This window comes from Dama dama, chromosome 28 (genome assembly GCF_033118175.1).
Source record: "Dama dama isolate Ldn47 chromosome 28, ASM3311817v1, whole genome shotgun sequence".
NCBI lineage: Eukaryota > Metazoa > Chordata > Mammalia > Artiodactyla > Cervidae > Dama > Dama dama.
In genome coordinates this window covers 21,821,687-21,965,865 of record NC_083708.1, presented here as the reverse complement: position 1 = coordinate 21,965,865, position 144,179 = coordinate 21,821,687, and the positions used below count along the sequence as shown (strand labels likewise).

Below are 144,179 nucleotides of genomic sequence, written 5' to 3'. Positions count from 1 at the left end.
AGAAGGAGGATAGTGAGATGGTATAATGCATGGATGGTTAAAGTTGTTTCCAGAGTTCTGAATCTGTGATATTATGATTGCTAAGAAATAGGTATTTGGTCATTCAGATGACTGAAATTATTTCTCATTACATTTGGCCTTCATCCATAGTTCGTGGTTTACAGTTCCCCAAGACCTCTGTCCTAAGTGTTGAAAGTCATAAAGGTGCCTTTTGTTGTGAAAATGAGGTGACTTTTGGAAAGCGTCTGAGGTCAGGGTCTGGTTGCCAGGAGAACCAACAACATGATTAGAGGATAGGAACTTTGAGTCCCACTTCCTGGAGTTTCAATCAATTGTCAGTGGCCAGTGATTTAGTCAGACTGTCTGTGTGAGAAAGCCTCCATAAAAAATCCAGAAGGACAGGGTTTGGAGAGCTTCTGGATTGGTGCTGGGAGAATGTGCTTCTGACAGGGCCCGGGAAGCCCAGTGCCCTGTCCCCGTACTTGCTTTTTGCATTGGGCTTTCCAGGTGGCGCTAGTGGTAAAGAAAAGTGAAAGTCGCTCAACTGTGTCTGAATCTTTGAGACCCCATGGATAGTCCATGGAATTCTCCAGGCCAGAATGACTAGAGTGGGTAGCCTTTCCTTTCTCCAGGAGATCTTCCCAACCCAGGGATTGAACCCAGGTCTCCCGCATTGCGGGCAGATTTTTACCAGTTGAGCTATCAGCAAAGCCCTGGTAGTAAAAAATCCACCTGCCAATACAGGAGACCTAAGAGACTCCAGTTTGATCCCTGGGTTCAGTAAGTAAATGTAAGTAATCTAGTAAGTAAAATGTTTCTCTGAGTTCTATGAGCCACTCTAGCAAATTAATTGAACCTGAGGAGGGGAGTCTTAGGAACCTGTGACCTATGGCCAGTCAGTCAGAAATACCAGTATCAGCCTGCGCTTGTGACTGGCATCTGGAATGCGTGTGTCTGTGTGTGGATTTTCCTTTTTGGGGTGGGGGAGGGGGTATGGGGGTCGGAGAAGTCTGGTAGGACAGAACCCTTGCCCTGTGGAATCTGATGCTGTCTCCAGGTAAATAGAGACTAGAATTGTGTTGAATTCTCAGCCCACCAGCTGGTATATAAGGATTACTTGGTGTTGTGTGGGAAGTCTCCCAGTCCCTCCCCTTGGAATTGGGTCCAGGATCCCCAAAAGAGAACTATATACAAGGGTAAATTTGATTAGCCACAACTCTCAGTTGGAAGTGACAGAAACCCAATTCAATTTCTAGCTTAAGCCGGGGGTGGGGGGGGGGGGGGGGCGGGGGAACTGACTTAATTAACCTAAAAGTTCAAGGACTGGTGACTGCCAGCATAGAACCACTTAAATGAAGTTTCCATGAATCATTCATTTACCAATCACTCCCCCCGCCCCCCCGCCCCCGCCCCTACCCCAAGGGCAGGGAGGTGTTGGCTTTAACTTGCAGGCTGGTTGTGTCTATGTAATAAAGAAGATGAGTCTTGACAGAATCAGATTTACATAATCCTATGGCTCACAACCTCAAACAAATAAATAAGTCTGTCTCCCTGACCATCCATGTGGATCAGTGAAAGACCTGCGGCTCAGCTTGGATCACGTGCCCATCCTGAACCAATCACAGTGTTTGAGGCAAATACAATGTTCTCATTGACCAGCCTAAGTCAGAGGCTCACTCCTAGTAAGCCAGGTAAGATCATACCATCAGCAGCCCTAACTGTTCCCCAAAGAGTTTCCAAAACAGAAGGATGCTGGGCAGATTTTTTTTTTAAGTAAGCAAATAAAAACAGTGACAAAAATTACTAACTTGTTAACTAAATAAACAGGACAACTGCTAGTTGTGGGAGGCTACATGAACAGGATAAGTTTATGAGAAGAGCTTACTTCATTAAGCAAGAGATGCGTTGTGTTAAAAATAGCTCCCTTGAGCAGAGCTCACTTCTTGAACAAAATAGATGTTTTCCTTATACTCAATATGTAGACCTATACTATGGAATAATGATAATTTCCTTCCCTGAAGCATTTTTCTTTTTTTCCTAGCAGGAAAATCAGGGATCTCCATAGTTATTACTCTGAAACAACAGTCAGTTTAGGAGTTAGAACCATTACAACTCTTTTATAGGAGAAAGAGAGAGAGAAAATGTCTTTATCCAGAATCAATGCCTGGTAGACTCAATGTAGGCTATCTTTAAATCAGAAACTCTTCCTGACTGAAAAGCGTATGATATTTACCTCTGGACTATCTCAAGCTCAACATCCCTCCAGGACTGCTTTTCCAGGAGATCATCTTTCTCTGGCTGGTCAGACAGAGCTCAAGGAATCTTGGAGTAAGAACTTGAGGTTAGTGGATGAACTAGACCAAGGGTCTTTTCCCTTCTCTGTTCTCCTCCCCTCCTCCCTCCAGTCACCTCCAAAATTCAACTTCTAGACTGCTCAAGCAGCATCTCTTTTGTGCTTTCTTCCACTAAAGAATTCTTCTTAGTTTATTGTCCCATTTGTTTATATATGCATTTTCCCCCATTTTTTTCCAGCCCCACTCCCCATCATGGATTGGGGCTTCCCAGGTAGCTAAAAAAAAAACAAAAAAAAAAACCCAAAAAAAAAACACTTGCCAATGTAGGAGACATAAGAGATGCAGATTCGATCCCCAGGTTGGGAAGAGTCCCTGAAGGAGAGCATGGCAACCCACTCCAGTATTCTTGCCTGGAGAATCCCATGGACAGGGGAGCCTGGCAGACTACCATCCCTAGGGTCGCAGAGATGGTGAGGTGACTTAGCATGCACATAATTGACTAGAAGATGAGGCTCATACTTATTTTTTTATCTACTGCAGTTTCTACACTGCCTGGCATATACTAGGCACTCAGTAAATGTGGTTGAGTGAATGAGAGCTTGACTGTTAACTTATAAAGTAGTGATCTTCTGGTTTGTTAAGGGATGGTGAGTATATACTACACTGAATCTCATACTAGGGTGTGGAAAAGTAGTAACAGTATCAAATGTTTAAGGAACATAGTGAGATGTATAGCTTAAGATGAGTGTTAGGGTCCAGCAGACCTGGGTTCTACTACTGGCTGTTCTGGTTATTATTTCTGTGTAAGAGTCACCCCAACTCTAACCTAGCAGCCAGTAGTTCTCACTCGGAGTCTCGTATATTTGCAGTCGATCTTGAGCTGCAGGTAACTGAAGGTTTGGCTGTGCTGGAAATTTATGTTTTTACTGAAGTATAGTTAATTTACAATGTTGTGTTAGTTTCAAGTATGTAGCAAAGTGATTCAGTCATATATGTGTGTATATGCATGTATTCTTTTTCAGATTTCCATTATAGATTATTATAAGATGTTCAGTAGCAGTAGGCCCTTGTTGGTTTTCTGTGTTATGTTAGTAGTGTGTATATATTGGAGAAGGAAATGGCAACCTACTCAAGTATTCTTGCCTAGGAAATCCCACAGACAGAAGAGCCTAGCAGGCTATAGTCCATGGGGTCTCAGGAGAGTTGGACACGGCTTAGCAACTCAACAACAACAACAAATGTGTATATATAAATTTCAAACTGCTAATTTATCTCTAATCCTCCCCACACCCCCTTTGGTAACCATAAGTTCATTTTCTATGTCTTTTGGATCTGTGAGTTTATTTGTTTTGTAAAGAAGTTTATTTGTATCATTTTTTAAGATTCCACATATAAGTGATATATGTTTGTCTTTCTCTGTCTTTTGTCCATCCATGTTGCTGCAAATGGCATTATTTCATTCTTTTTATGGCTGAGTAATATTTCATTGACCACCTGACCTGCCTCTTGAGAAATCTGTATACAGGTCAGGAAGCAACAGTTAGAACCAGATATGGAACAACAGACCAGTTCCAAATAGGAAAATGAGTACGTCAAGGCTGTATATTGTCACCCTGCTTATTTAACTTATATGCAGAGTCCATCATGAGAAACGCTGGGCTGGAAGAAGCACAAGCTGAAATCAAGATTGCCGGGAGAAATATCAACATCAGATATGCAGATGACACCACCCTTATGGCAGAAAGTGAAGAGGAACTAAAAAGCCTCTTGATGAAAGTGAAAGAGGAGAGTAAAAAAGGTGGGTTAAAGCTTAACATTCAGAAAACTAAGATCATGGCATCTGGTCCCATCACTTCATGGGAAATAGATGGGGAGACAATGGGAACAGTGTCAGACTTTATTTTTTTTGGGCCCCAAAATCACTGCAGATGGTGACTGCAGCCATGAAATTAAAAGACGCTTACTCCTTGGAAGGAAAGTTATGACCAACCTAGATAGCATATTAAAAAGCAGAGACATTACTTTGCCAACAAAGGTCTGTCTGGTCAAGGCTATAGTTTTTCCAGTGGTCATGTATGGATATGAGAGTTAGACTGTGAAGAATGCTGAGTGCCGAAGAATTGATGCTTTTGAACTGTGGTGTTGGAGAAGACTCTTGAGAGTCCCTTGGACTGCAAGGAGATCCAACCAGCCCATCCTAAAGATCAGTCCTGGGTGTTCATTGGAAGGACTGATGCTGAAGCTGAAACTCCAGTACTTTGGCCACCTCATGCGAAAAGTTGACTCATTGGAAAAGACCCTGATCCTGCGATGGATTGTGGGCAGGAGGAGAAGGGAATGACAGAGGATGAGATGGTTGGATGGTATCACTGACTTGTTGGACATGGGTTTGAGTAAACTCCGAGAGTTGGTGATAGACAGGGAGGCCTGGCGTGCTGTGATTCATGGGGTCGCAAAGAGTCGGACATGACTGAGCGACTGAACTGAACTGAACTGAATATTTCATTGTATATATATATACACACACAGGCACCACAAAAAGAGCCAGGCAGAAGCTGTGTGACCTGTTCTGACCCAGCCTCAGAAGTTACATAGTGTCACTTCCATAGATTCTGTTTCTTAAAAGTGAGTCACTAAGGCCAGCCCAGTTTCCAGGGAAGGAGACCTACCTCTCAATGAGAGAAATGTGAAAAAACTTGTGGACAGGTTTAAATCCACTAACCTAGCTTTTCCACTTATTGGAGTAGCCTGGAGGGAAATTAGTCATTTGGGTTTCTCCATCTATAAAATAAGATCCTTGTGAAGATTTAAATAAGATGATGTATTCAAAACACTTATCTCACAGCTCTCAAATGTTCCTGTATTATTGAGAGAGACTATATGGAGGAAGCCCTTTAAAGTCAAGAAAACAGTATCCAATAATTACATTACCCTGAAAATTGGAGAAAGGTTGTTACTCTTATATTTTTCTGTAAGAGTTCCTTGTGGGACACCAAGACCTCATGGGACAATAATTTTTAAAAACATTAAATTCTAACATTTTTATACATACAGTCATTCCAGGTTCCAATCAAATGACTAAAGTTCCACATGTGAACTTTATTTGTTTATAAATGAAAAGTGGTTTCCACATGTGTGCATATATATCCATTTATTATGCTAAGAATATGCAACTTTGTGTTCTGAAGAGATACAAGAAAAAAAGCAGAAAAAAAAGTCTATCATCAAATGATATGACTTTACGTTACGCAAAATAGCAGAAAGAGACTGATGGTTGATCTTGCTTTGACATGAAGGCAAGAACTTTAAAGACTAACAGAGCCATTCTCGAACACACTGATTTAGTTTCCTCTTGGCTTTGAGCCTGTAGGATCGTCATCTCTTCTGTCTAGAAGGCCTCATTCCATTTCTCTGGTTGTAATCTATTCATTTATCATCTTCTTGGAAGCCAGTGAACAAAAGAAACAGTTGCCTGTGGAAGCTGGGGAGAGAAAATCTCGCTTTGCTGTTGCTAAGGGAGAGATCTTTGCTAATGATCATCATCTTGTTTCTCTCTGTTAGATCATTCTCATCTTTCTCATCTTGGGCAGGGAGGAATGTGCCCTCCACCCTGGGTCTTCTAGCCTCCTTACTCTCTTTCTCATTCTCCTACTGCTCCCTTGTAACACAATCCTGCATGACAGTCTCATTTGGTGCGATGTCCTGGGCATGCAAAGATAGGAGGGAAAAACCCAGCTCCAAAAGTAATGACCTGGCATTTGTAAAGAAAGAAGGTAATACCATCCAGTCAGTGCTGACTGTTAATGAGGCTTAAATTAATTGACCAACAGCCAGACTCTATTTTCAGCTCTCCTGGAAACATTCCTTGTCTTTGCCATCTTCCCTGAATCCCCAAGTATTGTTTTCTCTTCCAGGAACACTGTTTCTTCCCTGGCCTAATGTTCCTCTTGGTGGACTGAAAAGCCACTCAATTATTTGAGAGGCAAAACACTCTTCCTTCCTGCCCCTACTTCCTAACAAAAAATTTCCTTCCATAGGACATTTTCTTCTCAGATATAGTTTGATTATCTGAGGGTATCCTGATGGATACATCTGTATTCAGTTCAGTTCAGTTTAGTCGCTCAGTCGTGTCCAACTCTTTGCAACCCCATGGACTGCAGCACGCCAGGCTTCCCTGTCCATCACCAACTCGAAGAGTTTACCCAAACTCATGTCCATTGGGTCAATGATGCCACTGAACCATCTCATCCTCTGTTGTCCCCTTGTCCTGCCTTCAATCTTTCCCTGCATCAGGGTCTTTTCCAATGAGTCAACTCTTCGCATGAGGTGGCCAAAGTATTGGAGTTTCAGCTTCAGCATCAGTCCTTCCAATGAATATTCAGGACTGATTGCCTTTAGGATGGACTGGTTGGATCTCCTTGCAATCCAAGGGACTCTCAAGAGTCTTCTCCAACACCACAATTCAAAAGCATCAATTCTTTGGCACTCAGTTTTCTTTATAGTCCCAACTCTCACATCCACACATGACTACTGGAAAAACCATAGCCTTGACTAGGTGGACCTATGTTGGCAAAGTAATGTCTCTGCTTTTTCATATGCTGTCTAGGTTGGTCATAACTTTCCTTCCAAGGAGTAAGCGTCTTTTAATTTCATGGCTGCAATCACCATCTGCAGTGATTGTGGAGCCCCTCAAAATAAAGTCAGCCACTGTTTCCACTGTTTCCCATCTATTTGCCGTGAATCGATGGGACCAGGTGCCATGATCTTAGTTTTCTGAATGTTAAGCTTTAAGCCAACTTTTTCACTCTCCTCTTTCATCAAGAGGCTCCTTAGGTCTTCATTTTCTGCCATAAGGGTGGTGTCATCGGCAGATCTGAGGTTATTGATATTTCTTCGGCAATCTTGATTCCAGCTTGTGATTCATCCAGCCCAGCATTTCTCATGATGGACTCTGCATATAAGTTAAATAAGCAGGGTGACAATATACAGCCTTGACATACTCCTTTTCCTATTTGGAACCAGTCTGTTGTTCCAAGTCCAGTTCTAACTGTTGCTTCCTGACCTGCATACAGTTTTCTCAAGAGGCAGGTCAGGTGGTCTGGAATTCCCAACTCTTTCAGAATTTCCCACAGTTTGTTGTGATCCACACCGTCAAAGGCTTTGGCATAGCCATTCTGTATATCTCTGGCTTAAGGGACTCGGTAGTACTGCTTTAGTGAGATGGTATGTTAACATGATTGGTTTATCTGATAAATCTGAGACTCATTATTTGCAAAGTTGTCAGATAATGGACTCAGAAGAATCAAGACTCTAAATAGTACTACAGGATAGGACTGGAGATTGTGGACACTGATGACTTTAGAAAGAGGTTCTGCAAAGAGATAAGGGATCACCATGCACAATTTGGGATATTGCAAGAGAACATCAGCGCAGGAATAGATCTTAGAAATCATGGAAGAAAATTGTCGATATATGCCTTTCCGCTAGCCAGTGTCTCCAGTGTGTTTGCTTCTTTAATTGTGGTATATATATCTCACAGAATTCACCACCTTAACCATTTTTAAATGTACAGTTTAATCATGTCAACTATTTACATTGCTGTGCAACAGTTTTCTAGAACGTCTCTGTGCAACAGATTTCCAGAACATCTCATCCTAAAAACCTGAAACTCTGTATCTATTAGACAACTGCCAGATCCACCACCACCCCATTCCCAAATATTGCCTGGTAACCACCCTTCTGCTTTCTATTTCTATGAATTTGACCACTCTAAGTGGAGTCATACAGTATTTGTCATTATGTGACCGGCTTATTTCACTTCACATAAGGTCTTCAAGATTCACCCATGCTGTAGCATTTCTTGTGACAAGATTTCTTTCCTTTTTAAGACTAAACAATATTCAATTGCATGTATATGCCACATTTTGTTTATCTGTTCATCCATTAATGGGTGTTGGTACTGCTTCTACTTCTTGGCTATTGTGAACAGAGCTGATACGTGCATGGATGTGCAAACATGTCTTTGAGACCCTGCTTTCAATTCTTTTGGAATTCTTTTGGATTTATACCTAGATTGCTAGAGCATATAATAGTTCTATGTTAAATGTTTTAAGGAACCACTACTGTTTACCAGCTGCACCATTCTACAATCCCACCAACTGTGCACAAGTATTCCAATCTCTGCATATCTTCACCAACACTTTCTATTTCTGTTTTTTCAGTTGTAGCCATCCTAATATGTGTGAGGTGATATTTCATTGTAGCTTTGATTTGCGTTTCTCTAATGATTAGTGATATTGAGCATCTTTTATATTCTTGTTGGTCATTTGTATATTATCTTTGTAAAAATGTCTCTTTAAGTCCTTTATTTTTTAAAGAGTTATTTGTTGTTGTTACTGTTGTCGTTGAGTTATAAGAGTTCTTTATATTAACTCCTTATTAGATGTATTATTTGCAAATATTTTCTCCCATTCTCTAGATTGCCTTTTTAACTGTATCCTTTGATGCACAGGAGTTTTAAAGTTTGATGTAGTCCCATTTGTCTGTTTTTTATTTTGTTGCTTGTGTTTCTGATATCACATCCAAGAAATCATTGCCAAATACATTGTTAGGAAGACTTTCCCCTATATTCCCAAATTCTTCTGGGAGTTTTATAGTTTGGGGTAATACATTTATTTTTTATTTATTTATTTGGCTGTCAGGTCTTAGTCACAGCAGGCAGGACCTTCGTTGCATCATGCGGGATCTTTCATCGCAGCACTCGGACTCTCTAGTTATAGCATGCGGGCTCAGTAGTTACAGCATGAAGGCTCTCTCTTTGTGGCACATGGGTTCAGCTGCCCCATGGCATGTGGAAACTTAGTTCCCCCACTAGGAATTGAACCTGCATCCCCTGTGTTGCAGGGCAGATTCTTAACCACTAGACCACCAGGGGAGTCCCTAGGGTATTACATTTAGGTCTTTAATCCATTTCGAATTTACTTTTGTATATGGTATAAGATGATGCTTCAACATCATTCTTTTGTGTGTGGATATCCAGTTTTCCCAGCACCATTTGTTGAAGAGACAGTTTCTCATTGAGGATTCTTGATATCTTTGTCAAAGATCATTTGACCATATGCAAGGACTTATTCCTGCCCTGGAGTTCATTTTTTTAATTCACTGAGGTGTCTACGCTGATTATGTGACTTTGTTGCTCAGTTCAGTCACTCAGTTGTGTCTGACTTTTTGAGACCTCATGGACTGCAGCACACCAGGCTTCCCTGTCCATCACCAACTCCTGGAGCTTGCTCAAACTCACGTCCATTGAATCAGTGTTGCCATCCAACCATCCCATCTTCTGTCATCCCCTTCTCCTCCTGCCTTCAATCTTGTATAGGCTTCTTTGTATAGAGACTAAATAGATGTATCAGTTTATCTCTTGTATCAGTCTACCCTGAGTATAAGTACTCTATTATTTACTAAGTGTGTGATGCTAGACAATTTACCTTTCTGTGCCTCACTTCTTTATCTGTAAAATAGAGATAATGGTAGTACCCCCCTCAGGATGGGATTGTGAAAATTAAATAAAATAAAGCCTGCAAAAAAATGCCTGATACATAGAAACTACTCAATAAATCTTAGCTATTATTATCTCTTACATTTGCTTCTCTCATAGTTTTACTAGAACACATTCAACACAGTTATAGTTTCCTAAGGATCTTCAGATCGTAGCAATGCCCTTAATTCTAGATCCAATACTATTCATGCCTACTGTGCATTTTCATGTTACACCAACAGGGGCTTTTCTTTTTTTTTTGGCTCACTGTGTGGCATGTGGAATCTAGTTCCCCAACCGGGGATCAAACACATGCTCCCCTGCAGTGGAAGTGTGGAGTCTTAACCACTGGATACCCAGGGAAGTCCCTTTCTTTCTTGTATTATTTTTTATTTTTTGGTGTGCCACACAACATGTGGGATCTTAGTTCCCCAACCAAAGATCAAACCCACACCCCCCTGCATTGAAAGCCTGAAGTCTTAACCACTGGACTACCAGGGAAGTCTCTATTTTTGTTTTTTGTGAATTCCACAGGACCACTTTTCTTGCAGCCTTCTACCTGTCCCATACTTGCCCTGAATATAGGAAAAAAAGAATGATCAATATTGGAAAAATATAAAAGAAGGTAAAGGTCTCTGTAGCTTCTTAAAGTTGGTGTTCAGTATGTATTGATCCATGTGCCTAAAATAGATCTGAGAAGGATCAGAGACTTTTCTTCCTATTCTGTGTCCACTGTGAAGTGACGGAGGTGAGGTTGCAGGTGGGAGGGGTAGAGGGGAACCGAAGCCCTTTGGTAGAGCTGAGCTTGAGATTGGCAGGAAGCTGCAACAGAAATCTGCCTGGTTGTTAGAAAGCTGCACTGGCCTCCTCCTTACCTCACTGATGACTGCTGCGTGCGAATGGATGGAGCGAACTTAGGTTAAATGAATGTACTAACCGTGCTAGCAGCGAAACAAGTCAGAGCAGCCAGGGACATCGCGTAAACCTAAGCAAAGGGGACAGTTAACGCTGGTTCCGTCCCATGTGGTTTGGCACAGCTGGAGTTAACTGAGTCTCTGTACCTTCCGTTCTTTTCAGATTAATTCTTTCTGTTAGAACCAATGTGCTTTCCATTATCTTTTGATCTCGTTCCCTTTCCATATTGAAAGATCTCTGAAAAGTGAGAGGTATAAATGTTGTTTATAAAAATTTTTCTTGTCCCAATATCAATGTAAATTAACCAACTCTGCCTTTGATATCACTGTCAACTAATCTCAATATTAGAAAACTCAGTTTTAATTAAATTGATAGCTATCTTTGATTTACATTATTTCATCCTAGAAGTCAAAGTGTCAAAAGTAGATATTAAACATTAAGAAAAACTTTTTTTCTTATTATGCTTATTACAGTACATATCAGTATGTGATTATCAAATATATTAGAAGGTTAATAGTTTTTTAAATGGAGGTGGAAATGGAAGCCCACTCCTGTATTCTTGCCTGGAGAATTCCATGGACAGGGCAGCCTGGCAGGCTACAGTCCATGGGGTTGCAAAGAGTCAGACATGACTGAGCACACAGGACAGGACTTTTTTTACAACCTTGGAACGTAATGATTGCGTTGTCAGAAAAAACTTTCATGGGTATTTTAAAAGGCTCTAACTATAATTGAATATTGTTTTTGAAATGGGTAAAACTTCCAGATTATTCTAGAGACTAGCAAGATAAGATATTTTCTTCACTTTTCAAAAGTTTTTCCTACAGAAATAAAGAATGTATATCCTTTATGAGAACTTTGAGAAAGTCATGTTTAATATCTCATTTAAAGGGAGCCTTGGAACTGGTTGGTTCCACAAATTCTTTTTTTTTTTTTTTAATATGTGTTTATTTATTTGGTTCCACTGGGTCTGAGTTTCGACATGCAATTTCTTAGTTGCAGTATGTGGGATCTAGTTCCCTGACCAGGGATCAAACCTGTATCCATTGCCTTGGCAGTGTGGAGTCTTAGCCTCTGGACCACCAGGGAAGTCCCCACAAATTCTTTTAGTCATAATGTATACCCTTCTCAGCATATCCCCATCCTTCATCACTAATATATACTGGAGGTAGTTTTTCAAACTCCTGCTTTTTTTGTCCACATCAAAAGCCTCTGTCCCCAGATAAAAGCCGGTGAGATGAAATGGATTGTGAAACCAGCTTGAAATGTGCCTCTCATGAACTCTGTGACTTTGGACAATTACTTCATCTCTCTGACCTTTTATTTCCTCCTTCATGGGATGATTCAAACTTCGTGAAGTTTGTTGTGAGGATTAAATAAAATAATACAGAGTGCTTACTAAGTCTATGTTCTTATTATGAGTATCTCCTCATTAAATTCAGTGCCTCTGATGTCTATGTCAGTCTGATGAAAGGCTTGTGAATGCATTCCTCTGTATTTTCAACATTTTCTTTTGCTCCTTTATTGCTCACCTACTATGGACCAGATACAGTGATAGCTTCTGGTGATCCATGAATGAATAAGAGACAGACAATTCAAGATGCCCTTAGAGCAATAAATTAGGAGTTTGGGATTAACATATTATGTACTACTATGTATGAAATAGGTAAACGACAAGGATTGTACAGCACAGGGAACTATACTCAATATCTTGTAATAACCTATAATGGAAAGGAATCTGAAAAAGTATAATATATACACATATATATATATACACACACACACACATGCACACACATAACTGAATCACTTTGCTGTACACTTGAAACTGACACAAAATTGTAAATTAACTGTACCTCAGTTTATAAAAAGTGCCCTCAGAGCCTCCCAGCTGGTGCTAGTAGTAAAGAACCTGCCTGCCAATGAAGGAGTCATGAGACGTGTGTTTGATCCCTGGGTTGGGAAGATCTCTTGGAGGATCTTCCCAACCCACTCCAGTGGAGTGGCAACCGACTCCAGTATTCTTGCCTGAAGAATCCCATGGACCGAGGAGCCTGGAGGGCTACAGTCCATAGGGTCGCAAAGAGTCAGACACGACTGAAGCAATTTAGCACACACATACCCTCAGAGCAGTAGAGGAGACAAATAAGTGCTATAAAAGCCCCAGAATGGAAAGCCAGAGGGTGAAAGAATTTTTTTTTAAAACAGAAAATGCTTGAGCTGCACATAAAGGGGAGAGATTGGGCAGCTCATGGTGTCTCCTTGGGCCTCTTCCTTATGAAGAGAGTGCCCAAGTTATCCAGGAATTTCTGGGCTGCAGTTGAAACCCTGCCTTATTCTGGTGGCCCCCTTTCTCTGAAAACCTTCTGTAAGGGCGTCCCTTCCAGGTGGCTCAGCGGTAAAGAATCTGCCGGCAGTGCAGAAGACCTGGGTTTGATCCCTGAATTGGGAAGATCCCCTGGAGAAGGGCATGGCAACCCACTCCAGTATTCTTGCCTGGAGAATCCCATGGACAGAGGAGCCTGGTGGGCTACAGTCCATGGGGTCACAAAAAGTTGGACGTGACTGAGCATGAGTACCTCTATAATAGGACTGCAACATAGAAAGGAGAAGTTTCTCCCCTTCATGGGGAAATAAAGAAAACTTGTCATTCTCTCCATACATTTCTCCATTCTTTTAAGTGTGAAACAAACATTCATGTCAATGAAGTACTAGGCCCTGTGCTAGATGCTGGGAATTTAAAGAGACAAGAAACTCAGTCTAGAGAGAGAGAGAAGTGAGGTTGTTGCTCATTGTGTACACCTCTTTGCAATCCTGTGGACTGTAGCTTCCCAGGCTCCTCTGTCCATGGAATTTTCCTGGCAAGAGTACTGGAGTGGCTTGCCATTTCCTTCTCCAGGGAATCTTCCCGACCTGGGATTCAAATCTGGGTCTCCCACGTCTCAGGCAGACGCTTTACCCTCTGAGCCAGAGAGAGAGAGAAAGTCAAAATGTTAGTCTGTTTATAAGAGCTCTATTGGAAGTGTACTGAGGGGGGTGGGGGGAGCAGTGCTGGTGTGACCAGTTTTCCCAGTTTATCTGCTACTGTCCCCATTTTGGCACTAAAAGTCCCACATCCTAAGAAACTGCTCAATCCTGGACAAACCGGGACAATTGGTCAACCAAGCTCCTAGCCACAGAATAGGGCCCCCTGATGCAGCCTGGGGTAGGGCTGGGAGTATAGTCATGTTAGAATTTGATGTTCAAGCATAAACTTAATGAAATACTAGATGAACGAGAACAGGGAACATTTGTGAAGGGAATGAATTTAGCACGTGGGAACCAGATGATGCTGAATTATGCTTAGGAAAATCTTGGCAATGTGCCCGCAATTCATGTGAAACCATCCCCAGCATGTTTACTAACCACAGAGTTTATTTTTTAAGCTGAATCTGATAGCACAATCTAAGTTTCCTGATTTCTTTTTTCCAGTTGCTCGTGCTCTGTGAGTGCCAAGTCAGTTCAGTCCTATTCAACTCTTTGCGACCCCATGGACTGTAGCCCTCCAGACTCCTCTGTCCATGGGACGCTCCAGGCAAGAACACTGGGACTGGGTTGCCATGCCCTCCTCCAGGGGTCTTCCTGACCCAGGGATCGAACCTGAATCTCCGGCGGCTCCTGCACCAGGCAGATTCTTCACCGCTGAGCCACTGGGGGCAGAACTTCATAAATTCAACCCCGCTGTTTGTTCATCCCTGTGCCTCTCTCTGCTCCCCTCATCCAATTTGTGCTCCCATAAAACGCAATGTTCACATCTCACTTCTCAGCAAAAATATGAGATGTGTTGAGTGAATTCACATTAATAATATTTTAGCTAACAACACTTCGAAGAGCTCTACAGACCATTTACCAAGGAAACTAAATTATTTCGAATGCTTGTGTCAAAATAAATGAACCAAGGCTTTTCTGATGTAGCAGCCTAACATTTTATTGTGGGTATAAACACAGCTCCCCCCTCTCCAAAATTCAGCAATCCTTTATTAGGTTCTTTCTTCATTAGGGCGAATAAAACATGTCCTCCTATGGATTTTTCCATAACTTCTAGTGGTGGAATAGGGCATCTGTTTCCTAAAGTAATTTAAACTAACATGAAACGCTTTTCTAATAATAAAAAAGTGTCTTAAGAATAACTTAGAATTATTGCAGATGATAAGCAGAATTTATTAAGGTTATAAGTCAAAGAGAAATGTTGTGTTGTTGTTATAATTAAAGAAAAAACCTTTAGAGGTTAATCTTTTCCCCCATATTTTGGCTTAGCGATTGAGTTCGGGTTTTTTTTTTTTTCCTCTCCTAATAGGTTCTCTTTGGTTCCAAGGTATTCCCAGCTGCTGAGAGTCACAAATTCTGCCTGAATAGCAGGGTGACCTTTTCAGAGAGCAGCCAATGTTTGTAAGCTCAAGTACAAAGAAAATCAAGTTTACTGACTCTATGCTAGAGGAAGAAGAAAGCTCATTCAAACCAGCCCTCTCTCACCCCCTACTCCCATCCCTACCAGAGTCCCCCAACTCCTTCCTCTTCATCCTGCCTGACCTTACTGGAGCAGTAGAGCGGCCAGCTACAGGGATGCCATAATTCACTCAGGCTCTTTGATGTCTTTAAAATTCTGTCTCAGTTTCCGCTTGTCTTTTTTTGGGCAAAGCAGCAGCATCTGGCCTCTCCACTCTATGGGATGCGGCTGTCTGCTCCTGGGAATGAGGATCAAGAGGTAGCCATCCTCGGTTACGAAGGCAGGTGACCTGGGTTATGCCTGCCTACTGCCAGCCTCCCAGGTTACTTTTGGTCTGTATCTGACCAGATGTCCTCAATTCCCCAGGCCTGAATACACTTAACCTTGCTTCTCCAAACTGCTTTGCATTCCTCACCCACCCCCAGATCCTCTCCATTCTCAGCTCTTAAAAAAAAAAAAAAAAAGAAATCACAGACACTGCAGTTATCACACATCTTCTGACTGTTCATCACAGCTTTGCATGCTCCTTTCAAATCGTCTCTTCCTTTCTTCCCCTTCTTTTTAACCTCCCAATTCTGCTTTTTGGCAAACAACCAAAGAAGATTTCTCTGTGCAACTTAAAAGAAATATTACAAGACAAACCTTCTCCTGGTAGAGAGCAATGGAATGATTTGCATATATAATCTCTTCCTGTGTCTCCTGCTAGCTAGCATGGGCCTTTTTGTCTCCAATCCTCATGGTCTAACAAAAGAATAAATTACATCACTACTGATGGAACATTAAACCGACAATCTTCTGAGGCACTGGGAGTTTTAATGGAAACCAAAGAAAAGTCAAGATTAGACAATTTCTTTTAAATGTATTTCTTTTTTCCTATATGCCCTCTCACGTATTGTCAATTTTCTGACCTTCTTATTATTCAGTTTCCTAGCTGCCAAATAACACATCTAAAGCTGCTTTTGAGCCAATCTCTCATCAATGGAACTGTACTTGTTTTAGAGAATTAAGGTATTGGCAAATTGGTTACAAGGTGTTTAGGCTTATAATTTAAAGATTTAGTTAAATTAATAAATGATAGCAATTTCAAGGACTGAATGGATTCCCTTAATATTTTGCCTCCCGATTTCGTTGAGATGGGAAAACTGAAAATAAAGGTGTCTATATAGTGCCATCTAGTGGCAGAGATGTTTAAAAGCTCTGGAGAAGGAAATGGCAACCCACTCCAGTTTTCTTGCCTGGAGAATTCCATGGACCTAGGAGTCTGGAGTTGGTGATGGACAGGGAGGCCTGGCGTGCTGCGATTCATGGGGTGGCAAAGAGTCAGACACGACTGAGCAACTAACACACACTTTCACTGAGGGACTGATTAAATGAACCTAGAAAACTGCTGCTAGGGTCTGATTTTTAGAATCTCCAGGCTTGATTCTAGTTTTGTTTTACCTTCTATCAGTCAGTTCAGTTCAGTCGCTCAGTCGTGTCTGACTCTTTGTGACCCCATGAATCGCAGCACACCAGGCCTCCCTGTCCATCACCAACTCCCAGAGTTTACTCAAACTCATGTCCATCGAGTTGGTGATGCCATCCAGCCATCTCATCCTCTGTCATTCCCTTCTCCTCCTGCCCCCAATCCATCCCAGCATCAGGGTCTTTTCAAATGAGTCAGCTCGTCACATCAGGTGGCCAAAGTATTGGCGTTTCAGCTTCAACATCAGTCCTTCCAATGAACACCCAGGACTGATCTCCTTTAGGATGGACTGGTTGGATCTCCTTGCAGTCCAAGGGACTCTCAAGAGTCTTCTCCAACACCACAGTTCGAAAGCATCAATTCTTCGGTGCTCAGCTTTCTTCACAGTCCAACTCTCACATCCATACATGACCACTGGAAAAACCATAGCCTTGACCAGACGGACCTTTGTTGGCAAAGAACTGTCTCTGCTTTTTAATATGCTATCTAGGTTGGTCATAACTTTCCTTCCAAGGAGTAAGCGTCTTTTAATTTCATGGCTGCAGTCACCATCTGCAGTGATTTTGGAGCCCCCAAAAATAAAGTCTGACACTATTTCCACTGTTTCCCCATCTATTTGCCATGAAGTGATGGGACCAGATGCCATGATCTTAGTTTTCTGAATGTTGAGTTTTAAGCCAACTTTTTCACCCTCCTCTTTCACTTTCATCAAGAGGCTCTTTAGTTCCTCTTCACTTTCTGCCATAAGGATGGTGTCATCTGCATATCTGAGGTTATTGATATTTCTCCCGGCAATCTTGATTCCAGCTTGTGCTTCTTCCAGCCCAGCGTTTCTCATGATGTACTCTGCATATAAGTTAAATAAGCAGGGTGACAATATACAGCCTTGACGTTACTCCTTTTCCTATTTGGAACCAGTCTGTTGTTCCATGTCCAGTTCTAACTGTTGCTTCCTGACCTGTATACAGATTTCTCAAGAGGCAGGTCAGATGGCCTGGTATTCCCATCTCCTTCAGAATTTTCCACAGTTTATTGTGATCCACACAGTCAAAGGCTTTGGCGTAGTCAATAAAGCAGAAATAGATGTTTTTCTGGAACTCTCTTGCTTTTTTGATGATCCAGCGGATATTGGCAATTTGATCTCTGGTTCCTCTGCCTTTTCTAAAACCAGCTTGAACATCTGGAAATTCACGGTTCATGTATTACCTTCTATGGGGATAACCAATCATGGGGACCCTTTTTGGTGTCATTGAGAAAGTTTTAATCTGCTTAGTGGAGAGCCAGAAAAACTCTGAAAATCCTGAAGAATTGCTGCTGCATTGCTGTTTTAAATTTAAACTTTCTTGCCACTCCACTTCTGATTGTAAAACATTCTGATGAGAAGAGAAAAATGTTAATAATCTAAGAAAACAGCAATGATCATACCACTGAAAATACAAAGATGCTGTCCTCTTCCAACTCTTCTCACTTAAATCTATTGTTCTTAAATGCTAACTATGTGAATATGTACAAAGGTTTAATCAGTTATGTTTATGAAAGAGATACACTTTTACGCAGACAAGACCAGAGTTTGAGAAGCTGGCCCCTGCTAGCAAAGTTCAGAATCAATAAACAACCCTCCCCACCCCCATACACACACATAGAGAAAGAAAGAAAAAAATTAGAAAAAATGAAGCCAAATCAGAAACTACGGTCTAATTTATTTGTGGTTCCAAGGCTCTTCATGCCCTTTTGAAGACTGATCTTGCCTTTGGAACTGAGGTGGCCTTTGCTTTGTGGGCTTCTTCCAAGACCAGAATTCTATCTTGCCCCAAAGTCCTTCTGGCTTTCTCAGAGGGCTCTCCTCTGGTAGCAGCACTGAGAAGCTGATCAGATCTGCATGCGTCAGTCATCACGTGCTTCCTAGCCGCTGACAGAGGTTGCTCCTTACCATGCTGACCTCAGAGACCTCAGATGTGTTTCTCAGGCCACCTTCCTGCTGCACTTGCTTGCTTTCTGTCTTGATCTTGTGGATAAACTGACAAACACGAATGTCAACTGAAATATAAGACAAGCTGTGCAAGTCTAGAATGTTTTGAATAGGAGGTACTTGAATGAATGACTCAGCCCTCATAGAATGTCTGCTGAGATACATATCTGTTGAATCGGGGTCAAGATCCCTAATTTCCCCAAATATCCCACCATCGGGGCATTTCTTCTTCTTTTTTTTTTTTTTTCATTTATTTTTATTAGTTGGAGACTAATTACTTTACAATATTGTAGTGGTTTTTGCCATACATTGACATGAATCAGCCATGGATTTACATGTGTTCCCCATGGGAAGACCCAGAGGGGCATTTCTTCTTAAAGAAGTTTGGTCTTCCTCTTATGGTTCCCTGACATTTACAAAAGGACATCTTTGGTCTTAATCTTTTCTTTTTTTATTAATTTATTTTTAACTGGAGGATAATTGCTTGACAATGTTGTGTTGGTTTCTGCCATACATCAACATGAATCAGCCAGTGTTTATACATATGTTCCTTCTCTCCTGAACCTCCCTCCCACCTCCCCCTTAATCTTTTCTTCACTGAGGTACTGTTAACTGTGAAAATGAATACGATGAAAATGAATGTTTCAGGGTAGAGGCTTTTAGAACACGGATTTTACTGTCATTTTGCCATGTTAATTAGAAAGAGAGTAACTGAATGAGGTACACCTGTCTAAAGCAGTTTTCAGTTAAAAAGGACTCAAAACCTCTGTTCTGAATTTTGGCTAAACTACTATAGAATTTGCCTTTTCAGAAACAGGATGCTAGTCTCTTGATCTCTGTGGTTTTAGAATCCCTCTACTGCCCTAATTCAAAGGCTTCCATTTTGTTGATGGCATTAGCAGCAGTCTCATAATTGCTGGTTAGAATTGACATGCGGTGAAGTTGAAGTGGTTGTTGGGCAAGTTCTTGTTAAAGAGTTTTAAATTAAATACCAGTTTGGTATCTGGTGTTCTTTGAAAGGGCCAACCTTCCACAGCAGGAATTTTAGTGGAAGAATGCCAAGCCGTGCTCACTTTTTGTCTCCCTTCCAACCCTCTCCAGTGGTGCCAAGTTTATTACGGGTTAGAAACTGAGCAGGATCAAGGGCTTCATTTCTAAAATGTAATCATTTAATGTTCATATAATTTTATGAGGGCAGTTTAATTGTTTCAAAATTACATAACCAGAACACAGCAACGATGCAAAGTTGTGATGAATGCCCTGTCTTACAACCCTAAATATACCTCCCCATCCTCCACCCCCGCCACCCCCGCTTCAGAAGTCTTAATCAAATCACATATGGAGATTCAATTAAACTAATACCTAGTCTGTGTTGGCATCTCTTTTTCTTCTCTCTGTGTGGGCATTAACTCAGAGTTTTCCTGGGCATATAGTAAGAAAAGCCTTCCTCCTATGTCCTTCTGGTTTCTCTTAGTGCTTGAACTTTCTGGTAACCTGTTAGACACTATTTTATGCTGCTCTTAAAAGTAGAACCATGAGGGACTTCCCCGATGGTCCAGTGGTTAAGACTTTGCCTGTCAATGCAGAGGGTGTGGGTTCAATCTCTGGTCAGGGAACTAAGATCCCATATGCCGAGGGGTACAGCCAAAGGTCTGGGGAAAAAAAAAAGTAAAATCATGAGACTCAGTAGTAAGATGCTTCCCTAGGAATCTCTCTCTCTCTGCGACTAGAGGACACATAGATTCTAAGCTATGGGCTTCATGCCCTCCCTTCCAAATAACTTTTTTCACATCCCACTCAACATGGAAAGGTGTTTGGAACACAGTACTGGGGCACTGATCCATTTCTGGCACATCATTTTATTAATGAACAAAATAGCACCTAAAACAAATTCTTGCCTGCAGTAGAAGATATCTCCTGAAGAGAGTGGACTAGTTTAACCAGGAACTAGAGCCGTTCTCATTACAAGGAACTTAGGACTGGCAGGAACTATAAGGTTGTTCCAGTTTTGTAAAACTAGAACAAATTGTGCTAGTTGCTCAGTCCTGTCTGACTCTTTGCAATCCCATGGACTGTCGCTCACCAGGCTCCACTGTCCTGGGATTCTCCAGGCAAGAATACTGGAGTGGGTTGCCATGCCCTTCTCCAGGGGATCTTCCCGACCCAGGGATCAAACCTGGGTCTCGCACATGGCAGGCAGATTCTTTACCATCCAAGCCACCAGGGATCAGTTCGGTTCAGTCACTCAGTCGTGTCTGACTCTTTGCAACCCCACAGACTGCAGCACGCCAGGCATCCCTGTCCATCACCAACTCCCGCAGTTTACTCAAACTCATGTTCATTGAGTCTATGATACCATCCAACCATCTCATGCTTTGTCGTCCCCTTCTCCTCCTGCCTTCAATCTTTCCCAGCATCAGGGTCTTTTCAAATCAGTCAGTTCTTCACATCAGGTGGTCAAAGTATTAGAGTTTCAGCTTCAGCGTCAGTCCTTCCAGTGAATATTCAGGACTGATTTCCTTTAAGATGGACTGGTTGGATCTCCTTGCAGTCCAAGGGACTCTCAAGAGTCTTCTCCAACACCAAAGCATCAATTCTTCAGCACTCAGCTTTCTTCACAGTCTAACTCTCACACCCATACATGACTACTGGAAAAACCATAGCTTTGACTAGACGGACGTTTGTTGGCAAAGTAATGTCTCTGCTTTTTAATATGCTGTCTAGGTTTGTTATAGCTTTTCTTCCAAGGAGCAAACGTCTTTTAATTTCATGGCTGCGGTCACCATCTGCAGTGATTTTGGAGCCCCCCCAAAAATACAGTCTGTCACTGTTTCCATTGCTTCTCCATCTATTCACCAGGAAGTGATGGGACCAGATGTTATGATCTTAGTTTCTTGAATATTGATTTTTAAGCCAACTTTTTCACTCTCCTCTTTCCCTTTCACCAAGAGATTCTTTAGTTCTTCTTTGCTTTCTGCCATAAGGGTGGTCTCATCTGCATATCTGAGGTTATTGATATTTCTCTCTGCAATCTTGATTCCAGCTTGTGCTTCTTCCAGCTCTGCGTTTCTCATAATGTGCTCTGCATATAAGTTAAATAATCAGGGTGACAATATACAGTTTTGATGTACTCCTTTCCCGATTTGGAACCAGTCTGTTGTTCCATGTCCAGGTCTAACTGTTGCTTCCTGACCTGCATACAGATTTCTCAGGAGGCATGTCAGGTGGTCTGGTATGCCCATCTCTTTCAGAATTTTCCACAGTTCGCTGTGATCCACACAGTCAAAGGCTTTGGCATAGTCAATAAAGAAGAAATAGATATTTTTCTGGAACTCTCTTGCTTTTTCAATGATCCAGTGGATGTTGGCAATTTGATCTCTGGTTCCTCTGCCTTTTCTAAATCCAGCTTGAACATCTGGAATTTCATGGTTCATGTACTGTTGAAGCCTGGCTTGGAGAATTTTGAGCGTTACTTTGCTAGCGTGTGAGATGAGTGCAATTGTGCAGTAGTTGGAACATTCTTTGGCATTGCCTTTCTTTGGGATTGGAATGAAAACTGACCTTTTCCAGTCCTGTGGCCACCGCTGAGTTTTCCAAATTTGCTGGCATATTGAGTACAGCACTTGCACAGCATCATCTTTTAGGATTTGAAATAGCTCAACTGGAATTCCATCACATCCACTAGCTTTGTTTGTAGTAATGCTTCCTAAGGCCCATTTTACTTCCAGGGATAGTAATGGTTTATTATTTACTTGTTTGTTTGTTTTTGGCTTTGCTGGGCCTTCATTCTTGTGCATAGACTTTCTCTAGTTACAGCGAGCAGGGTCTACTCTAGTTGTGGTGTGAGGGCTTCTCATTGCACTGGCTTCTACTGTTGCAGAACACAGGCTCTAGAGCTCTCTGGCTCAGTAGTTGTGGTGCTCAGGCTTAGTTGCCCAGTGGCACGTGGGATCTTCCTGGACCAGGAATCAAACCCGTGTCCCCTGTGTTGGCAGGCAGAGTCTTATCCACTGGACCACCAAAGGAAGTCTTACTAAGCATGTCCGTGATTCCAAAAATGTATTTCTAGAATATCTAGGTTTCTTATAAAAATTTCTTGGGTTTTATGGACATAATTAGGAAATAAAAGGACATTTCATCTTATGAGACAGCTTCCTACTCTGAGAGCTCTAAGGGACCCACGACCCCATGTTACAGTTCTCATCCACAGAGGGAATTTTATGCTTCAGGTCCTAAAGAGAGGACTTCCCTGGTGGCTCATTGGTAAGGAATCTGCTTGCCAATGAAGGAGATGAGGATTTGATCCTTGCGTCAGGAAGATGCCCTGGAGAAGAAACTGGCAACCCACTCTAATATTCTTGCCTGGAAAATCCCGTGAACAAAGGAACGTGGCAGGCCACAGTCGATGGGGTCGCAAAGAGAGACATGACTTAGCGATTAAAACTACAACTAAAGAGAAGGTGATGGATGGATAGGGATGAACATAAACAGATATTTGTATCTTCACAGCACTAGACTAGAACCCAGGTTGTATTGTCTTAAGAAACGATTTAGCTTTGTATTTTTGAAAAGGGGGGGAGGGACAGGGTGATTTCTGTGTGTTGGGGATAGGAGTGAGGCAGATGTGTGGGCAGAAACTGAGAAGGAAGGACAGATATTATGGGCTCCACTGGGAAAGCCATCCAAGCCTGCTTTAGACATCAGTCTCTACAGGACGAGACCTCGGTGCGAGGCAGTATAAATGCTGCTGACAACCCGGGTCTGAGGACTGGGGCACCAGGAGTCTACATGAGGTGCCTACACTGACTGTACGTAATGCTGGGGAGCTAGACAGTCTGCAGATAGATCCACCTGTCTGGGAACAGGAGTTCTCTGAGGCCTTGTCTCACCTGTGTACAAATTACAGTGCTGTAAAATAGCTCACAGACACTGAAAGGCCCAGGGACCCAGTAATATCAGCTAATTCACCTAGTTTCCCATTAGTGTCACCCAGATCTTTTTGGTCCATTTCAATGTCTTTCCACAATTTTTTCCTACATTGGCAATCATGGAAATAAGAGATTGTTTTCTGAGGCTCCCCTGAAGCCTATTCATCCTTCAACTCGTTTACAAATAACTCAATTTAAAAGTTTATTCTGAGAGGGATTGGGTGGAGAGGGAGGTGGGAGTGGGGATCGGGATGGGGAATACATGTAAATCCATGGCTAATTCATATCAATGTATGGCAAAAACCACTAAAATATTGTAAAGTAATTAGCCTCCAACTAATAAAAATAAATGGAAAAAAAAATAAATAAAATAGTCAAACTCAAAGAAGAAAAGAGTAGAATGGTGGTTGCTTGGGGTTGTTGAGGGGTAGGTAACAGGGAGATATTAGTCAAAGTGTATAAGAATGGTCATAAGATGAACAAATTCTGAGGATCTAATGTACAGCATGATAACTGTAGTTAATAATACTCTACAGTATACTTGAAATTTGCTATGAGAATAGATCTGTGTTCTCACCAAGAAAAAAGTGTGTGAGATGATGAACATGTTAGCTTGATTCTGGTAATGATTTCCTAATATTTACATAATGAACATTAGCTTGATTCTGGTAATGAGTTCATAATATTTACATATATAAAATCATCATATTGTACATTTAAATAGGTAAGATTTTTATGTGTCAATTATATCTCAATAAAGTTGGGAAAAATTTCAAAAAAAATAAATAAGTAAAAGTTTATTCTGATCTTCTCAACTGATTGTAGCTCTCTCTTATATTAATAGCTCCACAATTCCCTTGTCTCTCTCTCTCTCTCTGTTTTTCTTAAATATATATTTAAAAATTTTTTTATTTGGCTGCACTGGCTCTTAGCTGTGGTGCTTGGAATCTTTAGTTGTAGAATGTGAGATCCTAGTTGCGGCATGTGGGGGTCTAGTTCCCAGAGCAGGGATCAAACCTAGGGCCCCCTGCATGCCTTGGGAGGTGGCAGAGTCTTAGCCATTGGACCACCAAGGAAGTCCCTCCCTTATGTCTCTTTTATGGCAATATTTCATTTTACTACCAGTAAATAAAAAAAATTAAACCTTTGGAGTGTGGGCTTTATAATGATTTAAATGAACAGAAGTCCTTCATGGTCATCCTTATGAGAAGATTTTACTGTGATTTCCTCCAGTGAAATTAGAAGTTTAGAAAAGTTTTCCCATAAAAAATGTGAGTAAAGTTTTTTTTAAAGATTTTTTAAGAATGCCTTTTATTTTTTGAAGTTCAGGTTAGATCCTGATCACCAGTTAATCATTTATGGATTGGTATTACCTCGAAATCATTTTTAGGTCATTCGGTATGTAAACAGAGAGAGTTTAAAACACTGCCTTCAAAACTAGAAACAATTGCACTGGGACCCAGAAGGAGTTGGCATCCTTGCATAAAAGACACTGGGTAGCAATCATTTATTCACTAAAGGGGTCTAGAATCCCAGATTAAATCACTCACAGTTTTGATTCAATTAGCTTTTGATTCAGTACCTGTGTCTTTAATGACAAAGTTATTCCAGAAAAAGTTGAGCCCTGGAAAAGTTTTACCTAGCTGAGATTCCCCTCAAGGGAGGATGTGAGTCACACAGTACTTACACTGGCAAATAAAACCACAGTGCATGTCTGCTCCCTGCGGATTTTAATTTGCAGCAACAATAAGCTGCAAGTAATGGGCCTTAGGTTAAATGGTTGAATATAAAGTTCAAATCAGAATTAAAACATCTTGTCTTGAAGACGATGAGGTAAATGTCAGAGGCCAAATGTTCTGAGAAGCCTTACAAAAATGACCACCCCCACCCCCCACCCCCATGACAATCTAGATAGGGGCTTCCCAGGTGGCTCAGTGATAAAGAATCTGCCTGCCAATGCAGAAGATGCAGGTTCGATCCCTGGGTCAGTAAGATCCCCTGGAGAAGGAAATAGCAACCCACTCCAGTATTCTTGCCTGGAAAATTCCATGGACAGAGGAGCCTGGTGGGCTGCAGTCCTTGGGGTTGCAAAGAGTGGGACACAACTGAGCGACTGAACACCAGCACTTTCTGGATAGCCTGGGTTTATCTCCCCCGACAGATCCCTTCGCGTGAATCTTTTCACTTGAATTTGTTATTTCAATCCTGTTTGTACCTTGCACTCACAATCCCAGGGGAAAGGGACAGCAGACATGACCAGGAGAAAGAATTAAGTTGTCAAAGCATGAATTTGCCAATTGATTTCTCCCCTTGGAGTACACTTGCATCTCTAATACAGTGCTCCCTGCCTTTCTCCCTCTTAATTTATTCTTTCGTGCTTATGTTGTTATACTTATTCATTCATGTTTATTTAGTCATTCCTTCAACCAACGAATACCTGTTGTTGAGTCAAGGTATAGAATAGAATCTCGGCTATTTCTTACTGGAGATGCTATTGGCATTTTGGGAGAGAAAGATCTTTTTATTTATTTATTTGGCTGTACTGTGTCTTTGTTATGGCACTCAGGATCTTTAGTTAGAGGATCTAGTTCCCTGACCAAGGATTGAACCCGGGCCCCTGCAGTAGGCACTCAGAGTCTTAACCACTGGACTGCCAGGGAAGTCCCTGGGGGAGATAAATCTTTGAGATATTCTTGTGCTGGATGGTCCCATAGACTGCAAAACATTTGTCATCTCTAGGCTCCATCCACAAAGCAGTTTGTTCTCACTCCCTGAGTATCCTAACCCCACTCCCCACTTCCATTTCCAAACATTGCAGAAGAACCTGGGTATGATGTCTCATGGGAGGGTATCAGGATGAATAAGACAAGGTTGTGGGCCTCGAGAAGTTGGCAACCTCAGAGAAAAGCAGATGAGTAAATACAGTACAGCTTGACACGTGATATGAGAAAAATAAACACAAACTAATGACTCCCAGAGGTATTCAAGAAGGCTTCTCAGAAGACAAAATGTTTGAGCCACGTCTTGAGACCAAATAAAATGCTTGAGAACAAATAAAAATGAGCTAGATGAGGATTTATAGGCATCACAAGAGGCCCAAGGGTCATGCCAGAGTTCAGAAAAGTGCTTTGAAAGAGCTACTCGAAAATTCATCATGACTGGTGCATGGAGTTGGAGTTGGAGAGAGCGTGACTAATAAGCTAGGAGGTGTGATTTCAAGGAGGCTGTCACAGGCTAGGCTCCAATACTTAGACTTTATCATGGAAGTGACATCATTAGGTCTGAATTTCAGAAAGGTCACCCTGGAAAGGACTCTGGGATGTAGATTAGAGGAAATAAGAGTGGAAACAAGGAAAATCATTTTATGAGACTGCTGGAGTAATTCAGGAGAGAAATGAAAAGTACTTAATGGATTTCAGTGAATAATACATCAATGGATACAGTAAGGACTGCCAACACCCTCCAGTCAAAGACCACCAGATACATATGTTTAGTTGAACAAGTTGGTTTTATTACTCACTGCAAAGGAATATGAACGCTCACCATGAGGAACCAAGGGGTGTTTGCATAAGAGGGTGTTAGAAGGAAACTATTTATTGGATTTGAACTTTATTGGATTAGTTGGGTAATTTGGGGAAAAGTGTAAGGATATGAGGGGTTTACTCACTACCAAAAAGTGAGGGCAATTCTATGCTTGGATGTCTCAATAAATTATATCTATTGGGAGGGCAGACTAGAGGGAAGATTCTAAGGAGGTAGTAGTCACTCTTATTAGCTGGAGGAGGGTGATGATTGATATCGTGTGTATTGCAGGGACCTTACTTTTGTCTCACTTTGTTATGGTTTCCTCTGTGTGAAGACATCAAATGTTTGGTTGTGTTCAGTGGCATGAGTTGGGGTGAGTTTTGTTTGTTTTTTGAAGAAAGATAGTTGACCAATAAGCCGAAGAGAAGTGCTCAGTAGAGAGTGAACTGTGAAGGAGGGAGAATAATGCAATGAGAATCCAGCAGACAGTAGAGATCAACATTTTCATTTGTGAATTACACATAATTGTTTTATTTCTTCTAGTAACACCCATCAGTCAAGATAAAGGGCAGTGGAGGACACTGTTAGTTACTTCTTTAATGTGTTATTTCCCTTTGTAGTAGCTACTGATTTCTTTTTGGGATCCATGAGATTCTAGGGAAACTAATTCCCTTTCCAGCACCAATATGGGAACACAGAACAGAACTGAAGATTATCAGTTTATCTGAATTACCTGGCCAGAGTGACTGGCTCAGTCAGTGGTGGGCACACAACCTAGGACTTTTACCATGAATGCTGGGACACGTACTTGTTTTTTCCCTGCTGGATATGATGGGAAAAAAGTATTATTTCAAAATTTTAGAACCCTAAGGCTTCCAATGGCTTCCCAGGTGGCACAGTGGTAAAGAATCTGCCTGCTGATGCAGGAGACGCAAGAGACGTGGGTTTGATCCCTGGGTCCGGAAGATTCCCCAAGAGTAGGAAATGGCAACCCACTCCAGTATTCTTGCCAAAAGAATCCCACAGACAGAGGAGCCCGGTGAACTGCAGTTCGTGGAGTCACAAAGAATCGGACATGACTGAACAACTGAACATGTACAAGGCTTCCAGTGGGATAAAGTAGATCACATACCAAGGAGCAGGAACAAGCATGACATCAGAATTCTCAGGAGCACTGCTGCTCACCAGAAGGTGCCTGGCCTGAAAACAAAGGCAACCCCAAGGAAGGCCGCATGAAATGACAAGGGGAAGCTTGGTGTTGCTCACATCATTTGAGCTCTAAGATGAAGCCATGTTGGAAGGCAGTTTTACCTTCGGTCTTCTCAGTTCAGATGCCCTTCATTATTTACACAAGTGTGTGTTCATCTTCCCGTTAGTTGTTATCTTGTCTCCAGCATAACTAAGGTAAGGAGTGAAGAAGGCTGAGGTGTAGGTTGACCCAGAATTACCACTGAGTTTGAGGCAGGCATGTGCCCCAAGAATTCAGGGAATTAAAAGTCACAGCAAAGGACTTCCTTGGTGGTCCATTGGTTAAGAATCTGCCTTGCAATGCTGGGGATGCTGGTCGAAAGATCCCCAAGTGCTGCAACTAAGACCTGACACAACCAGATAAATAAATACTAAAAGAAAAAAAAAAATTTAAGACTGAAAGAAAATGAAAAACATTTTCTTAAATGAAAATATTTAAGAAAGAATGATAAATGAATGTAGACTCAATAGGCTTAAAAATATCTGGTCTTCCTCCACTAAAATTTTCCTTTTCTCTGTCTTGTCTAATTAGGGCCAGAGTCCATATTTTTCATGCTATTATCTAATTTGATTAAAGTCAAATAAAAACTATTTATAAGTATTGCAGCGTTAAATTTTGTGAGAATACAGAAGTCTAGGTTCCTGTTTCTAGTCCTTCTGCTATATATAATAAGGGTGTTAACATACACACAGGGGCTTCCCAGCTGGCCCTAGTGGTAAAGAACCCACCTGCCTTGGCAGGGGACGTAAAAGACGCAGGTTCGATCCCTGGGTCCGGAGGCTCACCTGGAGGAGGGCATGGCAACCCACTCCAGTATTCTTGCCTGGGAAATTCCGCAGACAGAATAGCCTGGAGGGCTACAGTCCATGGGGTCGAAAAGAGTCAGATGTGACTGAAGCGACTAAGTACGAACACACACACACAGACACACACACACAGACACACACACACACACACACACACACACAGCACTCACCCATTCACTTATTCAACTCTTAAAAAGCAAGACAAGGCAAAATGTGAGAACGGCCTCAAGTGAATTTTACAGATGGCAAGTGCAATGGGATTTGAGAGGATGTAGAAGGCAATCTGTGCAGTTCAGCTGATGTGGGGTGATTAGAGGAAATTCCCCAGGGCTCCCTTTTCTCTCATTTAATCTGTTAGCGTGACAGGGGGCAGCAGGCTCAGTCTGTTTCTGATGTGATGGATGAGGAATCTTTTACTGGCTCTGTGACCTTGAGCAAGTCACTTAACCCCTTAGAGCATCATCTTTTTTATGATAAACCTTTTGATTGTAAGTCCCTACTTCTTGCTCAGGATTTATTGCTGAGAAGCAAAATCATAATCGGAAACAAAGGATGTTAAAGTAACTTCCAAACTGGAAAACACCAAAGAAAAGTAGGCAATGATGGTGATAATGAATGGTGGACCTCAGCTGGTCTAGAGGTACCCTGACTATGATACTATTTACTATGTTTTGCTTTGTTTTTGTCTTTGGTCAAAAATCTAAGTATCTAATGGTGGCAGCTTTAGAAGACTTGAAAAGAACAAAGCTGTGAAGAAGAAATTGCCACACAAGTCGTACCATGTACCTCTCTGTCATCTCTATTTGGGGGCAGGTCCATTGGGCAATGATGTAAATTTTTAGGAAGTGCTTATTCAGCTGCATTTTATCCACAAACCTAAAACTGGAATCAGGAAACAGATGTGCACGAACAATGACCTTTTCTATATGGGACCAAAGAAAGCTTCCATTCAAATGAGGTTATTCATGTGGCTCTGCTTTTGTAAACTTCGTAAGTTAACTTCTTCACATTAAAGGCTGAGCAAATTAGGAGCAAATTGCCAACACCAGCAGGGATCCAAATCCACATACACATTGAAGGCAAAGCAGTCCTAAGGGTTATGGGGAAATGAGGTCCTTAAGATCCGGGCTGTCTTCCTCCTCCTTTAACTTAGGCCAAGATCATTTCTCTGAGTCTTACTTCGTTTTTCTGAACTGTGTGTTTCAGTCTGTTCTCTTGCTTTCTTCTCTGGTCCTGTGCTGGTCTTCTTGTCCACTCCTGATCTGCTTACAGTAGAGGCCAATTGTGCAGCTCCCTGTGGTATCCCCCTTTCAGAGCCCTCACTTAACGTTGTGCTTAAAAGCAGGAAGGAGCTTCCAAGGTGGTGCTAGTGTTTAAGAATCCACCTGCCAATGCAAGAGATGTGGGTTCGATCCCTGAGTCTGGAAGATCTCCTAGAGTAGGAAGTGGTAACCCACTCCAGTATTCTTGCCTGGAGATTCCCATGGACAGAGGAGCCTGACGGGCTACAGTCCATGGGGTTGCAAAGAGTCAGACGCAACTGAGAAACTGAGCACAAAAGCAGAAAGTTTTCCGAGGCTTAGTTTTCCTTCCATCTGAGAACCAGGATGGGTCACTCAGGGGGTTTAGGGAGGGCTGTGCTGCATAGCGTGAGTGAGCTATAGAAGAAAAACCCACATTCTGGACATGGAAGACATGCCAGAATTCTGGTTTCTTTGGGATTTCAGAATAACAAAAAACCTCAGAAAGGGAGGGCCACCGACTATTGCAGTTTCAGTTCTCTCTGCTTCTAGAGGTAACCAAGCAGCTACATTCAGGCTCAAAACAAAGAAATTCTTGAGGGATATTGTGTAACCTTATTACATTCTAGCCTGATATCAATTTCTCAGTGGTTTCAGTGGGTAGAGATATGCTTTAGGCTTTGTTGATCACCCTTTTAAGTCTCTCAGAAAATTAAGATATGCAATTGAAACCCTTGAAATAAGAACTAGCCAGCATTCAAAAGTGCAAGCAACAGAGCCTGCATTGTTTAGTTTAAGCCTAAAAGGAATGTATTAAGATGTTGGGCACCTTATAATTTCTGAGAGAACCTTTATAATTGGGTGTATAGGCTACAGGGCCTGTAATAATTGGCTACTGGGTTATCCCGTGAAGACTGTATCTCTCTTGCTTCTGGACAGAGGAAAGGAAGCTTGTTCTTTTGCAGTGTCAACAATGAATATGCAAGTCAAGTTCTAGGACCTTCACCCTAATTACCTTTGAAATCTGAATGCTTTTTCTTTTTAAACTTTATTTCCATTTCTTTACTTTTTAGAAAATATATTTATTTTTTATTTTGCAGTAATTATAGACTCCCAGGAAGCTGCAAAAATAGCTCAGGGAAGTCCCTTATACCCTTCACCCAGTTCTGCACTCCCCCAATAATTACATTTTATAGAACTATGCTGTGCTGTGCTTAGTCACTCAGCCATGTCTGACTCTGTGACCCCATGGACTGTAGCCCACCAGGCTCCTCTGTCCATAGGGATTCTCCAGGCAAGAATACTGGAGTGGGTTGCCATGCCCTCCTCCAGGGAATCTTCCCAACCCAGGGATCGAACCCAGGTCTCCCTCATTGCAGGTGGATTCTTTACTAGCTGAGCTACCAGAAAAGCCCTTATATAGCTATAGACCTGTGTACAGGTCTGTGCAAATGTATAGATTTTTTACCGTCTGAGCCACCAGGGAAGTCCAAGAATATTGGAGTGGGTAGCCTAACGCTTCTCCAGGGGATCTTCCTGACTCAGGAGTTGAACCAGGGTCTCCCTCATTGCAGGTGGATTCTTTACTAACTGAGCTACCAGGAAAGCCCTTATATAACTATAGCACAAATCAAATAAGGAAACTCACTTGGTACCATCCATGGCCCTTATTCAGATTTTGTCACTTTTACATGTGAATTCATTTATGTGTCTGTGTGTAAATGTGTCTGTGTGTGTACCGGTCTGTGCAAATGTATAGATTTGTATAACCATTCCCAGAATCAAGGTACAAAACTGATCCATCACCATAAAAATTTTCTTTGTGCTATCCTTTCATAGTTATACCTACTTCTTCCTGTTGCTAACCCCGGCAACTATTAATCTGTCTTCGTCTCTGTGTTTTTGTCATGTCAAGAATGTTAAGTAAATGCAGTCATGTATGATATTTTAAGATTGACTTTTTTCCCCACTCTTTTCACTCAGCTTATTGCCCTTCAGATCCATTTAAATTATTGTGTTAGTTAAGAATGAAAAGTTAGTTCCTTTTCATTGTTGAGTAGTATACCAAGGTATGGATATACCATAGCTTATTGAACAATTCACCCACTGAAAGACATTGTGGTTGTTTCTGGTTTGGAACTTTTACAAACAAACTTGCTTTGAGTATTCACGTAGTTTCCCTGATCCACTTTTAAACCAAGGTCTTCATCACATTGACCCACTGACCCATTTTTGGTAGATCTGCTTGATAGAACCCAGACCAGAGTTCGTGCCCAACGTTCCTAACAGACCTCCCTTATCATCATTAATCCCTATTGGTCATTTAGTATGATTAGTACAGTTTCAAACATATACAAAGTATATATGATTTTTCCCCCCAATTATTTTTATTAGTTGGAGGCTAATTACTTTACAATATTGTAGTGGAAAGTATATATAATTATATATATATGACTTTAACATTTACAAACTAGAAATATATAGAGATTTTAACATACACAATAATTATGTACATATACAATTTCTAACATATACAAAGTAGACAGAAATGTAAAATGAATACCCATGAGCATCACTGAACTTCAACAGTATCATGATTCTGCCAAGTCTTTCACTGATATCTCTGCCTGCTCTCCCTACAAACACTTGATTATTTTGAAACAAATCCCCAAGCTATAATTTTATCTGTGACTATTTCAATATGTATCTCCAAAAATGAAGAACTTTAAAAAAACATAACTAAAATGTCATTATCCCAATGTCATATTCTGGGTTCCTCCAGAAACTCGTAATATAAGAAAGACTTGAATGCAAATAGTCTGTTTGAGAGAAGGAGCCCCATTAAGGAAAAGGAGGAAGTGTGACGAAAAAGGGAAGGCTGTAAGTTAAACATGGGTAGAAAGCTGCTCTGGTAAGCATTAACTCCTCAGCACTTGCAGACAACCAAGGGCTGACCAAGACTTCAGCAGACAGAGAAAGCCCTCAGGGAAGAAATGCAGATGCAGACAGCAAAATTCTGAATAGCATGCACCTTACTAAGTAAGGATGAGTGACTATGGGACCTGGGAACTTAAACTCTACACAGGCATAAAAACACTTTAACAAGTAATCAGCCACTGTTCAGATTTCCCCTAGTGTCTCATCTTTTTTAGCATCTTACGTGTCCAAATTATGATCCAAATCAAGTCCATACATTGTAATTGATTTATACAATTTGTTTGAAATTTCAGACTAATTTATTTATTTAAAAGATTTATTTAAAAAAAAGATTTATTTATTTTTGGCTGTGTTGGATTTTTGTTGCTGCGTGCGGGCTTTCTCTAGTTGTGGTGAGCAGGGGCTACTCTTCATTGCAGTGTATGGGCTTCTCACTGCAGTGGCTTCTCTTGTTGCAGAGCACAGGTTCTAGGGTACTTGGGCTTCATTGTTGCTGCTCTTGGCCTCTAGAGCTCTGGCTCAGGAGTTGTGGCACATGAGATTAGTTGCTCCGCAGCATGTGGGGTCTTCCCAGATCAGGGATGGAACCTGTGTCCCTGTGTTGCTAGGCAAACTCTTAACCACCTACACCACCACGGGAGCCCCTGAGTTATACAATTTTTAAGTCAATTTTCCTCTTTTTATTTTGAAAACTTTAAACATGCAACAAATTTGGAGGAGTTTTACTGTGAACTACAGTAAACATTTTTAATATACTTCCCTTATCACACATCTATCATCATTCATCTTTATCTCCAAATTATATTTCTTGATACATAGTAAATAGCAGGCATTAATTTACACTTAAATATTTTGGCATAAAAATCATTGCTAAAGTTCATATTATTTACTATTTTTTTCCCTCTTGAAGTAACATTTAAACAATGAAATGCACAAATTTTAAGTGCATATCTGTTGTCTTGACAATGCATACAGTTTTGTAATCCACACCCCTGTAAAGATACAAATTTTTTTTTTTTTACCAACTTGGAAAATTTTCTTGTACCCTTTCCCAGACAATATCTATCCCTAATTCTTCAAGGCAGACCACCTAACCCAATGTTGTTTATAATGTTTTCTAATTTTTCCTTCTAATGTCTGTAGGATCTAGAGTTTTGACTTCACTTTCATTCCTGATACTGGTAATTGGGGTTCTTATTGAGAGATAATTACCCATGGGTCTCTGTTACCTGAAAACTAGGTTTACCTCTTGATGGATATTGAGTCAAAAGACACAACCAGGCCAAAGAGCAGGAGAAAGAATTTATTACTTGCAGCAAGTAAGAAGAATACCAGGAATTTTCCCCAAAGCACCATCTCCCTAAATAGCAAAATTGCCAAGGGTACGTGTATATTCAATGAAGGGATTGGGATGGCATATTCATATTCCTGAAGGGGCTTGAGCAGAGGAGAATTCAGCACAGAACTGGGGCAGGGGTTAAGAGAGTCCAAGTTTGGTTGGCTGAAGCAGTCAGGAGGATCAGAAAAGGTCAGCCTTTGTCATTCCTTAGGTTCCAGTTGATCTGGTGGTTGAAGGCTGGAGGGAGCTTGAATTCTGCAAAGGAGCTCAAGCATGCCTCAGGCTAGTCATTACCATTAACTGGTAGTCTTTACAACTGATTTATTATCTCTGCTATTTTCACTTCTCTTGCCTGATATTAGTAATTTATTCCTGCATTCTTTTGTTCCTTAAAATTATAATCTCTGAGCCCTGTTGAAGGATGAGCACTGTGCAGGCTTAGGTCACAGAATGGCTTAGGCCCAAAATGGCTTCTCTTGTGTAAGAAACACCTTACCTGGTTCTCTGTCTCCAGGAACCCCCACCCTATCTACTTATATGTCTTCATGTTTCTGCACATCTTGTGAGGAGGACACTGACAGCCTTTGTCCTCCACTGTCTTCTCAAGGTCATTGTGTTGGTATAGTAAACAGCCTTGGTAAATAGCAATAGTGGCTTTCTCTGGAGCAGAGGACATGTTTGTTTACTATTTAGTATAATAAAGGCAATTTCTGCTTCAGGGATAAAAACAGGTCTACTTGCAATATATTTTAAAATACTGTTTCCCTCAGCTTGGCGTTCCTTAGCTGCGATGCTGACTCACTAACATTTGTAACATCTACCTGGGCCACAGTCTCATTCCTGATGGATTTGGGGACCAAAAGTGAAACTGTGTACCTCTGATTGGGAGTTGAAGCCACTCACCAGGACTTGAACCCAGCCGAAACCCAGACTGAGACTTGAACCCACAGTCTTTTAATTGAGTTCACACCAGGTCTCAGGACTTAATGAAGCTCAGGTTCTTGATGTCTCATTGCAAAAAGAATTCAGTGAGAGACAAAGTGATAGGTAAGAAGTGGATTTATTTAGAGATAGACACACTATTCAAACTGAGTGTAGGCCATCTCAGAAGGCAAGAGTGACCCTGAAATATGGCATGGTAAATTGGTATGGGGGCTTCCCTGGTAGCTCAGACAGTAAAGAATCCACCTACAATGCAGGAGACCTGGGTTCAATCCCTGGGTTGGGAAGATCCCCAGGAGGAGGGCACGGCAACCCATTCCAGTATTCTTGCCTGGAGAATTCCATGGGCAGAGGACCCTGGCAGGCTACAGTCCATGAGGCTGCAAAGAGTTAGATACAACTGAAGTGACTTAGCACGGCTCACAATCCTTCTACTTATCAGCCTATGAAATTACCCAGCCTATAAAAACGTGCTGTAGGCTGTGCTTAGTCACTCGGTTGTGTCCAACTCTTTGCAACCTCATGTACCATAGCCCGCGAGGCTCCTCTGTCCATGGACTTCTCCAAGCAAGAATACTGGAGTGGATTGCCATGCCCTCCTCAAGGGGATCTGGACGTGATGCAAACATAACGCTCATTCCGTTTGCCATGCCACCCCACCCTCTAGATGGTTATAGAGCAGCGGCATGAGCTCCCTGGTTATACAGCAACTTCCCTCTAGCTAGCTGCTTCACACGTGGAAATGCATATGTTTCAATGCCACTCTCTCAATTTGTCCCACCCTCTCCTTCCCCTGCTGTCTCCAGAAGTCTGTTCTCTAGCTGACTGATTTTTGGTTGCTCTTCTTTACTAACGTAAGTATTGAAAGTTATGAATTTCTGTATATGAGCACTACTTTAGTTGCAGCATACAAATGATATGTTGTATTTTTATTTTTGTTGTTGTTTAGTTACTAAGTTGTATCTGACTCTTTTGCCACTCCATGGACTGTAACTCACCAGTCTCCTCTGTCCATGGGATTCTCCAGGCAAGAATACTGGAGTGGGTTGCCGTTTCCTTCTCCAGGGGATCTTTCCAACCCAGTGATCAAAACCAGGTCTCCTGCATTATAAGCAGATTCCTTTTTTATGGCTGAGTAATATTCCACTCAGTATATATGTTCCACATGTTTTTATCTATTCATCTGTCAATGGATATCTAGGTTGCGTCCATGTCCTAGCTATTGTAAATAGTGCTGCTATGAACATTGGGGTAAATGTGTCTTTTTCAATTATAGTTTTCTCAGGGTATATGCCCAGTAATGGGATTTCTGGGTCATGTTGTAGTTTTATTCCTAGTTTTTTAAGGGGTCTCCATACTCTTCTCCATAGTTGCCTTATCAATTTACATTCCTGTCAATAGTGCAAGAGAGTTCTCTTTTCTCCACATCCTCTCCAGCATTTATTGTTTGTAAATTTTTTGATGATGGCCATTCTGACTGGTACGAGGTGATACCTCATTGTAGTTTTGATTTTCATTTCTCTAATAATTAGTGATATTGAACATCTTTTTATCTGCTTATTGGCCATCTATATATCTTCTTTGGAGAAATATCTGTTTAGGTCTTCCCATTTTTTAATTGGACTGTTTCTTTTTCTGATATTGGATCATATGAGCTATTTATATATTTTGGAGATTAATCCTTTGTCAGTTGCTTCATTTGCAATTATTTTCTCCCATTCTGAAGAATCAATATTGTGAAAATGACTATACTACCCAAAGCAATCTACAGATTCAGTGCAATCTCTGCCAAACTACCAATGGTATTTTTCATGGAACTAGAACAATAACAAAAAAATCAGTTTGTATGGAAACAAAAAAAACCCTGAATAGCCAATGCAATTGTGACAAAGAAAAATGGATCTGGAACAATCAACCTTTCTGACTTCAGACTATACAACAAAGCTACAGTCATCAAGACAATATGATACTGGCACAAAAACAGAAATACAGACCAATCGAACAAGACAGAAAGTCCAGCAATAAATCCCAAAACCTATGGAAACTGTATCTTTGACAAAAGAGGCAAGAATATACAATGGAGAAAAGACAGCCTCTTCAATAAGTGGTGCTGGGAAAACTGAACAGCTACTTGTAAAAGTATGAAACTAGAACACTTCCTAAGACCATACACGAAAATAGACTCAAAATGGATTAAAGACTTAAATTTAAAGCCCCAAACTACAAAACTCTTAGAGGAAAACATAGGCAGTACACTCTGACATAAATCAAAGCAAAAGCCTCTTTGACACCTCCTGGAGTAAGGGGAATACAAACAAAAAATAAACAAATGGGACCTAATGAAACTTAAAAGCTTTTGCACAGCAAAGGAAATGATAAACAAGACTTAACTGATTTTTTTTTAAACACTGAACTGATGGCCATTATAACTCATTCTTGAACAAAGTTAATCTAACACATGTATTTTTCTCCTCAAAGCATCTTACAGACTTCTTGGGCTTTGGAACACTTCAGCACTCCATATTGGGGGGGCCACTTTAAAGAAAAAAAAATCATCCATAAAAAGCACAAAAATGCAAATAACATGGCAATATATAATGACACCTATTTGCATCTTGAGAGCTAAAACAGGAAGGCAGAGCGTTGTCTTATTTGAGCCCATCTGGAATGTGCTGAGAACACCTGGAATAGGTGACTCAGAGTTTCCACTGCCCTGAATCCCTGAATGACTGGGAAAGCTCTGAGTACTGATTTAGGGGTTACACATAAATTTTAGCCCACTGGTAAATTCACACAGAATCTGTGAAAACTGAGAATTGACTATATTTCCTTGAACATTTTCCCTTCCTTCCTGAAATTTTGAGTTTCCAAGTGGCAGCATTCCCATTGAAGATCTTTAGCATTTCTTGTGGGCCAGTTCTGATGGCAGTCACTTCTCTTAGTTTTTGTTTCTCTAAAAATACCTTCATTTGCCTTCATTATTGAGGGACAATGTCTGGGCTGACAGTTTTCTTTCTTCTGCTCTTTAAAGATACTGACCGACTGTCATTTTCATAGGTGGCACTGTGGTAAAGAACCTGCCTGCCAACGCAAGAGACATGAGAGATGCTGGTTCGATCCCTGGATCAGAAAGATCTCCTAGAGAAGGGAATGGTAACCCACTCCAGTATTCCTGCCTGGGAAATTCCATGGACAGAGGAGCTGGTCGGGCTCAGTCCATAGGGTCACAAAGAGTCGAACACAACTGAAGCAACTTAGGACACACGCACATCATCTTCATGATTTATGATGTGAAATCCATGGTGATTCAAGTCAGTCTTCCTTTTATATAATACTACATCTTTCTCGGAGTGCTTTCTGATTTCGCTTCCTCTGGTTTTCAGCAGTTGGACTATGTTGTTTCTGGGCATAGCTGTTTTTGAATTTATTCTGCCTAGGTTCTGCTGAGCTGCTTTGGATCTGTAAATGCATATTTCTCACAATGTTAGTTTCCCTTAAATATTTGCTGATTCTTAATTTTGTGCTCATCTGTGCACAAAAGAGATTAGAACACTATTGTTTGTGGAGGAGGCTGTGTCTGTGGTGGGGAGGAATAAGACCTGTAGCCACACCTGAATACCTGTCTTGCTTTAGGGGTATGAGGAAGGGGTGGGTCATGTTGCTGAACAGGAAGAGCTAGTAGCTAGTGTTGAGGTATAAGAGTTTCCTGATTACTCCAGGTTTCACCTTCCACATGGCCACTGTCCTGTCTTTTAAACTGAAGGTCCAATATTCTATCTGGAGGCAGATATCCCAACTGTGCTCCTTGAAGAGGGAGGCTAAGGAAGATTCAATTAGCTTATCTGCTCCTGCTGTGATAGTCCAGTTAATCACTTGGTGGCTTAATATGAATTCCTTTCTGCTCCGGATAGCCACCCTGGCTGTGGAACACTTTCGCACTGCTGTTGTCTTTTGTAGCAGTCCTGTCTTATTGTTTTGGGGCTGCTACTACTTTCTACTGTCCAATCCAGCCTCCTATTCATCTTTCAGAGAATCCTCCTAAGTTCTGGACCATCAATAGCCAACGTTCTTATTTTCCAATGCACTCATTTATGAATTTTAAAATTCAATTTTAAAGATGCTTTTCCTGCCAGGTCTAGAGATTTGTGGCATGCAGTATGTGCCCAGCCTGCCATTTTAAATCCAACTTGTTTTTCTCCTTCTCCTCCCCGATCCCCTCGCCTCCTCTTCCTTCTCCTGCCACTCCCTCTTCTTAAAGAAGTGGTGATAATCTGATTTAATCACATAGTTAGGCAAAGAAGGAACACAAGAAAATCTAAGTTAAGTTGGGCTAATAAACGAGCACTACAAATTCTCGTAGTAAAGGGGGAATAGTTTGTCCTGATTATAAAAGAATGCTAAGCTTCCCAAATCCATAGATTTGATTTCTCACAACTTTTGTTTGCCTCATGTAGGCTTTGAAGTGGTCTTGAATTTCTCCAGTATTTGCCTTGAATTTTTGGATTTATTGGTGAACTCTGCTTTGAAGCTTACATATTTCTAAAGTTATATCCAAACATTGCCATCTTGTGGGTCATTTCTTGGGTCTCCCAATCCCACCCCTCAAACTCACTCATGCAAACATATTCATCCAGAAGATTTCAGGGATATTAATGTTTATTAGGTACACTAACAGTGGTACTGAGATTTATATCAAATCATTAAACTTCATAAGGCCTTTATGAAGGAGGTACTGTTAATCCCCTGTCAGAGGTGAGGAGATTGAGGCCTAGAGTGGTTTTATAATTTGCCTTAGGTCTCACAGCTAGTAATAATAAAAGGAAATTTTTATATTCAGACAGTTTGCCTTCAGGACCTTTGCTTGTACTGCACCCACATATAAAACTAATAAATTTAAAAACAACCCAGTGTGACACAGTAATATGAATAAGCTATAGAACTAGTAGAGAAGAGAGGATAACTGTTAGGAAAGGACATCAGGGAAGGCGTCACAGATTTGTGAGGAGGTTGCCTCCTCTAAGTGAGAATTAGAAGGATAATTTTCCCATTGGAAGCATGCATTGGAGACCATAACCCCTAGATCTAAAAGCACAGAAACACCCTAGAGTTATCTAATTTTATCTGCCATTGTACCCTGTCTTCTTTTGGGGAACTACTTGTCATTCTGCTTCAATTATTTGTTTAGTTGCTAAGTCATGTCTGACTCTTTGCGACCCCATGGACTGTAGCCAGCCCAGGTTCCTCTGTCCATGGAATTTCCCAGGCAGGAATACTGGAGTGGATTGTCATTTCCTTCTCCAGGGGATCTTCCAGACTCAGGGACTGAACCTATGTCTCCTTCATTGGCAGGTAGATTCTTTAACACTGAGTCACTATAGAACTCTAATAAAGGCTGTCAGTCATGATGCCCTTACGCTTCACCTAATTTGAGACAGTATCAGGGTACATCAGGGGCCCTGAGATTTTTGTGTTTGAGGCAGAGGGCTCAGTGCTGTCTTCCCTAGTGGCAAAGCCGAGGTGGGTGTCAGCAAGCTGCTTCCAGCCAAGTGTTCTTACCTGGAAGGCAATTTGGAGTAAAAGACAATCAGGTCAAACAATAAAGTTCTCGTCATCTGTAGGCCAGCTGCATTGCTGATCTTCCAGTAGTGATAACCACTCTTGCAAAACCTGAGCAGGTCTGGGTTTTGGTTCATTGCAAGCATACAAATTCTGATATTCTTTCTTCTGTCACCAGCTGAATTTGGGGCAGTACTGCATTCCTTGTCAATGTACAACTTCAATGGTAGCACAATATACTCTGATTATGAAGGATAGCACAATTAACATGAGGAAAGTGGCATTTATGGAGTTTATTGGAAATGGTGTGGTTTAAACATCTCTGTGATGCTCTGTCTTGGCCTCATCTCAAGTTCCATTCCTGATGCCTGGATTATTTTCCTACTTCTCTGCCTCTAAATCACTGTAATCTTCTAAAGCCATCCTTAGATTCCTTGCTTTAAGCCTAATTTAATTTAAAAAAATTGTTTATTTTTTGGCCATACCATATGAGTTCTGGGTTCTTAGTTCTCTGACTAGGAATTGAAACCAGGCCCTCAGCAGAGAAAGCACAGAGTCCTAACCACTGGACCACCAGGGAATTTCCTAAGCCTACTTTGGAGATTCCAGTCAACTATTTTTCTAAATTGCCATTTTTTTTTTAACTTAATGAAGTAACTTTAATTATTGCAAATAAAAATGACAAATTCAACATGCTAGAAATTAAGAGTCACCAATAACCCACCACACATAATTGCTACTGGTATAGTTCTCTCTCTTCTTCTATGTGTCAGCACAAAGAGAATTTTTTTTTTAACGGCTAATTTTGATCTCTTCCTTCACTAACCACATCGCCAATGCGTTTTTCATTCCATGTTCCTTTATTTGTACTATTTCCTAATCATTGCAGTATTCCATCCTGGAAATTACCAGTGTCTTTGAAGACATCTAATCTGCCAGGGAAATGGGGAGCAATCTCACATCCCTTGGCTTGCAGTGTTCTTTCTCACCTGCTTCATCTTGTTATCATATACTCATTCTTCCAACCTTAGTTCAAGTGTCACTTCTTTGGGAGCTTCAATTTATCATAGTATTATTTGCAGTTTTTGTACAAGTTGTAAAACAATTCTTATGTGGGTCTATGTAAGTGTTTTGTTCACTAATTGGATCCCTATTGTTTACAAGTGCCTGACACCGGCTATTGTTAAAATGAATGGAATAATTGCAATGGAACTAGAATAATGCCACTGCTGAGGAAATACTTCTTATTTATAAAAAGTAACATCTACCATTTAGGAAGTGTTATTGTGTTTCAGGCACTCTGCTAAGTGCAATATGTCTCTATATAATTACATTTTCACAACGGTAATATGTAGTGTTGCTCCTATTTTACAAATGAGGAAACAGAGGCTTCCAAAAATCCAATTAACTTGTCCAGAGACTGATAAAATATTTCATCTTTGGTCAGTGCATTTATTTACATTATTTTACTTGGCATTGCTAGCTTCTTTGTGCCTGAATATAAAAGTCGTCATACATAGCTTATTTTCAAAATAACTTCAATGTTTACATTATAAACTAGTTTTTGTTACCTGTCAAAGAAGGGCACCTAGAATAAGGGGCAAAGAGACAGAACGGAGCTAGTTATTCTCTTCACTAACCAGTGGGGTGTCTTCGGGCTTCCACAAGGTAGGCTCCAGAAAGAGTACCGCTGAATGGGCTGTCCCGAAGAAGACATTTAGTTTAGTCCAACTCTGTCGTTTTACAGATGAGAGAGACTCAATGGCTTGTATAACTGACCACGTGGCAGAGCCGCACAGCTACCTCCTGACTCCTCGTGTTGTTTGTTCTGAGTCACCCAGCCCTCCCCGAACAAACACTGACCGGGCGCCTACTGTATTAGGCATTCCCAGGCAGGCTGTTTCTTTTTCGCTACCCTAGTATCGATTATTGGCTGCTTGCTTTTCCTCCCTCATTTTTCACGCGACCATTTTAAAAAACTGCCCTTCCGTGCGGCGGAGTTAAAGGGGGGGGGGGGGGGGCGGGGCGCGTGGAGGATAGTGCCAGCCTGGCGTCAGGCAGAGTGGCGTGAGCTGGTGACTGGCGGGCCCCGGGTCGGCGGCTGGACCCGCACAGCGATGATCTAGGAAGTCCATGACGCCTTCTGACCCAGGGAGTGACCCCCCGGATCATCTGGATGTGGGAGGGGCGAGGCTGTCTCTCTGCCAGACCGCGCCCTGAGCTTTTCAGTGACCCCGCTGGTAGGGCGTCGGGAAGGAAACTCAGGTGCCAGATGCCTACGCCTTTGCTTTCTGTTGCGTGGTGACCCAGGCATCCGTCCAGGTTCCCAAAGTTCAGTCTCTCCACCAGGGTTTATCGTGAACTGCCAAGTTTCCAGCTGTGGGGGCGAACCCGGTTTCTCCTTGGGCGACAGCTGACCGCGGGACGGACATTTCCACCACCCCCTGTTGGCTTAAGAGTCCCCGACCGCGGCCTTCCCCCACCCCGTCCCCCTCGGCACCCCCCCCACCCGCCAGCGCTGGCAGTCCCAAGGCCGGCGGGGTCAAGTTCCTTTAGGGCGCCAGGGAAAGGCCACAGTTTCGGTGTTGCCACGCGAAGCCTTCTGGGCAAACACTAGCCAATCCTCAAGAGGCATACACGAACCCCAGCCAATCAGCGCCCGTCTTATTCCTAGGTCCCGCCCGCGCCGGCCTTTCCTCCCAGACCCACCTCCCCACCCCACTTCCAGGCGCCTGTAGACGCGGCTGTAGCTGCAGCCGCTTCCAGAGCTGACCCGGGCCTGGGGACCGGCCTCCACTGGCGCCCTTCGCTTTCTCCTGCTGCCTTCACTGAGGATGAGTCCCTGCGCGGCCGTGCGCCCACCCCGCGGAGACCACTGGCGCATTTTCATCTAGCGACTGGTGAGGGAGGCTTCGGCCGCGCACGGCCGTACGGAGCCGGGCAGAGGCGACGGGACGGTGTGATCTTCGCGCAGGGTGCGGGGGACAGCGGGCCGGGGACACCGCGGCGCCGAGGCCGCCGGGCTCCGCGCGAGGCGGCGCGAGGCCAGCCGTGTGGCCCGGGTCCCAGCTGCCACCTCCCCGCCTCCTCCCCGAGCTAATGAATGGTGTGTGCGGGCAGCGCGCTACTTTGCGGTTCTCCTGCCACGCCCTCCAGCGACGTCGCGCTGCTTGTTTCTGGTGGTTGTCTCCTGTCACTGTCCCTTGAGCCTTGACTGAGAAGTCATTCCTCGAGGCGCCCGTATTCCTCAGCCCCTTCGTCGCGTCACAGAAGTTTTCGTTCACTCTGGGGATGCTAACGATGAAGTGCAGAGTGAATCGACTGTTCTGTGAAAGGGACCCGTTCTTTTCTTGGGGGATGGAGGAGAGAGGATAGAGGGCTTCTGTTCTTGTATCATGTTGCGGATTTCTTTAAAAAAAAAAAAAAAAAGTTTTAGTTCAGCAGCGAGATACGTAACCCAGGATATCCGTGATTCCGGATTTCCAGCGTAGGTAATAAAACGTAAAGGGTGTTCACCAAACAGGTCAGGAAGTAGAAATTGATGTGACACCTTTTTTTTTGCCCATGCATGAAAGATAGGGGGTTTGAAAGTCGAAATTTATCAGAAATGATAAAAGAACCAGTGTTTCTATGCCCGTGATGTCCAAATTCACATCCTGCCATAGATCCTTGATCTTTTCACTGCCACCCCCCCATTTTTTTAAACTTTTTAATTTTAATTTTTATTTATTTATTTGGCTGCACCTGGGATCTAGCTCACTGCCCAGGGATGAAACCTGGACTCCCTGCACTGGGAGCCCAGCGTCCTAGCCACTGGACCACCGGGGGAGTCCCTGCCCTTTCTAATTTGAATTCCTTGATTTTTATGGATTTCAGAAATTAATATAGGGCAGAAAGAGCTGCTTTCTACAAAGAATTATAGTATAGATACTGGCAAAAAGTACAGATATTTAGTCAAAGCAGCTTCTTTCAAGGAATTTTAAAAAATGGCTCTTCTGGTATTTAAAAATTTTAAAAACTTGTGTCCACGGCTTTCATTATGCTAAATTGTACCTTATGCTTCAAGACCATAAAGTTCAATAGACCATATTACATAAGGAGCTCAGTGTTACTTGGTTAATTATTATAAATGATTTCAAAGTCAGCTTATTTTTGTTATTTTTTAAAATCTTTTGGTCATGTCCTGTGTTATGTGGGATCTTAGTTCCCCAACTATGACCCGGGATCAAACCTGTAACCCCTGCAGTGGAGCACAGACTCTTAACCACTGGAGGGACCCCTAAGAAAAATCCCTTTATTATCATGCTGCTGCTGCTACTGCTACTGCTAAGTCACTTCAGTCGTGTCCGACTCTGTGCGACCCCATCCCTGGGATTCTCCAGGCATTAGGGTGATAATTCTTTGCCACCTCCAGAGATGTGCTTGCCCCCTAAAATTTGGGGAATTGTTAAATTGTGAAATTGGGTTTTGTGCTAATAAAATGTTGAATTTTCTATCTCTTGTACCCAGAGAATAATTGAGAAAACATTAGAATGAAATACAGTATTGATAAAGCTAAATTATTTCCTAAAGTAGTAAGTCTTGATGTTTTAAAATTAGGTGAAATATTTTCAGGACTTACAGAAGGAATTTAAAATTTTAAAAATTCTTTGATTATAAGTCACCATAATTTGTAGCTTTGTAACAGTTAACATAGATACAAGGCTTTAGGGAAGATATTTTGATTTTAGAGAGCTCTTCAAAAAAAATAAACCTACTGGTTGAATATATATTATATTTTGTGAGAAATACAAGTTAGTATGGCATTCCCTTCCCTCCCTTCAGGAGCTTAAAATCTTTGTAGGCAAGGTCTCCACTCATAAGGCAAGTTGTTGTCATTTTGCAGATGAAGAAATTTGGATTAGGGAGATTAAGCTACTTGACCAGGGTTTTAGATGGTAGGAATCCAATTCTTTCTTTCTGTCTTTTTTTTTTTTTTAAGTGAAACATGTATTTATTAGGCAGAAAAGAATTGCACCCTCATGGTAGTTTGAATTACTTTTTAGGAGCTATTTCTTCCGGGTTTCGTTTGACCAGTCATTTTGATTTGCCTGGTTCTGAGTCTGTATTCAGTATAGCTTAGGAACTTCCCATGTGTGCCTGCTCATCTTTTAGCCAAGATGGATTCTAGTGCAGAGGCTTATGGGTAGTTGACATCACTTACTGTGAGGTGATGCCTCCTCCCTTTTTGACCTCTAAGGAGCCTTTCATGTGTAGTCCGCAAGGTCTCCTTGACTTCAAGAATGAGGAATAAGTGATCTTTTATATCACACCTGGGCAGGGGCCCAGACTCTTCCATTGTCCTGCTTTTATGGAGTTTCTGGTATTTATAGAGTTTCTGTCCACTGGAGAGAAACTGTTCAGTTCAGTCGCTCAGCTCTGTCCGACTCTTTGCGACCCCATGAACCACAGCACGCTAGGCCTCCCTGTCCATCACCAACTCCCGGAGTCCACCCAAACCCATGTCCGTTGAGTTGGTGATGCCATCCAACCATCTTATCCTCTGTTGTCCCCTTCTCTTCCTGCCCTCAATCTTTCCCAGCATCAGGGTCTTTTCCAGTGAGTCAGCTCTTTGCATCAGGTGGCCAAAGTATCGGAGTCTTTGCAGTCCAAGAGACTCTTAAGAGTCTTCTCCAACACCACAGTTCAAAAGCATCAGTTCTTTGGCATTCAGCTTTCTTTATAGTCCCAACTGACCACTGGTAAAACCATAGCCTTGACTAAATGGACCTTTGTTGACAAAATAATGTCTGCCTCAGATCCCCCCTGAGAGAGATGAACCCCAAGAAATCTTTATTGGGAGGATGAAGGGCAAAGTCTGTCTTCTCTAGCTTCTTTAGACTGACATGGAGCTCATACACTCTACCTAGTTGGGGTCACAGAGCTCTTGTTCTGTCTCACCAAGGGACCCGGGGTGACTTATTTTGGCAGGGTCTATTCTGAGGAGTGGCTGGTATCTCTTCATCACTGTCATCTTGATGCAAAACTGTTATAATTTGGAAGATAAACTTAATAATCTAGATTGAAAAAATCAGGGGCCAAATATCAATAAAATAATTTTTTGTAACCGGGAGCCCAAGCAGGAGTAAGAACCAGGTTACATTTCATAGCAGTTTTGATCCTGGTCTAGATAGAGTCAGAGCTTGGGTTACCCTGTCCAGAAGAATGAAGCTGTTTGGTGTGGTCATACACATTTTCTTTGTCCTGTTAGCCCAGTATGATTGATGTAGGTGTCACAGACCCAGTTAGAAGTAGTTGGACAAGTGACAACGTGAATGTTAATAGACAAAATTGGTCACATTTCTTTTCAGGAGAGTAAGTCAGAAACCCAGTGTGGCCCTGGTGCTTTGGGGAGACTTGTAGCCAGGTAGCCATTTGTCTCGTTTTATCTAGGTAGGTTTTAACTCTTGATGTGGTACTAACATATACATAACGAGTTTTATTGGTCCCTGCACATGTGTTTTCTCATCTTGTTAACATATGATTTAAAGCAAATTCATTGTCTAAAAATATAATAATTATAAGAGGAGGCCTTTAAAAAGTAGGGTCGTGGTCACCAGCTGCTAGCAGACATTCTCCTGAGACCGGTTGGTGGCATCCCAAGTTTGACACAGTTCGGAAAACTTAAGTTCTTAGTAATACAAGGACTTGTCTGAAATCACCTCCATAGTAGGAGCCCAATTCTTACGACTACAAGTAAGGGTAATTCTTTTCTGCCACACTATTCTAGTTCTTATTGAAGATTTCCTAACTGCATTTTGAAAGAGCAGTTTGGGTAGAGAGAATACGTAGAATTCACACTGTTTTCTATCTGTGTGATTTTTAGATAGGCTATTCAAGCTTTTACATCAATTTCCTCTTTGTAAAATAAAGGTAATAATATATACAGGGCAATACAGGCTGGAAAGAAGATTAAGTTAGTTCATTTATGTAAAGCACTATGCTTGTCCATATGAAAGTTCAAAAGATGGTAGACGTAACATTTGTAAGCCGTGGACAAGTTGGCAGCCTTGTAGAGGTTTGAGTAAAAATGTTCCAAGCAGGAGGGACTTTAATATAGTTACTCTATTTTCTGATCTATATATATATCGCTATGTTCCTTTTTCCTTCATAACATTTCTTGGGTACTTACATGTGCATGAATTGTCTGATTTTTCAGGACAACTCAGGAGATAAATAGTTATTCACTTTTTACAGGAGAGAGTTGAAGCTTAGGCAATGGGTGATGTGCCCAGGGTAATTTATAATTTAATTAGTTGTGTATCTGAGTTACTAGCTCTGTGTTCTGAATTCACAGTCTGAACTTTATGTGCTACATAATCGCCAAGTCTAACTGGCATCCTCTTTCTGAGGTCACAAGGCTATTAACACATTAAATATATTGTTTCATTTTGATCTTAACTATTTCAGAGACTAGCATGATCAGATTTGTGTTTTGGGACTATAACTGAACTCTTAACCAAGGGTATAAATAGGATTATGAGCCATTGTTGAGGGCTCAACCTCTCCTGATTGGCACTTTGTAGTGAACCAGTCTTCAAGGTTAACAATTGCCTGTAGCTAGCTATACTTCTCCACTCAATTTCTCATTAACACTTTTTCACATGTAAAACAAATTTTCACCTTTAATTTCTGTTTGTTCCTTTTAAGTTTGTTTTCTCTGATTTTTAAAGTATTTACCCTCTACTTTTCTTCCTGGCTGCCCAAGCCAGAAACCTAGGAATTATCACCATATCTAATCAACTCAGGGTCCTAAATATGTTTTTGATTGCTCACTTTCTTTATCCCTAAAGAAAGGCATGTAAGACTGTCTATAATCTAGTGCATCCAGTTTATATATATGTATATTAGGCATTACGCATTTCTGTTTTCTGAACTTCTTGGAGTTTTCAGAATGGACCAAGATGATTTTAGTGCTTTTATATTTACTCTTAACTTCTGCCTCAAATGCCCACTAACCCAAGGCTGACACGTGCTCATCTTAAATCTTCATTTATACATATCCTTTGGGAAATCTCTCTATCCCTCTTATTGACTCTACATTCCTATGAGTCACTTGTTATATCTTTACCATAGATTTTTACTCATGATTTTTTTAGCACTTGCTTAAATTCATCCCTTTTTACTAAGTAGTTCATTCCCCTGTGCTAAACTGACCCACTGATGGTAGACTATGTACTAGATAATAAATCTTGTTCAGTCAATACAATGTTAAATGAACTGTATTTTCATTCAAGTATTATTGATGAATATCGAGAATAGAATTTTTCGAATTATCTAGAGCAACAGTGAAAACTGTCAGTCGCTTAGTTGTGTCTGACTCTGCAGTCCCACGACTGTAGCCCTCTCTAGGCTCCTCTGTCCATGGGATTTCTTAGGCAAGAATACTGGAGTGTGTAGCCATTCCCTTCTCCAGGGGATCTTCCCAACCTAGGGATTGAACCCGGGTCTCCTGCATTGCAGGCAGATTCTTTACCGTCTGAGCCACCAGGGAAGCCCTTAAGCTCTATGTATTTTTGTTTTTGCAGTACCTTGTGACCTGTAGATGCACTGAGGAGGCAGCATAGTGTTGTAGAAATAGCTTGGACTTTACTGTGAAATAGATCTGTTTGAATCCTGAATCCTAACTCTTTTGCTGATAGTGTGATTTGGGTGGCCTACTTAACCTCTCTGATGTAAAATATCACATCATGAGTACTTCCTTTGCTCTCTTTGCCATCAATAAGTATTGTTTAAAGCATAAATAAGATTAACAGTAGGCATTGGGCCAGGAATTTAGGGGAAACATGAGGGCAGGAGACAGGTTTAAGGATTATGAGCACATAGGTTAAAGTAACATGAAGAGATTGAAACTATCCAAGGAGAGTATGAATTAGGAAAGGAAAACTCAGTGGAACACTGAGAGAAGCCCAACATTTGAATGTCATGAGAAGGGAAAATGCCTTTGGAAGAAGTGGTAGGAGAGAGAGCCCATGCTTAAATGCTTCAGTAGTTCACTGTCCTTTCGCTACTGCTTGGAGATATAAATGTGGTGGTAATGATTCAACAGCAGGGAAGTCAAGTAACATTATCCTCAACTAATATTTGGTAATTTGGATGTCATTGGTAACCTTAGTATGTATGGTTTCATTGGAGGAGAGTGCTCGGAAACCAGTGACAGCGATACTGAAGACCAAACATGAGCTCTGGGATAAAAGTTTTATCTTTTTGTTACTGAAGAAATGGTAGTAATAAAAGCTACTATTTGTGGAATATACATTTGGTGGCAGATGCCATGCTGAGCAGCTTCATTTATCATTATAGTAACTCTGAGGTGGGTGGCATTGTCTCTGTTTTCAGGTGAAGAAATGAGGCTTGGAGAGATGATTGTGCTTTGCAGTTACATAGTTGGTAACAGCTGGCATTGCTAGATTTGAATTCAAATATGTAGGATTCAGAGAAGTGCTAGCTCTTAGTCACTTCCATATTTATGTTCATAGTACTCTGTATATGCCTCTCTCGTTACATATTGTATAGTATCACTTTTACTTAGATTTAATATTCTTTTTTCCCTTTAAGTGTTTGAATTATGTATCATAACAAATTAGGGAATTCTTTTCTCGTACCTTAATTATTGCATGTAGGGTTTGAGTGACTGATATAAGTGGTTCTTTTCAGGTATTAGGAAGACACTAAAAAATTTTAGAGCCTCAAAGGACTTAAGTACTTGTGACTATTTTTGCCACCTATCATGTTTTCCAGTTTAACATTTTAAACTACTTGAGGCTTTGGTACTTTGTCTTCATGTCAACTAACTACCGAACACTTTGTTAGCTTGTTTACATGTAGCCTAGTGGAAACAGAACTGGAGCTAGAAAGAACTAGGAGTTCTCTAGGTCTCTGCTATCATTTCCAAATGGGGAAATCATAATAGTTAGGAACCAGTTAGATTTAGAATTTCTGACTTAGTGTGACTTGAATTGGGAGTGGAAAATATGGATTTGGAATGTTTATGTCTGCTACACAGAAGTTTTTCCTGTACATACACGTAAACTCACTTATGTCCCTCTAAATAGTCATATAACTGTTTTTCCTCTGTCATTCATATAAATACAGAAGTCTCTTGGTATCAGTCAGGTATTGGTTCTAGGATCCCAATGATATACCAGAATCCACAGATGCTTAGGTCCTGTATGTAAAATGACTTAATATTTGCATACAAGTATACTTTAAATCATCTTTAGATTATTTCCAATATCTAAATACAATGTCAATGCTATGTAAATATGGTTAAACCTTGAACAACATGGATTTGAAGTGCATAGGTTGACTTATACTTGGATTTTTGTTAATAAATGTGTACTGCAGTACTATCAAGATCTGCCTTTGGTTGAAATTGCAGATATGGAACTGTGACTAGGAGGAACCTAGCATAGAGAAAGCTGGCTGTGAGAGGGTCATTGTGTTGTTCAAGGGTCAACTGTAGTTGAAAATGCTGTGTAAATATAGTTGGTCAGTACGAGGCAAAATCAAGCTTTTGTTTTTGGAACTTTCTGGAATTTTTAAATACTTTCAATCCAAGCTTGGTTTGATTAACAGATGTGAAACTTGCAGATGTGAAGGGCTGACTATATACTTAAAATAAAAAAAGTATTTTGGGAACTTAATTTGATACCTTGAAAAGGGTAATTTATGTAGAATTTCTGTTATAAAAGCTTTAAGATCTAGGCATTATAGATGGATTGACTGCTCATTTAAAATCCAGAAGACAAAAGTACTGAAAGGAGAAGATAATTAGGAGATGATAAATAAAAGGTGATGGAGAAATGCTTAATGTGAAGTAGTCCACTCTAGAAAAAAAATTTCTAGTATATTGGTGTTTAGTTTTCTAACAGTGAAGAAACTGAAGATAAGTAGTTTATCAAGTGGTTGACAAATAATGCTTGTTTCTCCAGATCTGAAAAGGCAAAACAAGAAAATTAGCATATTGGAAAAAGACTAGAGGCTCATGTATGGTGGTTGAGTTTTCTTGACTTGCCTGTGGCCTCTCTAATCAACACATTAGCATTTATGTGTGTTTTTAAGGTGTATGTTTATTTTAAAATGTGTACATGCGCTTGGTAAAGCATTCAGAAGAGGTTTGTAGTAAAAAGTAAGTCTGCCTTCCATTTCTGTCTCCAGCCGTGTGCTCTTCCCTGGAGCAACCGTTACTAACCATTTTCTTGTATGTTCTTTCTAAACATCGTTCATGCATATTTAAGCGTAAACATGTGCTTACATATACATTTTCTCATAAGTGGCATTACACATGCATCTAGTTTTAAGAGACATTTTACAATTTATCTTGCAGGCTATTTCATATTAGAAAATATGTAGCTGCCTTTTTTTTTTTCATACATGAACAATCTTTTGCATGGACATACCATAACTATCTTTTAACTATGAAGATTTTTTTCATGCATTGATGCAGTAACTGTTCTTGTACCTATGCCATTTCACACATAGATATATTTTTACAGGATAAACTCTTAGGAGTAAAATTGCTTGAGTCAGAAGGAATGCATTTTACATTTTGGCAAATATTACTGAATTGCTGTCTATAATAACTGTACTGGTGTACATTCACCAACAATGGAGTAGAGTTTCTATTTCTCCATACCCTTGTCTATACATAGTGATATCAACCTTTTTGATCTTTGTCTTTCTGATAAAATTAGTGTCTCATTGTAGTTTTAATTAACATTTCTTTTCTTTTGAATGAGATGAGTTTCTTTTTAAAAATCCATTTAAATATACCCCACCTCCCCTTTTTGTGTGAGAAAATTGGTCATATTCTTTGATTTTTATTTTATTTTTTTGATATTTATTCTATTTTTACTACTTTGTCTAGATGATATATTAAAGGAAAAATTTTCTCCTTTTTTGTCTTTAAATTTTTTTATGTATGTTTTAAACTGATGGAATTTATTGGAGTTTTATAGCTTTTGGATTTTAGATCATATTTAGAGAGACTTTTTCTGCTTTGAGATTATAAAAAAGAGTCTCTTTGTTTTTCTTCTAGTATTTTTATGGTGTTATATCTTATGTTTGACCCATCTGGAATTTATATTGGCGTAAGGTATGAAATAAGTATTTATAGTTTTTTCCCCCCAGATAGCTATCCAGTTATTTTGATACTTGTTGTTTGGCATATTTTTAAAAACACTTATTTATTTCGCAGCACTGGGTTCTAGTTAGGGCACGGAGGATCTTTTTGTTGTGGCATACAGGGTCTTTAGTTACAAGATCAAGTTTCTTGACCAAGGGTTGAACCTGGGCCCCCTGAGTTGGGAGCATGGAGTCTTAGTCACTGCTACTGCTACTGCTAAGTCACTTCAGTCGTGTACCAGGAAGTTCCAATACCTGATGTTTAGTTAACATCTCCCTCTGTGGTGAAGAGCCTTCCAGGCATAGAAAACAGTGTTGGCACGGTGCCTGGCACTTAGTAAATACTAACTGATAAGAGTGTTGGTGGTGGTAGTGGTGGTGGAGGTGTTGGTGATGATTACTTAAATTTTTTTTAATCGGCTGCTCTGGGTCTTCACTGGTGCACGAGGGCTTTCTCTCGTTGCAGCCAGCGGGGGCTGCTCTCTAGGGCACGTGGGCTTCAGTAGTTGTGGCTTGTGGACTCAACTGTGGCGGGAGGGCTTCAGAGCGCGGGCCCGGAGTTGTGGCACACTGGCTTAGCTGCTTGAGGCTTGTGGGATCTTCCTGGAGCAGGAGTTAAACCCTTGTCCTCTGCGTTGGCAGGCAGGTTCTTAACGACTGGACCGCCAGGGAAGCCTGATCATTCAGTTTTAAGGGATAAAGTTTTCAAGTGGGATTCCTATAAAGACAGTAGATTTAAGTGTGTTTATAGCTTGTGGAGGTGTAACTGGTTAGAGTGGAGAAATACAGGAGAGAAATAGTGAAGGTTCTGGAAGAAAAGAGGTGGGTTCCAGAGTAACACACAGAAGTTAACCTTAAACATAAGACTGGAGAAAAGGTGAGAGGATGACTGATACAGATACAGAATGTTATAGATGTGAAGGTGATGTTGATGCAAATAACCAGTGACCCATAGTAAGAATAAAAGAGGGTTTTATTCTAACTCAACTGCAGACTGTAGCCCAGGAAACAACATCTCAGTAACTTGGGAGGAGCCAGTATAAACATGAACTTTTTTTTTGCTGGGAAATACATACAGTCAAGTGTACATGTTGGTAAAAGAGTACTGCTAATCACAAATGACAGATATCTCAAGTAAATGACGGTAGTGTTTTCCTGTGTATGGGGAGGTGCGAGAATCTGGTTGTCTTACCTGTCATGGAGGCTGTAGATCCCCAGTGTAGGATGCTTCATCCTGTTTTTCCCCATCCTAAATTTTCCTCAGGACGTACTGTCAGTGGGTTACTGCTGTGGGTTGTGACTCAAGCTTTGTGTTAGTACTGGATGGTGAGCCACACTCTTCTTTAATGGTAAAAGCAGATGTACAGTGTGTTTGACAGGCCATAGGACAGGCTGTTTTTAGTTAGCATAAATTCAAAGACAAATCATGTATAAGCAAGAATGAGCAAGAATGACCTCTCCATATCTCAGTATGTGAAAATTTCTTCTATTAGTGAAAAGTTTTTTTTTTTTTTAAACCTGGTTAACTTTTTTTTTTTTTTTTTTGGGCAACCATAACAGAGCTGATAATGGAAAACTGTGGCCATCTAAAAAACAATGTTAAGGTGACCTCAAAATTCGTTTCTTTGAAAGTTACATATGAAGTAGGGACAGCTGACCACAGTTTCAGGGCTTGAAATCTCCTAAAATGCAGGAATAGCACAAAGTAATACCTCTCTCTTCCTTTCTCCTTTCTTCCCTTCCCTCATCTCTCTCACTCACACACTGTCTCCTGTCAGATGACAAAATTTAAAAAAAATTGGTAACAACTTTGGCATTCTTTATTTAAGGGAAAACAACCCATGGATTGCGGGGAGTTCAGTTCTCACTAGCAGTGAGGCAGTCTTCCCAGGGACTTTGGGCGAGAGAGAATTTTGCAGAATGTTGAAAGAGGCAACCCTGAAGCAGGGTGTGCTTGACTAGGAGGTTGGGGATTCCCTGCCGAGGCATGCAGGTCCTATTTTGTGCAGGGAGGTGAGCACACCAGAGTTGGAGGATTGGTTGGTGAGCACACCAGAGCAGAGTTAGAGGATTGGTTGGTGTTAGGTTTCCTGGATGGGTGTATCTGTAAGTGCGGACTGACGAAGGCTTGGGTTTGTGGTAAGAGCAGGGCCTGATTAAATGAATTAACTTCATCACTCCCCATGTACATACCTACCCATAATGCCTGGGTCCTGAAGTAAAGTTTGAGTGAAGTCAAAGAACTTAGACATACCTCGGATGTGAGAGACCCTTCCAGTGATCTATATGGTGATGTTGATAGAATCCAGGCAAACGAGCTGGAAGGTGGCTGCCAGGTGGATCCACTTCCCTCGAGGTCCGCCTCAACTTTCTCGTTGGGGGTGGATGAAGTCACCTCTCAGGCAGGCTTATAGTCAAGCAGAACTGACCTCCCTGATCAAAACTGGGAGAGGAGGCCGAGCTTTTGTCGGTGAAGCTCTTAACTTTGCCACAAATTCCATACGGAGAGTATCACAGGGGAGGAGGAACAACAAAAGTCAGATCCTGCCATTGATTTGCTTGCTTGCTTTTGAAAGTAGGAATCAGGGGCACTTCAATAGGGGGTAATTGTATTGTAAAATACTTGAGTAAGAGAGAGATTCTGTATTTTTTACTTTGTTTCTCCTTCTCTTACAGGTCACCCTTGCAATTATGGATATTTAAAAGGATCAGACAGTGTGGAGGGGGAGTTCCCCTCCTCACTCCCCCTTGGTGCTTGACTCCAGGAATAATTTATAAACTGTGGAAAGTTTTCTTTTTTAAAGAAAGAACTTGTATTTGATATAAACTTTATAGAGCTATTTATAAATTTTTGATTTAAATGCCAAAATACATTGTACAAATCTATATAGTTTTATACTGTTACCAGGAGGATTTAAATTATAACCCTAAGCAGGCCGTTTATTCTCTACCAGTCTTTCTGAATAGCACCTTTGTGGCCTGGCTTTTTCATTTTTTTAAATTATCTGACTATTCTGAAGAAGGAAGCTGCATAAAAACAATTAGGATGAATTCTTCCATCCCTGACTGCACATCAAAGTGTCGATCCCTGACGCATGCTCTGGATGTCCTTTCTGTGGTGACGAAGGGGAGTGAAAACCAGATTAAGGCCTTTGTCTCCAGTCATTGTTACAATGCTGCAACCATCAAGGATGCCTTTGGCCGGAATGCCCTCCACCTTGTTTCCTCCTGTGGAAAAAAAGGAGTGTTAGATTGGCTTATCGAGAAAGGAGTGGATCCCTTGGTGAAAGACAAGGAGTCAGGATGGACAGCTTTGCATAGAAGCATTTTTTATGGACATATTGATTGTGTTTGGTCTCTACTGAAGGTGAGTGTCATTTGTTTTTTTAAAACTTTTCGGTCTGGCAGGTGTTTTTCTTAATCTCCACGAAGAAATTGGTGTTCTTATCAATTGATAAGAACTTGATATCTTTTACTATTGTAACCATTTTTAGAATTATCCTTTTAATTTAAACCTTTTATGATGTGAAATTCTAAACATATACTAAAATTTAAAATGTAAACTATGGGCCAATTTTGTGTTACATATTTAATATGTCTCCACTGACTTTCTCCACCCCATGTTATTTTAAAGTAAATCCCAGACATTTTGTCATTTACACAGTACTGTATGTCTTTCAGTATTTTTAAGAAGTATGGTTTCCTTTTCTATAACTATATTATTAGCTACTTTAAAAGGGCACTAGTTATTGAAATCATATAAGGACTCTGATTTGAGTAGTGTGTTCATTTCTTGTTTGGCTAGGGATTAAGTTTTTATTGTTTTTGTTCAGTCACTGAGTCATGTCCAACTCTTTGTGACCCCTTGGACTGCAGCACAACAGGCTTCCCTGTCCTTCAGTATCTCCCAGAATTTGCTCAAATTCGTGTCCATTGGGTCAGTGATGCTCTCTAACCGTCTTGTCTCCTGCAGCCTCCTCCTCCTGCCCTCAGTCTTTCCCAGCATCAGGGTCTTTTCCAGTGAGTTGGCTCTTTGCATCAGGTGGCCAAAGTATTGGGGCTTCAGCATCAGGCCTTTCGTTGGATATTCAGGGTTTATTTCCTTTAGGATTGACTGGTTTGACCTCCTTGCTGTCCGTAAACAGTATGAGAAGGCAAAGTTTTTATAGTTGTTTGAAAAATTAATAATCAGAATCAGTTTTGCATGCGTGCTAGGGCGCTTCAGTCATGTCCGACTCTTTGCGACCCTGTGGGCTATAGCATACCAGGCTCCTTTGTCCGTGGGATTCTCCAGGCAAGAATACTGGAGTGGGTTGCCATTTCCTCCTCCAGGAAATCTTCCCAACCCAGGGATTGAACTCATGTCTCTGGCATCTCCTGCATTGGCAGGTAGGTTCTTTACCACTAGCATCACCTGGGAAGCCCAAAAAGTGTTAGTTACTCAGTAGTGTCTGACTGTTTGCAACTCCATGGACTGTAGCCCGCCAGGCTCCTCTGTCCATGGGATTTCCCAGAATCAGTTTATTTTAAAGTTCCCATGAAGCAGATTAAATCTAGTCTTGTTGTACTGGTTAGACAAATAATGTTTTGAGATATAGCCTAGTATCATTTTATTAATAAATGCAAGTTAAAAACTGTCAGAAATCATGAGTTTTAAACTGCACAGTTTATTTTTGTACAGACATTCAGTCGTGTTTGTGGAGGACCAGAGAAGAACAAAGCAGTTCCTGTCCTCAAGGAACTTGTGGTCACACTGTAAGACATTAGGGAGCTTATATTTTATTTTTGACTTCAAAACAATTGTTTGCATAGTGGTCTTTAGGTAGTAACATTTACTGATCAAAATGATTTTCAGTATATATTAATGGCAAAATATCCTTTTTGGAGCTAAACTATCTAGGTGTACTACTTACCAAGTCGTCTTGGATGAGTTACTGAATCTTGAACCTCAGTTTCATCTATAAAAAAGAAGATAATGATAGTACCATCCTCATTTGTTTTTCCCCAGGGAGTTTCAGTGAAGAAAAACTTTTCTTAAGTATTAATAGTACTATTAATTCCTATTTTATCTAAAACCTTTGGGTATCAGTTTAATTCCCTTATTATAAACTCTTTTGTAGGAAAAGTTAGGTTAATAAGAGTTAAAGCATCTATCAGCTCTACTTTTGCCCTTTCTCTTTAGTTTCTGCTGGAAAATTGGATGACTGCCAGCCCTTACAAGCTTGAGAATGTCCTTCGGTTTTCTGCTTTCCTAGGGTTTGCCATTCAGGTGTGAGGATTTGGGTCTTCAGCTTGAAATAGGTCCTGGTATGAATTTTGGACCTTCCCTGCCTTTGGGTTTCATTTCCCTTTAGAAATCCTCAGTCATCCTTGCTGCCTTGGCTAGAAGAGGCCAGGAAATGGTGCCTTGGGCCACTTTGCTCTTGGCTTGACTCTGATTTTCATCAAGAGTCCTTCTGATCAGTGATAGACATCAACATGGATGCTTCCCACTGATAAAATATCCCATAGAAACTCCTTTCTTTCACTGAGTACTCCCATGTTCTGTAATCCATCTGCATTTGTTTAGTCCAGACTTCTTTCCTTTCCCCTTTTAATTCTTTAATTGGAAGGGCTGCAATGATAGAGGTGTTTGTTGTCAAGAGACTATACAGAAAAACACATTTTAAATGAATTACATTTGATAAAAAACTTCATAGTATGAAATTTTAAAATTAAGTGCTAAAATTGTACAATAAATATACAGCCATGCTGTCAGTTCCCATTTGCCAAAGATGAAAACCCTCAGCAGAAACTTCTTATGGAAGAACTAGCTGAATCATAAGATTGTGTGGACTAAATGATAACCTATTTGTCAAGTATTTGGAACAGAAATTTTTCTTTAGTGCCTGATGTGTATTAGGCAGTGATCTCAGTGCTAGAGATATTGTAATGAAAAAAAAAAAAGAATGCTTTTTTGTTGTTGTTGTTATGCTTAGATGCTATTTAGTAAGCTGGTGAATTTATCTTCTCTTTGGGGGCTATGTAAAGACTTGATCTTTAAATAAATGAGATAGACTACACACTGGTCCTCTACCTTTAGAGTTTAAAGTGAGCATATTAAAAAAGCATCAGAGACCACCATATCTAGGGAACTCCAAAGGCAAAAAAAAAAGTTCCTAGTCCTTTTGAAGTTGGGGCTACTTAAGAAGATACAAATAGGGTCCAGTAAAGTTTAGGATGAATTTATAAAACTGGTAAAGTAAAATCTGCAGGGATCTAAGTTTCTGGGATCCTGTTTGTCAAATTCATAATTTGGAACACTGCCCTGGAATCAGCCCTTTTTTACTCTTATAAAGGTCAAAATCAGGTCTTTCTATGTGGATTTATTATATCTAACTTAGAAAATAGGCAATGTACATTTTAAAATTTATTAAGATCTTATTAAAAGATCACTTCTGAATTTTGTTTTATTTGTTAGCTCACTATCTTGAGTAGTATTTGTTCATTGACAGTCCTTGTGAAATCAGTTGTCATTACCTTCTGGAACACAATGAAGTTAGGATTGGTATTGCTGTTTAGTTGCTAAGTTGTGTCCATCTCTTTTGCAATGCCATGGACTGGGTTTCCCGGGTGGCTCTGTGGTAAAGAATTGATTTTAGTTTATTAAAATTCATTGTTACAAGATAAGAGGAGAGTCCCTTTCTTAAGTAACCCAAAACAGTGTTCTGACACATTACGGTTAAAGTTTAAAAATTTCATGGTTCCATCTCAACGTATAACTCCAGTGTGTATGGATAGGCAGTGATCACTCACATCAGTTAAAAGAGTTAAAAGGGCTTCCCTGTGTTAAATGGTTAAGAATCTACCCACCAGTGCAGAAGTCATGGGTATGATCCCTGCTCTGAGAATATCCCACGTGCCCCGGAGCGACTAAGCCACGCACTACAGCTGCTGAGCCTGCGAGCCGCCACCGCTGAAGGCCACGCGCCGAGAGGCCCTGCGGGGCCGCAGGAGGAGCCGCCACAGTGCGGCTCGTGCCCGGGACAGAGGGGCCCTGCTCCCTGCCGCTGGGGAAGCCTGAGCACAGCCACGAAGAGCTGGCACAGCCAAACACATGATACATCCCAACAAAAAGAAACTTAGATTAAAAAGTGGTTGTTGAATGCCTTATTAAACTGTCAACAAGTACTAAGTTGTTTTTGAAAAGGAGTACATTTTGTATTTAGGAAGCTGTAATGTAATAGTACTATGAATTGAACATTGCACTTTCTCCTCTCCTCTCATTATATTTTAAAAGACAGTAAGTATGTACTAAGGATAGGGTGTACTAACTACCTTAAATAAATGGGATGGAAAATGTTCTGTTTCATGTTTAAATTCTGGAGATATAAAACTATAGATTAAGTTTGTTCTTAAAATACACAAATGCATGCTTTCACATTTATTTATGGCCACACCACACATCTTATGGGATCTTAGTTCCCCAACCAGGGTTTAAACCTGTGCCCTCAGCCGTGAGTTTTAAGACACAGTCTAACTTGAAGTGATAAGACAATGCTCTGAAATTTCACGTAGAAAATTTTAAGTGGAAAGACATAAATCACACAAATAGAAATAAAAAATATAATTGTCTTCATGTCAGTAATAGATATAACAGAATTTAAGTCAAAAAGATGGAGCATAGGTGATCACATTATATACAGTAAATCTGAAAAAATAAACATACAAAAAGTAAAAACTATTGTTTGCCATTGTGTAGAAATCTTTATACCCTTTATCTGGATGTGGAATTTGGTTCTTTAAATACAAAAAAAAAAAAAAGAATTGTGTATGTACATACACACACACTCTCAGAGTTAGGGCCCTCTAGATAACTGACCTGCATTACCATGGAAAACTTTCATATCTAGTTCATTTAGATTTTTGTTTCATTTTGGTTTTAAATGTTGCTTCTTTACATTTTATGGTTCTTCTTTATTCTACCAAGAATTGGATATTTGATTTCTGTTAGTTTTCTTCTGTATGAGAAATAAATGTTTATGAGCATAGGAGATAATTGTTATTAGGTGTTTATTTTTAATTTTCTTTATAGTTTGATCATCTGACTTGATAAATATAAATGTTACTGATTATAGGTAAATAATTAAAAATATATGCATGTATATCTATATCTATATGCACATTTTTTCCTTTTTTAGCATGGTGTTAATCTGTATATTCAAGATAAAGAAGGCTTGTCAGCTTTGGATCTTGTAATGAAGGATAGACCAACTCATGTAGTATTCAAAAATACTGGTAAGAAAATTCCATAAATATATTTCATTAAAGTAAAGTTTAGAACATTTTAACGAAATTTTATTGTTATAAAAATAACTGAGAAAATTTGTGTGTGGATATCTGCAAAGACTTTTACTCTAATATATATAGATTGATAACTTTGGTTTTCTTTCAGAACACTTAGGTTTATCTTATACTTTTTCAATCTAGATTTATGTGTATAAGAGTAAAAACACAGCCTTGAAGAAAGTAGGGAAAACCACTAGGTCATTCAGATATCACCTAAGTCAAACCCCTTATAATTACATAGTGGAAGTGACAAATAGATTCAAGGGATTAGATCTGACAGAGTGCCTGAAGAACTGTGGACGGAGGTTTGTGACACTGTACAAGAGGCGGTGATCAAAACCATCCCCAAGAAAAAGAAATGCAAAAAGGCAAAATGGCTGTCTGAGGAGGCCTTACAAATAACTGCGAAAAGAAGAGAAGCAAAAGTCAGAGGAGGAAAGGAAAGATACCCATCTGAATGCAGAGTTACAGAGGATAGCAAGGAGAGATAGGAAAGCCTTCCTCAGTGATCAGTGCAAAGAAATAGAGGAAAACAATAGAATGGGAAAGACTAGAGATCTCTTCAAGAAAATTAGAGATACCAAGGGAATATTTCATGCAAAGATGGGCACAATAAAGGACAGAAATGGTATGGACTTAACAGAAGCAGAAGATATTAAGAAGAGGTTGCAAGAATACATAGATGAACTATACCAAAAGATCTTCATGGCCCAGATAATCACGATGGTATGATCACTCACCTAGAGCTAGACATCTTGGAATGCAGAATCAAGTGAGCCTTAGGAAGTATCACTATGAACAGAGCCTAGTGGAAGTGATGGAATTCCAGCTGAGCTACTTCAAATTTTAAAAGATGATGCTGTTAAAGTGCTGCACTCAAGCAAATTTGGAAAACTCAGCAGTGGCTTCAGGACTGGAAAAGGTCAGTTTACATTCCAGTTCCAAAGAAAGGCAATGCCAGAGAATGTGCAAACTACTGCACAATTGCACTCATTTCACATTCTAGCAAAGTAATGCTCAAAATTCTCCAAGTTAGACTTCAACCATATGTGAACTTCCAGATGTTCAAGCTGAATTTAGAAAAGGCAGAGGAACCAGAGATCAAATTGCCAGCATCCATTGGCTCATAGAAAAGGCAAGACAATTCCAGAAGAACATCCACTTCTGCTTCATTGACTGCGCTAAAGCTTTTGACTATGTGAATGACAACAAACTGGAAAATTCTTAAAGAGATAGGAATACCAGACCATGTTACCTGCCTCCTGAGAAACCTGTATGCAGGTCAAGAAGCAACAGTAAGAGCTGGACATGGAACAGTGAACTGGTTCCAAATTGGGAAAGGAGTACGTCAAGGCTGTATAGTGTCACCCTCCTTATTTAACTTTTGTGCAGAGCACATCATGTGAAATACCAGGCTGGATGAAGCACAAGTTGGAATCAAGATTACAGAGAGAAATATCAGTAACCTCAGATATGCAGATGGCACCACCCTTATGGCAGAAAGTGAAGAACTAAAGAGCCTCTTGATGAAAGTGAAAGAGTAAAAAAGTTGGCTTAAAACTCAACATTCACAAAGCTAAGATCATGACATATGGTCCCATCACTTCATGGCAAATAGATGTGAACACTGGAAACAGTGACAGAGTTTATTTTCTTGGGCTCCAAAATCACTGCAGATGGTAACACAGCCATGAAATGAAAAGACATTTGCTCCTTGGAAGAAAAGCTATAACCAACTTAGACAGTGTATTAAAAAGCAGAGACATTACTTTGCCAGCAAAGGTCCGTATAGACAGTGCTATGGTTTTTCCAATAGTCACGTATGGATGTGAGAGTTGGACTATGAAGAAAGCTGAGTGTGGAAGAATTGATGCTTTTGAATTGTGGTGTTGGAGAAGACCCTTGAGAGTCCCTTGGACTGCAAGGAGATCCAACCAGTCCATCCTAAAGGAAATCAGTCCTGAATATTCATTGGAAGGATTGATGCTGACACTGAAGTTCCAGTACTTTGGCTTCCTGATGCGAGGAGCTGACTCATTAGAAAAGACTTTGCTGTTGGGAAAGATTGAAAGCAGGAGGAGAAGGGGACGACAGAGGATGAAATGGTTGGATGGTGTCACCGACTCCATGGACATGAGTTTGAGCAAGCTCCAGGAGATAGAGAAGGACAGGGAAACCTGGTGTGCTGCAGTCCAGGGGTCACAAAGTTGGTCATGATTGTGACTGAACAGCAAATAAAGGCAGCTAGAATTGTAACTACTATAAAGTGATTGATGTGCACTGAGAAAGGACAGTATTTGAGGTTGAAGGGAAAGGAAGTGATTCTTCTATCCACACGTCCGTTCTTGTAACGGCACTTATCTTTTCAATTTTTTTGCCCTGTGAGCTTTGTGAATGTAAATTGATTGAAAAGAAGAAGAGATGTAGATGGGGGCACTAGTTAATCTGCATGTTAACCAGTGACAAGCTGGGTAAGGACATGGTCTTCATTTTACTTCTGTCTTGGACCCTATATTCCAAGTTACAGTCATTATTCCATTGAAGACCTTGATAAGTGTTCCAAAACAAAAATGAAGATTTATATCATAATTAGCTGTGATTTTTATCCCATTTTCATTTTTGTTGCCCTAATGCCTAGTGTGATTTTGCATCTATCAAGAGCAAACTATTGGAAAATAATGTTTATGTAATAATAGAAACTAATACCATGTGTTTCATTTAGAACCTGTATATATGAAACGTTTTAATGACATTCTACATTTAAATAGTTTTAAATTTTATTTTAAAATTTATTTTAAAATTTAAATTTTCATGAAAGCTAGGTGAATATGGCAGGTGGCATTTTACTCATTTGGCAGTTAAACCTTAGCTGCTAAAGAAACAAGGGTTCAATGTGTTAAATTGCCTTCGTTGAGACAGGCCTGTGCTGATTTGGATCTTCTGATTTCTGTTTCTAGAGTGTTATAATAAATTATAGATGGGTAATTTAAAAGAAAATTTTGGTAGTATCTTTCTAAATATGGTAGTTTGGTTTTGTAAAGAGTCATATTTGAAGTAAACTGATTAGTTCAGTATGTAATTAAACAACACTGATACTTGTTTAAACTGTGATAGAATATAAAAACTAATTTTCATTTTAGATCCTACAGATGTCTACACTTGGGGAGATAATACAAATTTCACCCTGGGTCATGGAAGCCAGAATAGCAAACATCATCCAGAGTTGGTGGATCTGTTTTCCAGGAGTGGGATTTATATCAAGCAGGTATTTTACTAATTCTTTTAAGATTTTGTTAGTCTTAATGATAGTTAGACTGTATAACGTATCATAAAACTATGAGATGTTTATGCAGTATTCTTGCCTGGAGAATTCCATGGACAGAGGTGCCTGGTAGGCTACCATCCACAGGGTCACAAAGAGTCGGACACAACTGAGTGTCTAACACGTTCACGTTTGTGTAAGGAGCATTAGAAGTTAGAAGGCATTATACAGATAGTAGTTTTTTAAAGATAGAACTTCTGTTGGATTTTCTAGCTTTATTTTTCCATTTAGAGTTCTTCAAATTGTTTCTCAAGTGAATTTGTTGTTCAAACTCAATTTATTGTTAGTTTTAGGTAAGTGAACCTGAGTTGTTAAATATAAGTAATTGTAAAATTTTAATTGATAATTGTAAAGGTTTTGCCTTTGTCCTTCTATCATAATTCTGGTTATCTCCCTCTTCAGTGTATTTCGCTGCTATTGACCTACTCATCTTTTTCTATAATGCTCTGTATGTGTGTGTCTCTGTGTGTATAATACATATCTGGCCTCAGCGTTTCTTCCTCTTGAGCTTCATTTCAGTTGCACTCTGGATAGTCTTCAAAGTTTTAAATTTAACTGAAGTGTTAGTTTTGCCACTCCTAAACAACCTCTACTTAATAATTTTTAGAGCTATAAATCTCATTTTCTAAATCTGAAAACTACATCTCAGAATACGTCTTCTGAGTTCTTTTCTCCGTTTTTTCCCCATGATGTAATCATAACTCTTTTATTCCCCCAATTATTTGGATGATAAATTATATAGCCACCATATTTAGAGCTATGTATGACACTGTTTTTTACACCAGAAGTCACTAATGTATCACAATCAGCAATTTAGAAAAAGTAATAGAAGAGTTAAACCCAAGAGAATATTAAAATTTGAGAGGGCAAGAATAGGAGCCCACGTGATAAGAGTGACGAGAGAAGTGGAGTGGGGTGGTGTCCTGAAGCTTAGAGAGGCACCTGCTTTCCTTTTCTGACTTGGTACAAGATATAGTCAGGTTTGGTGAGGGGAGGTTTTTCAGGAGCAGAGGTTTTTACACAAATGTGCAGGAGCAGTGGAGGCATCAGGAGTAATGGGGCTGTCTACATAACCAGGCTCTCAGTAAATAGTGCCGAATACTGCTTTCCTTCCTCTCACACCTATCCACAGTGTTTGTATGTCAACCTTATTTTGTGGTTAAAAAAAAATCCTTTACATCCATAATTTCTTCACAAAGTACTCGGTGTCCTTGCCTTAACTGAAGTGTAGCTGTGTCTTTGTGTACACTGTTTCATCCTTAACCCTACCAAGTGGATTATGCTCAATTCTTCAGGTCAGGTGTCCTGATTCTGGCTAGCCATCTATTAATACAAAGACTTGGAAGGAATTGAGGATGCTGAAAGGACTTGGGACAGACCAGAGTCTTAAGCCTGGGGTCAGGGTCTCTAGAGAAGGTGCAGGAAACTGTTAGAGCAGGGCTGGCTCTTTCTCACCTACTTAAAAGCTTTCGGTAGACATTGCTGATCAATCACAGCACACACTTCCTCTCCCTTCCTCCTTCAGTCCCACTCTCTTCCCCGCCTCTCTGTTTTAAAGTGAATTGGGACAAGTCCTCAGAGTTCACCTGTCAGCAGCGACGAATAATTGATCAGAGTTGAGGCACTTAGTAAGGCTCCTGTTTTCCTTTTCTGACTTGGTACAAGATACAGTCAGATTTGGTGAGGTAAGATTTTTCAGGAGCAGAGATTTTTACATGAATGGGAAGGAGTCATGTAGGCATCAGGAAATGGGCTGATTGTACCTTCTGATCCTAAGACACATGTGCTATAGAAGAATTGAGCATATTCCACTTGGTAGGGTTAAAGATGAAACTACATGAAGACAAAGCTACATTTCAATTAAGACAAGGACACTTAAGTATTTTGTGAAGAAATTAAGGATGTAAAGGATTTTTTTGTCTTAACCACAAAGTAAAGGTTGAAACATAAACACTATAGATAGGTTTGAGAGGAAGGAAAGCAGTGTAAATTTAGTAAGAAAAGAGGAAGCAAGTTTTTGGCACTATTTACCGAGTGCCTGGTTATGTAGATAGCTCCATTCCTCATTGAAAAACAGCCGATTCTGTCCTACCAGATGAATTGACTGCCTTGGGACAGAGATTATTGTTGTTAGCATAATGTATTCCTGATAATTAAGATGAAAATCCATGATCAGTTGCCTCTTAAATTCAGAGGTTTTAAAGTTGAAGGTCTTATACTCTGGCATTGGTTGTTTGATGTTGTTGTTGTTAAGCCGTGTCTGACTCTTTTGAGACCCCGTGGACCGTAGCCCGCCAGGTTCCTCTCTGTCCATGGGATTTGCCATACAAGAATATTGTAATGGGTTGCCAATTCCTTCTCCAGGGGCACTTTCTTACCCAGGGATTGAACCCTGCATTGGCAGGCAGATTCTTTGCCACTGAGCCACCAAGGACGCTGAAGTTGGAAATTACAGGGGCGCTCTAATGTTGAATATAGGATTGAACAAAATGTATTATTTTTAGTTTCATAAAATAATATTTCCTTTACAGATTTTAACTTTGTAGTACAAATTTGAATACAATTTTTTATTTTATTTTTAGACTTTCTAGATGTTTGTGGTACAGCTAAATAAATGACTTTTTTCTTTAATCAAAGACCCAGAGTCTTTGATAAACTTTTTTCTGTAAAAAAACAAGTTCTATAAAAAAGTATTTACAGAACTTGTCAGGTGGTTAAGGGTATGTGTAAATAGCACTTGCAGTTCAGCTTATAATATTCTTATAAACAATTCTAGGATTTTTTAATTTCTTAATCCTTTTTTAATGTCCTAAGTTAGAAATATTTATGGATAGCATAAGAAATACAAATGCAAATTTTTTAAAGATAAAGGATGTTTAAATAGTATTTAGGTAAAATGAGTGTACTGATGATGCCTTGAAAAAAGCTTGAGAATCGGTATAAATTATTTAAAGCCATGTAATGATATTAAAGACATATTAAACACTTCAGAGATAAAAAAGGACATACTGTTTACCTACCACTCCCTCTGTATAGGTGATATTGAAAAAAATATTCTTAACAGCATTTCTGCTGTTTTCTTTAGTAGTATGTCACTATTTGGTAATCTTTATGCTTCATATTTTATTCCGTTCAATTCGTGTTGTGTGGGATTTTATGAAATTGGAAAACAATTGGTTACTTTTTGTATTTTCCTTTGTTTAGTCTCTTCTGTGTTACATGTGCTTAATTCCTTCTAAATTTTTTCCCCCCATATGTCGGTGGTTTTAGACATAGTTTTAAAATAGACCAGTATATATTTTAAATTTTTATTTCAGAAAACTTTAAACATGTATGAAGTAGAGAGAATAGTATAATGAATTCTGATGTACCCATTATCTAGCTTAAACAATTAGTAATATTCTGTTATTTTGTTTTTATGAAATACAGGATATTTTATATAGAGACATTTAATAATATTCTCTTGTTTTCCTGTAGGTGGTGCTTTGTAAATTTCACTCAGTGTTTCTGTCTCAGAAAGGGCAGGTTTACACCTGTGGTCATGGTCCTGGAGGACGATTAGGCCATGGAGATGAACAGACATGCTTGGTAATTGAAATGTCACTATACAGTTTAGGTAACTTTGGTAAAATTTGATAGATTAGAAGCTTCACTTAACTAAATTTCTTTTTTTAAACTAACTGAAAGAAGAAAATAGTATACCAATTGTATCCCAATAGTATATCAATGATAATTGATTTTAAAAGATCAGTTACTTTCCTGGTATATTGTGTTTAAAATAAAGATTTAAATAAGTAAAATTCTAAAGCATCAAAAATTTTTTTCTTATAGCAAGTATTGAATCTGGAGATATAGTATATAAATAAGCTTTAAAATATTTCCATAGTTGAAATTTTAAAAGGAGTTTACTAATTGTAAAAGATTTTTTCTGTTGTAGTCCAGGATTTATTCATTTTTAACTTCTCATTAAGGTATTTGTGGTCTAAAAATTGAGCCAATATTTTCATTATATAATCACAAAATTGAGTCAGCTACTGAAACTTAGTGCTAATTCCAGGGAAAACCTAATAATCATTACATTCAGAAAAATACCTTACTTTTAACTAAGGTGTTTTTTTTTTTTTTGAGGGGACTGCTGTCATATTCATCGATTAAGAGGTCTTTAAAAAGGAGAGAGCGCTATGATAATTGCTTCTGTTATTTGAAGGGTATATTATGTGCTAGGCATTGTTTATGCTTTCCATTTAGTATTGCTACCTTGATTTAAGCCTTAAACAGCCTTGTGAAGTTATAGCCTTATTATCCTCATTTTATACATAATGCCAGTAGTAATAATAGTACTCATTTATCAGTTGTTTACTCTGAGCCAGAGATGGTTGTTTTGCGCTTACCAACTCATTTACTCCTTCTATTGATCTTATTATCATCCAAAATACTATTATTATTTAGTGTTCAGATGAAGAAAATGAGAGAAGAGATTTTTTTGAGATCAAATAGCTGCTGAATGAGAAGGCAATGGCACCCCACTCCAGTACTCTTGCCTGGAAAATCCCATGGACGGAGGAGCCTGGTAGGCTGCAGTCCATGGGGTTGCGAAGAGTCAGACATGACTGAGCAACTTCACTTTCACTTTTCACTTTCATGCATTGGAGAAGGAAATGGCAACCCACTCCAGTGTTCTTGCCTGGAGAATCCCAGGGATGGGGGAGCCTGGTGGGCTGCCGTCTATGGGGTCTCACAGAGTCGGACACGACTGAAGCAACTTAGTAGCAGCAGCAGCTGGTAAATGGCTGGATTAAGATTTGAACCCAGAACAGATGACTTTAAAGGAATATAATATCGTTTGGTATTCATTGAAGGGCTGTGTTGATTCCTGTATTTTTATTTATTGCTTCACTCCATGAGTGAATACTTTGGTTAAAGAGCGCCCTTTGTTCAAACCAAACAAATTTGCACTTGATGTATGATACATGATAAGGGCTCAGAATCATTTATCGAATCCAATTGTTTTATTAAAATCTCTCATTGGGATTTTGTATTTTATTTATAAAGCAATGTCTGTGTCCTATTAAATTCATCCCCCTCCTTGTTGAATTGTAGAGTTTGCCTATGATTGATACAGCCATATAGCAGTCATGTCATTTGGGATGTAATGTTCTCAGATTCTATTTGTATATTTTATATAAGTGGTTAATGTAATATACCAAAGTTAATTTTATTTTGTAGGTCCCTAGGCTTGTGGAAGGACTGAGTGGTCATAATTGTTCTCAAGTAGCAGCTGCTAAGGATCATACTGTTGTATTAACTGAAGATGGATGTGTTTATACATTTGGTCTAAATATTTTTCACCAATTAGGACTCATTCCTCCACCTTCCAGTTGTAATGTACCCAGACAGGTAAACTTCTCTTTTTTAAACAATAATGTGACCATTGCCATAAAACCTACATGGACAAAAGGATAGAAGGTGTTGATAAGAGCAACTTATTTTACCTATAGTCAATGGTATATGTTTCTTAAATGGTATATATCTTATTTTTCACGGGAGAAATTGAGCATAGTACAAATTAAAATTTGTTTGGAGTGAGAAAGAAAGCACTTGGGATATTAGGCAGCAAAGTGCCTTTGATTCAACTTACAAGTGGTGACAAGCAGAGGGGGATCCAGATATTTTGCAGAGGGGGATCCAGATATTTTGCAGAGGGGGATCCAGATATTTGGGGTTTGAAGCTTAATTTTGAGGCCCTCCTTAAAAAAAAAATTTTATAAGTAAAAAATGGGCCATGCAGTTGAGGTACCCAGAAGCTTAAGGTTATGGCTTCATGGTCAATCTGTCTCTGCATAGAAATCACACCTGGCAAGTTTATTTGAGGGAATATAAGCCTGAAAGCCACTATTCTGTGTTCTCTTGTCCCTTTTTCTTTTGTACAACTACCAGCAGAAGGTGGCCTTTCCTCAACTTCAGGGACCTAGTACACAGGACAGGACTGGTGCTTTAAATTAATATATTACTAGAATCATCTATTGGAGAAGGAAATGGCAACCCACTCCAGTATTCTTGCCTGGAGAATCCCAGGGACGGAGGAGGCTAGTGGGCTGCCGTCTATGGGGTTGCACAGAAGCGACTTAGCAGCAGCAGCAGAATCATCTATAACACATGTGTTTTCAACTCATAAAATTTTGCATTTCTGGTATTAAATTTCTTCATTGGTTTAATTCTCTGGATTTAAAATGATTATTAGATATACATTTTTTATTAATACAGCTTTAAAATCCAATGCTTTTGCATTCTGGATGGCTAGTGAATCAATAGTAATTACTCCAAGATAATTAGAGGTAGTTTCCGATCTGTGGTACTTCTTAGAAGATCCCTTTTCCTCAGCCAACTGTGGAATTTGTAGCTATTTAATCATTTTGTAGACTTCTTTAGGAGTGGTAGCTTTTACTCATTTTCATTCTCTTTGTGTGGCTGTCCTGGAGCTCTGGCTTGTTACGGACATATCCAGTGTTCTTAAGTGAGGGCAGATTTGTGCCCCAGAGCCATTTGGCAATGTCTAGAGACAATTTTAGTTGTTACAACGGGGGTGGAGGGTGGGGTGGGTAGAGGTGGGGTTAGTGGTACTGACATCTGGTGGACAGAGGCCAGGGATGCTACCGAACCTCCTTGACACAGTCCCCCACAACAATCATCTGGTTCAGACTGTCAGCAGTGTTACTGTTGAGAGACTCTGGATATGTCAAATGTAAAAGTACCATGTTTTCTAGTAAGAACCAGAATGGCTGTTTTGAATATTGCTTGTTAACCAAAGTTTAATGACTCGATGTATGTAAGGCTTTTATATGTTAAAACTGCTGACTTAAGGCGGCTGCACCAAAATGTCTTATGTTCTGAGAGGAGTTGGGGTCAGTATTAGTGCCGAGATCTATTGGTGATAACTGCCGTTAGCACTTGAAGGGGTTACTGGCAGCAAGTTTGCCCTGTATTGGCTACCCTGGTCTGCTGGATCTTTTGCAAAATTCCATTAGTTTATAGATACATAATCAACTGAAGCCTCACTTGTCTTTTGAATAGATGCAGGCAAAGTATCTGAAAGGAAGGACAATCACTGGAGTAGCAGCTGGAAGGTTTCATACCGTGCTGTGGACTAGAGAAGCTGTTTACACTATGGGACTAAACGGTGGACAGCTGGGTAAGAAATCCAGGATGACAGTATCTGAAAAGTAAATTGTGTTCTTAAAACGGATATTTTGTGATTTATTTGTTGATGTAATTTTTTAGGTTATTTACTAGATCCGAATGGAGAAAAGTGTGTAACTGCACCTCGTCAAGTCTCTGCCCTTCATCATAAGGACATTACTCTGTCTTTGGTTGCTGCTAGTGATGGGGCTACTGTCTGTGTTACCACAAAAGGAGATATTTACTTACTTGCAGACTATCAATGCAAGAAGCTGGCTTCTAAGTATGTATATTTCTGTGAAAGAAACATACTTTAATAATTCAACTCTTCCGGCAAATATCTGAGTTTCAGCTCTGTGTTATTCTCTGAAGTGTCAAATGGGTACATTGAATGGTGGGAAAGTCAAGAGTTTTTGCCTAAGATGATAATCTTAATCTTTTGGCAAATGTTCAGTAAATATATGTAAAAGTTCTTTGTAGGGTTGTAAAGAATATTTCTGAATTATGATAATACATGGTTAAATATGACCTGTAAGTTTCCCTTCTTTATGCTTCAGGTGCACAGAGCTAGATTAATCATAGTTCTTGGTTTGTGACACAGTCATCTTTACATTGTTAATCATATTCTGTACCCTCTACTCAGTCCAAATATTTATACCTAATTGGTGTATTTTCATATTTTTGTATAGCCAGTTATCTGATAACATATTATAGTAACATGTGGTAAATAAGTAGTTGGCTGTCTAATCAAAAAGTCCGTTAAAGCAGGGAATTATAAAGCGTAAGGTTTAAGTATAGATGAGTCAGTTAGCTGGAGTTCTTTTGTGCATAAACCATATTTGTAATGTATTATTCATTATTTCATTTTGAGTGACTTAAGGAGCAAGTGCTTAAAAAGAATTATAAGTAAGTTAAGGGCAGAATCCTGTATTTTTCATACATTTTCAGTATTTTATATAGTTGGTTAATCTGTATCTGACTAATTTTTTTGCTTGTCATATTTTTTGTGTCATTTTAAAGTATTCTTTTATAGAAAGTGTTCTCAGACTATTTTGTTGGTTTACATATTTCATTATAAGTGTAGTAATAAATACAAGTAGAGAAATAGATCTTTGAACAGGTATAATAGCTCAGTTAGTGGGAGTAGGCGTGTGTAGGAATTCTAGAGAGTAACTATCCAGCTTTTAAACTAGTCAGGGATTTGAACTGACATACAACAGAATGTGCTTTTGCTAATGTCAGTGAGATGGTAACTTCATGAACAGATACCATTATGAACAGAAGGTGTCAACCATCGATATATACAACTTATTTTCAGTGTATAACAATTGGAAAATTATCAATTGTAAGGTCATATTTCAGTTATAAAAACATGAAAATGTGCTCAAACAAAAAAAAAAAAAAAAAAAAGAAAATGTGATCAAACATGTTTCTTAGAACTGATTATGTAGGTATCTTTCTGAGCATGAGATGATTTGTGGATTATTAGAATTTGTTTTTACTTTGCATTTATAAAACTTACCCTGACAACACTAAGTTACATAGATATGTTACATCATGTTTTGCCTAAGAAAATTCTTTTGTTACAGCATAGTAATTTTGAAAAGGAAAACATATAAAAATATTTTTTAAAAATAATTTTTATTTTATTTTTTAAAATAAAATGTAAAAATACAATATTATGTTATTTAAAATATAAAAATAAAGTATTTTTAAACATTTAAAAATATTTGAAAGAGAGGACAGTCATTGGAGTAGTAGCAGGTAGATTTCACACAGTGTCATAGGCATCACATGTGTGGATATAATGAAATGTGTAATGAATTGGCTAGTGGATGGGTTATTAAATTAGCAACACCAATGGTAGCTATATCTATTTAAAGTTGTCCACATTTGAAATTAAGGACTTCTGTCTTGTTTTGAGGTTTAAATTTTTTCTGTTAAAAATGCAGATAACATAGGAGCTTTTTCGCCTTACCAGTAATTTAATCTGGGGAGAATACATATGTTAGTACATGGGATTTTAGATACATAGCATGTGTATCTGAGTAGGTATAAACTTGCCACAGAAGGAAATGGTCATTGTGTAGGGGAGACTCATAAAAGGAGGGACTAATGGTCAAATCACCTAAGGTCAAATCACCTCACTTTACCTTTCACAGCAATCACCCTAAAGTATTGTTTGAATAGTCATTTCTTTAGAATTGAGCTTGTATATTATAGCAAACATATTAATCTATAATTTTTTCTTTTTTCATTCAGACAACTGAACTTGAAAAAGGTTCTTGTATCTGGGGGTCATATGGAATACAAAGTTGATCCTGAACATTTGAAAGAAAATGGGGGTCAAAAAATTTGCATTCTTGCAATGGATGGAGCTGGAAGGGTGAGTATATATTTATGCAAAAGCTTAGTAATCTTGTTCTCAGTTGATAGCTCTAGAGGACCTGATAATGTAAAACTGTTGCTATGATAGTGGATTCCTACTGACTTTTGTTTCCCTACATGTTTTTGTCCCTACTTGTTTCTGATGTCCAGTACTAATTGGTTTGAAATACTAATTGGTATTTCAAAGAAAGTATGACCTTTCATGTTGCATAGTACTGCCTTGTTAAACTATAGTTTAAAATTTCATTTATTGAAAAATATTCATTTATTGTGTTTAAAATAAAAGTAAGGGATTTGATGAGTTATTTGATATATACAGTAAGTATTCAAAAATGATATTGAATTAGATATGAGGTATATAACTACTCTTTTAAAAAAGTAAAAAACTAAGCTGGCAGTGTTAAAAATATGTAATTGGAAATTTTCTCTCAAATTTGATCTTAAATGTATACAAAATACTATATATACAGAGATTATAACTATCATATAGAAAATATAATGAATTTCTGGATCACTATATAATCTCTGGGACTTCCCTGGCAGTCAAGTGGTTAAGACTCAACACTCCCAGTGCAGGGAGCATGGGTTTGATCCCTGGTCAGGGAACTAAGATCCTGCATGCCACCTGGTGCAACTGAAAAAAAAAAAGCCTCTCTTGTCTCTTTTCATTTAAGTAAATAGAGTTGTAATTTTCATTTCTCTGATAAAATTGTCAAGTAAAAATATGTATTATACATTAGAAACACTGAATAAGTTTTACACTGTCGCTGGAAAAACAGATTGCTATCTGCTTTTTGTTTATAAAATAAAAACATACAATAAGTGTATTGAGGTTTTATAAATTGCTATAAAAATTGAAATTTTAGAAACTGAAGAATTAATCATAAAACTCCACCTACTGGTACATTATAGGCATAAATCTGTGATTGATCATTTTATTTAGGGAACTATCTTTAAGAATTAGAGATCTAATTTGTACTGAAAGAAGGAAGCAGAGGCATAGAATTGCATTTAAGAAGTTGAATATTAAAAACATTTGACTTTGGGATATATTTCATGTACATTAGTAAGATCTAGATTGTTTATACATGTGGATATTTACTTCCTGTAAAATTAATAACTTTACTATAAAAAATGACAGACAAGCTCTGATGGTATCAGCTAATCAGTAGAGTCTATATTTTGTGTATATTACTTGAGTGACCTTGGCAGATACCATTCTGTGCTTTAAGATTCTGGGATTGAGCTTTTCAAGATCAGCAGTATTAATTTTTCAAATGAAATCATACTTGGAATGCCTGTCTACGGTGTAGATGAAAAAAAAGGTTTGCTGCTCTAGATAGAGCTGGATTGGAAAGCCCAGCCCCTCGTCTCCTGTCGTTTTCAGTCCTTGAGCAGCAGCTCCTGGGCCATTTCTCAGGAGCACTAAGGCTGGCAGAATCAACTGGAAGCCGCTGAATTCTATGATGATTGTTCTGTCTCTTGAGATTTTGTTTTACTTGAGTTACGCAGACATCTTTTTTTTGTTCCCCTCGAGAGTAAAGTTTAGATTTTCGTAGCGTGGTTTTCATTCTTCTTGTAAATATTACACTTAAGTCTGACATTCAAGTTTTAGCATTAAGAATTTTGTTTTTCTTTAGCATATTGTATGCTAAACATTGTAGCATATGTTTGCTCCAAATGAGTAACACATTGTAGCATATATTTGCTCCAAATGAGTAACACTGAACATTACTTCTTAAGAGAAGTGTCTTTGAAGTATTTTTAATGCTTCATGTTTGCTTGATGTGTTTTCTGAAACATACACCATCATGGCTTTTATATATATCTTTTACTATGGAAAAATGAACATTGAAACATACTGAGAGCTCTTATTTTTTGAGATAAGATTTGTTGATTTCATTTTTTGGTTGTTTAGATGCTATATTGCTTTCTATTCCACTGTAATTTGGTTTTATCTTAGGTATTTTGTTGGAGATCTGTCAACAGTTCTATGAAGCAGTGTCGATGGGCCTATCCACGCCAAGTCTTCATTTCTGATATTGCTTTAAGTAGAAATGAAATTCTTTTTGTCACACGAGATGGAGAGGGATTTAGAGGGAAATGGTTTGAAGAAAAAAGAAAGAGTTCTGAAAAGAAAGGTTAGTTCATATCTGTGAATGGCATGTAATAGTACCTTCTAGCTAATGTTTAATTTTGTACTTATTTATTATTAGGTTTAACTGACAAGTGTTACTAGGTTTTACCTCTATATCTCTTCTTTTGATTTTGGTTTGTCTCTGCAGGTAAACAAAGGGAATTCAATCCACTTAAATCCTAAATTTTCAACCTTATATCTGTCAGTATGCCCTGAAATCATGGTACATTCTCATCAGTAACAGAGGCTGAGCATTGCTAATCTCTAGCCTTGGCTCTAGGGACAGGGCAGTATAAAATTAAAAACAAAAAAACAACAAAAAAACTTTGCAGGTGGATTTGAACAGTCTTCCAAATTCCTTTTTCCCCCCTCTCCCCAAATTGAGAATTGAGTGGCTTATGCTCTGGGGGTGTTTTGGGGGCTTTTTGTTTTGTTTTTTTACATGTTTGAATATATAAAATGAAACTTCCATAAGGTGTTTTAGGATTTAGAGGAAGATTACAGGAAGAATAAGGTTTTTATATTCACTGAGAATTTTTAAAAGTTCAGCTCACTTTATTAAACAATTTATTTTAAACAAAATAATTGGAGGCAAGTTTTATGCATTCCTTGATGAATATAAAGGAGAGCTTTAAGATGCTAGCATGGAAAATTTATTTATTACATTATATAGTTCATTTTTTATTTTCTGACTATGAATTTACAAACTTGTGGATTGCTTAACATTGTTTTGTTTTTTTTTTTAACTCTAGTAGCAGCTTTTTTCTTTCATCCATAGTTAGTAATCTGTTTTTTTTTTTTCTTTCCAGAAAAACTAGAATTCATTTACCTCTTCACATTTCATTCCTTCCACCCTAGGCCAAGTCACATCAAATGGTCACTGCGAAAAATGTTTCCTTTTTTCAACTCTTGTTTCTTTTTATTTATTCTCTTACCAGAGTGAGCTTTTAAGATCTGATCCCAATATTGCTGTGTTTAAAAACTTTTTGATGGTTTCCTCACTTCCTGAACATGGCCTACAAGGCTCCTGCTCTGACCCTTGTCTGCATCTCTGAACTCCTCTTGAGTTCTCTCCCTCTCATTACCACTCTCCAGACACACTGACTTTCAGGTATTCAGTCTTGTCCACTTGTGGTTAGTCCCAGGGCCTTTCTATTTTCACATCTCAGCTTAATTTATACTTCATCAGAGTTGTTTTCACCGATTATTTAAACTTGGTTACCCCTTTTAACTTTTAATGTTCTCTTTGTATTTTTATCATGTAGCTTAGTTTTACTTGTTTTTATGTATTTATCTTTGTGATTAATTTTTCTAATGTTGGTCTCCTATCATGTTATAAGATGGCAAGGACCATGACATATAGTCATTATATCCTCACAGTGAAATAAAGGTTTCTTTGGAATCATTAGCATTCAGCATATTTCCTTCCCTCATTAAGTCATCTATTGAATGAACAAATTAGTTATTATATACTAAAAGATATATAAAGAACATTTATAATTACTCAGGAAATTATAGACATATTCTTCAAAATTATAAAGCCACAAAGGAATGATTTTTGGATAGTTTATTGATTTGTAGTATTTTATTTCTTTATAGATTACACAAGTCTATAAACATTTAAGGTATATTTACTATGTGCTGGATATAGGGCTAGGTTTTAATGATACAAAAATATTTAAGGTGGGCCCCTGTTCTCAGACAGTCATGAGTTTGTAGGGGCAATAGATACATTTATAAATATTTGCAGTTCATGGAGACAAATACTAATTTGCACATAATAAGTTTTTTGAGTGTCAGGAAGATTAGTAAATCCCTGTGAGTAAAAGAGTGAATTTGAGAGTAACCAGAGGGTCTTTAACTAACTTGTGTTGGAGCCCTTAGAACTGTGCCTTAGTCCTAACTAGTCTAAAACTGGATTCACGCTCTCATGCTTACGTGTCTGCTTCTCACTGGTTTTAAGTAAATGGCTGTCTTTCACACCCCATTTTCCCTCACCCTCTACAGCCCACTGGTCACCAAGTTTTGTCACTTACATCTCAAATATTTTTGAAATCTCCGCTTTCTCTAGTTTCATTGCTACAACCTCAGTCTTAGAGTGTTCATTCTTTTTTTTGGACTCTTAGTTTTATCAGTGATCTCTTTGTCTTTCCTTTAAACATTTTTCATACTACAGGCAGAAACATTTACTTGCATGCACATGCCATATTTTTCTTTCATATCCCCGATCTGACTTGTACTGATAAAATCATTTGTTTAACATCTGTCTTCTCTGCTTGATTGTATATTCCAAGATTGTAGAGGCATGCTGTGTTGTTCACTACAGTATTACTAGGGCTACACTGAAAAGCGCTATATCACCGTAGCACATGTGGTCATTCAGATATTTGCTCAATAAATGGAAGGAAGGGGGAGAAGAAGGGAGGGAGCAAATACAATTTTTAATGGAAGCTGAGGAACTTTCAACGGTAGTATAACACTATATTTGCCTTTTAGACAGCTTTGGTTCCAGTGTGGAGGACACAATCATGAGTAATTGGGAAAAGAAGAAAATTTTTAAAAAATCATGAATAATTGAGAATTGACCTACCAAAATTTCTTCTATCAGACGAATAATATATAGGGTGTAAATTATGTTGAAGAGAGAGAAGATGTAGTTCTTCAAAAGGACTTAATGCAGATAAAAGATTTCCCTGTTCTCCTAATCGTTTTTCTATTCCATTTACTCCTAAATCGTTTTAACAGTTTCAATAAAGCCTTGATTAATGAAAGTTTATTTTTTTCTTTTTAGCAGAGATTTTATCAAACCTTCATAATTCCTCACCAGATGTGTCTTGTGTCTCTGATATAAATAGTGTGTATGAAAGAATTCGACTTGAGAAACTTACTTTTGCCCATAGAGCTGTTAGTGTCAGCACAGATCCAAGTGGATGCAACTTTGCAATCTTGCAGTCAGATCCTAAAACAAGGTAAATGTACACTTGTCTATATTAAATTTCATTTTTAGAAGGAACAGTCATTGGGTTTTCTTTTGTTTTCAATAGCTCCTGGTACAAATTTAATTGAAGAGCTGTTGTCAAGTCTTAAAAGACTTCAGACATATAATCCTATTACTAGGTTACCTCAAAGGTGGAATTTGTTATATTGGAAATTATGAGTGATTGTTCTTGCAAAAGGATATTTATTGAAAATGTTGAAGGTAATATGTACATACACACAGAATTTATTCATATCTTTGGTACTTCATGAGGTCCTGTAGATTCTCAGATTTTGAGAAATATAAATATTTGTTACATAGTTTACAAAACTTTCTGACCATTGAGTACAGTGGGAAATGATAGGAGAGGTAGTGTAGAGTCATCTGGGGGGCATTGTGAATCTCAGTGCAAATCTTCTGTCAGGTTAGTACAGAGATGACAGGTTTAAGATAAATATCAAGGGTCTTACTGAAGAGGGGAAAAAGTCCCTAGAGACAGGATTATCATTCCTCCTGGTTTGCCCAGGTCTGTCCCAGCTTGAGCACTAAAAGTTTCCTCTCCTGGGAAACCACTCAGTCCCAGGCAGACCAGGGGAGTTGGTCACCGTACTGAGAAGAGTGACATGTAGATTGGGAAAGTAACGATTGCATGCTTACAGTACTGAAAGAACCAGGGATATGGACTGATGTATGTGTGTATATTTATCTTTATTTCCTTGAGTTTCTAACTTATTCTGGGATCTGGGACCTGAAGTATTTATTTGCTGTTCTGTATATATTCTTCTCCACTTGTGAGATGAAAGAATATAAACAGGAAAAGGTTGAACACTGTACTGTACTCTTTTTGAATGTTTTTAGTTATACTTTTAAAATACATTAAAAAATTTCTCCAAAAGTCATTCAAATTTATGTTTTAGTGTTTCCTTATAGAAACAGAAAACTCTCCTTTCAAAGGAAAACTTAATTCTAGTCATGTTAGTTTAGAGGAAATAAGATACATAAAGGAATAGAATATATTTAAAGGGTATCTAAAATTATGTGCAATATTCTTATCAGAAATGTCAAATGAAAGATTTTCTAAGTTTAATAAGTAAAAAAATTATACTTAAGGAGGGATGCTCTTGGTTTTTTGTGTTTTCTTTTCTTTTTTTCATTATTTTGAAAGTAAAAATAATTTTTGTTTTATTTCTAGCCTTTATGAAATTCCAACCGTGTCCTCCTCATCCTTTTTTGAAGAGTTTGGCAAGCTGTTGAGGGAAACGGATGAAATGGACAACATCCATGATGTGACATTTCAAGTTGGCAGTAGACTCTTCCCTGCACATAAATATATTTTGGCAGTGCGTTCGGACTTTTTCCAGAAATTGTTTCTTTCGGATGGTACTGCATTAGACTTCACAGATGTTTACCGGAAAGATGAAGATTCTGCAGGCTGCCATCTCTTTGTGGTAGAGAAGGTTCATCCTGACCTGTTTGAGTATCTTTTGCAGTTTATATACACAGATACTTGCGACTTTTTAACTCATGGCTTCAAACCAAGACTAAATTTAAGCAGAAAACCAGAAGGATATCTGGGCACTCCAAATTGTCATTCGAATAAAATGAATTCCCATGAAGATAATCAGAAGTCAGCATTTGAAGTTTACAAAAGTAATCAAGCTCATACAGTTAGTGAAAAGCAGAAGAGTAAATCCAAATCTTCCAAAAAAGTAAAAAGTGTTGGGGAAGATGATCCTGTAAAAATGTTACAAAATGTCGCAAAGAAATTTGGTTTCAGTAATTTAAGTAGTAGGTATGACTCCTCCTTAGTATCTATTCATGTACCTCATTATGTCTTCCTTTTAGAAATTCTGCTTCTTGTTTTTTTTTTTTCTCCTGCTCAGCTTTACTTTGCGTTTGCTCCTGCTTCTGATCTTGGTCCTTCTCTTCCCCTCCCCACCCTCCTCCATCCCCTCCTCATCTTCCTTTTCTCTTTCCCTTACTTTCCCTCTCTCTCTCCTTTTCTCTCCCCCTCCCCTTTCTGTTTGGATCTGTTTCTTTCTTTTCAGGGACCTGTGTTTCTCTGTTTTCTGCTAAAGCTATCTCTAGAATCCCTGGATTAAAACATTAAAGGATAGGAAGGCTGTTCGTGGATTTGAACTCTCATGGTGTCTCTGTAACAGGGATCTGGAGTGGCAGGCAGTGTGGTATTCTGCAATGAGTTTCTGTCTTTGGAGTTGGACCTATATGTGCCTCTTAGCTCCACTGTAACTAGCTAGGGCAGATTTCTTACTTCTTTGAGCCTCAGTTTCTCAGCAGATAAAATGAGAGGAATAATGTTTACCTTACATTATTGGTGTAGTTTGGTCATAAAACATGTGTACAGTGCTTGACAATGTTTCTCGTCTTACAAACCAGATTTTTTGGAATTCTCTGTTTTTAAGGTACTTATGTTGCCTGTGGCAGTATAACCTTAGTTGTGGGGCAGGAGCCAAGGGAGGAGAGTTTATCATGTTTTCTAATTGAAACCATGAAGGGTTTTGTGTCATGGCTTTCACTTGTTTTTTTGTCGGTAATGATGTTTAACACATTTTGAATATTAAGTAAAATTGAAGGAGACTGGATGATTTCTTTATCACAGAGTGGGGGGTTTGCTGAGATACTCTTTTAGGTGATACAAATTATATAATCATGTTTAGATGTGGGCTCATTTGTTGGATTTTTGTTGTTTTGGTCGGGGGAATATAGTCACCAATTGTTACTTTTTATCCTTGATAGGTTAGATGGAGTCAGATATGAAAATGAAGAAATTAGTATCATTGCCAAGAAAACTGGTAGTAAGCCAAAGCTAAATCAGAAAAAATGGTAAGTTAGGAGATGAAGATGAACTTTTCATCTCTAGATTTTGGGAACCTGACTGGAAGTGGAGCTCTCTTTATTTACACATGTATGCAGCAAAATGTGTATGTGGATACCCTCTCACCTTTATAAATCTTTTTCATGTCTGGAAATGTTGGAGAATTGTTGAGGCAAATGGGTAAAATATTAACTGCTCAGTAAGACATAGAGTTCATTTTTTTTTTCCTGATTACTTTCTAATGAAGAATTTTAAAAAATTTCCCTAAATTTTGTATTTTTTCTTATAAATAGGTAATGATGTTAACCCAGAAACTGAAATAATTATGCCTCTTCTCTTCATCATTATGAAGATTATTTCCTTTAGTATAAATTTTTTTCCAAAATAACTATATTATTCTAAAATATGTTTATTATTAAAAGTTTTTATTTTTAATAAATGAATGGATAAGGAAGCTGTGGTACATATACACAATGGAATATTACTCAGCCATTAAAAAGAATACATTTGAATCAGTTCTAATGAGATGGATGAAACTGGAGCCCATTATACAGAGTGAAGTAAGCCAGAAAGACAAACACCAATACAGTATACTAACGTGTATATATGGAATTTAAAAAGATGGTAACAAAAACCCTATATGCAAAACAGAAAAAGAGACACAGATGTACAGAACAGACTTTGACTCTGTGGGAGAATGCGAGGGTGGGATGTTCTGAGCGATAGCATTGAAACAAGTATATTATCAAGGGTGAAACAGATCACCAGCCCAGGTTGGATGCATGAGACAAGTGCTCAGGGCTGGTGCACTGGGAAGACCCAGAGGGATGGGATGGAGAGGGAGGCAGGAGGGGGGATCGGGATGGGGAACACATGTAAATCCATGGCTGATTCATGTCAATGTATGGCAAAAACCACTACAATACTGTGAAGTAATTAGCCTCCAGCTAATAAAAATAAATGAAAAAAAAAGTTTTTTATTTTTAGGTATTTGTCTCTTGTAGGTAGAAAATTTTAGAGAAAAACCTGGTTGTATATAGACTGTGCTTAGCATGAAATAGGTTGTACAAATAAAAGTGAATTAATGACCTTTGACTGTGATGCCACTTAGTGTCATATTAATCAGCACCTGCCCTGTATTGAAAAAGGAAAATTAGTAAAGACTTTCTTGAATATTTATCTGTACGCAGTTCCTTTTACAAATACTATCTTCATTGTAAGGCCTTTTTTTCCCTATAGTGGAAGGAGATAAAATATTTTATTTGTATGTATGCCCTCAAGTTGTTTGCTATATGCCACCTTTAATTAGGAGAAAATCAAAAGTTAAGACAATTCCTAAAGCTTTTGCTTCAATTAAACTTTTTTTTTCCAGTTCATTTTTATGTGATGTGACCATGAAATCAGTGGATGGAAAGGAATTTCCTTGTCATAAATGCGTTCTTTGTGCTAGACTTGGTAGGTTTACTTTTTTGTTGGTTGCAGATTTATTTGTTTTGGTATTGTTTCCTATTCTTAATTGATTCTTTTTTCTTTCAGAATATTTTCGTAGTATGCTGAGTAGCTCATGGATTGAGGTAAGATTTAAGTAGAAACCACATAGGCTGCTAATTATGCTTTATATTTTTGGGAAATTATATACTAAAGAAATTCTAAAATATTTTAAACTCAGTTTTTCTCTTGTATTGACTTTATTTATGCTTAAACTTGCAGGAAAATAGCAATTTTTTGAAATTAAAGTTGTTGCAAAATAGTTACTTAAATGAATTCTCCATTATTATTTGGAGTTATATGTGGAATACCAGTTTGTTTCTTTTTTCTCAGATTTTCTTGATTCTTTTTCATGTTACAAGGCATTTTAAAGTTAAATGTATCTCATTTTAGCTTTGTGTTTTAACATTATATTCTTTTGTATCTGATGTGATTCCTGTTAAAAGTTTTTCATACTGATCACCTCAGTCAGATTGCAGTGTTATTTTGTAGTTGAAAATTAATTGTTTTACTTTTATTTAGGCTTCCAGTTGTGCAGCTCTGGAAATGCCAATACATTCTGACATACTAAAAGTTATTTTGGACTACCTCTATACTGATGAAGCTGTTGTGATCAAAGGTATTAATAAAAGTTAGGACATTTTAGATATTTAAGATACAGTTTAAAAATGATAAAATTACACAGATCTTAGTTTCTGCTTTAATTGAATTAATCAACAAAGGCTTAAATTTAGAATAAGCTATGCAGATGATTACTAACAGTAAAGGAATGGAATAGAAAATTTTCATTACCTATGTAAAAATGAACTCTATATGAATTGTTAACAATGGTTGAGATTAGATTTAACATTTTCATACCCAGCTACTTACACGATTGAGATGAAAAGTTGACAACAGGGAGTATGGTTCTTTCTCGTCTGTTTTTCCCCTCATGTGATGTGTCTGAAGTAAAATAAATAGACTAATAATTGAACTGAATTTTATAAAGAGGATGCATTTATATGCTTTGTCAGGAACACACCCGTGTTTTATTTACCAGGTGTCTTTAGTCATAGGAGTGATACACTCTGTTTTCTGTATATACCAAATGTTCTTAATCAGTTTGTTGATGGACACTTAGGTATTTCTGTACTTTAGCTATTGTGAATAATTTTGCAGTGAACATGGCAATGCAGGTGTATCTTCAAAATACAGATTTCAGTTCCTTTGGCTAAATACTCAGAATTGGGATTACTGTATCGTATGATAATTCTAGTTTTAATTTTTTAAGGAAGCTCCATATTCTTTGCATAGTGGCTTTACCAGTTTACACTCCTCTCAACAGAGCAGAAGAGTAACCTTTTCTCCACCTCTTCACTTGTTATCTTGGTTTTTTTTGATAATAGCCTTTCTAACAGGTATAAGGTGACATCCCCTTGTGGTTTTGATTTGCATTTCTCTGATAAACAGTGACGTTGAGCACCTTTTCATTTACCTGTTGGCCATTTGTATGTCTTCCAAGGACAAATGTCTTAAGATCTTTTGCCCATTAAAAATAAAGTTTTTATTTTATATTGGACTGTCATTGATTTATAACGTTGTATTAGTGTCAGGTATATAGGAAACTGAATCATTTATGCATATACATGCATCCTTTTTCAAATTCTTTTCCCATTTAGGTTATTACAGAATACAGAATATTCCCTGTGCTATACAATAGGTCCTTGTTGGTTATCTGTTTTGAATATAGTAGTATGTACATGTCAGTCCCAAACTGCCAATTTATCCTTCACCCCAAGCTTTCCCTTTTAGTAACCTGAAGTTTGTCTTCTAAGTCTGTATTTTTTTGTTTGTTTGTTTGTTTTTGCTGTTGAATTTATATGAGTTCTTTATATATTTTGGACATTAATCTCTCATGCTTTGCTATTATTTTCTCCCATTCCAAGGTTACCTTTTCATTCTATTGACTCTTTGGTGTGATTTTTGGTTTCACGGAACAGCACTTGTTTATTTTCACTTTTGTTACATGTGGTTTTGGTACATCTAAAAAATCATTGCCAAGGCCAGTGTCTAGGAGCCTTTCCTGGTTTTTCTTCTAGGAGTTTTTTGGTTTCAGGTCTTAGATTTAAATCTTTAGTCCACTTTGAGTTGATTTTTGTCCAGTTTCATTATTTTGCATGTGGATATTAGTTTTTCTCATATCCTTAACTGAAGAGACAGTCTTTCCCCATTTTGTATTCTTGACATTCTTGTCAGAGGTTAATTAGCTGTATACATGAAGGTTTATTTCTGGCCTATTTTATCTCATTGGTCTACATGTCTCTTTTTATGTCAGGGTGTTCCTGTATTGATTACTCTAGCTTTGTAGTAGGACTTTGAAATCAAGAAATATGACAGCTCCAGTTTTGTTGAACTTTTTCAATATTGCTTTGGCCATTTATGGTCTTCTGTGGTTCCATGTGAATTTTAAGATTACTTTTTCTGTTTCTATGAAGGGTACCATTGTAACTTTTATAGGATTTCATTGAATATGTAGATTGCTTTGGGTAGAATGGGCATTTTAACAATATCAGTTCTTCTAGCCCATGAACATGAGATATCTTTCCATTTATTTGTATCTTTGTTTTTTCAATGTTTTGTAGTTTTCAGTATGCAGATCTTTCATTTCCTTGGTTAAATTTATTCCTAAGTCTTTTATTCTTTTTGATGTGATTGTAAAGTGGATTGATTCCTTAATTTCTCTTTCTCTTAGCTCAGTGTTAGTGTATAGAAGTGCAACAGGTTTTTGTATATTGATTTTTTTACTCTGCAACTTTATTCATTTATTATTTCTAATAGTAAAAGATGCCACCAAAATACTATTAAAAATAATAAATGAATAAAATTTACAGGGTTAAAAACAAATATACAAAAACCTGTTGCATTTCTAATTTGTTGACAGTTTTTATGATGAATGTATGTTGACTCACAGAGTCGGACATGACTGAGCAACTGAACTGATGTTGAATTTTATCATGTGCATTTTCTGCAACTATTGAGATGATCATATGATTTTTAACCTCTATTCTGTTAATGTTGCATATCATCTATATTGATTTGCACGTTTTGAACTATCTGTGCATCACTATCTGTAAATCCCACTTGATCATGGTGTATGGTCCTTTTAATATGCTGTTTAATTGTGTTTATTGGTACTTTATTGAGGGTTTTTATATACACACTCATCAGGGATATTGTTCTGTAATTTTCTTGTAGTGAACTTGTCTGTCTCTGGTAGCAGGATAAGGTTGACCTCATAAAGTGAATTTGCAAGTGTTGCCCCCTCTTTGATTTTTGGGATTAGTTTAAGAAGGATTTATGTTAATTTTTCTTTAAATATTTGGTAGAATTCACTGATGAAGCATTGTGCTTTTGAACTTTTCCTTATGTGGTAGATTTTTGATTGCTGATTCATTCTCCTTATTCTGTTATTAGTCTGTTCAGATTTTCTATTTTATTATTCAGTTTTGGTATGTTTCTTGTTTCTAGGAACTGATCCATTTCTTCTAGATTGTCCAGTTCATTAGCATATAGTTATCCATAATAGTCTCTTATGATCCTTTATATTTCTGTGATATCATTGGTAATGTTTCCTCTTTCATTTGCAATTTTATTTGAGTTTTTTTCTTAGTCTACTTAAAGGTGTGTTAATTTTCTCTCTTCAAACAAGCACCTTTTTGTTGGTCTTTTGCTTTTTCTGGTGTCTGATTCATTGGTTTCTGCTCTATCTTTAGTATTTCCTTCCTTCTGCCAAGTTTGGGCTTTGTTCTTCTTTTTATAGTTCTTTCTTGTGTAAAAACCTTCAAAGGTTGTTCTTTTGAGTTTTTTTTTTTTTTTTTTAGGGCATTTGTCAGTATAAACATCTTTCTTAGAAATTCTTTTGTCCTTTAAATTTTGATATGTTGTGTTTCCCATTTTCCTTTGACTCAAGTATTTTCTTTACTTTTTCTTTGACTTCCTGGTTATTCAAGACCATCTGAATTTTCCAGTTTTATTCCTATTTTTCTAATTTTATGCCCTTGTAATTGGAGATGATACTTAATATGATTGCAGTCTTAAATTGTTGTTTTGTGGGTCTACACATGGTCTCTCCTGCAGGGTGTCTTGTGTACACCTGAGAAGAATGTCTGTTTTGCTGCTGTTGGATGGAGTGTTATATTTATGTCTGTTAGGGTGATTTGGTCTGTAGTGTTGGTCATATCTGCTGTTTCTTTATTAATTTTGACCGGGTTATTTATTCATATTGAGTATGGAGTATTGAAGTCCTCTATTATTTTTAAAAATATTTATGTTTACTTGTTTATTTTTGGCAATGCTGGGTCTTTGTTGCTGCACATGGGCTTTCTGTAGTTGTGGCGAGTGGGGGTTGCTCTAGTTGCAGTGCGCGGGCTTCTCGTTACAGTGGCTCCTCTTGTTGCAGAGCACAGGCTGTCAGAGCTTGGGCTCCGCAGTTGCAGCCTGTGGGCTCTGGAGTGCAGGCTCAGTGGTCTGGCACGTGGGCTTAGTTGCCCCGCGGCATGTGGGACCTTCCCAGACCAAGGATCAAACCTGTGTTCCCTGCATTGGGAGGCATTTTTTTAACCACTGGACCACCAGGATGCCCAAAGTCCTTTCTATTATTGTATTCATGTCCACTTCTGCCTTCAGCTTTTAATATTTCCTTTATATAGGTGCTCCAACATATCTAATGGAGTTTTTTCTTTGTTGTTACCATGAGGCTTACATGTAATATAATCGTGGAACTGGAAGTGTTAGTGGCTCAGTCATATCTGACTTTCCGACTCCATGGATTATAGCTTGCCAGGCTCCTCTGTCCATGGAATTCTCCAAGGCAAGAATATTGGAGTGGGTTGCCATTCCCTTCTCCAGGGGATCTTCCCAACCCAGGGATCGAACCCAGATCTTCTGCACTGCAGGCAGATTCTTTACCATCTGAGTCACGGGGGAAAGCCCTAATGTAATTATAACAATCACAACTTTTTTTCTGTATTTCTTTTAATTTCTGTGTGGTTGATTTACAGTATTAGTTTCAGGTGTACAGCATTGTGGCTCAATATTTTTATTGATTATGCTTCACGTAAAGTTGTTAAAAAAAACAATGTCTTTATTTTTCTGTCCTATAAAATATATCCTGTTGCCTTCTCATTTTATACATAGTAGTTTTTAGATCTTAATCCCATAACCTTACCTTGCCCCTCCACTTTCCGTCTCCCCAGTGGTGACTACTGCTTTGTTCTCATTGTCTGTTTTTGTCCTTTTTATATACATGTGTGTTCTTTAAATTCCACAGTTCCACATACAAGTGATAACATGAGGTATTTGTCTTTCTGACTTATTTCATTAAGCATCGGAGAAGGCAGTGGCAACCCATTCCAGTACTCTTGCCTGGATGGAGGAGCCTGGTAGGCTGCAGTCCATGGGGTCGCTAAAAGTCGGACATGACTGAGCGACTTCACTTTCACTTTTCACTCATGCATTGGAGAAGGAAATGGCAACCCACTCCAGTGTTCTTGCCTGGAGAATCCCAGGGACGGGGGATCCTGGTGGGCTGCTGTCTGTGTGGTCACACAGAGTCGGACACGTCTGAAGCAACTTGGCGGCAACAGCAGCATTAAGCATAATATCTTCTAGGTTCATTATTGAAAATGACAGAATTTCATTCTTTTTTATGGCCAAGTAGTATTACACTGTATGTGACACACACACATATATGTATGTATACATACATGTAAACACCACATCTCCTTTATCCATTCATTGGGTGATGGTTTTTTGGGTTGTTCCCTTTCTTGGAAGGGATGACAGAGGATGAAATGGATGGATGGGCCTCACCAACTCAATGGACATGAGCTTGATCAAACTCTGGGAGATGGTGAAGTACAGGAAAGCCTGGTGTGCTGCAGCGCCTGGGGTTGCAAAGAGTCAGGCACGACTTAGTGACTGAACTACACCTATCTTGGCTGTCATTTACTGCTTAATTTTGCATTCAGATTTTCTTCACTCTTAGTTTTCTCCCCCTCTGATAATTATTTTTTTTTCCAGATTACCGCTGATTTTATTTTTTTTATATACCACTAAAGCATTTATTTGTTTAATTATTGGAATATACTTGATTTACAGTGTTGTGTTAGTTTGAATCAGTTATACATATACATGTATCCACCCTTTTTTAGATTCTTTTCCCATGTAGGCAATTACAGAGTATTGAGTAAAGTTCCCTGTATTAATAGGAGGTCCTTATTAGTTATCCATTTTATATATAATAGTGTGTATATGTCAATCCCTATCTTCCAGTTCCATTATTTCTTCAAATATTATGTTCTTTCTCATTTGCTTCTGTGAGTCCCCTATGTATCTTTTTATAGTATTCCATAAATCCCTTATACACAGTTTATTTTTTACTCATTATTTTTTTTTCTGTTCTTCATATTGGATTATCTCAGTTAACCTATAGTTTCTGTCTTTATTGATAGTCTTCATTTCTTCTGATGCTTTCTTTTAAATTTTTAGATGTGAGTTTTTTAAATTTGTTTTTGGACATATTTAAAATAATTGATTTAAACTCTTTGTAATAGTTCAGGATCTTGGCATTCTTAGGGACATTCTCTTGACTATTTTTTTTTTCTTTTCTTGCCTATAGGCCACACTTGACGTTTCTCTTTTCATCTTTCATAATTGCTGGATCTTAGTTCCCTGACCAGGGCTTGGCAGTGTAATCACACTAACCACTGAACCACCAGGGAATTCCCATAATGTAGCAACTCTTGAAATCAGATTCTCTTTCTTCTCCAGGGGTTATTTTTTCTGTTTATTTAGTGACTTTTTGAAGCTAATTCTGTCAGATTGATATTCTTTGTCATATGTGACCACTGAGGCCTCTGCTTGTTCAGCTAATAGAGTTTTCCTTAAATGTCTAAACCAGTAAATTTCCCAGCCTACGCCTAGGAGTTGTTCGTGTGTGTTGTGACGTGGCTTCAAGAGTTTGGGGCCTTCCTAAGTGTTTTCTGGGCATGTCCACAGTCCTCCACATTTGTATGGCCTTCTAGATTCACAGGAATATGTTAAAACTTTTCAAAGCCCCTTTTAGACACTTTATTAGTCAGCTTAGACTGCTACAACAAAATAACAGACTGAAATTTATTGTCACAGTTCTGGAGGCTAGAAGTCTCAGACCAAGGTCTGGCAGGATTCTCTTCCTGTCTCATACACAGGTTGTGTGTATAATTTTGTTATTATGTCCTTACTTGTTGTGTTGTGTAACAAGCCTCTTGTTATGTGCTTACTTGGCTTTTCCTCAGCGCTTGTGTGTGAGTGTGTATGGAGAAAGAGTGAGACAGCACACACACGTGGAACAGCTTTTTGGGGAAATATGGTTAGATCTCTGTCTCGTAGAAAGAGACTAATCTCGTCAGATCAGGGCCCTACCCTTATGACTGCACCATGTGAATTTTCAGGGGACACAAACATTCATTCTTGACAACATCTCCTCCCTGAGCTATTCTTTTTAAGTTTTTTTGACCTGCCTCTTGTTTGCTCTGCCCCTCATCATTGTCTTGGACAGCGTCAGTGTTAAACAATTGCTATTTGTTTTTAATAAGTACCCTTTTCTGCCGCTGTTCACACTGAGTAAGCTTTGAGTCAGGTCAAATAAACCCCTACTGGTGGGGTTTCCAGGAAACTGCCAGATAGGTTAAATAATAACAGTTATTTGATAATGTTGCCCCACAACTGTTCTGTCACCTCCAGTGTCTGTACCTGCTTATTTCAGCCCATGATTGCAGGAGTGATGGCTTTCAGGACTACTGTTGAGAATGGAGGAGAGTAGGATCTAAGGAGGAGGAGCCAGGGTGTCCCAAAGCTCACTGTTCTTAGCAAGATTCAGCCAGGTTTTTGGAGTCAGTGCTCCCTGATTATTGTGAGCCTTTGGCTAATTTCTAGAATTCTGAAAGAGTTGATTTTTGCTCATTTTTTGTAATAATTCTCATTGCTTTGGTAGAAGAGAAGAATTTTTGACGTAGTCCTTAGTCTCCCATTTATAGTGACTTCGCCTCTCATTTAATGTTTTTTCTACTTTAATTTTTTTCTTTTTAACCATTTTTTTCTTCCTATGGTGTTTTTTTTTTTTTTTTTCTATTTATATTACTATTCTGGCAGTGACTCGGGGGCATTTTTAAGGTCATAAATAGTACATTGGACCAAGGTTATGTTAAATTAAGGAACTTCTCTATAGTTTAAAAGTACTCTTAGATGACCAGTTTCATTTTAAATAAGCCTAAGAGCTTTATTCACCTCTGCCGTCCCTCGCTGTATGTGTGTGTTTAACATATACCTGTATATTATTTTTGATGAGAATTGACTTTCCCCCCTGTTAGTTTCTGTAACAATAATGGGAGATTTTAAATAAGGCAGGCATTCTAGCCCTTTAGACTAAAAGAGATCTACTCAAGTTGCCCACTTTATGGTTCTAATGTAAACAAGGGCATTTTGATGGTTTTGTGTTTTTTTTTTAAAACAGTTTTCTACCTATAGATAGAAATATTTTATCATACTTACAATTTCAACATTTAGAAACGAATCATCTTACCTCTCTTTTGTAGTGTTTTGTAGTATCTTAATTACTTGGACTTTTTTCCTGGGTGTAATGTTTACAAAATAGTATGAGTGACACTTTTTTTTTTTTTCCCAGAATCTCAAAATGTGGATTTTGTTTGTAGTGTTCTTGTGGTGGCTGATCAGCTTCTCATATCTCGACTGAAAGAAATTTGTGAAGTAGCATTAACTGAAAAACGTGAGTAATTTTGAATTAGAATCTTAGTGTTTTCTCAGGTTGATTCAGGATTTATGGTATTTTATTGACTTTATGGTGCAGTTTAAGTAAAATGCCTGTTTTTATATCATGAAAAATGTCAAGACAGTTAAAATTATTTCTTGTCATCATTTGTAAGCACATCCTTATTTCAGAGATGTTAATATGTGAATACATGTAAATCTTATAATTGAAATATGTTAATTTTTTTGAAATATCATAAAACTTGAATAATAAAGATGGCATGAAATTATTTTGCAATCTGAAGGATGAGAGTTTGAAAGTGGAAATTCTTTGCACTTGCCCTGGTCTGTAAGTCTACACTTAACTACCCTGTTATTTCCTGGAATTTCTTTTTTTTAAGCCACGTCGTACAGCTTACGGGATCTTATTTCCCCATCAGGGATGAACTTGTGTCCTTGGCTGTGCAAGTACAGAGTTCAAACCCGTGGACTGCCAGAGAATTATATTTGCTGGAATTTTTGTGTAACCATCCCATCAATGTATTTGATCAAAAGTATCTCTTTTTCTGAAGCTCTTACTTCTCTCTCTGCTTATTATTTCAGTTATTTGCAGGACTGTCATCCTAACACTGAACTTTGAAAGCCAAAGTTATTTCTTTATTATTTTGTGCCTTACATCCAAATTTCAGCTGTCAAAACTGATCAATCTCTTAACTGTGTCGATCACATTTCCCCCACCTTTTTTTTCCTCACTGTCACTATGCTAGTTGAGATCACTGTTACTCGTCCCTTCTGTGTAGTGTCATAGTAGTCTTTTAAGTCCTCTTTCTCTCTTCTGACTTCTCTTTCTTTAATCTTCCTATAGGAAGTGGTTAGTGTCTTCTCCTATTCATGTTTTTAATTGCTTCCTCTAAGATAATGGTTAAATTTCCTTAGCCTGATAACAAAAGTTTCTTGGCTTTCTAATCTTATCCTTGTTCTCCTTCTTTGCCTCTTAAGGAAGTGTGAAGAGATTTCCTGTTAGATTTTTCTGATTTGTACTTGCTAATAGTTTAACTTAGCTCAGGTATCTTATTTACTCACTTGAGTTCTGTGGAGTATCTTCTTCTTGGTTATCAAAGAGAGAGCAACAGCTATGATCTTAAAAACCAGAAAAAGGAAATACAGTTGTCCCTCAGTGTCACAGGGATTGACTCCAGGAGCCTCTGCAGACACCAAAATCTGTGGATGCTCAGGTCCCTTATGTAAAATAGTATAGTATTGATACAGTGAATACAGCTGGTTCTCTGTGTGTGGAACTTGCTGGCATGGAGGACCAGCTCTATATTAAAGGACACAACATGCAGCAGGTATAAAATATACAAATTGAGGATATTTTCAGTTGTTCGGTCAACTTTCCTGTTATCCTTTGGATATTCTTTCTTGGCTCCTACTGCACAGTTGCCCCTGTTAATGAATTTCTTGATCATCTTAGAATCTAGCAAGAAAAGGATTCAACAGAACCTTGGTGTCTGTTTATTGGGCAGTCCGTGAAACCAGCTGAACAACTCTTTATAAAGTTTTTATATGATTCATTTTTATTTCTGTGAAATAAATAGTTGAGACTTGGGGTCAGTCCAGAGTGAGGCAGAGATCATTATTGTCTGCATATAACTTTTGACTGAGTTACAAGAGAGAAAGAGAAGGAAATGGAGGAAGCCACGTGTAGAAAGTAGTTGTGTTTCTCTGTTGGCTGGGGCTCAGAGTAAATAAGAAAAGGGGATTTCAGAAGCCAAGTTACATGTTAGGTAAGCAGAATATTCTTGGACAGTCTCCAGTAAAACACACTTCGTATATACATTTACAAGGATTATAACAAAATCTAGCATCTTTTGTGCAGTATGCCAGATTGTGCACTGGCATGAATGATAATATAGTAATATTTAAATGTACTTATTTTCTAAATATATAGTTTGTGTTTATATATGTAAATATATTCACATAAAATCTGATAGTTGATTTAACATAAATATATTTTATAGAATGATTCCTTTACTTCCTCTTAGTCATAAGTATATATTTTTAGTTTTATAGAAGAGGAAATAACTATTCTGTGATATGTAAATGAAAAGGAGTGTTGTTTATCAGTGAAAGTTAAAAATACTCCAAAAAGTTTAGATGGAAGATTGTCAGTTCTTACGTGTTTACTTTTAGATGACACTGTAATGCACCTTTTCTATTTTCTTTTGCTTAAAATTTTGTGTGTGTTTATTTTTCCTCATAATGAATCATTTAAAATTACTTTGGCTTATCGGGTTGGAAAATAAATTCTATATTTGCCCTAGTATAACTTTTTTTTGGCAGGACAGTACTTTCAGTTTTCCTTCTTCTAAATGTTCAACCTGACAAGTTAAGAAATAAGTATGTTTCATTTGCTATAGTTAAAATATTTTAAGCCTTTCATCTTGTTTTATAGATCTTTTCTTCCTTTGTAGTTACCCTTAAGAATGCTGCTATGCTGCTGGAATTTGCAGCAATGTATAATGCTGAACAATTGAAACTCTCTTGTTTACAGTTTATTGGACTGAATATGGCAGCTTTACTTGAAGCAAGGTAGGTTGAGTATTATATACAGACTGTTGCAAAAGCAGTTATTTATATATAATAGCTATTATGTTAGTAATTTGAAAGTGAATAACAATCCTAACTTTGTAGAAACAGTGAAAATGTAAGACATTTAATCATTTCATCAGTATTTGGATGCTTAACATATGCCACCCATTGCTACAATACTACAGTGAACAAACGGACATTATCCTTCCCCTCAGTGTTACAGGAGCTTACATTCTGATTGGAAGGTTATGGGACAATATTATCACAAATATATTTGTATATGTATTCATATCTCTCTGCTTGTTTAGGCTAATTTGTAACTATGTAGTTGTTACCTGGCTTTTGGAAACTATCTGTAATACTAATTAAGCCAGCACTTAATTACTTCACATATATTTATGCATATAATTTGTTACTGGTTGATTTCTATTTTCTCTTTGTATTTATTCTCTTTTAAAATGTTCCCTATACTATGTATTGATTCTTTGGTCAAACTTAGTGTGCAGCAGATGGCCTGAAAAATTTAGTTGATCTGGTTTATTGCAAGCTGGTACATGTGTGCAAGCTTTGATGGTAATGGAATATTCATTATGAAAAATGACACAAGTTACAAGTTAAACATTATATCCTATGTTATAAGCTAATATTTCACGTTATATTGTTGTTTACCTGGATGAAAGGAATTTGATAAATGCTAATGATTTAGGAGTCATAGACATTTTAGAATTAGAAGAATCTTAGGAACTTTAATCCCATTCTTTTCAGCTATTTTAGCAGTGGAATTTTTTAATGAAATAAATTTACAGATTCATTTTTTAGTGTAAGGTCAAGATGTTATTACATTTATTCACTATAAAGTCAGTTATAAGAAGATGAGTCTTTTTGGTGAATACAGAAATTTCAGATTAGAGTTTTTGGTGTCAGTTGCATTTTTTAAGTCAGTATCCTGTATAATTCTGTATTTTGTTTTAATTGTAATAATAGGTAACACTTATTGCCATAAAAGTAGTCACTAATAATAACTAACAGTAGTAATATAATAATATTTACACAATAATAGTGATGATAATACTGCCATGTGCCAGGCAGCATTCTAGAGGTGTTGTATGGATTCTCATAATTTTTATGAAAACCTTATAAGGTAGATTTTTTTTATATCCTCATATGAGGATGAAAAAAACCCATGAAACTTTTTTTTGCAAATAATCAAGAAAAACCTTGATTCATATAATTAGAAGTGGTAACAGTTGTTTGATAACTAACCTTTCAAAGTCAGGATGATTTTTAATAAAACTAATTTCAAAACATGTTTGAAATAAAAGCTTTCTACTTTTTTATAAAGGTGAATCACTAAGAGATTCTTAATAATTGACATTTAGGGTCTATTTAGAAGAAATTCTTATGGCCGTTTAATCTTTGTTACTTGGTGCAAAATGCTTTCTAAATACAAATTAATAGTATGGGATGTTAGACAATGTCATTTAAAAATGCCTCTGGTATTTTAGTGTCGGAACAAAGGTTTCAGAACAAATTCATTTATTTTTGCTGACATTAGTAATTCTAATCATAGCAATTTTTTTTCATTATCGCCAAATTAAGCTCATTTAATATGTCAGATAAGAATCAACCACAGTGTGAAATGAACACCATATCTAAAATATGAAAAATAAAATATGATGTGGAAAATGATGTGTCACACTACTGTTTTTCATTTATTATGTTGTGACAAATTTGTCAGCTGAAGTATTAAGGGTGGCACATGTGCTGTGTTGAATAATTTTACATAAGTAGACTTGCATAAGTTTCATTAAAATAAAGATTTGTTTGTATAAATGTAAACATTTCTAGTAAAATATGTGTTTTTCAGAAGTGTAAATAAATATGCAAATAGATGTTAAGAAAGGAGAGCTGCATGTAAATTGATGTAGCATTACAAGTTAATTATCTTTAAATGCTAAAAAAAACGGTATGGTACAGATTTGAATATGCTTGTTGCACATTGTCGTTTAGTTGCTAAGTCATGTCTGACTCTTTGTGATCCCGTAGACTGTAGCCCACCAGGCTCCTCTGTCCGTGGGATTCTCTAGTTACGAATACTGGAGTGGGTTGCCATTTCCTTCTCCATGTTTCATATTAGTTGTAAAAAAGTTTGAAGTTTACTTTAGAATGAAAACTGATTTAAATTTTTACTGATGCCTCAAAGTATCAGTAAAATTCCTTGAAATCTCTTTGAATTCAGTTGAACTAGTCCAAATGTCATTTTATACATGAAGATCTTAAAACCTAGAGAGATGAAGTGAGTTGCTCAAGATAATGTAGATTAGAAACAGTGATAATTCTAGATAGAATTCAGGTACCTGATAGGCCATTGTTCTATCAATATAATACTCTTTTGTAGGATTATAATAAATTATGCTAACTATAATTAATTATATATTACATATGATTATATATTACATATAATTATATAATTATATAAATTATTAGTCTTTAAGGATTTTAATTTTTGGAAAATGAAACTTGAAAATTTATACTTTATTATGATAGAAAATATTTTTCTATTATTTGTAAGAGTTGCTTGAGTTTTATTCAGTATGTTTGTCTGTTTGCTGTATATTTGAAATATATAATCACACATACTTCCAAAAAGACTTTGTTGCTGCTGATATATTAAAAAAAAAAGTTACTTATTCAACTATATAAAATGTCTCTATATATTTGAAAATCTTACCAGGCATTAAATTACTTGAGTCTTAAGATAGAATTTTATAATTTATTTTTTAGATCTCTTGATGTTTTAAGTGATGGTGTTTTGAAGGACCTTTCTGTGTTTTACCGGAAAATGGTAAGGTTTATACAGTGTCAAGTAAAACAGTATATTTGGCCCAACTTCTCAGTAGAACAAATTCCTAATGAATTCTGATTCATTAGGATCTTTTAAAAATGAGGTCATGAGACTTAGGTACCCACTGTACAGGTAAACCTGATAATCAAAATTAAAGATGTCCAATGATAAAATTAATGTCTATTTAAATTCCTTTATAAATGGAATTTATGGAAAGCTTCAGGGTCTTGTTATTTTTCATTTAGCAAAGATCTGGAAATTATAAAAACATGGGCTTTTAGTGGTTTTATTTATTTTTATTGAGGTGATGTTGATTTATAATGCTGTATAAGTTTCATGTGGACGGCATTATATTTCTGTTTCTGTGTACCCTGCAGGTTGCTTCCAACCAAGAATTTAACTTCTGTCTGTCAGCATATGGTTGATCCCTTTTACCTGTTTCACCACTTGCTTTTCCCTTTCATAACCACACTGTGTTCTCTGTACAAAGGGAATTTTGGGGTTTAGTTTACTCATTTATTTTGTTTTCATTTATTAGTGTTTTATATTCCATCTATAAGTGAAATCATGCAGTATTTGTCTATCTCCATCTGACTTATTTCACTTAGCATAATACCCTCATGGTCTATGTTGTTGCAAATGGCAAGATTACATCTTTTTTCATGGTTGAGTAGTATCCCATTGTATGTATATGTATGTGTGTGTGTGTATATTTATATATGCAAATGCATATAACACAGGTTCTTTATCTGTTCATCCCTTGATGGGCACATACAGTGCTTCCCTATCTTGGCTATTGTAAATAATGTTGCAGTGAACATAGGGGAGTATGTATCTTTACGAATAAGTGTTTTTGTATTCTTTGGATGAATATCCAGAAGTGCAGTACCTGGCTATAATATGGTAGGCTGTTCTTAATTTTTTTAGGAATCTCCATCCTGTCTTCTCTAGTGACTATACCAATTTAAAATCTCACTAACAGTGTATGAGAGTTCCCTTTTCTCCACATCCTTGCCAACACATGATATTGTGTTGTCATTTTGACCCTAGCTCTCTGATAGGTGTACAGTGATATCTCAGTGTGGTCTTGATTTGCATTTTCCTAATAATTAATGATGCTGAACATCTTTCCATATGCTTGTTGGCCATCTATATGTCTTCTTTGGAAAAATATGTATTCAACTCCTGTCCATTTTTTGATCAGACAGTTTTTTTGTTGTTAAATATATCATTGAGTTCATATATATAAGTTGTTTTTTGATATATCATTTGCAAATCTCTCTTCCCATTTGATGATTTCTTTTGCTCTGTAGAAACTAGTTTGATGTAATCCGATTTATGTTTGTTTTTGTTTTCCTTGACTGAGAAAGTAAAAAGATACTGCAAGACTCATATCAAAGTGCATGCCACCTATGTTTTCTTTTTTAGGAGTGTTATGGTTTCAGGTCTTACACTAAAGCCTTTGATCCGCTGTGTGAATTAATTTTTGTCTGTGGTGTGATAGCGGTCTAGTTTAATTTGTTTTGCATGTGGCTGTCCAGTTTTCCTAGCACTACTGACTGGAGATTGTCCTTTCTCCATTGTATATTTGCTCCTTTGTTGTAAATTAGTTGTCCATATATGCAAGTGTTTATTTCTGAACTTTAATTCTGTTTGGAGATCGTTATATTTATTTTTCTGTCAATATCATGCTGTTTTGATTACTGTGGCTTTGTAATATAGTTTGAAATCAGGGTGTGTGATACCTCCAGCTTTGTTCTTTTTAATCAGTGTTGCTTTGACTATTCAGCATCTATTTTGGTTCCATATAAATTTTAGAATTTTTTGTGAAAAATGTTTTTGGGATTTTGATGGGGATTTCATTGAGTTGGACTGCTTTAGGTAATATGGTAATTTTTCCATTCCATGAGACTGGAATATCTTTCCGTTTATTTGTATTTTCTTGAATTTCTTCTGATAGTGTCTTAGAGTTTTCAATGTACAGATCTCTCACCTTCCTGTTTAAATCTTTTCTTAGGTGTTTTATTCTTTCGTTGTGATTGTAAATGTGATTGTTTCCTTAATTTCTCTTTTTGATAGCTTATTCTTAGTGTATAGAAATGCAACAGGGTTTTGTATGTTGATTTTGTATCCTTTGCTTTGCTGTATTCATTTGTTATTTCTAACAGATTTTTGGTGGAATGTGTAGTGTATCTATGTATGTGTAAAATCATGTCATCTGCAAATAGTGACAGTTTTACTTCTTTCTTTCCAATTTGGATGTCTTTTATTTCTTATTGCCTAATTGCTCTGGCCAGCACTTCTAATACTGTGTTGAATAAGAGTGGTGAGTCAGCATCCTTGTCTTATTCCTGATGTTAGAGGATAGCTTTTAATACTTTGCCATTGAGTATGTTAGTCGTGGATTTTTCATATATTATACCCACTTTATTGAGAATTTTTATCCTAAATGGGTGTTGAATTTTGTCAAATGCTTTTTCTGCATCTATTGAGAAGACCTCATGATTTTTATGCTTTATTTTGTTAATGTGGTATATATCACATTGATTTGAGGATGTTAACAATTCTTACATCCCTGGTATAAATCCCATTTGATCATGCTGTATAATTCTTTTGATGTATTATTCAATTCAGGTTGCTAATATTTTGAGAATTTTTGTATCTGTTCAGCAGAGATACGGGCATGTGATTTTCTTTCTCTGTGTTGTCTTTGGTTTTGGTATCGGGTGATACTGGCTTTATAAAAGGAGTTAGGAAGCAGTCCCTCCTTTTCAGTTCATTGAAAGAGTTTTAAGATAGGTATTAAATCTTTGAATATTTTGTAAAATTCACCTGTGAAGCAGTCTGGTCCTGGATCTATGCTTTTTAGGTGCGTTTTGATTACTGTCTCAATCTCTGTATTCATGATTCATCTATTCAGATTTTCTGTCTCTTCATGGTTCAGCCTTGGAATGTTTTATTATTCTAAGAATTTGTCCATTTCTTCTTGATTTTCCAATTTTTGTATTCTCTTATACTCTTATATTTCTTGGTATCATTTTTTTCTTTCATTTTTTATTTTATTTATCAGGCCTTCTCTTTTTTCTTTGTCTAGCTAATGATTTGTCAATTTTATTATCTTTCCAAAGAATCAGCTCTTACTTTATCTTTTCTACTGTCCTCTCTTCCTGTTTCCTTCCTTCTACTAGGTCTTTATTTCCTTTGGTCTTCATTTGTTCTTTTTCTAGTACCTCTAGGTATAAGTTTTTGTTTTTTTGAGGTAAGCCTTTATTGCTACAAACCCTTAGTACTGCTTTTGCTGTTTTCCATAGATTTTGGTATATCATATTTTCATTTGTCCTCTGGTAGGATTTTGTTTCTCCTTTGATTTCTTCAGTAACCCAGTTGTTCCGTAGCATGTTGTTTTTTACATATTTGTAGTTTTTCTATCATTCTTGTTCTTAATTCCTATTTTCTTATACCATTGTAATCAGAAAAGATATTTGATAGGATTTTGGGTTTCTTAAATCTGTTGAGACTTTTGTGTGTCCCAACATACAGCTTATCCTTGAGAAAGTTTCATGAGCATTTGAGAAGAATGTATATTCTGCTTCATTTGGATGGAATGTTCTGTTCAAATTTGATCTGTCAAATAGATCCAGTCTGATGTTTCAGTTAAGGCCACTGTTTCCTTGTAGACTTTCCTTCTAGATTGATCTATCTGTTGATGTATATGTGAAAATCGCTCAGACGTGTCTGGTTCTTTGTGACCCCATGGACTATACAGTCTGTGGAATTCTCCAGGCCAGAATACTGGAGTTGGTAGCCTTGCCCTTCTCCAGGGGATCTTCCAGGAAGACCAGGGATCGAACCTAGGTCTCCCACATTGCAGGCGGATTCTTTACCAGCTGAGCCACAGGGAAGCCCATCTCTTGATGTAAGTGGGTGGTAAATACTCCCTACAATTATTTTGTTGCTGTCATTTCTCTCCCTTTGGGTTGGTTAATAGTTGTTTTATATATTTTATAGTTCTTAGGTTAGGTACACATACATTAGTAACTTCAATGTCTTCTTGATGAGTTGTCCTCTTTATAACTGTATGCTGACCATTTTTTGTCTGTTACATTTTTCGGCTTGAAGTCTGTCTGGTGTGAGGATGGCTATACCTGCTTCTTTTTTGCTGCCATTTGCTTGGAGTATAGCAGCCCATCTCTTCACTCTGAGCTTGTGTTTCTCCTCACAGCTGAGGTGTGTCTGCAGGAGGTAGCATAGAGTTAGTCTTGTTTTTTGGTGCTTTCACCCAGTCTCTGTCTTCTGATTCACGAATTCAGTCCGTTGCATTTAGGGTGATTAGTTGGTCCTGACATTTTATGTTTTGTTTTTTGGTTGCTTGACATCTCCGTTGTTCCTTGTGTTTTTGTCATTTTGGTGTGGAGGTTTCTTTGGTCTTTTTCTCAGTGTTTTCTTTTTTCATGTTTCATATCTCTTCTCTGTAGGATAAAGTTTCGTGGTTGTCCTGAGCTTTGTAAAAAAACAGCTCATAGAAAAAATCTTTTTTCTGCTGGTTACCTTCCTTTACCTGTTCGGTTTTTCTCATCCTCTTTTATGTTTTTGTTTTCTCAAATTATCCCTTTTTATGTTGTGAGTTTGCTACCAAACAGGATGGCTTATAGTTCTTTTTCTTTTTTTCTCTGTTTAACCTTTATGCTCTACAGTTTCCTGGTTCTATTTATCATCTTGCTCAAAGTTTTATTTACTTTTGTCTCTATTAAAGTACTGCTTTCAACATGTCTTGTTACGCAGGTCTAATGTTGATGAACTCCCTCAGCTTGTTCGTTGGAGAAAGCCTTTATCTGTCATATTTAAATGATATCTTTCCCAGATAGAATATTCGTGGCTCACAGTTTTTAATCTTTTAATATGCTGAGAGTGTCATTTCACTCCCTCCTGGCCTGTAGAGTTTCTGCTGAGACATCTGTTGATAGCCTAGTGGAGGTTTCTTTAGAGGCCACTGTCCTTTTTACACTGCCTGCCTTTAAAAATCTTTGCTATTGACTCTTAGCAATCTTATTATTTATTACTTGTCTTGGAGAAGGTCATTTTGTATGAGGTAATTTCATGTACTTGTATATCCAGTTCCTTCCCCAGATTTGGGACTTTCTCAGCTGTTATTTCTTTAAATAAACGCTCTACTGCCTTCTCCCTCTCTTCTCCTTTTGGGTTACTGATTACCTTAGTGTCATCCTTCCTAAAAGAGATAGGTCTTGAGGAATTTCCTCATTTTTTAATATTTTGTTCCTTCTTTTTCTATACTTGTATCATTTCAAGATTTCTATCTTTGAGCTTGCTAATTCTTCCATATATTAAGTCTATTTCTATTTCTAATGCATTCTTTATGTCATTTGTTAGATTCCTCAGTTCCAGTGTTTGTTTGGTTCTTTTTTTTAGAGTTTCTATCTCTTTGGTAAAGGATTTCTTCTGTTCATTAATTTTATTCCTGAGCTCATTAAACCACCTTTCTGACTTTTCTTGTAGCTCCTTGAGTTAACAGCTGTTTTGAATTATCTTTCAGTTATGTTGAAACACTCTGTGATTCAGTTTGGTTTCTGGAGAATTATTTTCTTTTTTGTGATACAGTGTTGTTGTGGTTGTACACGGTGCTTGATGAGTTATTCCTCTGCAGGTGCATTTGAAGTTGATGGTAGGTTGGAAGTTGGAGTCCTTACTCTTGTTTCCCAGTAGGTGGCGTTATAACACAAGGTTTTGGTTTCTTCCCCGAGTTGTGTCCGATTGTATTTTCTAGTTGGCACTTTCCGGCTTCCACTGGCTCAGTGAGAAGTGTGTCAGTGCCTTGCCTGTTCCTCCTGTGCCTCCCTGATCCTTACTGCCTTTCTTCTGCCAGAGCTGCAGTCATCATTGGGATGTGGGGCCCTTCCCCAGCGTCTGGGATTCTTTGAGTGACGGTCTCCTCTGCATGGGGGGAGGAGGAGCGTGAGCGTGGTAGGAGCAGTTTCACAGGTGTCTCTACTGTGTCCGGTGTCGTGTGAGGTTTCTGGGCTCCGCCACTGTTGGGGGGCGGGGTAGAGGGCTGGGGTCCAGGGCCCACTGCCACTGCTACCCAGCGGCCTGGGGTTGTGAGCACCACCACTCCTTTCAGGAGGCAGAGACGTGTGTACCGCCTTGCCTGCTGCTTCTCCGTCCTCTGAAGCTGTGGACTCAGCTGCCATGGTGAGAGGCCCAGGATTGCAGGCACAGACTCCACTCTTAGTGGTTCTGCCTCCTTCCTCTGTGTGTTCCAGCCTGCACCTTTAGACGTGCAGATGTGTGGAAATCTCTGGTGTCCTAGTGTTGGACAGAGTTTTGAGCTCTGGCTGTTTTACTGGTTGTAGATTGAAGGGGTGAGAGAAAGGTAGGTGATGTAATTCCTCTACACATTTAGTAGAATTTATAAGAAAAAGTAACATCTTTTTTCTTATAGATTCCAGCAATGGAGAGAAGAGTCATTACACCATATCAAGATGGACCAGATATTAGCTATTTGGATGTAGAAGATGGAGATATCTTTTTGAAAGAAGAAGTAAATATGGAACAGAATTACTCGTAAGCTTTAGATTTGGGTTTTTTTTTTTTTCCATTTCTTTTCTCCTTCCCCCATTCCCAATCTTGGACACTGTTGGCACTTTTGTACTGCCACTGAAAGAAAATGTGAAAACGTAGAAAATAGGTATTTATGTCCATTCTTAGCCTTGATATGACTGCGTAATTAATATTTGCAGATATAACAAAATTAAGCATAAGCATAAAAGGAATATAGCTTTCCAGTTTAATATGTTGGGTTGAATAAGTACAGTTATCTTAGTACCTTTCCAAACCCTGCAGAGAGCACAGTAAAGAAATGAAAAAGGCATGTTGTGCTAGAGTAGAGAGAACAGGAAAGGAGTGAATGTCAGTCAGGAGATGTTAATGTTTTGGAAGTTAGAAAGTGGTTGTTGAGCAATAGTGACTTAGAACAGAAAAGACAAAACAGAATTCTTGACAGGCTTAAGAATTAGAGGTACTAGGTTTATGGAGACTAGTGTACTTGGTTGGATTTCAAAAAGAGCACTGTTTGAGAATTTTTCTAAAAGCATTGATCTATTCCTGAACCAAGTAAGTGCCTCACCTCCATCTTGATAGAAGAGAAAAGGTGTGCCTTCTGGGGAGGGTGAACCAAGGGGATTCATCAGCCATTCCTCTGGATCCCCCAGTATATTAGACAACCCTATGAGTTCAAGAGATACGACCTATAATGCCTGGCATTTGGGAGTCCTCTGATAAAATATCCCAGGTTCTACATAATCTCCCTGTTGACTGTTTGACAAGTCAGGTTTAGAATTTCCAGCCTGTGTTTTAGGCTAGTTTACCAGCTGGTTATAGAATTACTTTCCCTTTACTTGGTAAATGACCTGTTAAAATTTTGGTATGTTCAAGTAATTTACTACATATGAGTGTATATATATGTAAGTGTATAATAATCAATTATGTTGCTCTCTGAAAAGTTCCTCTTGGTTCCAGGAATTTTTTTTAACCTCTTTTCTGGAGTTTGAATGGTACCTGTTGGGCTACTTGATATTTATAAATGTCTGACTTGGATGTATGATGTGTTACCACATTAAAAGTGATCATAAAATTAACACTGACTTAAGTATATTATCCTTTACAAAATAATAGTATTCATAGCTGACCTGTGTTAACTGGGGATAAATTATGTAATGAGATTTATTATTTTTAGATGAGATAAGATACTTGTAGTCCTCATAGATAGTGTTATTTTCCCATTCCTGGTTAATAATGCTTACAGCACCCCATGAAATGCTTTAAAAATTATCACCAAATATTTCTAGTTCCAGATCATAGATTATAATAGTTTGTATGTGAACATGTACAGTATTTTACTTCTCAAAGTATTTTCATATATACCACCTTGTTTCTGACTTTCACAGAAATACTAGTTACCGTGTGATAGTATCACATTGAAGTTTAGTGGAACTCTGGGCCACTTAGATAAATGGGACTCTAGAGCATGTGTATTCTTCTGTGTTTTCTGTTTGATCAAAATGCTGTATTCCATTGCTCAAAATTTCATTGTTCTGTTTTACCTCTAATTTAACTTTTTTAAAATGACTTTTATGTTTGCTTTTTTCCTAGGGAAAGTATGTTCAAGAAGACAAAAACAAAAGCGAAAAAGAAGCCACGTAAACGGTCAGATAGTTCTGGAGGTTATAATCTTTCAGATATTATTCAGAGTCCGCCATCTGCAGGTTAGTGGAACCTGTTTGAGGGTGTATTTTCTGATGTAATCTTTCACGACTCTATTCCTTATCTAATTCACTTAACATGTGTTGAATACCAGTACATGCCATTTGCTGGGTCTACAGAACCAGATAATCCTTGTCTTAGGGAGGCCACAGAAAATGGTGTGTGTTGTGGTTAAGTCCTCTGATACCTGCTCTGTGAGAACAAGAGAGGCACCCAAAGCAGCCTGAGGTCTGTTAGAGGACAGCGATAGCTGGGCTGGCTCTTGCAGAGTTAAGAGGTTAGTTAAGAAGAGGAGGCAGGTTGACGTGGTAAGAGAACAGGGCAGTGTTTCAAGCCTAGAGACAGTAGAAAGATTGCACATATCTTATGCACACAGTTCCGCTTGGCTCGGCCATATCAGATCTCTGCCGATAGGAGATGGGTGGGAGAGGGTCAGACTTTGGAAGACATTAATTCATAATACTGTCTAGTGTTACAGTCTACACTCAAATTTCCCTACTTGTCCAAAAATGTTTTTATAGCCTTTTTTGTTTTAATGTAAAAGAAAATCTCATGTCTTACTAAGATTGACATTGCCTTTGCTTATTAATGTTTTTTTAGTGTTTTTACACTAGAGTAGCACCCCCTCACAACGTTTTGTTCTGTTTTCAGAAGTTAAGGCCAGTGGCAGTATAGACTACCCTATATTGTAGAGTCATCTGATTAGATCCAAATTAAACTACCTAAATTTTAAGTTTCTTTAGATAAAAATTTGAAGTGTAAACAAATAATGACTGTACAATATGGCTTCAAGGAATAGTAGGTGTATCTATAGCAGTAAGACACACTGGTGCGATTTCTATCCACAGTATTTTCTTTCATAGTCAATCAGCTTTATACAAACAACTTAAGCACAAGTGAAGTATTTGACATGTTTGATAAATAATGTGAAGAATAACTGCTTTAGGTAATATAAAAGATATTTAAAAAGATAGCTAATATAAAGGTCTTTCTCATTTACTACATATCTTGATTCCTATTTTAGGACCTTTACAAGTTTAAAATTCTGTGATTTTTCATTCTCTGTGTTACATGAATTACCTCACATCCTTAGAAGGAAGCATAGGTACATTGATGGGAAGGTATTTAAATGGATAGACAATCATGGAACTAGTGATTTTCTAAATACCTAAAAGGTTTATGGAAAAAGCAGACATTTGGTTTGTTTTAAATGATGTTATTGTTAGCACATGTGTTAGAGTCATAGCATTTCAGAGTTGGAAGAGACATTAGTAGTGAACTAATTTATGCCCCTTCCTTTAAACTTGAAGCAAGGTCAGAAAACTTTTACGTGATTTCAGGTAGTAACAGACAGAATTAGAATTTATTTTCTTGATTTCCCTTTGGTATTCTTCCTGCTATACTACTCTTTCTGTGGCCAAAGCAAATAATGATTGAAAGGTTAAATTTAATAGGGGCCAAAAAAAAAAAAAAAAAAGACCTATTCTTGAAGAAACTTTGAGTATGAGGCTAATTAATTTCATCAAGGATGGTTGTGTGACAGCTTAATTTTTGTGTTGATCCTTAAAGTTAGAAGACATTATTTATTAGATTAATTTATAATTGACTTTTGGGAACATTCCACTAGTAAATAGACTCTTTTTTATAGAAAGAGTAGAGTTTACTTATTTTTGCCTTCCTTTTTTATCTTTATGGGGGAAAATATTCTGAGTCACTTCTTACATTAGATACCAAATAACAGTCTTCCTCATAGTTGATATGTAGTTGAAATGAATAAAACTTGTTTTAAAACCTCCATTTCAATTTTTTTACTTCATTAAATTATTTGGTTCTTTAAATGTAATTCATATATGTTTAATGTATATGTGTTTAAATGTTTTAAAACTTTTTATCTTTTAGGATTGTTAAAGTCTGGTAAGACCAATTCTGTGGAGTCTCTTCCAGAATTGTTGACATCGGACTCTGAAGGAAGCTATGCAGGAGTGGGTAGTCCTAGAGATTTACAGTCTCCTGACTTTACAACAGGATTTCATTCAGATAAGTCTGAGGTTTGTCTTTGTTTTTTAATGCACTATTTTCTTTAAATTCTAGTCTAGAGACGGTTTAGTCTTTCACTGTTTTTACTCTAAAGTGAAAGTTGCTCAGTTGTGTCTAACTCTGCGACCCCATGGACTATACAGTGGAATTCTGCAGGCCAGAATACTGGAGTGGGTAACTTTTCCCTTCTCCAGCGGCTCTTCCTGACTAGGAATTGAACTGGTGTCTCCTGCATTGCCAGCAGATTCTTTACCAGCTGAGCTACTAAGAACCCAGCATTTTTTTACTGGGCTTTTTTACAAGTGTTTTACTCTAAAACACTCCTCTAACTGGTTTATTAAAAAATATATATATATAAAACTAGTGACATAATACATGTAGTATTCATTTTCTCAAATTTGCCTAATGTTTCTACTCTTAAAGATTTTAATGGCACTGTTGAGCTGTTTATGATGTTATATTTCTAATCTTTCTACATTAAATATAATATTGATATAAAGTATAGCAATACTGTATAGGCAGTTGAAATAGATGTGTATGTGTAGTTGCTCAGTCGTGTCTGACTCTTTGCAACCCCATGGACTGCAGCCTACCAGGCTCCTTTGTTCATGGAATTTTCCAGGCAAGAATACTGGAGTGGATTGCCATTTCCTACTCCAGAGATCTTCCTGAAGCAGGAATGGAACCCATGTCTCTTGTGTCTCCTGCATTGGAGACAAGATTCCTTACCAGTGGCACCACCTGTATATTCATGGCTGGATTACTTGAAATTTATTTTTTGGAATGTCAGTTAACACCAGCTAAAAATCAAGGAAAATGATTTTGAAAATGAGCTGAATCGCAAAATCTGTTTAATATCTTTCCTTCATGGTAATAATTAGAACAATGCAATCTGAAATGGAGTTCTTCTCCTAGTCTAGCATAATTGACACCAAGCTGCTGAATTCCTAGTCTGGTGAACTCTGGGGAGGCCATATTTTAGACATCTCTTAACATTTTATTCCATAGTTGTTAATCTACAGGGAATGAAAACATCTAACTTACCAGATATAATCTTTTTCTAACCTCTCTGCATTCACAAAACATATCAGAATATCTAGAAATTTGTGAGACCTCAGAAAATGTACCCTTTATTAAGAGTCTCAGGCCTCAAGGACTGATACAAAACAAAATTTTATTAAAATTTTTTATGTAGAGTAGAAGTTTGGGGGCAATTCATATTACACTAAGGTTGGCCTGGAAGACATTTGAGGTTTAAAGGAAGGTTGAAGTGCCTTTCTAGCAGAGTAGAAGAATCTATCCTTGCAGTGGAAATAACTATTTCGGTAACTTCCTTGACCTTTTTTAATAGCAATAGTTGTAGCATCCCTTCTGAAGTGACAATATTATTTGGCTTTCATTTTATTCAGAGTCCTTTAAGTATATTCAGAGTGAATTGTGTGACATTTAAAAGTGCTAGATGATTATTGTCATAAAATTTTACTCTTTAATACAGTTTAACCAGTATCTACTGAGTACCAACTGTGTGTAAACTGCTGTGCTAGGGGTGCCTATTACTACTCAACTAAAAAAAAATTTTTTTTTTTTTTACCTCCAGGGGAAAATTAAATCATATATTAATGGTACACCTCCTATATACTTTAGAGAAGATTTAAAACCATGGGAAAAATCACCAGTACTTAAAATAACTGCTCCACAGCCCATTCCCAGTAACAGAATTGATACTACAAGCTCTTCCAGTTGGGTTTCTGGCTCTTTCAGGTAGGATTTCTATTTTGTTCTGTACTATACTTGTTAGTTGGCAAAAATATCATTCATTCTTAGTCAAAGGAAAATTTTTAATGGAGCACATTTAAAACCATTAATATAAATTTCTAACATAGAGGAAATGATCTAACTGCATACAAATTACCAGCTAAAGTGCATACAAATTACTAACCAGCTAAAATAGGCTCTTTTTTCCAGACAAAATGTAGTTACCTTGGTAGTGTCATTAGTGAATACTAGTAAATTCTCTGTAACAAACACATACATGCACGCAGTGACTTGATATCACCATTTTTTTTTTTTTTAACGAATAGTGTATATTAGTAAAAACACCCACTCAGGAAGACCATTTTGTCTCTTAATAGGCTTCCTTTATCTTTTCTTTAGCACATTAAAGGGTATTTAAGATCTCATAAAATGTGTTGTTGTTCACAGTTATTGTCAGAAGATATTCATTTAGTTATACTGTTATACTGTAGTTTTACCTTACCTATATATTCTGTCCATTATTTTATTTAGAAAATCCAGTTTTTAAAGCTGAAGGAGTAAATATAATTAAAATACAATATTTTTTTCAAAATGCTTATTGAGGTTGTTCTTCATCTTTTATTACCTAGTATGGTTTATTATAGGCTAAAACTGTTAATTGCCTTACTAGTTATCATTTGGACCATTTGTGTAAATATTTTGAAATATGCTCTATTGCACAGTTGGAATAAAGATTATGATGTCCTGGTATATGATGGTTCATGATCTAAAGATAGTCAGAAAGTAGTTTCAAAATTTTTTGCCTAAGTAAACATACTTGTGGGAACACTTGGAAGCATCTTCTATTCATTAATGTTAGACTGCTTTATTAAACATGTATCACTTAACATTTGACCTTAGATACATTTTAATTATTATTTATGTATGTATATATAAAAGAAGCTTTCATTTATCCTTTTTGAAGTTGACCACAGCTGACAAAATGGACCTAAATTTTCCTCTCATTAATGATGTTATATATAACTTACAGTTTCAGTAATATTTGGGTAGAAAGTAATGAATGGGTTGTAAAGTAGCTTTTATATGTCTTTTAGTCCTGTCAGCCCTCCTGTCGTGGATCTCAGAACCATCATGCAAATTGAAGAAAGTAGACAAAAATGTGGAACTACACCAAAGACAAATTTGGGGTTGGTTACAAAATCATAAAAAGGAAAGAACATGTTGTATTATAGTTTTGCCCTAAGGAATTAGAAAGACCTACTGGACCTTTCCTATTATTTTTCTGCATTTGATGTTAAAGTTAGTTCTAAGCTCTTTTCTATTGATAGGTAATTTAGCCTCCATAACATTATTTCTTAAGTACATGCTAAAGACTGAGTTGGGTTGATAGTCCAGCTCTTGTGGAATACAATATTATATGCCAGAAATTGGCCTCTAAAATAATCCTTATAGGCTATTTCTGATACAAGTGTGATGAATGCTATTATAAAGGCTCATTGTAGCTATTACTTTATCCTTGGTAGTATAAACTGATTATATATATATATATATGGTCACTGCTGAAACTTGTGGTCATTTTGATCTAGTAATAGTAAAATTTCATCAAATAAACACAAAGCAATATAATTACCTGTAATCTTAAGCAGAAATTTCTAGCAAAATTATTTCTTATGGAATTAAACTTTCTCAGAAGCAGTAAAACTGATTGGTTTAATTTAATTTCTAGAAAAATGATTTCTCATGGAGTTAAACTTTCTCAGAAGCAACGAAAAATGATTGCAATGACTACCAAAGATAATAATTCAGGAATGAATAACATGGAAACAGCTTTAAGTGCTCCTTCAAAAAGCCCCAAGCCAGCGAATGCATGGTATGCTCTAATTTTTATTAAAATAAGCTTTGTACATTAGCTTTTAAGGTGATTCTTGGTTTTGGTTTTTTTTTTCCTCTTGTTTTTTCAAATATTTTGTTCCCCCTTAGCTTTTATGTTATGAATCAGACCTTGGGAAATGCTTTAGTTTTTTGTTTGTTTTGACAAGTATATCATGATTCTCAAATTTTTTCATATGTGTAGATAAAATTTCTTCTTGGTATTTTAATTAATGTTTATTGCTAAAGTAGTTTGAGAGCATTATTTTTTCATTTTTTTTAATAAAAATAATATATATCATGGAGAAGTTTGATAAAAGTAAATCTCTTTTAGCACCCTAATTTCTTTGCACATTCCCTGTAAGTATCATGAATATCTCTGTTACCATAGCTTGTAATTGTCACTTTTAAGCAGGACTGTTTACTTAACAATATGTTATATAGTTTTCTCCATTAGAATTTAACCATAAATGCAGCATTAGCAGGAATCATTTCCAAAGAGTTCACATGGCAATTTTGAGATATGTTAAATAGTTGTACTTCCTGCTTCCCTTCCATCCTCCTTTTTTGGTAACTAATATCATAATAGACTTTGTAAAAAGTTTTTATTTATTTTTGGCTGCACTGGGTCCTCATTGGTCTGCATGGGCTTTCTCTGGTTGTGGCATGTGGGCTCAGTAGTTGTGGCGTGCAGACTGTAGGGTATGCAGGCTTCAGTAGTTGTGGCACTTAGGCCCAGATGCTCTGTGGCATGTGGAATCTTCCTGGACCAGGGATTGAATCTGTGTCCCCTGCATTGGTAGGCATATCCCCAGCCTCCATACCACCAGGCAAGTCCACTAATAGAATATATGGAAACCAATTTTAGAGGAAAAATACATGGATATATGAAGGGCAGGAAAAAACCCTATTGCTGTCACAAGCATAGAAGAGGGTACTGGAGATTACCCTTGATTGCGGGGGGGGGGGGGCAGGCATGGGGAGATCCTTTCATTGCTTCTAATGCCACTTTTTTTCTATTTGTAAGAAGGAATATTTTTTTCCCAATTAAAATGCAAATTATTTTGAAGAGAGTATCAACTCATTTTATTTTGATTGCTATCAGGAAGACTAAATGTCAGAACCACTAGTAAATCTAAAACTTGATCACAGAAAAAAAAAAAAAAGATGAGAAAACCCAATTTAAAAAGAAAAGAGTAAAACTTGAGGGAATGGGTTTAGTAGAATGTTTCAATTCATTGGTATTTGTTGTGTAGCTTCTACATGCAAGGCATGTTCTAGTTTCTGATAAGGCAATATACAAAAGTAATTTGATCACTGCCTCTGTTAGGTTTATGGAGTAGCTATTAAAATAGAGTTAATGTTTTTCCTGAACAAAAGCATGGAAAAGACCAAAAAAAAAAAAAAAATTCTTAAATTAGTTCTCAAGATACTAAATATATTGTGATTTGAGCCAGTTAACTAAGCACATGAGGAAGCTTTCTGCTGTCATGTCAGTCGTGTCCGACTGTGCGACCCCATGGACCGAAGCCCACCGGGCTCCTCTGTCCATGGGATTCTCCAGGCAAGAATACTGGAATGGGTTGCCATTCCGTTTCCAGGGGATCTTCCCGACCCAGGGATCAAACCTGTGTCTCCTATGTTTCCTGCATTGGCAGGCAGATTCTTTACAACTAGTGCCACCTGGGAAGCCTGCGGAGAAGCTTTGGGCTGAGTAAATACAATTTCAGCCATGCCATCAACCAGTTTCCTTATTTAAAAACAAAAAGTAAATGAGCAAAAGAAGGAACAAAACAATGATTACTCAAGTTGGGAAATCCAACTAATAGACTTAATCCAACTCTTGGTTTCAAATCTATTTCAAACACTGGAGTTCATTCCAGCCCCAATAAAAAAAATCTTTTGACTGGTTAAGATTCACAACAGAACCATCGTATGATTCTGGTTCCTTTTTTATGCCTTTATTTTTCCCGGGAATAACTAATTCCCTTACTGGGAAACATCCCAGCTAACTTATGACTTTTGTTTTTTATTGGAACTATTTTCATTTAGAACTCTGAGTTCTCTAGCTTGAACTAGGCCTTTTTCAGGCACGCTTAATACTGTGATCTTGAGGTTTCTCTTAATTGTCATCCTGGGGATTTCCTTTGCTTCCCTCCAGTGTTCAATCCCCAGTTTCCTAGAGGCTGTGTTTTTTGCTTTCTTGGTGTATTCTTTGATTTGAGGTAGCACACTCCACATCAAAACCAGTAGTTTTCTGATGAAGAATGTACAGGACGCACATTTTTGGAGCTCTTATAACTTTGAAAATGTTTTTATTCTCGCCACCCTTGACTGACAGATGGGAACAGAATTCTGAGTTGGAAATCATTTGTAGAGTTCCTTTTTCTTATTTCTACTGGGAAGTCTAATGCCATTCCAACTCCTAACTCTTCACATGTTACCAGTTCCTCCTCCCCCCTTTTTCTCTCTAGTGTTCTTAAATTTCATAGTGAAGTGCCTTGATGTGGGTTCTTTTCTGATATGTTATACTGGCTACTTGGTGGGCTCTCTTATTAATTGTGAAAAGCATGTCTAGGAACATCCAAGTCTAGGAACAGCTTGTATACTATTTGATACTTTCTTCCTTACTATTTTCTCTAGAAATCATATTAGAAAAAAAAGGAATAGATTTGTTTTTCTGAGGATATCTCTTGTAAATGTTGGTCTAAATAAAGTTGGTAGAATTTAAAGTTTGCTCAGCTTTGAAAAAAGTAGAAAATTAATAAGAAATTAGCATTTTAATTTGATTTGATTTACAGATTGTATGTATGGAATATATTCATTGCTATAGTGATTTTTTCAATTACTTCTCAAAGGGACATGTTCATCTCCTGATAAATCATCTAATGTGATTTTTCTTAACTATTAAAGGATGTTTTTATTCTGTTTTTATCTTAATAACGGGCTTCCCTGGTGATTCAGCAGTAAAGAATCCACCTCCAGTATAGGAGGTGTGGTTTTGACCCCTGGGTTGGGAAAATCCCCTGGAGAAGGAAACTGTAACCCACTCCAGTATTCTTGCCTGGGAAATCCCAAGAACAGAGGAGCTTTGTGGGCTACATACAGTCCATGGGTTTGTAAAAGAGTCAGATACAACTTAGCAACTAAACATCAACTTCTTAATAAGGTTAATGTGCAATTCTTTAGCAAATCACAAATTAGCCCTTTAAGTCTACTTCTGGTTGTGATAGGGAATTTACTTAGTTTGTTCACCCATTCCTTCACTTAGTCTGTATGATGACTTCTAGTATGTAACAGTACTCCTGCTGCATGCAGTTAGGTGTGACAGTGTTAAATAGGAGAAATAACTGGTTTTTGCATTACAATGAAATTCTAACCAGTTGACTTTTAAATCTGTTGTGAAAATACCAAGTGTATATGGGAGTTGATCACTTTTCATTATCCTTTATTTTACTTGGAGAAATAAAACTGCGTTTCTCACCAGCCATCTTGAGTGGAAGAATGCATGATCTTTGTGGCCTGGCTGTATGAATGTAACTTCTTCCAAATTCCATTTTGAGCTAACCTATAAACTAAGTTCAGTTCTTTAATTTTTTAGCTAGAAATTTTACTCATTAAAGCGCAATTTTTAGAGCTTCCTTAGTTGAGAAAAAAAATGTTGATTAATTTTTTATGTGTCTACAAATGCTTCTTAAGTTTCTCTGGCTGCTAAAATGGAAAAGAGCCAGAGCCTTTGAGTTAGGAAAGTAAAATTGTGGGAAATCAGACATCAGACACTGTTTCAAATTATGGCATGATCAGTGGAAAGAGTAATAGAATTCATTTAAAGAAGTCTGTATAAGACGATTTATAAGTAGCCAGTATGCATGATTAATAAACGTGAATATAAGATATCTTGTAAGTAAGCATTGTTACCTATATTGATTCTTAAGGATATGTTATCATAAATAGCTATGAAAGAAATAATTTTTTTTAGGGTGTACACTATTTACCACGTCTAGAAGTTTGCAGATTACCAAAGTTTGGTAATTTGACATCTTGTGGTTTTTATACAGATGATTGTGAAGTTTCTATATTTATTTATTTATTTTTATTTTTATAAATTTTTATTTAAAAATTCCCTTTTCAATCTGTTCCAAAGTATTGGAAGCTGAACGGTACAAGTTCCTGCCATCCATCCTTCCAGTACAGTTTTATGAGGACATTTTTTTTTTTAATGGAAAAATAAGAGGACCCTCTACTAAAACCAGGTAGGACCAGTCAGCTCCTGTGTGGCAGTTTAGCCAAAGCTGGCCTTACAGAGCAAGCACGTGGAGGTGTCTAGGGAATTGGGACTCCCTCTTGTGAGGAAAAGACTGAGAAAATTCATCTTTAATGAAAATGATCTAAATTCATATTCAAAAGCCTTCATTATGATGCTCCCTGACACTCTTATACTTTGCATATTGAAGGCAGCTCCCTTTTATAGCTAGTTTTAGCAGGCAAAGAAACAAAGGAATATAGATACATATATGTGTATATATATATATATATATAATATAGGTAAAATATATACATATATATGTATATATACATATTTGGGGGTAGGAAAAGGTGAGGAGGGTCATGTAAACCTAAATAGTCATCACATTACCCCAAATGAGCCTGACATTAACAAAGAAGAAAATAAATAACTCTGGGGGTTAAGTGACAACACGGGTGCAGCAAGAAGGGACAGGGCCCGCATTTAACCATTAAATACACTATGTATTTGTTTGGCAGAGTTCAGGCCAACCCCAGGCTCCTGCACTTGCCAGACAAGTAAGCTGATGATACTCAATTAAGAAAAAAAAAAAAAATTCAAGCAGAGCTCCATACCACAGTTTTCCTTCAAGTCAGTTGGCCGGCAGGCACAGTTTTCTGACCACCAGGAACAGAAACTTTGGCTCCAAAGCAAATGAAAAAAAAAAAAAAAAGTATTTCCACTTACAACATGAAAATACAGAAAATTCATCAAAGAAAGAAAACTATCAAAGTCTACTTCCAGCAAAACTGAGGTAGCACTGCTTTCTCTGCATTCAATGCTTAAGTGGTTCTCAGTACAACGTGTTCTAACAAAACTGCTCACTTGACTGACAGGTGCAGCATGTTGACGGATAAACTCAACATGAAATGAAATAGGTAAAAGAAGGAATGAGCAAGAAGTGAGAAAAATAAAGAGTTTCAGATAAATTAGCTTAAAAGGGGGTCATCACCAGACTACAAATGCTCTTGGCTGGCCTTGGCTCTCCAAGAGCTTTAAATTGCCTGGGAATTAATGCAATGTGGTTAACAGTTAACACTGCTAATTCAAAATTCAACTCTGTGTAAATCTTTAAAAGTAATTATTACAACCTAAATTCAACCATGTAAACAGCACTACACACAGTACAGACCTGCCCTGAAAAATAAGAATATGCAAAACTGAGATCTGGCACTGTATCATTTTATAACAATAATTCAACCTAACTGTCCCATTCCCCACTACCTGCTCTACACCCTCCCCCACCAAAAAAAAAAATCTAATTTGTGCAAGAAGTGGCAGGCTTATTCTATCTGAAGGCTTCAAAAAAAAAAAAAAAAAAAAGATATACAACATGTAGCCAGGTTCAAATATTTTGGGGGACCCCTCCCCAAAAAAGGGAAATAACCAAAATAACCAAAAGTGAAGAAAGTGCCTAAAACATGATACAGCATTTTAGAGCCCTTTCAGATACAAGGCAGAGAAAGGTGTAAAGTAGAAAATATCCGGATCTTCAGTAATTTCCAGAAAGGTCCAATTCCTTGGTTGACTGCAGGGCAGCAGGCAGATCCTTGCTGCTGCTCCTGAGACAGAGCCACTAAGTCTGCTCCTCGGGACACAAGCCCTCGGGCCCTGAGCTGAGTGCACCTCTCCCTTCCCCTTCTCTTTTCCTTCGCTCCATTTCCCACTCCACAAAGGTATCGAAGAGACTTGGCCAGGCCTCATCTTCGCTGTAGTTGCTGAGGTCAGGGCCAATCACCTGAGTGAAGTTAAGGAACATATTCCAAGTGTCCCTGGAGATGCCCTTGATCCCCGAGGGGTTCTCTGTTAGGAAGTTTAGCCATTGGTCCAATACCGGGGGATTGTTCTGGGTAAAGACGAGTTTCCACAGGGCAATGGCTATTTCTCGATGCAGTGACCGCTGCCCTTCTTCAGAGTCCAGGCCAAACTGAAATGTAAACCGGTAGAGATCCTTGAATTTATCCTCTTGTTTGGCTTCTGTTAAGAGGCTAGGGAACCGTGCACAGATCCCATCAATGCTGTCTGCACTTATTGCTTTGCAGCCGTCAAAAAATTCCTTCCTGGTGAATTTGCACATGGTAGCAGCCTGGAACTTCCAAGCCAAAAGCAGCACTCGAAATTCCGTGGGGTCCACACATAGATCATTGCAAAAGCGCTCCATGCCTTCCTCCAAAATTGCATCCTCCCGTTCATCCTTATAGCGCCTGAACAGTTCTTCCAACCTCTGCAGAGACGACTCCTCGGCATTTGACTTGGGCTCCCTCCCAGCATCTCCGGAGGATGTTGGCAGCTGGCAGGCCTCAGGAGCAGCCTCTGCCTTCTTGGTCCCATTGACAAGGATATCTCCACCTGGCTTGCCACAGGCGGGCAGCTGTTCCTCACGGTGGCTTGCACTCCGCCTACCATGTGACTTGCTGCTGGGGTCACGGTCTCCATTCTTGCTACCCAGAGTTGATGAGGGATTCTTACACTTGGTGACACACTGGCCCATGATGCTGGTGGCCTGGCCTCTAGAGCGGCCCTCTCTGGATTAGATGCCCTCGTTGCCACTGGCCCATGTGCCTCAACATGCCATCAGTCAGAGGAGCCAGCCAACTCAATGAAACACTCTGGTCCATTGTGCAGAGAGCTTCAGAACACTGTTCCAACATTTAGGGAGAATTGATCCTGGTTCACTGGTATCAACATAGCTGCTCCAGAGGTTCCTCCAGTCAAACCCTTTCTGGAAACGACGGCGGCCCGGCGGGTCCAAAACACCTACCATCCCCGCTCGCGTTTCCAGGTTCCCTACCCCCTCCGCCGCCGCCGCCGCCGCCTCTTCCAGTTTCTATATTTAGAGACATGAATTACTTACAAAAGACATTCATCAGATTTTTTTGGCAGAGTATTTGCCAGCAGTGTTCCTAGTGACTAATGATACAAAGTACTTTATAGCACAGTTGTGTTGTTTGCCGGTAGAAACTTTCAGGTATGTGTATTTTGGGGAGGAGAAGGGAGTTGGTAAGGAAATGGGGCGTGGTTCTTTGTGTTTAATTTTTTAATGTTCTGCGCATGTATGTGCTTTGGAGAAATTTTTGTGATAAAGTCAGTCAGGTAAGTTCCTTTTGAAGAAATATCTTTAATGTAAATGCCTTGGTAGGTCATATTTCTGATAAATCTGTAAAGAAAATTTATCTCATTTAAGAATTTTACATAGGGTGAATGATTTTCTGTGAACATAGTAGTATAGTGATTAAGCCTGGTAATCAGGAGTCAGCCTTGCCTGAACTTAAAAATGTGGATCTATTGCCTAGTAGCAGTGTGAATTCAGATTAAGTCTTTAATTTGACTTTCCAGTCTTACTCTGTCAGTTATTTAATTTTTCTCTGTTTTCTTGTTCATAAATAGGCTAAAAACAGGACCTATTTCACAGGGGTATTGTGAAGAGTAAACAGTTAATGAAATACATTTAGAACAGCACCCTAAGCATTGTATAATATTAACCATTAGTATATAAATAAAATGTAACTTTATTTGTGATATGTTCACATGATTGATTTCTTTAGCATGTATTGAGTTATTTTGGTGAGTTTTTTCCTAAGAAAAACCTTATGTGAAGCAGTTGTATTTAATTATTGAGCAGATAGAAATTTGGTAGAAGGCTTCAGCTGATTTTGTTATGAATAGATGCCTATTAGCTCATATACTAACAGAACTAAGTGAATCATCATTTTCCTTCCATCTGTGTTATCTTTGGCACTTTATAAGGAGTATTATTTTGATTCTTATTGAAGCCAGTGATAGACTAGATGGCCAAGCATGAGTTTTGTGATCATTAAGAACTGGGTTTGGATCCCAGTTCTGCTTATCTCTGGTGATCTGAGGGTCATTCAAAGGCCTCAGCTTTGGTTGTGCTCTTTTAAATTTAGGTTGTGATGAAAATACATTAAGGATTACTGTTGTAAAGATTAAATGAGATGATGCATATAAAAGTGTTTTGGTGGTTAGGTCAATCAGATATATATTAGTTATTCAGACAAGAACATTTCATGCAAAGATGGGCATAATAAAGGACAGATATGGTACGGACCTAAGAGAAGCAGAAGATTTAAGAAGAGGTGCCAAGAATACACAGAAGAACTATACAAAAAAGATCTTCATGACACAGATAACCACAATGGTGGGATCACTCACCTAGAGCCAGACATCCTGGAATGTGAAGTCAGGTAGGCCTTAGAAAGCATCACTACGAACAAAGCTAGTGGAGGTGATGGAATTCCAGTTGAGCTATTTCAAATCCTAAAAGATGATGCTGTTTAAAGTGCTGCACTCAATAAGTCAGCAAATTTGGAAAACTCAGCAGTGGCCACAGGACTGGAAACGGTCAGTTTTCATTCCAATCCCAAAGAAAGGCAATGCCAAAGAATGCTCAAACTACCACACAATTGCATTCATCTCACACACTAGTAAAGTGATGCTTATAATTCTCCAAGCCAGGCTTCAACAGTACATGAACCATGAGCTTCCAGATGTTCAAGCTGGCTTTAGAAAAGGCAGAGGAACCAGAGATCAAATTGCCAACATCCGTTGGATCATCGAAAAAGCAAGAGAGTTCCAGAAAAACATCTACTTCTGCTTTATTGACTACACCAAAGCCTTTGTGTAGATCACAACAAACTGTGGAAAATTCTGAAAGAGATGGGACTACCAGACCACCTTACCCACCTCCTGAGAAGTCTGTATGCAGGTGAAGAAGCAACAGTTAGAACTGGACATGGAACAACAGACTGGTTCCAAATTGGGAAAGGAGTATGTCAAGGCTGTAAATTGTCACTCTGCTTATTTAACTTATATGCAGAGTACATCATGTGAAATGTCAGGCTGGATGAAGCACAAGCTGGAATCAAGATTGCCGGGAGAAAGATCAATAACCTCAGATATGCTGATGACACCAACCTTATGGCAGAAAGTGAAGAGGAACTGAAGAGCCTTTTGATGAAAGTGAAAGAGAAGAGTGAAAAAGCTGGCTTAAAACTCAACATTCAAAAAACTAAGATCATGGCATACAGTCCTGTCACTTCATGGCAAATAGATAGGGAAACAGTGGAAAAAGAGACTTTATTTTCTTGGGCTCCAAAATCACTGCGGATGGTGACTACAGCCATGAAATTAAAAGACGCTTGCTCCTTGGAAGAAAAGCTATGACCAACCTAGACAGCACATTAAAAAGCAGAGACATTGCTTTGCTGACTAAGATCTGTCCAGTCAGAGCTATTGTTTTCCCAGTAGTCATGTATGGATGTGAGAGTTGGGAGTTCATAAAGAAAGCTGAGTGCTGAAGAATGGATACTTTTGAACTGTGGTGTTGGAGAAGACTCTTGAGTCCCTTGGACTGCAAGGAGATCCTAAAGGAAATCAGTCCTGAATATTCACTGGAAGGACTGATGCTGAAGCTGAAACTGCAATGCTTTGGCCACCTGATTCGAAGAACTGACTCATCTGAAAATACCCTGATGCTGGGAAGGATTGAGGGCAGGAGGAGAAGGGTATGACAGAGGATGAGATGGTTGGATGGTATCATTGACTCGATGGACATGAGTTTGAGTAAGCTTCTGTAGTTGGTGATGGACAGGGAAGCCTGGCGTGCTACAGTCCATGGGGTTGCAAAGAGTCGGACATGACTGAGCAACTGAACTGAATCCCTGAATTCAGATAAGATAATAGGATTTTAGAAGGCTTTGCTAATCTTTTATGGGGAACCCCAAATAGTTTATGAGTTTACTCTGGTGTGAATTTTATGGTTTCTTCAAAGTATGAATTTAGTTTTGGGAGGAATTAACTGGTTAGCATTTGTATTCACTTTGTTTTCTGAGGAAATAAAATAGATGAAATTAATGTTTGACTAGGAAATTTTTTATATTGTTCATAATATTGACTTATTAAGGATTTCTGAAAATGATGCCCAGGATTAATACCTAAAAAGTTACATTTCTGGATTAGTTTTTCTAAGTCAGACTTTAGGAAGGAAAGATATTATGCCTGTTAATTGACTATATTTCTTCATATCAGAATTTGTGTTCTCATTGTCGTCTTTTTTGCTTTAAGCAAATTTTGTTAAATGCTGTGAAAATTGTGGATAGTACAGACTTACATAGCATTTCTGTGTATCAGGTACTGTTAAATATTTTACCATAAGTTAACATTTGATCCATATAACAACCTTTGTAAGGAAGGAGATGGTATTAGTATCTCCATGTCTTTGACTAAGGTTACAAACATTTTTTGTTTTGATGTAGATGTTTCCTTAGTTTAGCTTTTGTGATCAAGTGTCTCGTTGTATGTGGATAAGGTACAGGGCAAGATTTTTATTTCCTCATGCAGATAACTAGTTGTTTCAGCTGAACTTATTGAAAAGGTTGTCTTTGCTCTATTTTGTTACTTGGCAGTTTTGGTGGAACTCAGTTGACCGTGTATGTGTGGGTCTAATTCTGGACTCCACTCAGTTTCATATGACTTACGTGCATGTGTTTATGCCCATATAGACTGACTTGTTGATGATAACTTTTATACATTTTAAAATCAGATAGTGCAGTTTCTCTGATTTTGTTCTTTTTATTCAGAATTATTTTTAATGTCAACCACATTTATATAAATCTTAGATTTGGCTTGTCCAAAAAAAAAAGTTCTTTGTCAGATGTATGTTTTACAGATATTTTTTGTTTTCTTAGGGCTTCCCTCATAGCCCGGTCAGTTAATGATATCTTCTAATGAGCAGAAGTTTTTGATTTGCTTAAGTCTTATTTATCATTCCTTAATTTGATAGTTATTGCTGGTTATGTCTGAAGAAACCTTTGCTTGCCACCAAGTTATGAAGATAATCTGTTTTCTTCTGGGACATTTAGCTTTTACATTAAGTCTGTAATTCAATTTTCTTCCAGGACATTTAGCTTTTACATTAGGTCTGTAATTCATCTTGAAATAATTTGGGGGGTATGGTGTGAAATAAAGGCCTTTTTATTTTCTTCTATAAAAAACACTTTTTCCCACTTGTTTGCTTTGGCAGTTCCATTATTGAAAGTAAAGTGACTATCACATGAGGGCCTGTTACTGAGTTCTCTAATCTGTTCCATTGATCTGTTAATAATTATGTCAATACCACACTGTCTTGATTACAGTAACTTATTTTATCTTCTTCCAGTTTTATATTTCTTTTTTAAGACAGCATTGGCTAATCTAGGTTTTTCTATTCTCATATAAATTTTAGAATCAATTTGTTAGTTTCTACAGTAAAAAGCTGGTGGGATTAATTCATTTGTTTAGATACAGGTCTATGCAGATTTTCTAATTTATTTTTTGTTATCTTTGATGAGGGTATGTCCATTTCTTATAAATTGTGAAATTTATTTGCATAGTTATTTATAATATTTCTTTATTGTCCTTTGAAATTGTTATCTTATATTATCTATTGCTTTGTAACCAATTACCTTAAACAGTAGCTTAAAACAACCAGTGTTTATGGTCCTTTGGGTCAGGAATCCATTATGGCTTAAGTTGGTTAATGCTTTTTTTTTTAATGTAATTAAGTGGGGGGACTCCCTTTCCCCATCACATTAAAGATGTTGTTTCTCTTTTGACTTTCATTCTAATAAATAAGCCAGGTGTTTTCATACTGTGTTGGATTTCTGTGGCTGTTTTTAAGATTTCTTTTTTGATCTCTAGTTTTTAGTAGTTTGCCCACTATGTGTCTAAGTATGTTCTTTTTTACATTTTTCTTCTTTGGGGTTGGCTAAAATTCTTGAGTTCTTTCACATTATGGATTTCACCAGATTTGGAGATGGCCATTGTTTCTTTGGATATTTTTATCTGCCCTATCTCCTATCTTTCTGGGTCTCCAGTTACATTTAATATTACCTTAAGTCACCATGACTGACTTAAATCAATAAAACATTTTTAATCAGAAGAAAAGATTGAAAAAATTTATCTTCCAGTTTAGACTTTTCCAATCTTGCTGTCACACCCCTCCAGTGAATTTTGTTGTTGAATATTAAAGCCTTTGAATTTCTGTTTTCTTCTTTTTCATAGTGTCTTTTTGATAGACACTTTCCCTCTGCTGAGCTTACTTATTTATTCTAACCATATTTTTCCTTGTTACCTGAGGCATAGTTATAATACTGTTTTTAAAAGCATTGCTAATTTCAGTATCTGGGCTGTCACCCATGTTGATCTCCATTGATTGTTTTTTCTTATCACAGTTTTCATTAGTCTATAATTGACAGCAAAAATCCAACATCACACTGAAAACTGTAATTATATCACTAAAATTTTTGGTATATATTCACTTCATTGTCCCCTCGTTGCTTTCAGCAACAGCCTTTTAAGAAAAATGAATGTTTTTCCATGATCTTTGTTGTCTCTCTACAGGGTATCTTCTCAACATTCAATTTCATCCAAGTCATTCCGGGATTTCTTAGTAGAAGAAAAAAAATCTGTTACTGGCCAGAGCTCAGGAGATCATGTCAAAAAAGTTTGTTTTAAAGGAATTGAAAATTCCCAGTCTCCAAAAGTTGTAAGGTAAAATAAACATTTTCCTACCTTTAAATGTTCTTATAGTGGTTTTATGTTCTGAAATAGTCTTTAAAAATTTATAAGGCAGGTTTCTATACATTCTTTTTACATTCAAAATTAACATGTTTACTTTTAAGATATATTTTGATAATTGGCTTACAGTAAACTATATATATTTAAAGTATACAACTTGAAGTTTGGCATATGTATACCTTTGTGAAACCATCATCACCAGCTATTCAGGTTGGTGACTATTAACCACCATTCTCCAAAGTCTCTTCATGCTCCTTTACAGTCCTTCCCCATCCTGTCTCCTTGCAGCTACTAACCTGATTCTGTCATTATGGATTAACTTTTATATTCTGTACTTTTATTATATCAGTGGAATCATTCCACACATGCTTTTTAAAAAATCTCTTTCACTTAGCATCCATTTTGAGATGCAGCCAAGTTTTTTTGAATCTGTTTAGGTATTTCCATCTTTTTCTCTAGCTGTTTTTGATACTAGTTGTCAAAGTCCAATGTATTTTAAAAACATGTTTCATATTATAAATGCCTACATGAAAACCTAAACATAGATTAAAAGTGGTATTTTAAAAAAGTTTCCCCACCATGGTATGTAAATTCTCTTTTAATTATCGTTCAAAAGGGAACAAACATTCTTGGGACATTGGGCCAATGTTGGAAGGAAAAACTGTTTCAAGTAGGTTGACTAAATGGAGTTTTTCTTTTTTACCTTATTTCTGCTAATATGACATCTCCTATATATTATACTCCCTAGAATGTTTTAGACAAAATAAAAATGTAATTAAAAATGTTAGTTGTGGCCAGATTAATAATTTTTTTCATAATGATTAAACAGTTTTTCATTGTCAGATTCCCCCCCAACTCCTTTTTAAAAATCAGATCTTTCGTCGAATTGTAGCGTATCAAACAGGTAATACAAACTTCTCTGACTGGAGTGAAGAGAGGGGTCTAGGGAACGTACAGCTTTACTGTCGCCTCACCTGTCCTGTAAGCAGCTCCTGAGGAATGCCAGAGTCTTCTCACAACACTGGGAAGTGCAGGTTTAGATGAACTGTTTAAACATAGCTTTGTTGTTTTTGTAATTGGCTTTCTTGTTACAGATAGGTATATTTGTGACTGTAGTTTTTGAGCCTTTTACTTATAGTACAGAAAATCAGATTAGAAAGGATCTAAAGAAGTCGTGTTCTGTATCTAACTTTTCAAATACTTTTGGCAGTGTAATGTTATTTTAAAATAAAAATCTTAAATCAAACTCTAATGTGTAAAACAGATAAACCTTTTTATATAATGTTTATGTATGATTAAGGGAATATTAAAGCTATTGTGATAGGCTCATAAATACAAATTGGGTGCAATGTAAGATGTCTTAATATTAACATATATTAGCATATATATGTGTATCAGACATTATAGTAGATAATAGAGTTACAATGATGAAGAAAATTAACATAGCCCCTGCTCATACAGAACTTAGTTCAAAAGAGAAGACCAACCTTATACAAAAGTGACAACACATTATGAAGAGGAAGTTTATCAGCCTCGATATTCAATTTATTTCTCATGTTTTAATTGTATAGTATTTATTTTCACTGTTGTTCAGTTCCTAAATCATGTCTGACTCTTGCAACCCCATGGACTGTATGTAGTCTGCCAGGCTCCTCTGTCCATGGGATTCTCCAGGCAAGATATACTAGAGTGGATCGCCATGCCCTCCTCCAGAGGATCTTCCCGACCCAGGGACTGAATCCATGTCTCCTGCATTGGCAGGTGGATTCTTTTATCACTGAACCACCAGGGAAGCCCATTTATTTCAATTAGGATCTTCTAAATAAGTCATTATGGACTTCCCTGGTGGCTCAGCGGTAAAGAATCTGCCTGCTAATGCAGGAGACATAAGAGATGCGGGTTCGATTTATACCTGTGCTTGTATCTTAACCCAGGTCCACTAATGAAGGCTTAAATTATTAACTGTTTCTCTTTTTCTCATGGATGTTCAGTGTTTTCCTTTTAAGTAGATTCTTTCCATCATGTGGAGGGGTGGGGGGTGGGGGGTGGCGAGGGAAGTCAGTCCTTCACTCAGCCTCCTTACTTTCTTCTAGAATTGTCCTGTTGTTCCCCATTCCCTGCTTCCTTCACAGCCAGATTTCTCAAAAGAGCTGTCATTGCCCACTTACTACTTCTTCTGGCTTCCAGTCCCACAACTAAACTGAAACTTGGAAGTAGCCTCCATATTGCCAACACCATGGGCTTTTTATATGACTCATCATACTTGAAGTTCACTTATAGGTTATCTTCTCATTTCACTTATGTTCTTTCTGTGTTGTTTCATGAGTTTCTCTGTTCAGTTATCAGCTATACATGAAAGACTCTTAAAGTTAAATTGCCTGTTCACATCTGTCATCTGAGCTTCAGACTTAGGTCTCCATCTGCCTTCTTTGATATTGCCATCCTATTTGGATGTTCAGAAATACCTTAAACTTTTATGTCCCAAACCAAACTGAACATTTTCCTCATAGCCTTCTCATAAAAGCAAAAATACAGGCAAAACATAAACCCAGCCTATTCTTGATTTCCTGAGTAAATGTCATTCGCACATTTTACATGATCATCTTCCTCAGCAGTATCCAGTCTGTCAGCAGGACATGCCAGTTACAGCTCTTTAGTATTATACCCATTTGTGTATTAAACTATCTCCACTGCCACCTCCCTCATTTAGACTACTGTAATCTTTTACCTGGGCCGTCTGAGTAAGCCGCCTAACAAGTGTTGCCATATAGCCTTTTATCCTTCTCTATGGCATATTTGGCTAGTGTTTGTGTATTTTTAAATGCAAATCTTACCTCGTAGGATAAAAGCTAGAATTCTTATATGGCCCTCAAGGCTGATATAGTCTAGCTCCTGTCAACCTCTTTAGTTTTTAACATGGTCTCTGTATTTTAGCCTTGACCTTGTAGTTTCTCAAATGCCAGTTACCTCTTCCCACTTGACTGCCTTTTGACTTGTTGACTCACCTCTTCCAGTCTCTGTTCAGTCAAAGCGTTGAAGAAGCCTGACTTCTCTCACTGGGTCAGTTTCCTGTTACATGCCTTCATGGCTCTTCTTGCTTGTCACATTTACCACAGTCTGAGGAGTACCCCTTGTCTGCGGTTTTCCTTTACATGGTTTTGGTTACCTGCTGTGAGCTCTAGTGTGAAAATATTAAATGGAAAATTTCAGAAGCAAACAATTTTTTTAGTTTTAAATTCTGCACCGTTTTGAGTAGCGTGATGAAATCGCTCTCCATCCTGACCATTTGCCTGATCCATTTTACCGTCTTACCGAGGACACGAATCACCCCTTTGTCCAGTGTGCCCTGCCCGCAAGTCACTCAGTAGCCGTCTCAGTTATCGGATCAGTTGTTGGGGTTTCACGATGCTTATGTTCAAGTAATCTTTATTTTATTTAATAACAGCCCCAAAGCACAAGAGTAGTGATGTTGACAATTCAAATATGCCAAAGAGAAGCCATTTAAATGAAAGCTTCAAGTGGAAAAAAAAAAAAAAAAAGTGGAAAGTTCTCAACCTAGTAAGGAGAGGAGAGAAAAATTTGTGTCTTTAGGGTGCTACGATTATGTTATAAACGAATCTTCTACCCATGAAATATTCATGCTAGTTTTGCTATCATACTTCAGAACATAGAAGTAAAAGGCTTTATGTTTCTGTGAGATATTTTGAAAGAGCCAGAGAGCACATTCACATAACTTTTATTACACTATATTGTTATATAATTGTTTTATTATTGTTGTAAGTTTCTTACTGTACCTAATTCAGAAATTAAACTTTACCATGGGTATGTATGTATGGGGAAAAAACATAGTGTGTATAAGGTTCAGTACCATCCGCAGTTTCAGGCATCCGCTAGGGGACTAGGAATGTATTCCTGTGGATGACATGGGAACTATCGTAAACTTACTGTTGGTGTGATTCTTTGTTTACTGTTTTCGAATTGTTGTTTAGTCGCTAAGTCGTGTCCGACTCTTTTGTGACCCCATGGATTGTAGCCCACCAGGCTCCTGTGTCCATGGGATTTCCCAGGCAAGAATATTGGAGTGGGTTGCCATCCCCTCCTCCAGGGGATCTTCCTGACCCAGGGATTGAACTGTGTCTCTTATGTCTCCTGTATTGGCAGGTGGATTCTTTACCACAGAGCCACCAGGGAAGCCCAGTGTTTTCAAATACTAGTCCTTTAATGTCTGTGTTCCCACAGCTGTATGTTCAGTGAGAGCAAGGAAGATTGACTTTTGCTTATCACTGATTAGAATGTTTCCTAGTGTGTAGTAGGTGTTCAGTGATCATCTGGTGAACGGAGGGGAAGAATAAGTGAAACAAAATTGTAGCTCTTATTTCAATTTTAATGTAATGAGCTATATTGTTTGCCCTGGATGTATAAATGTCAAGGTGTGAATGTTAAGATTGTTTTGTAACATTTTTACATTTTAAATATTGAATGTATTTCAAAAATTTTCTAATTTTCTTTGGATAGATACTGTTTATCTTTTAAAATATTAAGGATGTGTGGTTTCATAGTTGATCGCTAGGGTGTGCTATAACATCAGGCTATTAACTGAAAAGTAGTGTGTGATGTTACAGTGCTTTAGACATTTTAGTTAAAGGAGTGTATGATAGTATCTTGCTATCAATAGCTTGGGTGTTTGGCAAGTGGAAGTTAATGTTTTAAATAGTTTTTTGTCTTCTGGTCACTGAGAAAGAAAACAGCTTTGATTTCATTTTTAATGTCATCATAGAAAATATGTTACCATTAAGAGAGCTGTATTTAAGGAAATAATATATAACAGATAAAGTAGAATATTTATTAATTCACCAGATTATGGGACACTTTATATACATATTCTGCTGGCCTCTCTTGGGTGTATATATAAAAGTATAATACACAGACCCAGCCTGAAATATGTTTGAAATCTGGTTGGTAAGTGTAAATATGCATACATGGAAGTTAACTGACAGAACAAAAATACAGTGTAATATAACAGTGTTAAAGAAGTCACATGGCAATGTATGACTATATGCTGAATGAGTGGTTCAGAGAAGGGAAAATGACCATGGGCTAGAGCTGTCCAGAAAAACCTCATTGAAGAGGAAAAGTTTGAGCATTAGTTCATAAACACTTTTCCTATTCAATCTCAAATATTTTGATCATTATGTTTATGGCTATATATTTAAATGATTATTTATCTTAACATAACATAATGATCAAATAGCCATATATTTATGGGATTTTTAAAAGAAGAGAGGAGAAAGGGCAGTATAAAGAGAGGAAGTAGTGGGAATTAGAGCAAAAAGACAGGAATACTTTAGGGACTCTGGCAGGGATGGAGGGCTCATCCCACAAATAATACATTCTTGTCTTAATTGTAGAAAATGTGATCATCCCCCACCCCCAGGCTAGGGAGCTAATAAAAGAATGGCAAAGTTACTTACTGATGTGAAAAGAGAGGTTTATGCACTTTTTGTTTGTTTATTGTTACTTCTGTGTTCTTTTCCATTTTAATGTGTTTTCTTTCATTTTCCTTTCACTTAAATACCCGCTTAAGTGCTTCTAGGAAGAAAATGTGATCTTGCATTTCTAATTAGTAAGGAAAACTACATGTGAGATAAAATCATTATATCAGATCTAATTTTATATAAAATCTTTATAATTGCGATAATACAAAATTATTTTTAATAATTGTCAACCATAAAAAAAATAATTGTCAACCATGTGAGCAAAAAGTAAGTTTTTCTCTTGAAGTCTAAATTTGGCAAGATTAATGTTCCTCAGTTTGAACAAAAATCTTTGAAAGATTTTAGCCAGCCCTTTTATGTTGCTTTTATTTCCAGAAGGCTAAATTTTATAAGATTATCATTGGGATGTCTGTTTCTATGCTGCAAATACCTGCGGCTTAATAATGCTATTATTTATCATTGGAAAGCTTATACTCTTTTCATATTTGTTTAGTCATAGCTCTATTTAGCAATTTTACTTCATTCTAAGATGAAATTTTGATAAAGATGTTTGAGTCAATTTATAATTAATAACATTATCCATTGGAAAATCATTAATGAAAAAATTCTGACATCTTACAAAACACATTTGAGTTGGGTATAATTCTTATAGCAGTCCAGTGTGAACCTTTCTGAAATGACAGCAGTAATGCCTATCCTATGGGTTTGTTACAAGGATTATATCAGGTAATTCATATGATAGTACTTTATAAATTATATAATGTTAAGTAAGTTCTGATTGATTGGCTTTAACAAGACCTATACAAGATACTTTAGTCCTTATATTCAGTTCTGTTTGCAGAGAGAAAAGGTGATATTTGAATCAGTCCTTAGAGAATTAGAAGATCCTTGTAACGGACCGTATTCTGTGCTACAGTGTATGGAAAATACTCTGTATTTTGAGTGAAAAAAGCCTGGATTTGAGTTCTGTCTTTACCATTTACCCAGCTTGCTAATCAGGCAAATTATCAAATATTCTCTGAGTATTTTTAATAGTTTCCTAATCAATATAATAGGAACAATACATGCTTTCTTCAGAGTATTAGAAAGATTAAATGAGATAATGTATATGAAAATAGATTCAGTAAATTTGTTTGCCCACACACATCAGGTTTAAACATTTTAGTTCTTGGTGCATTTGTACTCTGACCCTGTTTCATTTTAACTTTATTTCCCTCTTAATCTCTTAATCCAGTCATTCAGTTCATTGAAGAGAACAACCCACCTTTACTTAAGCCAACAGTTTTGAACTGTTGCACGTATTTGTGCTGCTCTCCAAGTCAGCTTTAATGTCATTTCCTCAGTGAAGCCAATAGTGTATATACCCTTCTCCATGTTATGTAATTTCTCCCGTGAATCCATAGTACTCTGTACATATTGATGTAAATATCAATTATCTACTCTCACATTGCTTTATCATTACTTAAATACCTTTAAAAAAATCTTCTACCAGAGTGAAGAGAACTGGGTTTTAACCTGATTTTCAGTACCATAGTACTGACATATACCAAATAAATGTGCATAAATGAATCAGAAAGTCAGTATTTTAGGCCCCATTTATTCATGCTCTGTTTGACTTTCTGTTGTAGAGCCCATCTAGACCTAAATTTGCTTATTGCTGAATGAGGGCAGTCGATTAATCTAAGTAATTTCTAGGTATCTTTCTAAGCATAAAATTCCACAACTGGGGCTCTCTCATAGTTCCTTTGTTCATTTTTCTCCTTACAGGAATGCTTCTTACCTCCCTCATTCTATACCCTTTTTATTGTCTTTTCTGTGAGACCTTCTCAGATGACCAAATCTATTTGGTTGTTTTAATCTTTACAGTCAGTAGACCTTTAAGTTTTGTTTTCTTAAACTCTTTTCTGTTATGTCATTTTATATCTTGGTTCCTCATCTAATTTGTGAGTTCTTAGTGTGTTTTACATTTCTCTTCTCTCAGCCACATGTGAATTAGTGAAGTTAGAACACGCGCTCTCCCCATATACAAAAATACACAAAATAAACTCAAAGTGACTTAAAGACTTGAACGTAAGACATTATACCACAGAACTCCTAGAAGAGAACTTAAGCAAGACATTCTCTGACATAAACATACCAATGTTTTCTTAGATCAGCCTCCCAAAGCAGTAGAAATAAAAATAAACCTCGTGCACAGCAAAGGAAACCATAAAGAAAATGAAAAGTTCATCTATGAAATGGGAGAAAATATTTGCAAACTATGCAACTGATGAGGGCTTAATTTCCAAAATATATAAACAACTCATAAAACTCAACAAGATAAAAATGGGAAACATACAGATGGCCAGTAGGCACACAAAAGGATGCTCAATACTGCTAATTATTAGAGAAATACAAAAAAAATATAATGAGGTGCCACCTCATACCAGCCAGAGTGGCCGTCATTAAAAGGTCTACAGATAACAAATGCTGGAGAGGATGTGGAATAAAGGGAGTCCTCCTACACTTTTGGTGGGAATGTAAGTTGGTGTGGCCAGTGTATCGAGGCTCCTCAGCAAACTGAAAGCAGAATTACCACAGCAGCCCCACTCCTGGGCATATATCTGAACAAAACTGTATTCAAAAAAGTACATGCCACCCCTGTGCTCCTAGCAGCACTGTTCACAATAGCCGAGACACGGAAGCAACCTAAATGTCTTATCTACAGGGGAAAGGATAAAGAAGATACGGTACATAGATACAACCGAATTCCACTCGGCCATAAAAAAAGAAGGAAATAATGCCATTTGCAGCAACATGGATGGACCTAGAGATTATCATACTAAGTGAAGTAAATCAGACAGAGGAGAAATATCATATGATATCACTTATATGTGGAATCTAAAGTATGACAGAAACGAACCTACCCATGAAACAGAAACAGACCCTCAGACATAGAGAACAAACTTGTGGTTCCCAAGGAGAAGGGGGGTGGGGAAAGGATGGTGTGAGAGGTTGGGGTTAGCAGATGTAAGCTATTACATACAGAACGGATAAACAACAAGGGCCCACTGTGTAACACAGAAAACTGTATTCAGTGTCCTATGAAAAACCATAATGGAAAACAGTGTTTCTAAAAAACTGAATATAAAAAAAAAAAAAACCAAAACTGAATATATAGATATATATAACTGAATCAGTTTGCCGAACAGCAGTAAGCAGTAATTAACATTGTATGTCAGCTGTACCTGAATAAAACAAATTTCTGTCCTATCTATAATCTCTGGGGTATCAAAGCATTTTCTGTATTTTTGTTGCTCACAGTATTTATACTATTAGAGTCCCTCACAAAATTTGGCTGCTGACCATTGTGTTTTTATATATTTTGAAACTTTGTGCTAACCTGTCACTTTTATTCATAAAATGTTATTAATGTAAAACAGTCTTCAAAGAGTTGTCTATTTCCTAATGTGTTTTTTTTTAAATAATAAATTGGCTATATGAATGTTATTAGAAAGAAACAGACCGTTTTTGGAGAGTGTAGTTGATTTAGTGTTGTGTTAGTTCAAGTATACAGCAAAGTGAATCGATTGTACATACACCCACTCTTTTAGATTCTTTTCCCATATAGATCACTACAAAGTATTGAGTAAAGCTCCTTGTACTACATAGTAAGTCCTTCTTGGTTATCTCTTTTATACATAGTAGTGTAGATATCAATCCCAGTCTCCCAGTTTATCCTTTGCCTATCCCATTTCCCCCTCCTAACCATAAAGTTTGTTTTCTACATTTGTGACTCTGTTTCTGAAGAACAGACCCAATATCTTGTAAGATCTTCCCCCATGATATTTTATACACATAATTTTATAATTATCTAGAGATTTTTGTTATTTTATTTACACTTTCAAAGGTAAGTCTGACTTCATAAATTAATTTGTCTCGAGTCAGAGCCTTGCAATTCTTCTCTGTATTTCTATTAATAAGCAGTTTTACTAATGTTACTAAAAGCTTTAATCTCCAGTTTTGGCATTTGTTTTGCAGATGTTCTACTCATGGTTCCCCAGGACGAGAAGGCAACCACATTTCAGATGTACCACTTCCAGACAGTCCCAAGTAAGGTTAATTGATCAGCTTTGGGACCTCAAAGCTAGACTTGGTTTGGCACTGGGAGAGAACACTGAGAGTTGAGGATCGTATCAGTAGAAATGTATTATCTGAATACTCTGCTCCACAGTTTGAGTCATCTTTCTGTTATATTGCTTTGCTCTGTTCCACTTGTTGGCGTTTCCAAACCTTACAGCCCTGATTCAAATATCAGTTCTCCCTGTTTCTCTTTCTCACCTCGTCATTCTGTTAAGTTTGAATGCAGAAGCTTCCAGGTCCCCTTATGTTCTAGGTCACGAGGAGACAATGCAACACTGGTAAAGAGTATTTCAGGGGAGATATTATGTGCAAAAATTTGGCAAGATGACTGAAAGCTCATTATTCCTATACTTTCAGTCCCTGGCTGTCTTCTTCACTGACCGTTCCTTCCATGGTAGCACCAGTCACTTTCGCATCTATCGTAGAAGAAGAGCTACAGCAGGAAGCAGCTCTTATCAGAAGCCGAGAGAAGCCCTTGGCTTTGATTCAGGTAAGTAACATGCCTGGGCTTAATTCATGTTTGGGCTTAATTCAGGGTAAGAACTATATACTGTATTTCATTCTTAGGTCTTAAGAAAATTCTGTTTGCTTTGCAGAGGTGCATGTGTATTTAGCACAGTAAAATGTAAATGTAGTGTAAAACAAAACTGAAGCATCCAGCAAGTATTAATTGAAGGTATTCAGGATAATAAAAATTAAATTGTGTAAAGCTAATATTTTTAGCACTGGTGATGCTTTGGACTGTTTTAGTTTTTTAAAGTGGCCAGTAGAGAGCTGGCCTTACCTAGCTCTCCATCTGGCTTCTGTATCAGTCAGAGTTGGTAGGTTGTAAGCCACAGACACCCAGCCAGGCTAACTTAAGGAGAACAGAACTTATTTGAGAGACACTAAGATTCCATAAACTTAGCTGAAAACCAGAGAGCCAGGCTTAGGAAACAGACGAGACTCATCGTTGTCCTAAAGAGCTCAAAGAGCTAGACAACTTGTGCAATAACAGGAAGTATCTCACAGGATGAGAGATTGCAATGAATGGATTCCATCTGCTATCTTCAGTTTCTTTTTCCTTCTGCTCAAGATTAAAATCAAGGAAAGGTGGGTATCTGATTATTGTAGCTCAGGCCTCAGCCCTTCTCCTTGCAGGATACCTATTGTTCTGTATTGCAGGCATAGAAAGGGGTAATTCAAAAAGTAAAGCAAGTTTTCTTCCTTTCCTCCTTTCAGATTGAGGAGCGTGCAATACAGGATTTGTTGGTTTTCTATGAAGCATTTGGCAACCCTGATGAGTTTGTCGTTGTTGAAAGGACACCACAGGGGCCACTGGCAGTACCTATGTGGAATAAGCATGGATGCTAGTTCACCATGGAGTTGAGATATAAGTTTCATAAATTGTGATTGTTACAAGTAAATGCTGTGGAAAAAGAGTTCATACAAATTTGGTAACTGATCATTCTGGATAGAATATGAAAGGATATAATTTCTTTACTGAATTTTAAGTATATAATGTTTGTATGATTAAAAAGAAATTCTTCAGAATTGTGATTTTAGTAACCTTTTATGTAAAAATGTGTGAGAGGAAAAACTTACTAGCTTAAGTTTGAGTAGAATTATTTCTTCTGAATAGTCTTAAAAGGAAAACATGAGTGATTGAAGTGTAAAATGTAAGAGTGATGGATTAAAAATAACTTTCATTTGGGATAAATAATTTAGAAGAGTTTTGCCAAATATCTTTTTTTTTTTTTTAGTGTGACATTGATGAGCTTAAAGTAGGAGCCTCAGCCATTACTTCTGATCTGTTAATGGTCAAAATTTTGTGTTTGCTATTAGTAGTTTTATGTCTCCATTCTTGTGTCTTTTTCCATCAGGCTTTGGGTTCTAGCCTGATTTTTAAAGCTTGAGCTGTTTGAATGCCATATTATTCCAGTTGGAACAGCACTTTCTCCATTTTGCATTGATCTGTGGAGTATTGTGGAAAGGAAATAAAACTATTCTGAGCAGCTTAGTGTAAGATAAAATTAGGAGTCATTGTGGGGATTGTTTTTTGATAGGGAGAGGAGACCTTATCAAAAGCCTAATTGTGAAAGAATCAGTTCCTAAAGGTGTTAAAATTTTCTAAAGTAAATGCTTAATTATACATACAGGAATTGAATAGTGTGGGGGAAATTTGGTTTATAGTTACCTTTGCAATGTTACATAATCAGATTTTCTGAGCCTGGATTATATGAACAGACAGAAACATTGTTTTCTTTACAGTGTGCTGTTTGGGTTGTTTCTGAGTGGTTAAAATTTTAAAACAACAAATATTAAATCTGCTCCGGCGCCTAGACAAATTGCGAAGGTTAATGTTTCTGGGAAATAATAAGCCTCGGGGAACATACAGGCAAATCACTGCTGTAATGAGGTTGATGAAATATGGCTGAAATTAACAACACTTGAGCTTTTTAGCTCCTCCCAAAGCAGCAAACTTGTAAGCAAATGTGCAATAAAAAAATAATCTTGATCCATTTCACTGTTGATGTGTGTTTAATATCTTGTACTCTACTGACATCTATTATAAGAGAAATTACCAGTGATTCTTCCTAATATCATGTATTGTTTAGCCACTGCTTAAAAGGGCAATGTTCCTAAAATGCATCTGTGAAAAGTTTTATATTATGTACATTTGAGTAAATTGAGAAAAAACAACTTTTGTAATGTGTTACTGATGTTGCTGTAAAGAGATTTTCTGAAGTAATTTTCCTGCATTTGAACCTCTGACTCCTCCATGCATCGTGGCATCTTTAAAGATGCCGTAAAATGATGATCTTCCTGATGTGCTCCTTGCTGCCTGGAGCAGACCTAAGGGCCTTCAGTGGATGGGATGTGAAGGAGCGGCAGGGCCTGACCAAGTCTGTGGGGTTTTAGGTCTTTACCAACCTCATTGAGGGTAATTGCACTTTATGGCCTGTTTTATATAGTAGAGTATTATATAAAACTTCATTTGGAGTGAGTGGAAAGAGTTCTTTTGCTGTTGAAATGAAAGGTAAGCACTGCTATAAACTGATTTGTAAATGATTGCATGAAAGCAACCTGATATATTATGACCAAAAAGTCTAGGGAAGTAATGGGTTTTTTCCCCTAACATTATTCAGCCTACAATAATTAATTCATCTTTAATCTCATGAATTGGAGAAAGTCTTAAACTCTAGAAGTGGGCAATTTAAAGGATCGGTGGGATGAAGAGGTTTTTAAGACTGACGACACTTGCTATAGAACTCCTTAGCCTGGAAAGGTGTTGACTGGGTGGAGAGTTGCTGGGGATAGAAGTGTCAGAGCAGTATATGCTTAAAGTTTGCAAGATCAAGAAGTCTGTGAGCTATAAAGTCATATTTTTTGACAAAATACTAGGATTTAGGACTTACTGTAAAGAGGAACAACAACAGATACAGTTGATGGAGAAAGGTATTGCTACTTAATAGCTAATCTCTGGGTTTGTTCTATAACTCTTCTGGAAGCTGGGGTATATTTTTTAGTTCATGAGAAGGGGGTTGATAACTGATTCATAAAATTTTAGATTTGAGGAAGCCTAATAGATCAACCCTATATATCTTTTTATTGTATAAATTAAAAGAGTGTAAACTCCAGAGAAAATGAGTAATGAGAATTCTGTCTTTTCAGTCTGGTCCGCCTCTATAGCTATCTGCCTCTTTCTAACTGTCTATAGTAATTTAGCCAAGAGTAAGAAAATATTAAAATACACTTAAGAAAAATAAATATAGTCTGGAAGCTTCCAGAATTATTGATTTAAGAGCTGTTTTCAGAAGAAGCTACCACAACCTTCCACCAAGGAACTGGGGACAAGTGATCCAAGATATTCATGGTAATGTTTATGTGTATCTTTTGCTTGAAAATGACCATCAAACTATATCTTAGACCCTATAAATACTTCATTTTCTTACATGTTGTTACTTGGTAAAGCTGAATTCTTGTCAGTTTTGCCTTTCCCAAACTTTCTGATCTTTTTTATTTCCTTCTCTCTTAATCTGTCATTCTCCTAAGTCATAAACTTTTGAATTCTTCGTCTCTTTCACCATTTCATTCTTATCAGTACTTCTCTGTTGTATGTCCTTAAGTCTCTCTGAAAGTTCTGAAACTTTTTGGTGTCAGGATCCCTTTATAATGATTAAAATTTTTGAGGACCCCAAACAACTTTCACTTATATTGATTACATATCTATCATATATAATGTATTGCAAGTTACAACAGACTGTAAGATTCATTAAAAAATCATAAACCAATGCATGCTAACATAAATGACATTTCTAATGAAAAAACTGTTTTACAAAAAATTACACTAGTGAGCTTGTTTTATATTTTCATATATAAAAATATGTAACTCAGTATTTCAGGTTTAGGTCTTTACCACCTGGTTTAATAGAGGACCCCTAGACTCTCATATTTATTTACACATTTAATCTGGTATGAAAACAAAAGTCATATAGTGTCTGGAAACTTGAAAGATTGAGATTGAAAAAGGCAAATAACATGAATAGTTTTGACCTTGCCAACTGCTGAAAGGTTGAGAAAGTGGTCCAGTTAACTGCCAGAGTCCCCTAACTGCCACCTTATTCTCTTTCTCCTGGTCCAAGACATTCAGCTCTTTAACTTTCAAAAAATACCCCCAAAAGCATATTTTCCTGCTCTGAAAACTTAAGTTACTCCCTCTATACTTTGCTCACCTTGGGCTTCCAGTGATTTTTTTTTTTTAATCTATATGTATATATAGTGGTAGAGCCAAACCTGACCTGGTGTTTCTCCCAGATAGCCTTAAGGTTTTTTCATTCATATTTCTACCTAAATTTTTCTTTTTCTTTGCCTATTGAAATTCTACCCATCCATGATAAATGCAACCCCAATTCTATTTTTCTTATAAAGTTTTTGTTTTTTCCTTCTCATACCACCTCAAAAAATAGAGTAGCATACATGGATCAATTATGTTCCCATTTCCTCTGAACACTTTATACCTTTTTAGGGAGTTTGTAAAATTCTGCCATTATTTTTGTTTTTCTGTTAGTCCTTATCTTTTACTGTTACTTATAGTTTGAAGGCATAGAACTAGGCACTCTTTTCTTTCTTGTGTGTATTTAAATCATTAAACTTGAACCATTACACAGACATAAGTGCACAAGAGAAAAATATTTAGTTCAGTGATTTACCAGTAGGTCAAGAAATGGACCATTAACAGCCCCTTGGAAAAGAGGTGCTGGATTTGATTTGCGAGTATTTCATGAAGGGTTTTTGTTTCTGTAATTCATGATATTGGTCTGTGGTTTTCCTTTGCCCTTTTTTCTACCTTTAGAATTAGTTTAGTGATGGCCTCATAGTTTGTTTTAAGTAGTCCTTTTTTCCTATGTGTCCTAGAATTTGGATATGGATTTTGTGGAAAGGTTTTAAATTATTAATTCAGTTTCTTTCTCTTTACATGTTATACACGTATTGAGATTTTCTGTATCTTGAGTCAGTTTCAATAATTTGTATGTTTAGGAATTTTTCTAATTCATCTAAATTGTCTAGTTTGTTGGCATAAAGTTGTTGATAGCATTTACTTCTAATCCTTTTAATTTATGTAAAGTTGGTGGTGAGGTCCCCACTTTCATTCTTGATTTTGGTAGTCTGTTTTTCCTTTTTTCCTTGATCGTATCAATTTTATTGTTTTGTTCAAAGAATCAACTTTGTGGTTCCTTTTGATCTTTCCCTATTGTGCCTGCATCGTCCTTGGTTTCAACCCTGATCTTTATTATTTCCCTTCTTCTGCTTGCTTTAGGTTTAATTTGCTGTTCTTTTTCTAGATGTTTAAGCTTAGATTATTGATTTAAAGTCTTTCTTCTTTCTAAAACATAAAGTCTTTTAAAGCTATAAATTTGCCAGTAAGCACTGCTCTAGCTGCATTCTATAATTTTTTATATGTTGTGTTTTCATTTTCATTCAGTTCAAAATATTTTCTGATTTCTTCTTGATTTCATTTTTGAACCAAGGATTATTTAAAGTATATTGTTTAATTTCAAAATATTTGGGAATTTCCCCCCAATATCCTTTTATTGTTGATTTCTAATTTAATTTTGTTAAATTTGGATCTTGTATTGTTTCAGTCTTTTAAATTTATTGAGACCTGCCTTATCATCTAGCATATATATGATCTATCCTGGAGAAAGTTCCATTGTATTCATGAAGAGTATGACTAAATTGATATCAACCTCTTATGAAATGATAGCCTCGGGACTCTGTATGTTTCTTACATTGAGAACATAAATTTGTTGCCTAAATAAAGGACAAGAATATATGCCAAAGAACAAAAGGGGCGGATGATTCTAGGTGTATTCTATTTGTACCTCAGACCCATTCTCTGTTCTCCCCACTCCTATGTCTTAATAGGGTTGAACTCTAGGATTTTACCAGCCAGGATTAGGGAACCTCTGGTTTCTGGTCATATTAGCCAGTTTGGAACACTAGCAAAACACTGGCATGTTGACAGGAGGAAAATGTGTTTTCTTCCCCTGCCCTTCACCTCCATGGTACTGCTGTGGGCCATATGTCTCTCAGGCAGGTCACGGCTCCTCAGATAGCTCACTCTCCACACAGCACTTTCCCTCCAGATTCGGTTTCCCTTCACCCATCGTTCTAGGACTGGCAGAAGACCTCCCGTTGTTTCCAGCCCAGGTTACTGCTAGTATCCATTGCAACCACACTTTCTTATAAAGAGTCCTTCAGTAGTTTCCCAAGTTGAGAGTGCTATTTCCTGCTAGGACTCTTAACTAATTCAGAGGTGATCTAAGTAATGGAGAAAAGTAACAGAATGTAGAGGTTTTGATTCCAGGATATCATTTAGAAACTTGGCAGTGAATAGATGGATGTGTGAGACACAGAAATAATGGTCAGATAGGGCACTTGTTTTGTGTTTTAAAAAATGGAAGTCTCTGCATCCAGACAACAGGAGGTGGGAAGTCAGTGCTTATAGAAGGTGCTGGGAAAAAAGGAAATAATTGTAGAATGGGGATGAAGATGGAAGCAGCAGTACAAAGTAAAACTTGTGGGAAGGGAAAGAAGTGCTATCTGTTTCTCCTAAACTGCAGGGAAGAAACTGCATAATCTCTAATCTCAGATTGTCTCCACATCGGCAACATCAACATCCCAGGAATTTAAGAGAAATGCGAAGTATCGGGCTCCACTCTAATTCTGTGGAATCCAAAATGTGTAGAGTGAATCCCCACATCAGTGCTTCAGCAAGGCCTCCAGGTGATTCTGATGCGAGACATGTTACTTTAACACTAAAACCAAGCAAAGATGCCACAATAAAAGGAAGCTACAGGCCAACATCCCTGATGAAAATAAAGACAAAAATCCTCTACAAAACATTATGAAACTGAATTCAGAAATACATGAAGAGGATCATTCACTATGATGAGGTGGAATTTATTTCAGGGATGCAAGCATGATTCAACATCTAATCAATGTGATCTACCACAAAGTGAAGAATAAAAATCATCATCTCAGTAGATGCAGAAAGAGCATTTGACAGAATCCAACATTCATTTGTGATGACTCTCAACAAAGTGCATTTAGAGGAAAAGTACTATATGACAAGCTCACAGCCAGCATCATACTCAACAATGAAAGGCTAAAAACTTTTCCTCTAAGATCAGGAATAAAACAAAGATGTCAATTCTCACTACTTTTATTTAACGGAGTTTTGGAAGCCCTAGTGGTTCTCAGATTGTCAGAGCAATTAGGCTAAATAAATAAAAGGCACTGAAATTGGAAAGGAAAAAGTAAAATTTCACTATTTGCAGGTAACATGATGCTATTTACAAAAACACTAAAGACTCCACAGAAAGGCTGTTAGAATAAGTGAATTTCGTATACTTGAAGTGTAAGAAATCAACATATAAAAGTCTTTTGTGCTTCTACACATTAATAAAAAACTGTCAGAGGAATTAAGGAAATCCCATTTATAATTGCACCAAGAGGAATAAAATACTTCAGGATAGATATAACCAAGGAGGTGAAACACCTGTTAAAACTAAAATACTGATGAAAGAAATTGAAGACAAATAAGTGAAAAAATATTTTGTGCACATGAATTGGAAGAATTATTGTTAAAATGTTCACATTGCTCAAAGTATCTACAGATTCAATACAATCCCTATCAAAATTTCCATGGCATTTTTCGCAAAAATAAACCTAAAATTTCAATGGAACCACAAAGAACTCAAATAGTAAAGCAATATGAGCTGGTGGCACCATACTTCTGATTTTAAAGCTATAGTAATCAAAAGTAGATACATAGGTCAATGAAACAATAGAAGCCTACACGCATTTGGCCAATTAATTTATGACAAAGGAACCAAGATCATACAATAAAAGGTGTTGGGAAAACTGGACAGCATATGCATAAGAATGAAATGACTACTGTCTTATATAAAAACTGACAATGGATTAGATTTAAATGAAAAATGTGAAACCATACAATTGAGGGGTGGGGAAAGGTGGTAGGTGGTCTTGGTGATGGTTTTTTAGATTTGTCACCAGGAGCAAGGGTAATGGAAGCAAAACTACATCAAACTAAAAAGCTTCTTCTGCATAGCAAAATAAACCAACAAAATCAAAAGGCAACCTACTAAATTAGAGAAGATATTTTCAACTTATATATCTGATAAGGGAATAATAGCCAAAATGTATAAAGAACAAATGTATGAAGAACATACAACTCAGTAGCAACACAAAGACACAAACTCATTAAAAAATAGGCAGAGTACCTGAACAGCCACTTTTTCAAAAAATACTTAACAGATGGCCATGAGAAGTTCTCAACACTATTAATCATCAGGGAAATGCAAATCAAGAGCATAATGAGACATCACCCTACACCTGTTAGAATGGCTATTATCAAATAAATATTTTGCCAAGAGTGTGGAGATGGAAGCCTTGTGAGCTGTTGGCATGAGTGAAACTGGTGCAGCCACTATGGAAAACAGTATGGAGGTTCCTCAAAAAATTTAAAAAGTTACCATATGATCCAGTAATTCTGCTTCTGGGTATTTATCTGAAGAAAATGAAAATACACAGCATTATATACAATAGTGAAAGTAAGGAAATAAAGTAAGTGTCCACCGATGGATAAAGAAACTGTGATACACACACACACACACACACACAGAGTGGAATATTCAGTCATAAAAAAGAAGGAAATCTTGCCATTTGCAACAACATGGATGAACCATGAGGGCATTATGTTAAATGAAATAAGTCAGATGGGAAAGGCATATACTGTTATGTGCTATTTAGAAAAACACGAAAAAAACCTGAGCTCAGAGAACAGATTGGTGATTGCCAGAGGTAGGAGGTGAGGGTTGGGCAAAATGGGTGAAGGGATCCAAAAGGTACTAATTTCCAGTTATAAAAAAAAATAAATGGGGTGTCATGTATAGCACTGTACAAAATTTTTGTGACTCGGTATGGTGACATGTTAAGTTCATTGTGGTAATCATTTCATAGTATA

At 37.6% G+C, this 144,179-nt stretch overlaps 2 protein-coding genes across 3 annotated transcripts; one reads left to right on the top strand and one right to left on the bottom strand.

Annotated features, from left to right (window-relative positions):
• The first annotated feature begins 43,891 nt into the window (after positions 1 to 43,891).
• Positions 43,892 to 137,148, top strand: IBTK (inhibitor of Bruton tyrosine kinase). Of its 2 annotated transcripts, none has more exons than XM_061131854.1 (29): positions 43,892 to 44,089; positions 56,031 to 56,721; positions 61,535 to 61,631; positions 64,823 to 64,947; positions 68,482 to 68,592; positions 70,231 to 70,401; positions 72,076 to 72,193; positions 72,283 to 72,463; positions 74,443 to 74,566; positions 76,532 to 76,709; positions 79,500 to 79,674; positions 80,875 to 81,474; positions 82,440 to 82,526; positions 83,891 to 83,973; positions 84,055 to 84,092; positions 84,529 to 84,625; positions 92,711 to 92,812; positions 95,268 to 95,385; positions 98,170 to 98,230; positions 104,688 to 104,809; positions 106,397 to 106,509; positions 108,407 to 108,555; positions 110,142 to 110,305; positions 111,394 to 111,486; positions 112,026 to 112,169; positions 124,854 to 125,003; positions 134,546 to 134,617; positions 135,005 to 135,137; positions 135,869 to 137,148. In XM_061131854.1, the coding sequence occupies exons 2-29, from the start codon at positions 56,215 to 56,217 to the stop codon at positions 135,998 to 136,000; spliced, it is 4,245 nt and encodes a 1,414-aa protein (XP_060987837.1). In that variant the 5' UTR covers positions 43,892 to 44,089; positions 56,031 to 56,214; the 3' UTR covers positions 136,001 to 137,148. The 2 variants fall into 2 exon arrangements, with proteins under 2 accessions (XP_060987837.1, XP_060987836.1); XM_061131853.1 differs by having other exon boundaries at positions 79,497 to 79,674.
• On the bottom strand, positions 116,251 to 119,781 carry LOC133048064 (DCN1-like protein 3). Its single transcript, XM_061131600.1, has one exon. The coding sequence runs from the start codon at positions 118,942 to 118,944 to the stop codon at positions 118,030 to 118,032; it is 915 nt and encodes a 304-aa protein (XP_060987583.1). The 5' UTR covers positions 118,945 to 119,781; the 3' UTR covers positions 116,251 to 118,029.
• Positions 137,149 to 144,179: the final 7,031 nt, after the last annotated feature.

Excerpts from the sequence above, each read along its gene's own strand:
- IBTK (XM_061131853.1), top strand. The coding sequence starts at position 56,215 with ATGCCAAAATACATTGTACAAATCTATATAGTTTTATACTGTTACCAG. Across the intron at positions 56,722-61,534 it reads GTGTTTGGTCTCTACTGAAG|CATGGTGTTAATCTGTATAT; the intron begins GTGAGTGTCATT and ends TTCCTTTTTTAG. Across the intron at positions 135,138-135,868 it reads AGCCCTTGGCTTTGATTCAG|ATTGAGGAGCGTGCAATACA; the intron begins GTAAGTAACATG and ends TCCTCCTTTCAG.
- LOC133048064 (XM_061131600.1), bottom strand. The coding sequence starts at position 118,944 with ATGGGCCAGTGTGTCACCAAGTGTAAGAATCCCTCATCAACTCTGGGT.